General features: G+C 44.2%; 1 protein-coding gene across 1 annotated transcript; it reads right to left on the reverse strand.

Annotated features, from left to right (window-relative positions):
- Positions 1–16,178: 16,178 nt before the first annotated feature.
- On the reverse strand, positions 16,179–114,405 carry Hs3st2 (heparan sulfate-glucosamine 3-sulfotransferase 2). The gene is made up of 2 exons (XM_005064462.4): positions 113,459–114,405; positions 16,179–17,531 (listed from the first exon to the last, which is right to left on the reverse strand). The coding sequence occupies exons 1-2, from the start codon at positions 113,941–113,943 to the stop codon at positions 16,913–16,915; spliced, it is 1,104 nt and encodes a 367-aa protein (XP_005064519.1). The 5' UTR covers positions 113,944–114,405; the 3' UTR covers positions 16,179–16,912.
- Positions 114,406–144,179: the final 29,774 nt, after the last annotated feature.

Raw genomic sequence — 144,179 nt, forward strand, 5'->3', positions numbered from 1 at the left:
TGCCAACTGCCTCTAACTATGTGAAAAAATGGAGGCAACCTGTGCATATATAGGGGAAAACCAACACCCTCTTTGAAGAGCTTTCTTCACTGTTTAGCAGGCTGTGCTAGCAGCTTCCCTCTCTGGGGCTTATCTTTCAGGGGACTTGTTCCCCCTGGTACAGCAGAGGTTCTATCAGTCTGACAGCTGTCAGCTTCACATCCCCCCAGAATTCTCCAGCCTCAAGTTGATTGGCAATACCTTTCTCCATTTCCCAGAGTCACAGAGGTTTTTGGTTTTTATCCCTTGAGTGGCATTGAGTGAGTAGATAGAGGTAAGTGTGCAGGTTAGACATTCCCTCTGGAAAGCACAAGTTGTCTGTTGATTCTGAAACAATTGGCAGTACTTTTTTTCACAGCAAAGAGAATATGTTACAGCCGGGTATGCCGACCCATGCCTGGAGTCCCTGCATTCAAGAGGCTGAGGGTGGAGGGCCAAGAACTCAAGGCCAGACTGGGTTATGTGGCATGACCTCAAAGCAAACAAATGCGAGTATGGAACTATCAACTTTTTGACAAACTCCTGATCACATCAAATATGTTCTAGAATTCTGCGAGGCAGGACTTGAAGAAATGGAAGCAGGCAGGCTTTCTCCATCAAATGCACACAGCTAAAAAGATGGCAGAACCAAACTTTGAAATCTGAAACCAAAATGTGGTTATTGAAACACATAGCCAGTCCTTTTTAACATAATCAACATCCTGTTTTAACCCAAAATAATTTCCTTTCTTCCTTCCTTCCTACCTCCCTCCCTCCCTCCTTTCCTTCCTTCCTTCCTTCCTTCCTTCCTTCCTTCCTTCCTTCCTTCCTCCCTTCCTCCCTCCCTCCCTCCCTCCTTCCTTCCCTGCCTTCCTTCCTTTCTCTCTTTCAACATGACCCTACTCAGTAGCCCAGGTTAGCGTAGAAGTCAACTATGTAGCCCAAGTTAGCTTCGGCAACCCTTCTGCTTCAGGCTCCCACATGAATGACCATGCCTGACCCAATATTTCTTAATCAGTCTCTTTTTACAAATGGAATATCTTTTCAAGCCTTGAGAAAACACAGACTAGGAGTAGCAAACTGCCCCCCCTGCCACGCCCTGCTGCCATTTCTCCTTGGTTTGTGTTTCAGAGTGTCTTCTTAAACTTCCAAGACTTCCTTTAGTGTTTTCTTTTCTGCAATAATAGTTTTTGGGAGTCAATCCAGAGTTAGACATTCTTGTCCATTCCTGGTTAAAAAAAAAATAGGTTCCGTGACTGAGTAGATGGCTCGGTGGGTAAAGTGCCTGCTGTGCAAACATCAGGACCTGAGTTCAGATCCCCCAGCATCTTCCTAGAAATCAAACATGGAGGTGCTGCTATGAAATCCCAGTGCTGGGAGGTCGAGACTGGTACACACTGGGAGCTAGCCAGTCTAGCCAAAATGGTCACCTTTGGATCAGTGAGAGACCCTGTTTCCAAAAAGAAGGCGGGGAGTGAGAAAGACACCCAATGTCTACCTCTGGCCTCCATTTGCATGTATGAGTGAGTGCACCTACACACACATGCATATAACCAGACAGAGAGAGACAGAGATAGAGAGGGAGGGAGGAGGGAGGGAGGGACATAGGGAGGGAGCAGGAGGAAGGTAGACTCTGCCAGCCCTTACTGGATCTGTCTTAGGACTGTGGCAATGAAAGACTTGTATTTTTGCCGTTTTCTTTTTCTGGATTATGATTTTGGTTGCTTGTCACGAGTAGGAAGTACATTTCCAGGGAGTCAGCATTGCCCACAGAAGTTTCCTGCCTGGCCAAGCAGTTTCCTTTCTGGTTTTATTTCTGCAGCAGAAGTTACTAGGGCACAGACCTCCAAGTGTCCTCATTAGAAACTCCTTAGAGATGCTTTGTCTGGCCTTAGCGTGCTGTTTGCGGGAGTCACCAGGCTCAACACTCTGTGGGCCAGGGTGGATGCTGACCATGTCTTCCTTGGTCCCATTCTCTGAGTGTGGGGGTTGTTGTGGTTTGGATAGGAAATGTCCCACAGTCTCATGTGTTTGAACAAATGGTCCCCAGCTGATGGTGCTGTTATGAAAGATTGTGAAGTCTTAGGAGGTGGAGCCTTGCTGGAGGAATTGGGCCCTTTGAGCAGAACACTGGGACCCCCTTTCCCATTCACTCTGCTCCCTGACTGTAGGTGCAATGTAACCAGTTATCCCATGCTTCTGCCACCATGCCTTCCCTAAAGTGATGAACTACGTGAACTTAATTTGGACCAAACCCAACCCTTCCTCCCTTGTGGTGCTTCTTGTCAGATAATCAATCACAATAAAAATAAAAATAAATAATAAGATCTCCTAAACACACACACACACACACACAGACACGACACAACACACAGTGTGTGTGTGTGTGTGTGTGTCTAAAAACCTCTTTAGCCTCAGTGTATTGTTGGCTACTTTCCCTGCCTCCCAATGCTGATGAGGGTCAATCACTTTACCTGCCCATTTCCATCTTCATTTCAGAGACCATTTCAATTGGAATTTATTAAGAAAGAAGAATTAACGGCATGAGTTTAAATGATGATAATAAAAATGCAAATTTAAATCTCACCCTTAACAAGAAAAAGGATTGAGAGAACAAATACTCAGAGGTATATCTGGGTAGCAGAATCACAAGGAATTTTTACTCTCTGCATTCTTTCCTATCCCAATTGAATATCTATTGCTTTTGCCTTATATCTTTTAATATTTTCATATCAAAATGTCAACCATGTAGAAAATAATGTAGCAGAAATCTATGTACCCACCATAAAACCTAACACATGTTGATATTTGCCTTATTTGATGATAGATCTATCTTTAAAGGGCACCAATTCCTTTCATAATCAAAGACTTATACATTTGATACTTCTAGAAATAGTTCATTTCTTAACAGTGGAAAACCTGGCACCTGGCTGTCCAAGTGACCCTATCTGTGTAGGGGTACCTCTGCTGTTGATAAACACATCAAGAAGGATGCTAGAGGTGCATACAGAGGATCAATGCCTAAAAATGCCTATGTAGGAATACAGACCCATGTCTGTTTGCAGACTGGCTTCCCTTGGTGGTGTTTTGGAAATCCATGGGGCTTTTCCCACCATGACATGCTAAAGTTCAGGTTTTGACTGAGCGGGCCTGCTGTAGGTCTGCATTTCAACAAGCTGTCAGGAGGTGGAGGGTTGTATAGCAAGATTTCAGAGGACTCTGCACTATTCCAGTCAGAAGGAGGCCATCTTGGTGGTGTAGTCTGGAATCTAAACACAGTGGTCAGAGTCAGTGTTGTACTGCACTTGACATTTAAAAAAATGCTATCCCCATTTCTGGAGGAAATGATTGGCTGCTCGAGTCTTTCAGGTTTTTCTCTCAGCTTTGAGTGCCTCAATTATTATCAATTATTGTAATTAACACTTTGGTTAGGGTACAAAGGGTTAACTGCAATCTATTCTCATTAGGAAAAAAAAAGACATAAATGTTTGTATTGTCCACATTCAGCATATCTGAAAACAGAATGACTCATCTCATTGTCAGTTTGTAAGAGGATTTTAGTTACAGCATTAATCACTTTTACACCAGATGTGAATATTTGTTGTGTGTAACAATCAATGTTCATTGGATCTAGAATTGCCTAGGAGACTGAGATATGCTTTTGAAAGTGTCTGTGAGGATGTTGCCAGAACAGGTAACGACGTAGGGACACCTGCCTCATGGGCTGAAAGCCCAGAGGGAATGAACAGGAAAGGGAGAAGGCTGGTAGGGCACTCTCTCCCTGCTCCCCAACAAGCACACCGTGAGCTGAACATCTCCACCATGGGAGCCTGCCATGGAGAACAGAGTGCTCTCAAACCAGGAATCAAGATGGCTCCCTCTTTCCCATGACTGGATCTGGGATTGACTAAGACTCCTATCTCTGGGAGGGTATTCCCTAGGAGAATTAACTGAGGGGAATGACTGTCCCCCAAGAGTGAGCAGCACCTTCCAGTGGTGGTCCACATGTGAAGGGTTTTGAGAGACAAGCTGCTACCTTTGTCTGCTCACTTTCAATCTTTGTTCTGAGTGCTCCTTCCCTTTTGCTGCTACAGCTGCTGCCGTCCTGCACTGACATCAGAGCCCCGTTTCTCCAGCCTCCCATGTAAACTAAACCAGCAACTTTCCCTCAACCCCCCCAGCAGCTCTCCTGCAACCCCCTGGCTGTCAGTGCCATGTTGGACTACTGGGGCATCTAACTGTGTTAACTGAGCAGGTATCTGACTTGAAGTTCTCCAGCATGCAGACAGCTGGATTACCCAGCCCAAACTGTGTAAGCCAGCCTAACTTTCCCATTGTGAAGAATGCTCATTCTCTCATTCTTGTCCCTCATGAGAAACATGGTGCTTCCCTTATACTCTTTTTTGTTGGATGTTTTGGTCACAGACATGGTTAAAAATGAATAAATTTGGGGTTTGAGAGATTTGATAAGGTGTAATTCTGGGTTTCCACTTGAATTTGGAGCTAATTGAGAAAAAAAACCCACAAGTCTAAAGCTGACGAAAGATTGCAGTTGCACCCTTGTTGTGATGGCTTGGCATCTGAGATGAGAGATTTCATCTGATGAGATCTGACTTTGTGGACCAGGAGGCTTACTAATGCCCTCCCACCTAGTCCCTCAACTGGGATACTGGGAAGCTCCCCTGTGGTATGGTGTGGGTATGGGGAACAAGCTCTTTTACCTAGGTACTTGCCTGACTCTAGACTGAGACAAGACTAGGATTTTCTGATAAATGATACCCACTCAGACAAGTAAGAGAGAAATTTATGAGAAAAATGGAGGTCTCATTTTCAAATAATTGAGGAACAAAGAGAAGGGATGGTTTAACGACAAAAAGTTAGGGACTGGAGGGATGGCTCAGTAGCTAAGAGCACTTGCTACTTTTGCAGAGGACTTGAGTTTAGGTCCCAGTATCCACAACTCACAAGCACCTGCAACTCCAGCTTGGAGGGACTGGATGGCCCCTGAGGGTAACTGCATTCACATGCACATACATGATGAACAACCACACACACACAAATAAGAATGAATAAAGGTTAAGGCAATGATAGAATAAATAAATACTACAGAAATGTCAAAATTATAAAAATCATCAAAATATCTCAAATTTGGGACACAGTGATCCAATTAAGATCCCCTGAAATCTTATCTTTGCAAACTGAAGATGATGATGAGAGTCTCTTTTCTTTATATTTTTCTTCAGGGATAGGAGAATTTAGGTCATTATTTGACTATTTGACATGATTTGATTCTAGTTCATTTAATAGATACAGAATAGGTAAAACAAAAAAGTTCAGGCCGTTGATATATCATTTCATATATAAATTTTGATTTCATATATAAATCATTTATAAGTTGAGTTTCACGATCTTATTAGTATTGACCCAAGGCTTTTAATTCTCTTTTCTGTCTCTCATCTTACTGAACTTATCACGAGAATCTGAGTGGGTAGACTGATAAGTTGATAAGTTGACTTTGAAAAGACATGAGGAGAAACTGCGTTCTTTACAAACGTGGTTCAATTTTTTAGCAACAGGAAGCATGTCCTACTGCAGTAGCCAACAAGGAAGACAATACCCTCTCATCCATTGCACGTCAGAGCTACACTTGTGGAATCCTGGCAGCATGAAACAATGAATCCTTTTGGCTAAGTGCACCAGGTAGAATTGGCAACATACCCACAGGTCCAAACCAAAAACCTGTGTTTAGCAGAGAAGCAGAGAACTCTTGGCATCTAAATGGGAAACACCAAATTACTCTATCCCAAATGTTCATTCCTTTGGTTACTCCTGAGAATCATTTTGTTGCTATTTCCCTAAAAGATTATTGCTAAGCATTTGTGATAAAAAATTAAATGTAATCTCCAAATATGCTCTATAGAAGGGTCACAAGAAAACCCTTCAGAAATGTCAGGAGTCATTTTACATTTGAACCCTTATAAAAATCTCCATATTAAAACATTCTTGAAATTATTTTCCTTTGAGCCAAGTTTCACTGGTTACACAGTTTGCAGCAAGCCAAGTTGATGCTAATCTCGGATGTTTATATAGGTCGCCGGATGGACTTGTAACAGAAAAGGCAGGAAAATTTAACTCAGTGAAGGCGAAGAAATTGCACCTACATTTGGTCCTCGTACTTGGTGGCGTGAACTTAGACTTCAAGTGACGGATGCAAGCAAGCTCTTAGATAGTAGTAACAAAAAAGTCATGACTCCATTTCCACAATCAATTGGCAGAGAGGTCGGTGGTCCCAGTATCCTGGGAATAGGGACTTGGGACTGGTGGGGGGGGGGATCTCCTGGTGCTACTGTCACAGAAATCTGGTGGGTTTTGCCTTTTTGAAGGAATTAATTAAGTCAAGAAATATAGATGGCTTAAGGAGAAGTTTGCTTAACAAAGTGAAGTAAACACTCCAAACAAAGACTGGAGTGACTGCCTCAAAGTGGGGAACAGTCAGTGAGCTCTGCATCGTGGATTTAAAAGCATTTCTCATGGATATTTAAGAGGCAGGTGAAATGCCTTTAAGAAGAGATGATCCTTTCCCTCTCAAATCATGGTGGACCAGATCTTCATTTCAGAGTATCCTTCCCGTGATCCTCTAGAAAAGCTCTCAAAAGAGGAGGAGTGGCCAAGCCTCACTGTGAGAGACCTTATAGTGTCATCAGGTCTTTATAGACATAGCCTTCCATTAGTGGGATGCCTTGTTGCCTCAGTTTCTAATGTAGTAGAAACAGCCTAACTTCAGCTTCAAAGCCGCTGAACCACAAAGGGGCATCTGGCCTCCAGGAGACACAGCTACAAGGTGAAGCTGCTGTTCCCTTGATGACCTCAGATCCAACACCTCACCTACCCAGCATCATTCAGAAGTGTCCAAACGACCATGGCAGAGAGTGTCTAAAGGGTGCAAAATAAGGCGAGTTTTAGTTCTAGTCATTCCACAGTCTCTTATTCACTGTACCTTGACCAGTTGTGGGCTGTATTAATCACCACATACTGCAAAAAAGGAGCTGGTAGGTCCACCATGCTCCAGTGAATAGCCACACATATGAGTCCATACTGATTGGACTTGGGTGTGGTGGAAGAAGAGGACACAATGTCTGGTGGGTAGGGAAGGGGGAAGATGAATTTCTGGAGGGAGCTGGGAGAGGAGCAAATATAATCAAAATACATTCTAGAAAAACCTCAAAGAACCAATAAACATACACAGAGGACCTGATGCTAAAGGTAATGAGGAATTTCATGACTGGCTTTTCATAATGCATGAGAAGGGGAAAAGCAACATGTTATATCAACATAGACCCCAGTCGCTCAAATAAGTCAGACAGGACACTCCAATAGCTTACTGCACCCTCTAATTTCTTAAAAGTTTGCTTTAAGAGGAGACAGGGGAGAGAGTCTTTTTTTATAGATCAAAACAGTGAGGTATTGGAAATTTCATGCAGTTCAATATTTTAAACTAGTGTTGGCAAAACACACTAAAATATGTCAGGTCATCTAGATACAGCAGGCATTTGTGCCACAAGGTGGAGCAGAGCCCTAGCATTGCTTTCTAAACTCAGAATCTTCCAAGTTAGAACATGGTGCTATTTGGAAACTTAGTAGAGTTAAAAAAAATTAAAATGGTACATGTCTTTCTGTCTGTCTATCTATCTATCATCTACCCATCTGTGTGTGTGTGTGTGTGCGTGTGTGTGCACGTATGCACGCACATACATGTGTAGGCATGAGATTTGGAGGTCAGAGGACAACTTTCAGGAGTTGGTCTTCTACTTCCACCATATGAATCCCTGGAATCAAGCTCAGGTCTTTTGGCAGCAAACCCCTTGACCTTCTGAGTCATCTCACCAGTCCAGTATCTAGCGTTTTGTTGTTTGTTTTTTAATCACCCCTCGGTTTCTGTAGTCAGCCTCTTCTTCATAAAACCTTGGGTATTAATTGCCCTTTTTATTACACTACTTTTCACACAAAGTCACTGGTGGCATTGATGGCTAATCACTTGCCCACAGCCAGTCCAATACCATAATTTGTGATTTAGGTTCAAGGAGTGAAAATATAGTCTACTTTTTCCCTCTGCCAGTCCGGACTGCTGCTAATTAATAGTTGTTATATGACACCATCTGGGCATCCAGCAGAAGTATCTAATTTAGATTCTCATTATTGTACAGGGGAGGCTAACATGTAGGTTATCCCAGTTCCTCTAAAAAGGGAGAATTGTTTTGATGAGTGTCTCTCACATGAAGATCTCTAACAGGAAAATGGTCCTCTCTCCTTTGAACTCACATTATGAGGTCATATGAGATGCAGTTCCCATCAGCTTTCTTCTTTGATTTAAGTCTTCAGAAACTCCTGGTATGGTATCAGCAATTACTTTGCTGCCCAAATTGGCCTAGAACTCAAGATCCTCCCGTCTCAGCCTACTGAGTGCCGGGATTACGTTATGTGTGACCTGATGCCCAGATTTACCTTTGTCATTACAGAACTTTTTATCTAGAATTTTGTGTTGAGTTAGCAACTCTACTTCCCAGATAATAGTTTGGATTTGGAAGGAGGCTTAGTTACCCCCCGGCCCCCGTGCTTGTCCTTGCCATCACAAATAAAGTGCCAGGCTCTGTGTCTGATGGCTTATTCTTGCTACCACTTCTCAGATAATGACGTCAGAGAAGATTTGATGGGTGCTGTGAACAACACAATATGACATTGTTCTCTAGTTTCGGGTCTAACAAACTTTGTGGATGGCAACTTCTAAGAAGACTTTTAAATGTTAGCATTGTAGAACACACCTCTTCCTTATAGAGACAAGGAATTCAGAGTTAGGGGTTGTAGAATTGAGTCTTCACTGTGGAACTCGGGTCACCCTAGCTAAATCTCTGGGTTTAAATCTCTTCCCTCTGTGAAATAGGAATAAAAATTTTAGTTATTACAAAGTGAAAATGGTATGAAGTCATGTGAAAGGACCCCATTCCCTTCAACCAGTGTAAAAAAGTCACATCTTGCTATTTAAAGACATGGTTGGACTCCTGTCTAAATTTCCTCTGTGCCCTGAATTCTTCACCTCAGCCATTTTGTTTTTATATAATCATATTATTCACAATCCCCTGCTGTGCCCAGGTCTAAGGACTCTGAACACAGAACTTCTGCAAGGGGTTCCCAGTACTCAAAAAGTGGTAGGAAAGGCGGTTGCCATCAGGGATTACTGTGTTTAGTGGGCTACAGAATCCTAGCTGCTCAAGGGGTGAGGGGCACCACTGTCTTTAGTTCTAGAGGAAAACAGAGCCCCTCCCTAGAAGTGTGGGGGCAGGATAGCAAGCCTGCCAATTTGTGGTCAGATGGCACTCAGACTGGTACCCTCAGCCCAGCTCTGCACTGAGGTGTTCTGGGGCAGACTGTGCTTGTATGTCAGTCATGATTAGTCAGGTGTCAGCAATCATTTACAGTCAAATGGACATAAGCCAGACACATGTCAGCCCTGAAGATTCATCTCCAGGCCTTCAGAGACACATGGGAACAAAAGAAATGTCACACACACACACGCATCCATTTTTGTTAACGATTCTATCAAGTCAGGAGGGGGACACAAACTATGTGTCCCAGTAGCAAGCAGGGAAAAGTCTGATTTAAGAATCAAGAGGTTTCTAGAATTCCTCTGTTCTCCTCTACTTTTCTTTCAAGTCTTCCCTTCATGGTCTAGTCCCATTTTCTTTGGCCTAGTGACTATAATGCACCAGGGGAAACCGGTTTCAATGATAGGAGTCAAATAAAGTGGAATTACATTTTCTTCTGAGACTGGGCTCCAACTGGATCAGGTCAGATGACAAAGGGACTTGAGCAAAATCCCCTTGAGACATTCCCTCAACCCAACAGTTACACTTTCACCCTTAACCTTAATCTGTTTCTGATACAGAAACAAAAATGCTCTGAGTTCCTGGTGAACAATGCCATTTCGTCTTTTAGTTCTACCAGCTAGAAAGTCCAAGCCAAAAGTGATGACAAGTTCAACTGACTTCTGCTTCCAAGAGGATGGTTTGTAAGCTGCGTGTCCTTTGGTGACATAACGGACAGGAGGACAGGGGTGTGCACAGAGCCCTAATAGCCTATTTGCCTTCTAAAGGCTCTGCCTGTTGCTACTGTGCATGGAGGATTAAACTTCAAAAGGAATTTTGGGGAGGTGAGAGAGTCAAGCTGTGATTGCATTGGTTGATCATTCACCAGATTTCAGTTCACCTGCTTGAGCATCTGAAGCACTAGGTGGCTTTTGTTTAGGCACACTGAAATAGAAAGATATGTAATCCTCAGCATTAGAGCCAGTTAGTGAAACATGTTCTCAGAATCATATACATGAAGGGGAAGAACAAAAGACCTGGGCCTCCTTCTCACAGTTATTCTGCAGTACCAGTACATTTTATCTGCAAAAAATGGAACATAAAATTGCTGTGCCATTTAAATCATTTCTCCCTTTCTTCCACTGACAGAATGGAATTGAACCTAGTTGGACTGAAGCTTTATAAAGAGGTGACTTCTTGAGTCTCCAGTTGAGTAGCATCTAATTCAATACTGAAATGCATGTGGTTCAGGTCCCAAGCTCAGGTTAATTCTAGGCACCTGGCACTTGAATACCTAACAAAAGTACTGGCTGCTGATTAATCTCCTCAGGTCTCCTCTGGCCTGGCTGGGGGAAGCTTGGAGAGGAGTAGTCAGGCAGTGGTGTACCCCAGCTGGTTACATCTGTCTTCAGAGAGCTGGTTGTGTGCAACTCCTTCTATCTGTACTCTCAGTCAAGCTGCTCTGATATCTAGAAACTGGCCACGGGGTGAACATTTACACCAGGGATATTGGCAGACTCTATAGCTGATTTCCCTCTTTGTTTTGCCACTCCCTCAGAGATCTGATTTACTCACTTGGAAAGGAACGTAAAGAAAAGTTGGTACTGGGGCCCCTGCTTTCAGAACTCAAGTGGAAAAGAAGGGAGATAAATTGGAAGTCTCATTTAGCACCATGTATGGGGAGCATGGGGACTCTTTCTAGGTCCATTCTGAAGACTGGTTGGAAAATGCTGGTAAGCAGGGACAACTTTTCAAACACTTGGGTTTCCTTGTAACTGCCTTGCTCCTTAACTGCTTCCCTGGCATCCATTTCCTCCTCTTCCCAGGGGTCAACACTCCAGGCTGACATGCATTCAATAAAGAGACTGCATTCCCTGGCTTTCTTTGCAGTCAAGGGTGACCAAAAGACATGTGTAAGAGCCACACTTGTTGGCCCAAATAAAAATATTTGTTGCTGCAAGGTTCTTAGGATGCCCCATGATGGATGCAATAGCCAGGATCTTAGGATGCCCCATAATTCAACGCCCAGGTTCTTTGTGTCTCTGGCAATGAATTATGCCAGATCCACATCAATGGACAATAAAGATCCCTTTTTTTAAGAGAGGCTAATTCTTTGTTTAAGCTGCTGTTCTCAGCAAAGCAACGAGTTAAGAATACTGGTCCTATGGAGCACACCTCCATGCTCACTGTACAGTGGCAAAATGCTGTAAGGGCTTTATAAGTGCGTGCCACGGCATTTACGCTTGTCCTCCAGCTCCCAGAGATAAAAGCAACATGTCTAAGCTGGGCTTATTCTGAACCAGTTTCAACTGAGCCACTTGATCCTGGCTTGTAAGAACAACTTCATTTCGAGTACATGGGAAGAAGATGCTGTGCGCTCGGTTCAGTTAGAGCTGCCAGGCCTCTCAGCTGACAGGAGTCTAGCAGCCGCTGCAGGCTCTACTGCCAGGGAGCAAATGAATGAGAGCAAACTGAGAACCTACTATGCTCCAAACAAGAGTTTTCTCACCTAATCTTCACATCAAACCTCTTATCCCGAGTACAATGTGTGTCTTGATTTACTGATAATTAAATTGCCCCAGAGAAGAAATAATTTGCCCAAAGTCATACAGCTAGGAAAGGGGAGGGTTTGGGCTTGAATTTGAACCTATTGACCCCCCTCCTGCAGGGTGGTGCTTTCTCTAGCCTGTTTCATGCTACCTTTAGGTAGAGATGGGGCAAAGGAAGCATGCCACGGTTGCAGAGCCATCGAGAGGAGCATACACCCCAAGTGTTGCTCTATGAAGAAGAGTCTGTGTCTGGGACAGGAAGGTGACCCTCCATACTTGCACTACTCTGCTTCTATAACAGAATACCATACACTTTCCCACCTCCCTGCACTTTGCAATGTGGCCAAGGGATGGAGTTCGACGGAAGCAGATGTGGATGAAAGGAATGCTGCCACTCTGTACAACCCTCAGGATTACCGTTCACACAGTGTAGAGGCTATGAATAGAAAAGATGCTGTAACCTGAAATAGAAGTAGAAGGGATGTTGTGGCCTCCTAGAAGAGACAGTTTTCTCCTGAACCCTCTTTAGATCCTGAGGGAATGGTGTCCGAAGGGACAAAGGCCAGCCAATGTGACAGCAGATCTCTGACCCACAGCATCTGCAGGAAGCCACCTCCAACAGTCTAGACTTGGTCAGTGTGTGATAGGTCTTCTTTATCGCTCCTCACCTTCATCTTAGCACCAAACACAGAAAGACAAACGTGACCCTTAACCTACACATTGGAGAGCTCATCACCAGCTTCTCAGTGCCAGCCACCTCAGCTCAGGGAACACCCAGTCCTTCTTCCCCTTCATTTCTATGGGGCAGCTTTCCCCGACTTTGAGGCTCTCTCTAATCCAAGACTCTCTGCTATACGAGCAAGTTAAGCTGAGTCAGTAGCTCTGTTTCTTCTTCTATTTTTTTAGGGTGTTCTTTATTTCTTGTCTTCTTTCTGTGGAGGGGAATGCAGCCATGTGCCACCATCTTGAGTGTGCGAAGGTTTGAGGACCCTTCATCTTTGGTATTGAAGACCATCCAGTCACCTGCTTTGAGGTGCTATCAACAGAGACAGGCACACTTCAGTCTTTCAAGATACTGCTTTGGGTCTGGTTCCCACACCCTCACCTCATGTGCAAGTCTCCCTGAGGAGGCCTCCTGGTTTCAGATGCAAGAGTCAGACTTCATCTACTAAAACTACACTAATATGGGACATGTGCAACTCTTGCCTTGGGGCATCCTGAGAGAGAGAGAACATTTACACTGGAGCAAAAATCAGAGTTTGCTGAGCAGACTCATGCATTCTGGATTTCAGTCATTTAAACTGAACTGGATTTTAAAGGTACTTTAACACCTTTCATTTGCATACAATTATTGATATGCTAATTACAGGAGACATACCTATTCATTAAGATGGGGTGGCTGCTTAGCCTGGGCAGTCTGTGGATTCTGGCAATGTAGAGGGATGAAGCTTATCTGCACACATCATTCTAGATTCTTACAGATTCTTTGCGAACTTTTGGGAAGCTGAGATAAACTATCACATTCTCCTGACTATCACAAGGCTTCTTTTGTCCCCATGAGATGCTGTCTCTCCATGGCTATGGTTTTGGTCAGAGTGTGTGTAGTGATATCCACCTCCACACCTGCAGCACTGACCACACCCTTTTGGGTGTGTTAACAGGTATGGACATGACTGATGATAAGGACTTGATTTGGGGGCCAGAGCTCCCTCTGGCCTCCTGCTCAGGCACTTGGTCCCACAAGGTAGGATGGAACTTTGGCATTTTTGCTTTCATTTTGGACCTGGTTTCTTTTCTTTGTGTCACCTGCTCATCTCTGCATGCAGGTGTGACAACCACCCAAGGGGTGCCTATCTAGAAACACTAGATATCTAGTTTGTCTTACTCCCCTCAAAGGTTAAAGGCACAAAAGAATCACAGAGGCCTCTTAATGTCAGCATTTTACAATGTCCTGTTCACATCCCTGAAGGACATCAGAAGTCTCCAATCATTATCTTAAGTCTGTAGCTGCTTTCAGTTCCAGGAACAACAGAACTTTCAGGGACAGAGAACCTCTCAGATGAGGGAAATTACCTATGAATGGAAGGTGTTTTGGAGCAGGGGTGATCACCCATGATCACCCAGATTGCTTCACCCAAGCGATGAGGCTTCTTCGGATCACCCTGCAGAACTGGAACAGGGCAAGAGCATCCAGACTACACCTTGACTAGAATGGTGTAATTATGTCTACTTGGTGCCATTCTCCCTTTGTTCAAACCCGAAGCTCTAGTCAGTGCCCCAAAGATGGACTTGGGGTCATGTGGTCCCTGTATCTATTCTTCTTCCCAATGTAAATATGGACCAAAACCCATCTCTCTGCTTTTCCTCATTATTCATCTTTTTGATTGATTTATTGGGACAGGAGGCCAAGCTGAGCTTGTTAGGTCTTTTTCCCTAAAACTCTGCTAACACTTCTATAATGCTGGCAGAGCACATGGATGCAGAGGCCCTTGGAGGTTCTATAGTGCTTCCTGGCTCTGAGACCATGGAGCCATTCAGGAAGTGAACTGCAGCAGTTTACATCCTTGGCACATAGTTATCCAAGGCCCCAGTCTTCAGCATCCACCCACACATCCATCCATCCACCCATTGAACATTTGCTGTGAGACTACTGTAGGTTATCATAAAATAGTCATGATCTTCAAAGAGTTCATGGTCTGTTGTGCAAACACATTTGAATGTCTAACTGCTATCTAGTATAATGAAGTCTGTTATTGACAAACTACCAGATAAAGACAGGAGAGCGGGCAGATGTTGGAAGACAGACATGGCCCAGGTGCCCAGCAAGAGATACTTGAATGAAGTTTTACCAGGATCCTGGTTTTCAAATAATATGAGATGAAGAAGAGCAAGCATACCAAAGCAAAGGAGAGGGGGGGGCAAAGTATGGAGACTTGAAAAGGGCAAGAGAAAGCATGTAATTCTAGAATGTTGGAGGAGAGGATGAGAAAGAAGCAGGAAAAGGGCCAGAGGGTGGGAATTAGAATCATCTTGGGTACCACGTTGGAGGGACTGGATACCATCTTGGGAGTCTGGGACATTCAAGGCAAGACTGGGAAATACTTACATGGGTCAAGCAGATCATGCCTATTAGGAGTTGAGAAGCTCAGCAGTGCAGCTCCCATCCAAGAGTGGTCACCATTTCTCATGGCAGAGTATAGGCTTTATATAGCTAAGTTTCCATTTTTTAAAAACCCCTCACTTTGACAGTAATACTTTCAGTTTGTAACCATTGTCAGTTACTTCAAAGCTGTATGCTGGCTGGGCATACCTGATGCTCCCTCAGTCCTTAACCCTTCAGTTTGGTATTTTCAGTTGAAAGTGACCAAGCAGAGACATTATCCAGTCAACAGAGAAGAAGCTGGGCTTGCAGTATATGGTGACTAAATCCCAGAGGCTGAGCTGGAAGAGTTTTAGTTCAAGGCCAGCCTGAGAAACTTAGTAAGACCTTATTCAACATTTAAAAATCCAGGAGCAGGGGAGAATCAGTAAAGCTTCCTGAGTCAGCATGAGAACTTGTGTTTGCTCCCCAGCACCCAAAGTAAAAGCTGGGCATGGTGGCATGCACTTGCAATCCTAGCACTGGGGAAGTGGACATAGGCAGCTAGTTTCCCAAGGCTTTTTCTATTTAGCCAGCTAAACCTAATTGGCAAGCCCCATCAAAGTAAGATACTCTGCCTTAAAGCAAACAAAACAACAAAAACCAAGGTGGACAGTCTACATGAGAAACAATACCCTAATTGGTAAGCCTTAAGCTAGTGAGGCTCTGTCTCAAAAATTAGTGTGGATGGCCTGCTTGATGTATGACACCTGAGACTGAGCTCTGGATGTCATACAGACATGTACACACTCTCCTCCATCCTGAACATGTGTGTATAAAACACACTAACTCAACAAGAAAACAAGTGCAAAAATCACTGGGCTATAACTTAGTTTGAGAATTCTCTTGCCTAGCTTGTACAAGGGTCTGGGTTCAATGCCTATTCCTGAAGATAAATTAATAAAATGAACACATTCCTTACAGATCTCAATGCAGTCTTTCTGTTCCAGACTCTCACATCCAGAAACCACCCCCATCTCCACCCTGGTTTCTCCTCCCCACAGTCTTCACACCCTCACCCACCCCAGGCTGTCCTCCTATGTCTTCCACATCACTGACTACTTACTAATTTACTGATGAATGAAGACCTGGCTTTGAGAGAAACACTCAGTGTTAAGGACACCAGAGAGCCATATTTATTTCACATGGACAAGCATGATTCCATGCATGCTGAACATGAAAGCTTGTGTGAAGAAAGTACCCGTAACAGCAGAATTGTGTGCTTTTTTTTTGTCCGCAGGGAGAGGGGAGAGTCACAGAGTGCTTTTCAAAGACAGCATCCTCCAAGCACAGTGGGGACCACAGGCTTTGAAGTCACTGGCTTATTTCCTCATCACAGAGTCCATCTCCTGGAGTGGCCAGAGAGGTGTTTTTGGCTCTGCATACTGTTGATGAGCTGCTGCATTCTGAGGAGAGTGGAGTGCATTCTTCTATCCTACCACTCAGGACTGCTGGGGAGAATGAAGCTCAGAGGGAAGATAACATGCCACACGGAATTAAGAAGTCCACCACTGCGTACACAGTGATGGGCTGGACTGCTGTTCTCACAGCAACAGGGCCATCTCCACTCAGAATACCCCCAACATTGGGAGATCCACTCTTCTTACAACAATTCCCCAAGGCCTCTCATGGGTGGAAGGGAGCAGGTTCTGGAACTGGGTGGGTATGCCAGATGCAAGTAGAACTTTCCTGGACAGGGCAGGGAACAACTGGTCTCTTGGCCTTCCTCTGCTTCCTGGTTCCAAGACGATCCTTCATAGGGTTCAGGGGGCTGGAGATGAGAATCGGGGTCTCTGGGAGCAAACCTCACAAAAGAGACAAGAGTAGAGCCCTTGTACCTTGGAGACTCACTCCCACCGAAAGTCTTGCCCAACAGTTTCATAAAATTTAATATTATAAGGTCTATAAAATTCCCGGAGTTGGTCTATGACTTCAGGATCGATCTGGACATGAGTTCTCCCTTTTGATTTGCCCAGGCATCGTGGCAGGAGGGTGGACTCTGGTTTTTTCAAGCAAGGGAATCCTTTGGTCTTGTTGAAATAGAAGTGCTTGTCTGTGATGAATCGCTTGATGCCCAGGAAGTCCTGGATGCGCCCCATCTCACCAGCGGGGTCAGTGATGAGCCGCTCACCACTGACGAAGTGGATCTGGGCCAGCGGGAAGTACCGCAGCCAGCTCTCCAGGTGCAGTGCATACATGCCGATGCGGATTGCATTCCAAGACACGTCCACCAGGCCCAGGCTGCGGTTGCGGAAGGACAGGCCCTCAAAGGTGGGGATGTCCGGCTTCTTGGAAAGTGTCTGCGTGTAGTCAGAGATGGCACGGGTCACAGGATTCCGGACCACCACAATCAACTTGGTATCTCTTGACATGTTGAAGATCCGTCGAGGGGCTTCTTGAGTGACGAAATAGCTGGGCGTCTTCTCTAGTGTGATCTGGGTCTCCGAGGTCCTGGGCATCAGGCTCCTGGGGGGACAGAAGCAACACATTATCAGAGAGCATGGCTGGTTTGGGGGCACTGCTGTTAGCTCCCTCCATTTGGTGACCCAGGCAGGCCTCTCTCTCTCTCTTGTCCCATTTGAGTTTCTTACTTGGTGAGGAACTCACTTCAACTGATGTTGAATTTTTAAAATATATTTAATAAGGGTTTCTTTAAGGTAGAAACAAACTGAATATATGTTACTACAGGTTAAACAAGTTGTTTAACCAACAAATAGAGTCTAGATCTATATGTATCAACATGCAATGATTTTCAACATACAGTAAGCCTCTGTATCCATGGGTTAGAGATCCAACTAACTATGGATTGAAAATAATTGGGGAGGCCAAATGCCCTGAGTTTGGACCCCCCAGAATCCATTTAAAGATGGATATCTGTATATCTGTAAATACTAGAACTCATATGTAAGATGGGCAGAGTAGAGACTCTCTGGAGGCTACTGGCCAGCTAGCTTGGTATATGCAGCAGACAAAGAGAACCTGCCTCAAACATGGTGGGAGATGAGGAATGGTACTTGAGGCTGTCCTCTGATCTCCACATGCATGACTTGCTATACATACATCCATGTGCGCCAACATGAGTGTGCACACACGCATGCGCATGGGCACACACACACACATGCGCATGCTCACTGTACACACATGCTCACACTAAGAGTATTTTAGGAAAATGTATACATGCTAAATATATACAGATGTTTCTTTGTATACAATACTTACATTGCATTATGTACTATAAGCCAGTCACCTAGAGATGATTCAAAGACTACCTGAGGATGAGTGTGGGACACACACAAATACTACACTATTATATAAGAGACTTCAGTATCCAGAGAGTATGGTATTGTGGCTACTTACACCAAGGACGACCCTATACTTTATAATGAAGAGAGGCAAAATATGGCCTCTTATCTCAAGAAGGAAACACAGGACTCTGGTAATTGTAGCTAGTGCTGTGGGGGAAACTGCATGTGGGTGGGGAGATCCAGGCAATCGGGGATAAATGAGAATTACATTTGATTGTATAATCTTTTACGCTGCTTGAAATTTTTAATGTGTTTATTATGTATTCAAAAATACAAAGTAAGCCGTTGAGTATTATCCTGGCCAAAAAAAATTCTTCAAATATATTAAAATCTTTTTTTTTGAGGAGCAAAAAGCCTGTTTTTGCAAGAATAGCAACGGTTATAGAAATGAGTTCTGACGTCTTCTGTGGAAGAACATGTGAATTACACCCTTTGTGTAGCTGCATGAAGCACAGCCCTCTCCAGGCTGGTAGCAACTTCAGGCCTAGCCAGGCAATGTAGCCCTCTTTCCCTTGTTTTTTTAAAAATTTTCTGGCTCTGCTTGGGACTTCAAGGGATGAAGGTAGGAACTCTGAAGTCTCCCTTCCAGATGTATCTCTCTCCAGCCTTGATGGAGAACTCCCCTCATTCCCCTTGCTACTTTTTCCTGAAGGTCATGTCTTGTCTTTAAACCAGTATTTCTTGCTGCCGGCTGCACTTGAACATTACATAAGGATGTAACTTTTTCTTTCTTCCTCTCTGGTTCTTTCTTAGTTTGTTTCTTTCTCTCGGATACCTCTGTTTAAATAAAGATCCCTAGGGCTCTTTCCATCCTAAACTAATCAATTCAAAGTATTTTGGGCTAGGTCTGTTTTAAAGTTCACACTGAGTCAGATGAGGCCAAGAGGAAAGCAGAGCCAAGACAAACCCTCACCCCAGTCCTACTGCCCTCCAACAGTGCACCTCGTCAGCCCCTAAAGCATCCATCCTCACTCTGCGACACAGACTCTCCATTCCCAGTATTCTCTGCACCTCCTGTCACCTCCACCTGACCTCCCAGCTTCCCAGCCTCTACTCCATCTCCAGCTTTCCTTTGCTTTCCTCTAGAGGTTCTCAATCTTCCTAATGCTATGGCTTTTTACTAGGTTGTGGTGACCCCAACCACAAAATGACTTTTGTTTCTACTTCATAACTCTAATTCTGACACCGTTATGAATGACAACGCAAATATCTGTTTTCTGATGATCTTAGGTGACCCTATGAAAGAGTTGGTGGACCCTCCAGAGGAGCGGGTGACGACCCACAAGTTGGGAATCACTGCTTTAGAAACTCTTACAGTCAAACTTGGGCCTTGCCATTGAAACTGCCATGATGCTAAAATGTTTCACCCTGCAATTTATTTTAGGGCTGTGAAATGAATTCAGTGAGGCCTCTCGTGAGGACGTATCCACATAGAACCTGTGAGTGTGGTTTTACTAGGAGAAAGAATTCATGAAGATACAAAGGTGAAGTCCCCCATCCTGGATGGGTGGGACTCAAATCCACGATGGTAACCTTAGATGCATGGGGAGAGGGTAAGCTGACACAGTAAAGTACTTAACCTGAAGACCGAGAACAACACAGTCGTTACCAAAACCATGGCAGGCTCAGAACAGCGCTCTTTCACAGCGCGTACAGGAAACCGCCCCATAGCAATCTGACCTCCAGCACTTCGGGAAGAATCGCTTCTGCTGCCTCAGTGTAACTGGTTTCCAGTCTGCCATGGCCTCCACAGGAAATGACTTCGTCTCCTTCCCCCTTTACCACAGTTCCAAACTCATTATACCCATCCTCAAATTTATCTATGAGCCTCTTGATTTCACTTTCTTCCATATTCTGGACCCAGTGAACAATAATTTTGATATCACATATATATATATGTATAAATCACTTGTTCTCTAAGTCTCTATCAATGCATCATTCCAACTGTTCATCCCTTTCGATTCTGTGCCCAAGTTTCCAACCAGCAGATAGAACCGCCTTCAGACAGCTCTTGCTTCGGTTGAATCTTCAGCTGTGTGTTTGTACAGCACGCCCTACCATTCTGCAATGTTTCAAATTTTCACTGTAAGCTCCCAGCCCTGCTTCTTTTGCCCACTCTTAATATGGACTAGTGTCCTCCACACAAGGAAGATATAAGCTCTCATATCCCAATCCTTTCAATTTTCCTCTATCCCATCTTGAAACTGACCTTTTTCCAGGCCCATCCCCAGACCTTCTGACTAGTTTCAGAGAGCAAGGTGTGCCAGCCTCATGGTCCACCTGTGAGAACAGGCGTGCCGGGCTCATGGTCCACCTGTGAGAACAGGCGTGCCGGGCTCATGGTCCACCTGTGAGAACAGGCGTGCCGGGCTCATGGTCCACCTGTGAGAACAGGCGTGCCGGGCTCATGGTCCACCTGGGAGAACAGGTGTGCCGGGCTCATGGTCCACCTGTGAGAAGAGGTGTGCCGGGCTCATGGTCCACCTGTGAGAACAGGTGTGCCGGGCTCATGGTCCACCTGGGAGAACAGGTGTGCCGGGCTCATGGTCCACCTGGGAGAACAGGTGTGCCGGGCTCATGGTCCACCTGGGAGAACAGGTGTGCCGGGCTCATGGTCCACCTGGGAGAACAGGTGTGCCGGGCTCATGGTCCACCTGGGAGAACAGGTGTGCCGGGCTCATGGTCCACCTGGGAGAACAGGTGTGCCGGGCTCATGGTCCACCTGGGAGAACAGGTGTGCCGGGCTCATGGTCCACCTGGGAGAACAGGTGTGCCGGGCTCATGGTCCACCTGTGAGAACAGGTGTGCTGGGCTCATGGTCCACCTGTGAGAACAGGTGTGCTTGGCTCATGGTTTACCCATGCTCTGCCCACTTCCTCAGGCTTCTCTGAATACCCATCCTGAGGCTCCATATTCACTGTGCAGGAAGGCCGATGCAATCAAGACCCAAGGTCTGTATCAGCCCATATGGGTTGAAAGTTATTATTATTATTATTATTATTATTATTATTATTATTATTATTATTTGGTTTTTCAAGACAGGGTTTCTCCGTATTGTTTTGGAGGCTGTCCTGGAACTCACTCTGTAGACCAGGCTGGCCTCGAACTCACAGAGATCTGCCTGCCTCTGCCTCCCAAGTGCTGGGATTAAAGGTGTGCGCCACTACCGCCCAGCTGGGGTAAAAGTTTTAATAGTGGTTATTAGCATGGAGTGGACCAAGTTGTAAATGTGGGATATCAAGCCAGGTATGGTAGCATGTTTGTAATCCCAGAACTTGGAAGGCAGAGGCAGGAGGATTATGAATTTTAGGGTAACCTAGGCTACATAGTGAGACTCCCCTGTCTCAAAAGAAGAGAGAAGGTATGGGGGAGTTAAAACAACCCCAAAAACACATTCCAATAGAATCTTTGGATGGAGTTTCCTACACATACACTTGGTCTACATTATAATTGAACAAGCCGGGGTTTATGATGAGAGTAGACACAGTGCGTATGTGGGGCGGGACACTTAAACCACCTCTAATGGCTGTCCAAACTCTGTGGGTGTTATTGATGCAAAGGTCTTCCCCAGCATAGAGACCTGGTGCTTGACAGGCCATTAAACATATTTCTTTGCAATATCCTTTAGTAAATAGGGAATATCCGAGAGGGAAACAGTGGAGGCAGCATTTCCCAAGCCTTAGTTGGACGGCTGTGAACTTTTGCCCTCAGCATCCATTAACATCTCCCCCTTTACTAGTTTGGAAAAATTCTGATCAATTCTGGTGACCTCCAGAGTAGCACAGTATCCCCCAGTTGGACACTAATAGACAGTCTACTATTCTAATTCCTAATAGGCACATCAGTTGCAAAACCAAGATGATCAATGCTAAAATAAAGGGGCCAGGCTACAGGCTGGAGAGCTGGCTCAGCGGGCATGAACACTTGCTGTGAAAGCTTGAGGCTCTGAGTTTGGATTTCAGTAACTACAAAAGTTTCCAGGTGTGGCTGAGTATGCCTATAACCACAGTGCTGTAGAGGCAGTGGATACAGGAGGATTGCTGGGGCTTGCTGGCTGCCAGTCTAGCTACAAGTGCAGCAACAGACCCCATCTCAGGGGAATAAGCGGTCGGGGGGAGTGTTAGAGCAGGACAGATAAGGTCCTTCTCCAGCTTGCCCCCCTCGCCCCCCCCACAGAGGATTCCATACTTGCATACATGGGAAACGTCCATCTACACGTAAACATGCACACATGCACACAGACACATATGTGTGCACACATATGCACACACATATGCACACATATATACATATACAAAGGCACCCATGCACACACACACACGAGCCCATATTATAAGTAAGTTAACAGTAGTCATGCCAAAAGATGAAGGGCTCCTGTGTAGAGCAACCTTTCTCTCTCTCTCTCTAAAGAACACTCTTGAATATCCATTTCTCTTCAGGTCATTGGAACAGACCCCTAGAGCCTGTGATGATACTGTGAGTAGGGGCTGGATGTCCATCTCTGAGCTTTCCACACGTGGGTGGGGACATGAGACAGCACTTTGAAGTCTGCTTTTCCTCCTTATTCACCAATGAAGTTTTGCTTGTTTACAGTTTCTAGCAAATAGTGGAATGCTTCTCCCACTGCATATCCATCTTGAGTCTCTGTATCCTTCTTTTCTATGTAGTACTGAAAAAAAAAACACCAGGAGACTGTTCCTACACTTGCTGTTTGGACTTATCACCCATCTGTTGTTTTAACTTGTTCAGCAAGAATTTTTCCTATAGCCAGTCACAGTCTGGATTTTCCTTTGTGGAACAAAGTCTTGTACGTGTGTGTGTGTGTGTGTGTGTGTGTGTGTGTGTGTGTATGTTTGCAGTGCCCACGGAGTTCAGAAGAGGGCATCTGATCCTCTGGAACTGGAGTTACAAATGATTGTGAACCTGCCCCCTCATGTGGGTGCTGGTTGAACTTGGGTCCTCTGGAAGAGTAACTGGGTCTCTTAACTGCTGAGTCATCATTCCAGCCCTTCTCCGTTTAGTTGAGATTTAAATGGAACCAACAACCTCTCTAATCCAGGAATGTTCTGAATGTTTCTGCCCCTTTCAAAATTCCTGACTTTCTCCAGTCTATTCTGGATGTCCCCAGTAGACTATCTCCCATTTCTCTCCTTCTCCACAATCATCCTGAATGACCATCTTCCTCTCCCAGACTCTAGTCATCACATGGGAGGTGATTCATCGGTTGATAATGGAACCTATAACTTCAGCTTTTCTGAGTTCTAAAATGCAGTGTCTGACTGTCTGTGGACTGGACACTTCACCTTAACAGCCAAACTCACTTGCTTCCCCCTCAACTCAAATGGCTTTAAAGACAGGAAAAGACCCCACAACAACCAAAAACCAGGCCTACCTTCCCAACCTTGCCAAGTCTGTGTCCTCCTCACTTAGTCACCAGGTGTCCACCCTGTTTTCTCTTCACTGTCATAGCTTCCCCTATGCATCCTACTACTGGCTTCAATCCACTCTGCCACCAAGGGAAACTCTAAAGCAAACCCAATCAATTCAAGTCTCAGTGATTCTTTTTTGAATAAGGCCTGTTTTCTGTGGAATATGAGTTCCCTGCCTTACTAGCATTAATCCCCATCACTTCCTGGTAGGCTGATGGTCATGCCACACCAAACATAAAATCCACTCTTGCAACACAAGTGTTTTTCCTATGTGTTTTTTTCCCTGAATTTGTCTTTTGTGGGTATACGTGCATGTGCATCTGTGTGTGTACACACTTACATGTGGAGGCCAGAGGTCAACCTGAGGGTGTTATTCCTTATGCATTTATTCACCATGTTTTTTGGGACCTGGTCTCTAACTGGCTTGGAGTTTACCAGTTCAGCTAGGCTGATGGCCATGGATCTCCAGGGATCCACCCATCTCAGTTTCCCGGGCATGGAGGTTGCAAGCATGTACCACCACCACACTGGGTTCAGCTTTCTGTGTAGATTCTGAGGCTGGAACTCCTCTCACTTGTATAGCAAGCACTTTGCTGGCTAAGTCGTCTTCACACGCCTGGATTTTTAATTTTCCAAGGCTTGGTACTGGCTTTGTCTTGCTTGCTCTGATGAATGCTTCCTCGCCTTTACAAATTCAAGCTGAAGTCACACATCTGTGACCCTTCCTTGTCATCTCCTGTCTTTTGGTAATTATCTCTTATGTCTCTTTTTTTATTTCCAAAGATTGTTAGCTATTTGGATATGCCTCTTGCTTATTTTTGCCTTGGCATTTAACCCAGCCCACCATCATCGATCAATGAGTGGATCCAAGATTCAGTCTTAGAAACAGGCCTGTTGGGAAGTGTCCTGTGTTAGTCAGCTTTCTGTTGCTGTAACAACAACATAATGCCCTGTGTAATCAGCTTATAGGGAAACGTGTTTATTTTGGCTCACGGTGTTGGATGGTTCTGTGTTCGATGAATAGGCTCCATTTCTTGGGGCCATGGGTGAGCATGTAGGAGACACGTGTTTCAGGAAGGTCTCTACTTCACAGGCCGGAAACACAAAAGGAGCTAATGCTAACACCCCTTTTGAGAGTACACTTCAGTGACCACAGGGGCTCCCACTAGGCCCTACCTCTTAGAGGATCCACCACCTTCATCAGCACCACAGGCTGGGGGTTACGAGGTTAACTGCCCTTTGGAGGACACCGTTGTAAACCACAGTGTGGGTTATGAGTCCTCAGATATCAGTACTAGTTTATAAGTTTAGTACTTGTTTAGCATTCTGGCAGAGGAAGGCCTTGGCAGAGAATCCTGGGAGGAGACTTTTTTCCCATTGTTTTTAAGATGTCCTTGTGACCATGGGTGCCACGGACTGAGGGGGGAAATCCAAGTTCTGCTTATCACACGCTCCAGATGAGGATGGAAAAGGAAATGAAAAGGCAGGCTTCCCGCAGGGTTCTCTGTTGCCCTCTGCACTTGCTCCCTAGCTCAAGGCTCAGCACTGTGCCCAGGAGCCTCAGTGTAAAAGCTGATGTTTCTAGTGAGCAAAAGGAGCATGGTATAGACTGTGTTCCTGTGCCACACAGCCTTCACTGGAGCTGCTCATGAGTAAGGGCTACAGGGTGTCCCATACTGCTCCCCCATACATGCCTACTCAGTGAGGATGGGGTAAGTGCCTATAGCTTGGTGGTTTTGGGTTTCTTTAGACAAAAATCCATTCCAGGCTGGCCTCAAACTTGCTTTGTAGTCAAGGGTGACCTTGAATTTTTGGTTTTCTTGCCTCCACCTGACAAGTGCGGAGATCACAGATTTGTGTCATCGCACGAGGTTTATATGGTTCTGGGGATCAAACCCAGGGTGTGCGTGCAAGACAAGCCTTCTCTCAACATAATCATGTCCCTCGCCCCCAATCTATTTTAATAGCAATATTTAGAGTCCCTGCCACCATGGTAGGGCTGTAAACTCTCCGAGTTTGGATTGCTGCCTTGCCTGTTGCTGCATTCTGAGTGCTGCAGAGGACCTGACTCTGAAAATACCCATTGAGGAGAGCAAGAGAAAGAAATGGCTTTTCATTTGGGAAGAATGAGATAGAGGAACCATGCATTACTACATCGTCCCACAACTCAGAATTCTGTGCTGCGGCATCTAAAGACCTCCTGCAGAACTTACTAGAGAGAAAAATCCAAATTTGTTTTCCAAACACGACAAGATAGTTGGGGAGAGAAACTTAAGGGAGGATGGTTTATTTTAGCTCATGACTCCAGCGGTTTTGGTGTGTGAGCAGCTGGCTCTACTATTCCTGCACTGAGGCAGGATCATCACGGTGGGGCGTACATGCAGGGCTGAGCTGCTGGGGACCCCAACAACCTCTAGGAAACAAGATTCATGTGTGGAGCCTTCTGCCAGAGGAGGAAGCCACCAGTGTTTGTGGGAAGCTGAGTTTAGGTACAGACCCCAAGTGGAAGATTTCACCTCTTTGGTCCTAGTTGGCCCACACAGCTATTAACGTCTTGGGAGGGAAACTGTACCACACATGCCAGGTGTGTATCTGGCATATAGTAGGTGCTAAGTAAATGTTTCCCCAGTGAATATGCAAATGGAGAGGGGGGCTGCAGGGGCAAGATATGACCTTCAAAATTCTGCCAACTCTCCAGTGAGGTATTTTTTCCAAAAAGGCTCCAGGGCTTTCCAGCCATAGTGTGAACTCACCAATGGATTAACCAACTTGGTGATGACATAAGTGCCAGATTTCCTCTGTATCCACTCTATAGCACCACTATCTGGAGGACCAAGCCCTCAACATGTTAGCCTTTTGTGGACACTTCCTATCTAAACCATGACAGGGTTTTTCCATCCTGGGGCTCTCTGGAAATTAGATTTCTGACTCACATTGGCCACCCAGCAGCACACAGATGGCTCCCTCAGCTTCCACTGTCCACACAATGTACACCCTGCACATGGGGCCTGTTGAAGCTGGGCATTTTTGGGAACACAAAGTAGGCACGCCTCTGATTATTTCAGACAGTCTCTAGCAGGCTTCCTATTTGCTAAACCTGCGTGTTCTGCACTTGTGTTCTGGAAGGCCCAGCTGCCTGGGGGACTTTGGTGATTTATTAGCTCCTAAGTGGGCAACGGGGCTCCTTGAAAAGCACTGCGGTCTCCAGAGGGATAATTAGCAGCCGCAGTGGAGGGAAGAGGCTTCGTTGCAAAGAGCAGATTCTGAAAGCAAACTTGCTAAACCTCCATGCCCAGCCAAGCTCCAGACACCTGTGGCCATTTACCCTTTGGCTAGGGTAGACCCAGCCTGTGTCAAGAGGTCACTTCCTTCTGTGTCTAGAGCAGCAAACTCTTACTGGTAAGTGACCCAGGAGCAAAATACTCAGTTCCATTTTAAACACTACCAGTCACTCTCTATTGCCTATAAGATACTGGACTACAGAGTTCGTCCATGGCTGTTTTGATCCTAGTCAAGGCCACTGCTGGGCTCCAGCCAGAGTGGACTATTCAAAGTCCAGCCTGTCTTTTTCTAGGCTGCTTTTCATGATGAGAGACCTCTGATATGTGCTCTTTGCACAATGCATTTCTTAACCTGTGTAGCGGTTTATTGCCTCTACCAGGAAGCCTTCCTTGCCATTTTCTTTGCCTAGAGGAGTGAGACATTTGTTTCTGTCCTTTATAATCCCATGGCACCTGATATAGAGATGGCCCATTCTTGAAACATTATCTAAGTCAAGCGGCCCCTAGTGCCTTGTCCCTAAAGAGAACAGGAATCCTGCCTGGCATATCTCTGCATCAATGGGGCCTATTCATGTACCAGCATACATTCAGGTGTTCGTTAATAAACAAGCATTCGTTTAGCACCTGATACATTCCAGGGACAGAAAGATATGTCAAGCACACTTTTATTTTTTTCCCTTAAGGAGTCTACAGCTTTGGGGGCAAACTCGGACCAGAGCAGGACAGCAGTGTGTGTGTGTGTGGCAGGGGCTGGATCCTAACTCAGCTTCCCACAAGAACTGGCCACTTTATTCTCTGGTAGAGGTTCTATGTCTGAAACTAGTTTATTGTAGGTCCCCAAAGTCCCATTTAGCTCATGTTGGCACCCAAAGCCCATCAACTAGTCATCTGATTATCCATTAACTGCTCTCCTCATTGCCCTAAAGATAGGAAGTCGATGTTATTGGCAGTAGGTGGTTATCAGCAGAGACCCATAACTGGCCAAGAGGCGGAGCGTAAGAGACAGTGGCACGCCCAACCCTAAGAGGATCATGTATGCCTCTGCCTTCCTGTAAAGGCTCATTTCAGAAGGGGCCGAAAGAGTGGAAGAGCCAGAGAGAGTACATGACTACAAAGAGACAGTGTTGTCCTGACACAACAGGGCAACGGCACACATGAACTCACAGCGCTGTGACCACAAGCACAAGGCCTGTGCACACCCAAGCCAGACCAAAGCCAGCATGCAGACGAGTGCTGGGCACAAAGCCCCATCCAGGCTGTGGAGCTTTTAGCAATTGTTGGCTGCTGGGAAAGAGGGAGACAGTTTTCCCTACGAGAGCAGCCCCCTGAGAAGTCAACTGCTTTCCAGTGGAAGATCACATATCTGGGAACATTTGGGTAGTGTAAATTAGCCTTGAGAGGGAACAGAAGAATGCAAAGTTGGGTGGGAAGGGAAGGAGTGGGTCTAGGAAGAGTTGAGGGAAGGGTGAATATGATAAACACATTATATGAGATTCTCAAAGAACCAATACATTTTTTTAAAGAAAGGAGATTGGTGGAGTTGTTGAGGTAAGGGATGTTTCCCTGGGGATAAAAACCACTCCTAGTAATTGAGAGAAGACAGAAATACCTAGCCTCTGCCCCTTCTGTTGTGACTTAGTTTTCAAAGGTCTTTAGTAAAGCCATATTTGAGCATTGCAGGATTTGTCTTGAGTTCCACTGTGAGAACAGCCATGCAGGGAGGGGACAGAGAATTTTTCGAACTCTGGTCATTAAAAGAATCATTTTTGGAATTCAAGAGACTTTTTACTTTTATTTATATTTGATTTTACAAATCCGTAACCTGCTCATCATAAGGAATGGATACGTAGCAGATGTCAGCCATATACGGGTCATATACCACAAACCCAGACAGGAGCAAGCTGAAAACTGCCGTTTGGCCTACTGTGTATCAGCCAAAATCTCTTCTAAGCTCAGAGACAGAATCCTTTTGGTCCAACTTTACAATGACCCCACCTATCAGCAGCTTCCTTGGTTCCTGTTTGGGGGCTGTGGTGAGTGGGCCTCCGAGTACTGAGGGAAATCACCAACGCAACACTGTTGCAGTCTGGATTCAAGTATAGCCTCAGCGCTGGAGGAAAACGTGAGAACATGAAAAATTCATCTTGGCACTAAGACAGCCTTTCTAGGCATGAGACAAAAACCATGGAGAAGTTAAAGCACATTAGAGAAATATGTCTCTGCAAAAGGAAAGTATCACAAGCAAAAGGAAAACAACAAAATTGGTGAATTTTTGTAGCATGTCAGCCGGGAACACAGAGGGATGGTTTCATATTTTTTCATTTACGCATTTTATATATTTTCTCTTATTCCTTGCAAATAACAAGTACCAGAGAAACAGCCAGTAGAAGAAAGGGACACAGGTCATGAGACAAGAGCTAACAGAAAAAGCCACCAAGGGAACGTAAGTACATGAAAACAATCTCAACACACTCATTTAAATGAATGCAAATTAAAATCATGATGAGATCCTGTTATTCACCTATGACACGGATCATTTATCCTCTTACAATATGATGTGTGGGGAGAGGGGAAAGAGTGGGCACACATGCATGTCACAATGCGTTTGTGGCAGTCAGAGGACAACCTCTTACTTGAGACGAGGTCTCTCGTTCACTGTTCTGCATGGCAGGCCTGCTCTTGGAGTCACCTGTCTCCATTTTCCAGCTTGCCCAGTAGGAGTACCAGGGCTGCAGACACATGCTATGTGTCTGTGTCTGGGTTTACCTGGGTTCTGAGGGTTTGAACTCAGGTCCTCACACTTGCTCAGCAAGCCCTTTACCCACTGAGTCATCTCCCCAGCCTTGGGCTGTGTAAATGGTGCCAAGTATAATTTAACAAGGGTGTGAAGGAAAGCCTTCCTGCCACAGTGGAGCACAAATCAATGCACTTTTAGGAGGGCGGTGAGACATTACCTGTAATGTCTGAAGCTCATATCCTCTGAACATGGCCATTGCGCTTCTGGAAATTTATCTGCACAAATGTATGAAGAGGTGGGGGATGGGGATGTTCACTGCATAATTGTGGTGGAGATGGAGAGGCATCCAACAGAGATTCCCCCTCGCCCTCCTTGGGACCTCTCCCCTTCTGTGACTCTATTTGCACTGTCCCCACAGTTCCACGGGGACTACTACCTTTCTCCTTACCACACCCAAGTGGGGACCATGGCTGGGTCTTGACAGGAAGAGTGAGTAGAAATGTGATGTATTGCTTCAAGGCCAAGGTGATAGTACAATGGGGCCATCCTCTTCCTGTCTTTTCTGGTGCAGAAGACTCTAGAATGAGACAAGTTCAACAAACAGGAGGAGTGACCATCTTCCTATAAGTAGGAGATGATGCGTTCTCTGAGCTACCGTGAGCCAGGGACAGGCATCTTGTTTATTTGTTTAAGTCTTATTATAGCAGCAAGCATGAACCTAGCTACCATATGTTGTGTGTAAAAGATAAAGACTGGGAACAAAGCCGGGTAGCCATTAGTAGGATGTGGTTTAAACAAACTATAACAAGGCTGTGTCATAGATTATAAAGCGGCTGTTAAAAGCAAGACAGATCTATTTAAAGACAGACATGGAAGAGAGTCCAGGATGTATCATTAAGTGGAAAAGGCAAATTGCAGTCAGGTTAATGTGACCCTATTTGCGTTAAAAATCTACATACATATGCTGGCCTGTATGTGCGCACGACTTTTCTAAAGTGACGCACAGAGCATTGTTAGCAGTGCTTACATTTGGAGAATGACCTTGGGATGCCTGCAGTGGATGGTGGTGTACAATGGGAATTCATTTTCACCTTTAGCTTTATGTGCGTATGGGCTTGCTTCTCTTCTTGACAGTGAGCAGGTACTCTTTGTCATCAAGAAACCCTAGCTTATGAAAAGCTGTTTTTAAAAGTCACCATTGATATTATTTAGGAAGACGGATGCCTGCATTGCAGATTGAGGGAAGGAAGGTCATTTGAAGTGGCTGAAGTGTGGGTGGGTGGCGAGGACATGGCAGGCAGCTTTTCTCTAGACGCTGGCCCGGATAGGAGGCTGGGGAACCGTGGGTGTTGAGTGTTTTTGCTGCTGCATGAGCAGCCTAAGAAGTTTCCTGGCAACTGGACCTCAATTCTCAGGCTCCATCTGTGGCTGAGCCTGGGGACACAAGCTGGAGGTAACTGCATATCTGCCATTCTCCTCTGGGCTTCTCTTCTCTTCTTCTCTCCCCTCTGTTCTCTTCCTCCTCTCCCCCACTGCCCTTCTCCCTAGGTTAAGCCAGTAAAATCCCTGCCAGGACTCACAATACACAAATCCTGCAGGTGTCATGAAGGGGCCAAGGGCCTGCGTTTCTACCCTGCTCCAGCTGGAAGCCGACTTGCTGGTCCTTGCTGTTGGAGTAGCCCGGTATAAAGGCAGCCCTGGTGATACTGGTACAAGGTGGTATGTATCTGACAAAGGCTATTGCAGCCAGTGCAGTTGAGTAACTGAGGTCAGGTAAGGGAGTTGCGCATGATCAGGATTAATAAAAGCGACAACTAGGATTTAAGTCGGGCAGCTCTGTTTCCCGGCTCTGTGATGGTTCCACTGGCATCCTCACCCACAACAGGGGGATGGCTCAGACACGTGCGGCTGTCCTGAGGCCTACGTGAGGTGAGCAGGTGAGAGCCTATGCTCATCATGAAGCACTGCACCTGACCTTCAGTGGGCTTCCCATTCTCTGTTTGATTTCCCTCCTTGGGTTCAAGTACTGGCCCCTCTCCTGCTGCAGTCTCTGTCTGCCGTTCTTTCTATAGAGATCTTGAACTAGAGCTTAAAGCTCCCACCTCCTCCCCTTAGTCTCATTCTTCCTCAGCTCACTGCCTCCGACTTCCATCCCATCCCCTTCCCGCACATCTCTCTCTGAGCCCACCCTAAGTGCCAGTTCTAGTGTGTGCGCCTGTGTGCTGTGTGTTTTGTTTTGTTTTTAGTGTAGCTCTGCTGCTCAAACTCATTATGTGGTCAGGAATAACCTTGATTTTCTGATCCTCACAGCTCCACCTTCCGAGTGCTGGGATTTCAGGCATGTGTCACCACACTCAACTTATGCGATGCCTGGCATGGAACCAGGCAAGCATTCTGCCAACGGAGCCACAATGTCAGCCCCTAACTCCAGCGTTAGTCCTGTTTTATTTCTGCTTCCTATGGCGCCTGGAGTGTCTACTCACGCCTTCCTCCCTAAAAATTATTTTCTTCTTTGCTTTGGGAATGCGCGCTCCTGGTCTCCATGCCTATTTCACACGAGTTTTTCCAGGATTTCGCACTGCTCTCTGAGTGTCTCCATGAATGGCTGCTCATCAACCACCTGTTGTCGAGTGACACTGGTGTCTGAACTATAAGCAGATCCAAACGGTAACCTGTGAACTCTGATGCTCATCACAGCCAGCTCAGAGCTGTCCTAGCTCTTCTTACAAACCGGAGCTTCACCACCTTTCTCTAGCTAGGGCTGCCGAATCCACTCTGATGCAGCTTACCCTTGTGTGGTACTCGCTAGTGACATCCAGGGAACAAGATAGTAATGGCTTCCAAGTGGCACTGAGAGGGTCACTATCCCCTTTGTGGTTGTCAGGAGTCAGCCTGAAACAGTACACAGACCAACTCCAAGAGAAGCTGTCTCTGTCCTTTCACGACTTGGCCACCCCTCCCCTCCTCTTCCTACAGAATGGCCGGTCATCTGTAAAGACCTGAGGAGACAATCTCCATGGGGCCTTGCAAGCGGTAGTGGGGGCCTGGAGCTGACTGTCCTCCCTGTTTCACCATCTAACAAAGGTTTCTGTCAGAAAACACCTTAGTCAGCTGGTGGCTTCCGTCACAGACTTCTGGCTGCCAACATGAAGGACATTAGCACACATGGCTAGTCTGCCATGCTCCTCTGGCCAAATGACTCTCCCGCCTCTATGCAATGTGACTTTAGCTCTTTCCCACGCTCTTCAAATCACCAAAGCCTGCCCTTTGCTGGTGAGCTGGCTTATACTCCAGAGGGAATGGAAACCACAGGGTTAGGTGAAAATGGAGGGGACCAACCCAGTGGCTATGGATGCCAGTCTCCTTAGTGTGAGCATGTGGGTGCTCAGGTCCGCCGAAGAAGAGCCAAGAGCCAGTCAGTCCCCAAGAACTCTGAATGTTTCCTGGGCACTTGCAAGCTCACCAACCAATAATGAATCAGATATGTAATATATATTATATATAATATCATATATATTATCACCAAGCTTTACAACCTTACACACCAAAGTTCCCAGAAATATGGATGGATTTGCAGTTCCACAAGCTGGCCCCACTTCCTGCAGCACAACAGTGCCCCCTAGTGGGCGGTGATCCTGCTACAGCTGATGGAGCAGACACAGGCAAGTCTCCAGGTACCTTGGGCAACTTTACTGCTGTTAAGTCTTGGGTCTTGTCTCGCAAAAGCTGTAGGCACATCAACTCCTGCATTCAGCTTCATGGCTTTAAAGGCTGTCAGGGGTTGGCTTTCTGATCATTCAGGGAGCAATGAGAAGTAGTTATTGCTGCTGAGCCCACTGAGCACAGTCAACTCCCCTCAGTCTGTGCTCTGATGTTACTGAGTCTGCACATGCGACTTTTGGGTCCTCAGTGCTTTTTGCCTGGTTCAAGACTTGCATGAACGGTGCAAGTGTGGATTCTTGGCTAGCTTTGGTATAGAACAACTCCACATTGCTTTTTTTAAGCTCTAGAAGGCATTCAGGAAACTCAGCAAGCTCAGTTAGCCTCCTGTCTCAAATTCTCCAGTCCTGTCCTGTCCAATCCTAAGACTTTAGTATTCTTTCTGTCCAGCATGGTTAACCCTAGCTCTTTCCATGCCCTACTTTTCTCATCCTCAGATCAAACATCACCACTTTCCAACATGCCTTTCTAGTCCCACAGTTTCTTTCTCTCATAGCTGTAAGTACAGGCATGCAATGACTTTGCATATCTGTATATATAGTGCTTTTCTCCCCTGTGAGTCCTCCACCCACTAAACCCCATCAGCGGGAGATGGTATCTGCCTGTCTCTGTGTATCTGTAATCCTTGTCACGGAGCCAATCTCATCCCAGGCAAACAAATGGGCATGAATCATAGCCACCAAATATCTTGCTTGTCAAGTGAATAGGATGGGAAGGAATCGAGGCCTAAATCAAAGTGACATGGGCTCCTCCAGCAAAGAGATCTGCTGAAGATCTTCACAAAGAATTTCCCGAAGCAGGTTTATATATGGTCTGCAGCATGCAACTGATTTGGGGATGAAGTGGGCTTTTTAAAAAAAGCTAAGTGTTTATTTTAGCATATTCTAGGAAATTGCCAGAACATCGTAATGAGGACACTTCATAATATCCATTTAATAGTCATTTACTACGCATCTATTGTCTGCCAGCCAGCTCCGAGGTCCTGGCTATAAATAAAATGGGCACAGGGCTCGCCGTAAAGCTACAGGTTTGGTGGAGGTACTAAAGGGCAAAAGAAAATATTTCATTACAACATGCGAAAAAGGAAAAGGAGAAAATAAAATGAATGAATGAAGTGCTCAGAAACCCTGAAGGGGTCTAAGAGTCAGGCAGTGAGTACATACTTAGATGCAGGCATCAGCATGAAAAAGATGAGAGGTAGACAGGGCCATATCTAGAATGCTCAGGAGGACCAGCTAACTTACATACAAAATGGTGAACAATAAGACCCTCTCTCAGACAATGTTGGAAGGCAAGGACTGACATCTTAGGTTGTCCTGATTTCCACACAAGTGTTATGTCATATCCAAAGCATGCTTCTGAACACACACACACACACACACACACACACACACACACACACACACAGATGAGGTAAGACATCACTACAGAGAGTCTAAAAGTGCAGAAGCCCCCCTCCCCCCATCAACAGCCATCAAGAGCTGTGCTAGTGATGCAGAAAGTAAAATCAGAACACATTTAAGACTGATATTTTAATTCTAGTGTCAGGGTCCATAAAAGAACCAACCAGAGAGATGTTGGTACAGGAGACAGAGAAATCACAGCGATGTGTAGTTTGTAGGTAGAATTGAAAGAGGGACCTAAAACAAATTGGCGAGACATATCAGGGAAGATATCAATAAGTAGACATTTCCAGAGCAATAAGATGGCTCCATGGGTAGACTGAAAGGCTACTTACTCCTAATGAAATAAAACCATACAACCGTGAATATAAGCACACCCCCCCCCCCATTATCTATCCTATAGAATAACGTCTTTTCTAACATCTTAGATGACAGGTAGGAAGCAAGAGTTTTTCAAGCATTATAGACATCTGGCATATGTAAAAGAAAAATTTCCACAAAGTCAAGCTGAATAAGGACATCTTAGCTGCATCAGATGCTAGAAAAAAACAACAAAGAACAAACAAAACATGGAATACCATCTGTAGAAGTTTGTAGGAAAAAAGTGAATCCTAATATTTATTATTTAGTCAGTTTGCTTATGAGAGCGAAAGAAAGGCATTGTAAAGCACACAACAGCTTGGAAAAACATCACATCTTGCCCTCCAAAGAGTCCCCTGCAAAAAAAAACAACTGCCCAAGTGACAGGGTGACAAAGCTTGAGATTGCAGAAGTTGTGCATAAAAGGACAGTAATTAGGGTTAAACTGTACTGAGGCCAATAAGTAATGCTTTTAGCTTCCACTGACAAAATTATTCTTCTAACAAATGCCATGTGCTCTCATTTACATGTGAAGCTAAAAACCAGCAGATCTTGGGGAGGCACAGAGTAGAATAGTGGCTACCAGAGGCGGGGAAGGGCTGGGGCGTGGGTGGCTTGTGGCACAGGGATGGGAGTGAACAGGAGCAGTGGGAGCTCCTCTGCTGCATAGTGAGGATGACTAAGGTTGACAGCCATCAGCTGTGTGGTTTTAAAGGTACTATGGAGGATTCAAATATGAGGAAAGAGGAGGTTATCCTTTGCAAGTGGTGACCAGGCTCTCCAGACTTGATGACACTGGGCACAGAGAAGAGTGGGTTGAGACAAGGGTTGAGGACACTGGCAGGCAGGTGTATCTAGTTGGAGTGACAGGTAGAGTATCTCCATCAAAGAGCCCTCTGAATACCAAGAAATGGATATAAGTAGATGCTTGGCACTTGAGTGGCTTTAGAAGGAGTGGCAATAATGAGTGGAAAATGTATTCTTATTCTCCCCGCATCATTTTTGTTTGGTGGAGCTGGGGTTCTCCCCGTGCCTCATGCTTGCCAGGCATGGACCACTAAGCTACACCACCAGCAGCAAATGGGTGCTGACATATTATCTCAGCAGCTTGGGGATGACCTATCAGGACAGACCATGGGGACTTGTCCTAGAAAGACGAGGACTGGCAGACTCGATGACAATGGACACAGAGAGGAGTGGACTGGGCACAGATGTTGGCAGCAGACAGATGGATCTACTTGGGGTGACAGGGGAGGACCCCCCTCAAAACAGAGTTGCCATCAAGTCCTGTCTCTCAAAATTCAATGCATTTTAAAAGCTGCCAAGCTGCACTGAGTTCAATATCATTGCACTGAATACAGAGTTACAACTTAGTGCAGAAATAGGTCAGAAGAAAATTAACATCTCTACAGATTAGAATTTAGCAAATTCAACATCCATTACTAAGTGAGAAAAATGATCTTAAGAAGGCAGGAAGCTGCATCTTAAACAACAACGAAACAGAGCATCTGTCTTGACCCATAGACACCAGAACAGGAAGGGAGCAAGAATAGATCGACAGTCGACATTTATTGGGAGGCTCATGGTTGGTGTAGTCTGCATTTATCTCACATGTGGTATTATTTTAAGTCTCTCAATACTACTAGGTATGTGTCACTATTAACTCAATGACCTTATTTTTCACTTAGGAAATAAGGTGAGAGAGACAGAGAGAGAGAGAGACAGAGACAGAGAAAGAGAGACAGAGAGAGCAAGAGAGAGAGAGAGAGAGAGAGAGAGAGAGAGAGAGAGAGAGAGAGAGAACCTGTCTAAGATATTGAAAAGTTGGAGCCAGCATCTCTATTGAGCAGCCTACTCTCAACACCTCCAGGCTAGGAGCCTCATTAAAGCTAGGCAAGACAAAGATGCCCACTAACACAATTAATATTTAATATTGCTCTATAATTTATGGACAACTCAATTAAAACTTTAATAAATGGAGAGATGGGAGTTGGGAATGCGTAATGTTAGTAAGACATCAATTCTTCTCAAATGAATCTATAAGTCAAGTGTAATTCCAACCCAAAAGGATTTAAAAATTGAATTTGACAAAATAATTATAAAGTTTCTATTGGGTTAATAAATTAATGAAAAGAGCCAGTTCATTTTATTAGAAGTAAGAGTGATAGAGGCGGGAAATTGGCACATCCCATATGAATACATGTGTGAAAGCTGTCGTAATTAAAACAGTGTGGCTGTGGCTTGGGAGTAGATCAATGAGTACGAATAAGAACAGAAATGCGTACAACTATGGGAAATGGTCACTTCCATGGTCCCTTCCTTCCTCTTTCCTTTTCTCACTTCCTTTCTTGCTGTAGTCAATTTCTTTTGTTTTCTTGTGTTCTTTCTTTTCTTCTCTACTTTTTCTTTCTTTTTTGTGTGTGGGGGTGTAGCATTGGGAAACAAAATCAGGGTCTCGTGCATACTAGTCAAGTGCTCTACTACTGAACTACATTCCCAGCCCCAGGGGTAGTGTTTCCAGTTACTTGAGAAATTAACAATTAGCCAATTGTTTGCAGGGTGGTGGACTCAGAGATTGCTTTATTCGAAGGTTATCCCAATGTTAAGTCAAATGAGCAAAATAATTCAATGTTAAGAATTGAGCCTTGGGCAGCAGATCAGTACCCATCCCGAGTATACACACGGACTTTGGACTCCCATCGAACAATGTGAGGTGCACTCTCACCCTTAACTCTTGGGTGAGGGTCTAGGCCCTGCCCTATATGAAATGACAGACTATGGACACCCTCATGGAGGGCCTCACCCTCCCTGGGGGAATGAGGGGATAATGGGGGGGTTGGGGAGAGAGCATGGGAGGAGGGGAGGGAAAGGGAGAGGGACCTGGAACTGACTGACTCGTGAAGCAACCTTGTTTCTTATCTAAATTTAAACTGAAAAATAAAAATAAAAAAGAAGAAAACAATGGGACCAGTGAGATGGATAAGTCTTGCAGAAAAGTCTGAGGGTCTGAGTTAAATTCCCAGAATCTACATGGTGGATGGGAGGAGAGAACCTATTCCCAAAAGTTACCCTATGACCTCCACATGTGGTGTGCATACCTTCCTCAACATCATTCTCCCTCCCTCCCTCTCTCTCTCTCTGTCTCTGTCTGTCTCAGTCTCTCTCTCTCTCTCTCTCTCTCTCTCTCTCTCTCTCTCTCTCTCACACACACACACACACACACACACACACACACACACACACACGATTGCCGGGGTGGGGAAGAATAATGACATGAACAATTAGTTATCCAATGGATGCCTCTATCCTTGCAAACTGGGAAATAATTATAACCCAACTACATGAGAAAAAAGCACGGGAGGGGTCTTTGGTTCTGACCACAAAATTTCCAAAGTTTTACAAAAGAAAACAACAAACAGTGACAAAAATACGAAGAGGAAGAACATGCAAAATCCATGTTCCACCCCATATACACCAGGCACACAGTTAATGTGCTAATGCACAATGTCTTTAGAAATCATTAAGAAAATCATTTCAAGAGCTAGATGGATGTCTCAGTTGGTAAGAGGCTTTCTCTTGCAGAAGACCTGGGTTCAGTTCCCAGCTCCCACACAACTGACTATAATTCCTGTCCCAGGGCCTCCCACACCCTCTTCTGGCTGCCTCAGGTACTGCATGCCTGTGATGCGTAGCCATACTCACAGGCAAAATACACACAAAGTATTTTTTAACCTCAATAGAAAACTGAAGAGAATACCTAATATTCAAAGATGCCATAAAATTGGCAAAACATTCAATCAAAATAATACAAAATAAATCCAAATAAGACAACGTTTTGACCTATCAGAATGTTAAAATTATTTATTGTACTCAGAAATGTGTGCTCTATATAGTCATTGGAGCTGCAAATACATTTACATATTATGGAAGACACCACTGGAATATGTCCTATCAAAATATTGAGATAGTTTTGGAGAGGTATTCAAGGCCACTTAGCATATGTAAGTAGTAAAAATAATAAAGATAACCTAAGGGTACACAGCTCTGTTATGATTGGTTTAAGGAAATGCTATGCTGTGATTATAAACTACACTTTAGCAGATGTTTCAGATGGGGAAAAAGCTGATGTTCAGCAAATTTTTAAAAATGACTTAGGAACTATTTTATACATACTCCCATTGTATTCAGTACCCAAAGAACCTAATTTACTCCATGATAGTCTAGTCTCACTCACTTCCCCTCACTGTAGAACATGCTGCTCCTTGTCTGATGATATTCATATGAAATCCTCCACGTCTTCACTCCCAACACACTTATAAATTCTAAATAAAAACAGAGATACAGTACATTACTGCCAAACAAGTTATAACAGCAGCTTCAAAGAGAAAATACGGTATAGACACCTAAAATGTATTAGATGAGGTTCATGGAGAGATTAGGGTGAGCCTTTGGGAAAGGAACTGGAGGTTCGGGAAGGTAAGGAATCTTGTTTCTCATCATGAAACATAATTCCCAAAAGATCTAAAATTGGCACGGTATTCAATAAGAGACAAAAAACACAAGTTAAATCCCTTGTAATTTTGATTTTATAGTTAAATTTAAACTAGTTATATTAAGACTCAACTTAAAATCAACACTTTGTAATTTCATCCTTGTAATACAAATCACATTGTTTTTGTACCTTCAACTTTTTTTTCCTCAAGTACCCTCTCCCCCGAATGACTGTAGAAACTGGAAGTTTGAGTCTCTGGCTTGCTCCTAACATTGTGTAGTCCATGGCAAGCCATTTCAGCTCCAAGCCTCAGTCTCCCAATTAAAGAGGATTAAATAAAACCGACTCCACAGAGCTGTGCAAAGGATTGAGAACGATATGTGGGAATGCCCCATATGTGTCTGTGCTTAGTAGGCTCCTGTTAGCTGTAGTTACTATCAGCGACCTTGGACCTGCCTGGGATTGGAACCCAAGCAGAATGCAATTATCCACACTGGAACAAAGCCAGGATACCTGCATTGCAAACCACACAGCTGAATGCTCAATCAAGACACTAGCATACACACAACGAGGAGCATCTCCATGCATCCCCGGGGCTCAGGAAGTAAAATGCATTTCACACGGTGCATCTGCTTGTTTTTAAAAATTCTACAACTAATTAACCAGTCTCCTCATCAGCATGTCTATGTGGGTTAACTAAACTTGTCAGCAAACCCTGGCCCTGTCCTGTTAAATGCAGGTGATTTCTACTACATCACAGTGCCTCCGGCAAGACACCAAGTGCCAGGGAATTGGACAGTTAAAGCTAACTTTTGTTTAGCCCCTTTGGTGGGCATTTCTGATGTGGTAAGTCAGTTTGATGGCTCTTTAAGTCAGGAAGCACAGTATATTTCACATATTTTATTCAGATTCAGAGACATGTCTGACATAGCTTCCAATCCTGTTTGCAACCACATGTCAGTTATTTAACCTTGGCAAGCCTCAGCTTTACTGTCTATTAAATGGAACTGTTGCAATAACTCATGTATGTAATAGTTGATGCATGGAGGTTGGGTGTTATATGAGGAGAGGTAGTTTGTGCAATACACAGGGACTGTAGGGTCCTTAAAATCATGGTAACAAGCAGAGCCAGGCAGTGTGCCTGTGATCTCAATCAGTTGCAAGGCTATGGAGAGGCAGGAGGGCCCCAAGTTCAAGTCCTGCCTGGGCTACAGAGTGAATTCAAGACATGCTTGGCAACTTAGTGTGACAGTCAGAAAGTAAAAAGTAAAAAGTGGGGTAGGGCTGTAGCTCAGTTATAGAACACTTGCTTGGCATCTCTCTCTCTCTCTCTTTCTCTCTCTCTCTCCCTCTCCCTCTGTGTGTGTGTGTGTGTGTGCCTTTCTCTTTCTCTCACACACAGAGAAACAGACAGAAACCAAGAGACAGAGAGAAAGAAATAATTTTATCCTTGGTACTGCTAGGGCAAAACAAAAACAAAAAGATACCAATGCATTTGCACTAAGATCTGAAGGGTATTTGAAAAATATTCTTACGAATATCATGAGAAAAGAGGCATGTAGCTGAGATCTTTCTGTTATGAATGGGGTTGTGTCCTGTATATATGAGTGCATGCCTGCTCATGTGGGTGTGCATGTGGGTGTGTGCATATGTGCACCTTTGTGTGTGTGTGAAAGTATGTATGTATTTGTGTATGTGTGTGCATGTATATATGTATGTTTGTGTATGTGCATGCATAAACGTGTTCACAGGTGTTCTTGCTCAGGCAGGTGAGGAGTATGTGGAGGTTACAGGTTGACATTACAATGTCTTCCTCAGTTACTTCTCTACTAGGTCTCTCATGTGTCTGGAGATCTCCATTTCAGCTAGACAGGTTGGTGAGTGAGGATCAGGATCTGCCTGTGTCCAGCCCTGCCCTGGGTTAGGGGCATGTGCTACCACCATTCCCAGATTCTCCTTGGGCGTCTGGATCTGAGCTCTGATCTTCATGCTTGTCCAGCAAGCACTTTACTCTCTGAGGCATCTTCTGGCCCCTGCATTGAGAGTTCTCTAAGAAACACTTTAACAACCAGAAAAAGAGTCAAAGAATGTCTATGTTGTCCTTTGTGTTAAGCACATAAATAACTGGCCTATTAGACAGTCTGAAGCAGAAAATGTGAAAAGAACTGTTAAAAAGTGGGGTTATATTAAAGTAAAAAAGACATTTCAATGAGCTTCATGAAAAACACATAAATTAATGCTCTTTTAGGAAGGAATTTTCTTTAGAACCCCTACACCTGGCAGTAACACAAATTCTAATAAGTCTTAATAATAAAAACCCAGAGTCAGATATAGGGGGAAATGCTGAGAGATCAGAAAGAAGGAGCAAGCCAAAGTCACATTTAGCTCACTAGCTTCCCAGTGGAAAAGAGACTGAGTTCCTGTTTCATTCCACCTACATTCCTTTCTCCACCCAGCCATCTCACTTCCTGTCTGTCTGTACAGACCTCCAGACCTCTATGGTTAGCTAGTAGCAAACCCCAACCCCTGATCTTCAGACACACTTTATTTGTACAAACAAGATATCACCATGCCTGGTGTAGTTACTGTAGATAGAATTACATAGGTCCACTTTTTCCCCCAAAGCTGTTATATAAATATAAATAGATCTTATTGAACCCTGAGAACCTGTATGGAAGTAATTTCTGATTAACAAGGATGTCAGAGGAGGGATATTAGCTTCACTTCTGGTTGTGTAAGATGGACCTACTAGAACCCTGGGATCTTCCTCCTTGTATAAGACTCTTGGAATGAATGAAGGTATTTACTATTTAACTGCTGAATCCCTCAGTCAGCCTTAAGAACAGGTATTGAAGTTTTGTCAAAAATCCACTACTTTCCAGAAACTAATAGGTGGCTCCCCAAATCTCAAGTTCCATCTCACCTCCTAATTGTGGCAAAAAATAGTCGGATGTGTTTATGGATAACCCCAGTGGAAAACAGATACAAGTTGTAATCTAGTCTCCATCACTTGAAGATCAGGGTACTAAACTACGTCTCAAGCTCTCTGAGTCTCTGTTCCCATGTTTATGAGATGAATAAAGGAATATGTATCCTGCGAGTTTTTGTAGGATTTAAATAAAATGTATAGGCGGTGTCAGCACAGTGCCCCACACATGGATGACGGAATGATACCCTGCACTGCCTGGCTTTCTACTTATTGTCATGGCAACCAAGTTGGTTTTGATTGTACATTTATCACCAAAATTCTTGAGTCTGAAGGTTCTGTTGTTCTCAGAGCCTACTCCTTTGTTCAATTCCAAGAATTTATACAAAGACTGGGGTTTGTATATATCCACATTTTTGCCTTTGTCTGTTCAGCTAGACATATCCTTGTGTAGCCAGAACATAGAGGAAGGTGTGTTGGTATTGATTTTCACAATGAAGTGGCTATTGTACAATGTTGTCAACTGGTTCACTCAATAGTGTGTGCTGTACTCTGCCCTTGGTGCTGCAGCGAGTTTTTAAAGCCTTAATTAAAGAGCCTACAATCTAACAAAGAAGACAAATGGCTACAAAGAAAGGAGAAATGCTAAAAATGAAGATGCATTCAAGATACAAGGACAGCAGGCACCTAAGTTGACTCCAGAGAGTGCAAAGCTGTGTGCATGAAGCCGGTATTGTTTGGTTAAGATGCATCCTAACACTGTGAAATGCAAAGGAGGGTGTGTTTTCGGTGTGCACCAAAAATGTCAGTGGCATTTGATGCTTCAGTCAAGCTAAAAACTCTCGAGTGAGAGAAATGAGTGTAAGAGAATTGAACATCAGCACTGATTGAGAGACAGAAGACCAGAAATGAACCTGAAATCTAGGTTTGCTCCTGCCTTCTGCTTTCAAGAGGCAGACTCTGAGACAGGATTTTCATGCAATACTCTTTATTTGGAAGGTGGTCTTAGAGAACAGCAGAAGGTGTGGACAGAAAGGAAGCCAATAAAAGTTGTGTTACCACTGGGAGAAGCGAGGGTCAAGAGTGAGAACACGAGTGAGAGCCGTCCCAACCAAGAAGTCTCGAGTGGCTCTCCACGAGCCCTTGCCTATTATCTGTTGAAGTCAGTTTCTAGAGATATGAACACCCCAGAACTTTGGGCAGGAATGCTACTGTCACATGACAGCTTTCAGTCCATATGGGTGAGGACTGAGGCAGCTCTGAGCAGAGCACAGAGGGCCTGCTATGGGTTCATGCATATGTGTGTGTATATTGGAATGTGCTGTGTATTGTGTCTGTGTTGCTGTAGAACATGGATGCTGAAATTAATCTCCATATTATGACAAGTGGAGGTGGGGATGGGGGTGATTAGGTCACAAGACCAGAGTCCTTGTGAACTGGATTAGTTTTTATAGGGTCTTCTAGAGACCCCTCATCTCTTATAGCATTTGAGGACCAGCTAGAAGACAGATCTATGGACTGGAAGCTGACACTCTGATCTTAGACTTGGCTCATACTGTGAGCAATGTATGTCTGTCCATAACTCACCCAGTTTATGGTATTTTGTTTTATCAATTTAAATAGATTATGACATTGGCTAGTGACTGATTTATAGAGCAAGGTTGCCTGTTAGAGGGCTTCCAAGAATAGTCCCAAATATTTAAGGTGAAATAAATGGTTTTAAAGGTGCCTATGGGAGAATAAAAGTGTGAGGTGACCAGGCACACACACACACACACACACACACACACACACCTCAAGAACACCAGGAGCTTGGGTGAATTGTTTCAAAGTGAGATCCATGTGGCAAAGTAATTGGTAAAAGCAAGCAAAGGAGAGTCGGTCAAATGCCCCCCTCCCAGAAGGTCCTTCAACCTGTGTGATTGATTTCTAACTCTATGAAGCAGCGGATTCCTTTTGTGTGGTATGATATGGCTCTGTGCTTGTGTGATTGCCTAGCATGTGTTGGGCCCTGAGTTTGGTCCCTTGCACTGCAAAAAGCAAAAGAGAAACACCTGCCTTGGGCCCCCTATTTAAAGTTGTGTGGATTTTCTTCTACCAAGATGCAACCAAGAAAAATGGAGATCAAGCCAAGTGTCCATGGAGTTTGCCAGGCTGCCTCTCCTGTGGCCGGGCTTGCCCAGAAGTGACACATTTGCCCCTTCTGTACAAGGTTGGCGGTGACTCTTGACCTCCTATGAGAACTCCTTCACTGGAGTTTGGGACAAGGTGTAGCTTCAGAAGTGGGTCATCCAGGCTCCATGTGCAGTGGAGTGATGTAGACACACCCTCACCTTACAGCACCTTGTTCCTGAGTTGTATTTGCTAGGAAGGCTTTCTGCTGTGAGTACCAAGATGAGAAACACAAAGCTGTATATCAATTTGTTTACTGCAGGAAAGCATCTGTTACTTCGCTATGTTTTGCAAGGAAACTTGGCATCTCATATTCATAAATGGGTTGCTTTGAGTTTAATTGTACAGCTAACTGGAGCTATAAAGCAGAATTCGTGGCCGTCTGGAGAGGAGTTTCAGGGAGAAGCAAATGAGCCCACAGGACCACTTTGCTTAGAGGAAAATCCTAGTGTTAACTGCACCCCCCGAAAACAATGCAACGTCAGCCATCAGTCTTCAGATGCTAGGGAGTCTGCCCCCCACAGGGCGCTGGAAAGGAAGACTGCCTTCCTGTGCAGTCTCTGTCTCCCTCTCTCTCCCCCTTCACCCCTCCTCCCTTTGCCTCTCTCTCTCTCTCTCTGTCTCTCTCTCTGTCTCTCTCTCTCTCTCTCTCTCTCTCTCTCTCTGTCTCTCTCTCTCTCTCTCTCCCTCTCCCTCTCTGTCTCTCTCACATGTACATCTTGATACAGGGTCTTTCTGTTTCTTCCTCTCGAGTAAGTAAGTGCTAGGATTATAGGCATGTACTATCTTACCAGACATGAAAGATTGATTTCTTGATGTGTGTGAACTCATGCGCACATGTACGGAAACCAGACATTAACACTGGGTGTCTGTCTTCCATGACTGCTGTTCACCTTATTTTTTTGTAAGGCTAAACCTGGAGCTCACTGTCTGGCAAGAATGACCAGAGACCCTCAGCAATCCTCTGTCTCCACCTCCCCAGTACTGGGATACCAGGCTCGTGAAGTCTGTCTTTTTTGTTGGTGCTGCAGATTGAAGCCCAGGACCTCGTGCTTGGGCAGCAAGCACTTCACTAATTGAGCAACTTTCAATGGATTGCTGCTGCATACACTCTCAGAGAGTTTGAAAGCAGAGCTAGCCAGGTCAATTGAAATCTGCGGCTCCCAGACTCTGGACAACTAAGGATGACAATTAATCAGGTAAAATACACTTGACCTCAACCTAGTTCCATATGCAACCGCCTCCCTGGTAGAAGGGGCATTTCTGGTATAAAAACAAAACAACAACAAAACAGACTCAGGGACACATGCTGAGGCAACTCTAGCAGGAAATGAGATGTGAGAGTAGTAGCCACAAGTTCTAACATTCTGTTCTTCCTGGGAGGGGGTCTTTTTGACTCCTTTCAACCCCATCTCCAAAAACTATGGGTTTGATTAGTGGCTGGGCTGTCCTCCCGTGTTGGAGGCTTGAGGAAGTGAAGGTGGTGGAGCCAGTCCTCCCTGAGGGGGGCTTTGCTCCGTTTGTACAGGAGTTTGCTGTGTCAGCAGCAAGTCACCTAAGAGTAAAAAGTGCAATGGTTTTGGGCAGAAGACTAGTCTAGCAACAACGAGTGATGGTTGAGTAGGTGTCTAGATGGGACCCAAAGCTGCCTGGTTTCATAGGGGTTAAGAGTGACAGTAAATGTATTTTTTCCTCCATTTTGCAGATGGAAAAACTGATGCTAAGGAGTAACCCATGGTCACCCAACTTAAATGTGACAAAGCAGACATTCAAACCCAGCAGCCCATTTCCATAGCACCTGCACTGGAATTTCACTCCCCAAGATCTAGGGAGATCCACAGTATGAGGATCCTTCTACCACACAGTACTGTGACAGGTGTAGGGATTTCAGTGTGCTCTCAGGCAAGCTCCTGAGACCCCTGTCCCTTGAGTCTCTTGTCTATAAAATGGAGACACTGATAGTACCGCGCTGCAGGGGTTATGAAGGGACTACAGTAATATCTTAGAGCAATCCCTGATATAGAATAAGCGTGGTGTCAGTGTTAGATGTCAGAGCTAACAGGGTGGGATTTGGTCAAGGGTGTCTCTGCTTCTTTACCGATTCTCTACTTTCTTGCTCTCCCTCTGTCTCTGAGACTTGCCCATGAAAGGTAAATTATGGATCCTTTGTCAGGACTTGTCCTGGTTTCTAGGTCTGGATGTCACTCTCTGACATTCTTTTATTAGATGTAAAGACAATCTGATGTCCCCCGTGACTGGCTGGGTGAGTTCTCCAACTTTCCTGTGGTCTGGTTTCCTCCTGTGACTGGCTGGGTGGGGGCCCCAGGACTCAGCACGGTTCAGTCTAGTCTGACTACAAATGCAAACAGAAATTACATTTTAATTTGTCACCGCATCTATATTTTTTCCTTAATTTAAAGTTTAGAAGCAGGAAGTGAGGACGGCTGTAATTAATTGCTAACCTCAGTAGAAGGGGAATATGGAAATGTTCCAACCAAACGAGCAAAACAACAATAAAACTCCAAACTCATCTAGGTTGATATTCTTAGAGTCTTTCTGTAAAGGTATTTTCTGTTGGATTTATTTACTTCTTGTGTGGGGGAGGGGTGCATGCTTGTGGGTTCTTGCATGCCAAGGAATGCACTTGGAGGTCAGAGGACAGCTGCAGGGGTCACTAGTCTCCTTCGACCACATGGGACCAAACTTAGGTTGTCAGGTTTGGCAGCAATCCCCTTTACTTGCTGAGCCATCTTGCTGGCCCACTGTAGTGCTTTCTAAGCGTATTTTATTTGTTTAGATAGTGCTGTCTGTGCGTCCCCAGACTTCTAACCCATCCTACATAGCACAGACACAGTTTCTCTTCCACACAATAGTGTTTCAAACACTTCCACCTTAGCTAATGTCTGTCCTGGCAAAAGAGTTCCTACTCCTTCAACTTCTGCCCTCCAGGCAATTTCTTTAATTTCCTTGACCTCACCAATGTCTCTGACCTTCTCTTAAGGGGCATCACACTTTCAGGTTGAATTGCTGGGTGCCATTTGCAGGTAGAGCCTGGCCAGTATGACTCCAAGTTTCTTTGTTGTCACCTTCTGTCCAGTGACCGTCAGTGGGGGACTGGTCAGTGTGCTCTGGAGCTACAGTTGATTTAAAATGTAGAATATTGCCATGAGGAGATCTGGAGTTTCCCCCAAATGGAGCATATGGATGTCTGGGATGTTCCTGTGGTCCGAGGCTCTCAGTGCTGCTAAGTTCACCTCCCTCACTGATCCCAAAGGATCTCCTTGGAAATCCCCACATATGCTGTTTTTAAATATGGAATTAGAAACAAAAATTGTATTCCACGTGACATTTCTCAGTTGTTAAATGTTTTTCTTGAAAATCAAAAGAAACAAAAACACAAAAGCTACAAAACACCTGACAAGGCTCAAGTGAAGTATGTCTCAGTTGCTGCATCTTATTGGCTGCCAGCAGACAGCATGCATGTCTGTGACTGTGCATACTCATTTTTCTTTTGTTGATGTTTATTAATGACTAATAAAGTGCCAGAAACCTGAGGAGGATGAACAAGCAGGGGACCCACAGTGCCTGCTCTTACAGAGCTTGAGAATTATTGGTATAAGTTTCCTCCCTCCCCCCCTCTTCCCTTCCCTCCCCTCCTCTCTCTCTCTTTCATTCCTCCACTTCCTCTTCCTGTGTATGTGTAGAGGCCCGAGGTCATCCATCTTCTTCAATCACTTTTCCATCTTATTTATTAGGTGCTTAGCTTTATTTTTGAATTAGCATACAAGGCATTAAATGTCACTGTTACACTTTAAACAGCGTGCTTTGGTGCATCTTTTTTTTCCTTCTCCCTCACCTGTCCTACCCCCATCACCCCTGTATTCTAACCCCCAGCCTCTTTTCCTCTTCCATGCCACATTTGTCCTGTGACTCTCTTCCTACCCATCCCTAGCATCTATTGAGACCACGTAGGATGGCTAATCTTGATTTTCAACTTGATTAAATCTGGAATCAAATAAAATACAAGCAACTGGACAAACCTGTGAAGGATTTTATTAATTGGGTCTTTGAGCTGAGAAGACCTACCCTAAATTTGGGCCATGCCTTTGGATGGCAGTCCACATAAAAAGATAAGGAAGAAGGAAGTGTCTTCCTTTTGCCTGCTTGCCCTCACTGTGACAGCAAGTTGATCTGTCCTGCCACTGAGTCATTCCTTTGGTGGTATTGGAGCCCAATTCTTTGGAATTCCAACATAGACTGAAGACTAGCACAGCCCTGGGACTCCAGCATCAGATTGGACTGTTGAGACATCCCAGCTTCATGAAACTGAACAATCACCAGAATGTTGGCCTTTCTCTCCATTAGGACACAACTATTGATGGACTGGAACCTCAGCCTGCAAGCCACTCTAATAAATCGCACATATCATTCTATGGTTCCTGTTTCTTAGAGACCCTGACTAATAATACATAGGCTCTCGCTTAACCTGGAGTTTGCCAATTTGGCTAGACTAGCTGTTCAGCAAACCCTCCGAGTCTTCCACTTCCCCAGCACTGGGAACACACGAGTGAACTGCCACACCTGTCTCTTTATGTGGGTTCTGGGGAATCTGAACTTAGGTTCATGTGCTTTCATGGAAGACATTTTTCTGGATGAGGCATCTTTCCAGGCAAATTCAAGTTTTTGTTTTTATGCCATGAAGTATCTTCTCCAGTTTCCCAAGGCTACTGGAAATCTTTGTGTCCAACTTTTCCAAGAAAGATAGGATTCTGTTATAGACATCACATATCCTTGTGTTCATTAGTTTGCTCCTAATCCCATCAACATCCTGCAGACTCTGGCTTCTCTCATTTGGCTTCCTTTAAGTCTTACAATTCTAACATGGCAGCTGCGATGTCCACACATGAATTCTGATGCCTTTTCTAGAGAAGGGAGTGGCTGGTGAACGAAGGGAGTGGAAAGCAGAAAATGAGAGAAAGTGCAGAAAGCAAGGTCTGAGAGTAGCCTTTGGAGCTTGCTGTGCTCACACGGATTCTGCTGTGCCCTCCCCCAAGAGTACTGGCATCTGCACCCGCCACAGAGAAGGAAGGTGATGAGCACACATTCAAGTCAGGAAATGGTCACATCTACAGGTGTCCTTGTTAGTCTTCTCAGCAGTCCTACAAGACACGGGCTATTGCTTTGCCAGATTTCCAGATGATGATGGTGAGTTTAGACCATTTTCATAGAAGTAGGAGACCATAGATATAAGGTTAGAGTTGAGTTTGGCTGTGTGGTTACAAGTAACAGAAACTCAACGACAAAGGAATTGGTTGCCATACATGCTTTGGAAGTTCAGGGCTTCATTTAGTCTCAGGCTTCTTTGGAGCCAGGGATCAATATTGTCCTTGGTGCCCTCTATCTTTATCATTTAGTGGTCCTCTTCCCACACCTCTTCTCTGTGTAGCGCCAGGTGTATACCCCAGAGCCTTGCACAAGATCATCAAATATTGAGCTACTTCCCCAGCCAGCCCTGTTTTATTTTGAGATAAATTCTCACTAAACTTGCTCTGACTGACCTTGGACTCACACACAGCCCAGGCTGCTTTTGAACTTGTGATTGCTTGCTGTTTGAATGTGGATTCTACTGTGGCTTCTTCCAACAGGACCTGTGTCCATACTAGCCAGGCAGGGGCATAGCCAGCTTGTCCCTGAGCACGCCTCTCACCTGCTTAAGAGGAATAAGTTCCTGAGGTCTATGTTAGTACCACAGAGAAGGAGACAGGATGGGAGGTCCACCTAGTGTCTCGGCCTCCTGAGTGCTGGCATTACAGGCCTGTGCCACCATGCCTGTCTGGTTCTGCTAAGCTTTGTGTATTGCCTTTATTTTAAAGACCACTCCCTTGGTGTGTTTGGCAGAGATGTCTGAAACATTCCCAGACTGGACTCCATGCCTCACAGAGCTTTGTGGGCCACTAGAGGATTCATACTCTTTCTCACTGTGACTCACTCAGTCCCTGGGTATCTTCCCAGGCCAATGGCCCCTGAGCCTTGTTTGGGGTTCATAGCCATGGAAAATCCCTATGCTTTTGTGGTAGGAGGTGTGATGGTCTGCCTTGTCCTCTCCAGGTGTTCAGGGAAAGTTTTCAGACACAAACAGACTTGGAGGAAGAATTCAGTGGAGTTGCTACTTGCACATTAATTCACACCACAGCAACCCCCAGAGGGGCCGACAGACTGATGGATGGCAATGCCTACTGGGTGTGCAGCCACATTAATGCTGCTATGGACTCTGCTCGTCAGCTCCAAGGCACTCCTCATCCCTTTCACACCTTAGACACAGCTAATCTCATGTAAAACAGGGCCAGATCACTTGGGCCTTGTGTCCACCATGTCAGGCCCCTGAGGGTGCTTTCCAACAGGACTGGCAACCCAGCAGAGGGTATCAAACTCCCATCTCATCCACTATCTGTCTTTGCCCTTTCAAGGACACAGTCTACAAAGGGGCTCAATTGCTTTCCCATGGGACTCCATAGCAGCATCAAAGACAGGAGCATTCACTGTATCAACAGCCCTTCCTGAAGGGCATTAGGTATGTGAAATCTCTAGAGGTGATGGGTAAGATATCAAAACCATAGTGGATCCATGGGAATTCAAGAAGGTAGCCATTCAGATTGGTTAGCCACTCAGAAAGCAGAGCCTGGATTTGGGGTTATCTAGGCAGAGTGACATAACATTGAATTTGCAGCCAGAAACCAAGTATTGTGCTTCTGCTGGCTATCTCATCCTCCCTCTCTTTAGTGACTTGTTGCCAAAACTAAGGGTGTGAGCCTAGGAGGGAGGCACAAGGACTGACCTCCAGCATTATCCCTCTGCCTACCCACACTTGAACTAGTGTAAGGGAATTCCGTGGATTCCTTAAAAGAATAACAACAACAATAACAACACTAACAATACAGACCTCATAGGGTTCAGTGTTTAGGGATGGGGTACGTAATGAGTGCTCTCTCAGGATTGACTGCTGCCTCATGCAGGCATGCCTCTGTGGGTCTGACCTCTTAGCCTCTTACATTCAGTTTGGTGTGACCCTCAAATTCCATGCTTAGCTGCAGTTAAGAGTCGCTCCCACTGGGGGAACCTAACTCTGGGGGAGCTGGACAGGGTGGTGTAGCCCCCAGTGTATCCCTGTAAGAGAGAAGGATCAGATGGGTCCAAATCTATTCAGACTCTACCTAAGTCTTAGGGTTTAAGTTCTGAGACTTTAGGAGACACAGAACGCTGATTGCTTTTGCGATCAGTGGCAGAACCAGGATCCAGAAGAGAGACCTCAGGAGAGCCAGGAAACCTGCCATTAGTTCAGCTGTTTCAGATCCTGGGGCCTGGAGGCACACTAGGTCCTTGTGTTTGTCTGGACCATGACAGGTTCCAGCCCCAGCAGATGTCTCTCTCCATTCTCAGCAATGATGCCCCAGTGAGCAATGGCTTTTCCCAGACAGCATATGGTACTGGCAGAGTCTGGTATTCTAGAGACACAGACACACAGCCATATGGGCCTGCTGCCTAGGTTACTGTGGTCAAGTCAGGCCACACAGAGAAGCAAGGACTGGAACTTGGATGGAATCTCTAATAACAGGCTGGAGAAGAGCTGAGCACAGGTCTTTCTGGAGAAAACTCCTTACCAGTCCCCAAATTTGCAAGTAGTATATGGAGGACAATTTACTGCTGGGTTTTGCACTCGCTAGAAGTTGGAAGCTGCTTAGCTCAGTTTATGGTTAGATAAGGCTTAACAATTGCAAAAATGGCTAAAGAACACCCCTCCTGCTGCTGACCCCCTCGATAGCACCTTCTCACACTGACTCAAAGCTTAGTCACGTGACTTGATTTGACCAATAGATCATAATACTTGTAACAGATGCAAGCAGTTGAAACACTCTTGGGCACCAAGATTTTCTCTTCTGTGGACCCTGAACCCCTTGGCTATCATTGAGTAAGACCAACTGGAGAATGGTTGACTATGTGGAGTCATAGTTCCCATGATTTCCAGACCAAACCCTCGGAAGTCATCCAGCCCCAGATGACCTGTAAGATGGCCACAGATGTAGGGATGGACCCAGTTGAGTTCAGCTAAGTCTGACCCAGACTGGAAGAACCATCCAGGTGACCTTGAACCAAACCAGCACCCTGGAGAGTTGTTATACTCAATGCATGGTGATTGCTTTAAGATAAGTATTGCAGTCGCTGGGCAAGAGCCAAATAGAGTGTGTGGGCTCTTAATCCAACAAGATTTGGATAACTATCCATACCATCCCACGGTGTTAATAAATAAATTTATTAATAAAGTGTTTACATCAAAGAGAGTGGCTGGGGCTATATGTTTAAAATTACTTGTGCCAAGACAAAAACATCTATCTCCCACTGCTCTCTCCCAGCCTAATGTTGTCCCCTAACATTTTTAGATGGATGTTTAGTAGAATTCAACAGAAGATGGTCCAAGAAACTCACCATTAAAGTGAGACAGGACTAAATGAATATTTAAATATCTGCTGTGTTCCAAGCTTTGACTTTGCTGTTTTAGTGGTTTTGCTTGCCTCCAATATTTCCATTCCATGGACAATAGAATAAATCCTGCTCCCGGACTTGAGGAAGTCAAACCACAGAAATGGTGCTTTCTGAAGGAACAGTGGAACCAGGCTTTGAACTCTACTCTGTTGACTCATAAACTCTTCTTTCCTTTCTCCCTCCCTCTCTCTCTTCTTTTCTTCCTTCCTTCCTCCTGCATCTCTTTCTTTTCTTGAGACAAGAGTTCACTGTGTATCCCAGGCTAGCCTCCAACTCACAATCCTCCTGCCTCAACTTATCAAGTGCAAAGATCACAAGCACACCCAGCTTTTGATATCTTCCTATAAATGCCTCCCTCCCAGCCAAACATGGTGATTAAGTGTCCATAATTCCAACACCAAGAAGGCATAGGTAAGAGAATCAAAAGTTTGAGGATAGCCTGGGCTATCTAGTGAGTTTCAGACCCTTCTAGGCTACAGAGTGAGTGATTATCTCAAAAAATTAAATTAAAATAAAAGGCATCCTTCACATTTTTCCTTTCATAAGTCACAAGGGAGAAGACTGCCCAGTGGGTTCATGTTTGGGGCTTCAGGATACAGTTTGAAAACCTCCTATATTGTAGGAGACAGGGGTGCTCTCTCCTCAGAAGGGTGACCACCACCCCACCCAAGGGTGGAAGCCAGGCTTGCTAGTTCAAACTTTTATATAATCACGCTGGCAAAGTTGAGTGTAGTGGGCTGGGCAGAGTGGATAAAGAGTCCCAGGATACCTACTCCACTTTTAGATGACCCCTGCTGCTTTCCAGCTGGCTGCTAAGCAAACAGGAATATGGGTCCAATGTTGTCTGAATCTCCCATTTTTCAAGATAAATTGTGTTATTTTTGTTATGCTTTCATTTTTAGGTAGGTATCCAGTAATATTTTTCCTCAAAATTCTATGTGAGTCAAGCAAAACTTTTGGGCCAACAGCAACACAGGAGCAGCATTGACTGTATTTGACACAGGAGATGAAGCACACGGCAAATGACAATAAAAATCAGGACACATTTAAGGAGGAACTTATCTCCTGGAAAATAAGTCGGAAGTCATCATCTTTCCGGTCGATATGAGAAGTGAAGGGTAGATTATTAAGTAGTTCCTTCCTGGGTTTATCTCCAGGCTGCTACTTGCCATCCGATGCTCCACTGACAGATCACAGGGCTGGCTGTCCCTGTTCCATGCAGAGAGATTTACAGGCCACCTTCTGAAATGTTCATCTCAGAGTGTCTGCTCTGCTACTGGCTTGTTTGGGCATCTAAGGTACACAGATCTCATTTCCATCAACAATAAGCATTCTGAAGAATAGGGGCCATCTGTAGCTGTTATACCTGGCACCCAAATAAATGTTTCTATGCCTGGTCACTTCCCCATGGGGCATTTGCAGTCCCTTCACACTTCCCAAATGAGCCTATTGTGGTCCTGGGAATGTATCCCTGCCCCTGCCAACATCCATGATGGAGCCACACATATTGGTAGATCATAAGCTGTGCCACTAAGAGTATGTTACACTTGCAAGGTTCTCTAGGACTTTGATCCCCAAATACCAGACCCCTGTGGATAAAAGGGGAGGGGCCAAGCCATACATCCATCAAATATGTATTGATCATCTACTATGTGCTTGGTGTTGGTAAAAACCCCAGACATGGACTGACTTGAAAAGACCAAAGTCTCAGTGGTACGGGTAGATGGGCATGGGACATATCTGACAGGTCAGCCACATTAGAGGGGTCAAGTCCTAAACAGGAAACTAAACCAGAGAAGGGTGGGGAGTGGTCAGAAGGGCTGAGGAGTCTGAGACTTTCATTCAAGAGATGGCTGAGTAAAGGTCTACAGGGAGTAGAGAAGATGGTGGTGGTCTGGACAGGTGGGCAGTCCCCTGGTGGGTTCCAGTGTGTTCCACTGGCATCAAGGAGGCCACTGTTACTGAGAGGGACAGATAAATAAAAAATACAAAGACTCAGCATCTATGTCAAATATGACAAGAAGCTGAGGGAGATCAGGGTCTAGTTTTCTCCGTGTGACCTGTTTTGCAGATACTGTGTGGGGGCAGATGGAAGAGAGGCAAGGACAAAGGAGGAGTCACTTAGAAGGCTTGGACTGTCATTCCTAAACACTTGACTGTTTACTGTCTGGGCATTACTAGGAAGTTCATATTAGACACTTGTCTGATTCTGCAACAAAACACCAGACAGAAGTAATTTAGCAAAGGGAGGGCTTGTTTTCTCTCACAGTTCTAGAGTCAAGTCCATCTCCACAGGAACCACATGCAGGAGCTTGAGGCAGCTGGTCTCACTGCATCCTCAGTCAGGAAGTAGAGAAGGGTGAATGCAAACTCAGTTCACTTTCTCCTTTTCATTCAGTCCAGGACCCCCGTCCAGTTAATGTGGGTCTTCTCATCTCGTTGACCCAGTGTATCTACACAATCTCCAACGTGATCATAGAACCTGTTGGGTTGACAATCAGTAGTAACAGGCTTCATGGATGCAGGTCAGCTCAGGGCAGAACACCCCAGACATCAAAAGTGGCATGATGCATTTAAATGGCTCCAGTTCATTCCATGTTGGAGTGAGCTCTCCATAAGCATAGGTAAGCTTTCAGATCCAGCACCTCTCAGTTTCCCCAACGGCAAGTTCCGGAAAGCCCACAATTGTAGTGCTTTGTAAATCAACACCAGCAGTTTGGATTATGTCTACCTGGCACTTCCTGATAAGGTGCACAGTGTACATAGCTGCTTTTACACTGTCATCTCAAGGAGTGTGTCTCCAGCAAGATCGTAGCTCTGAGTCAAGGGCTTCTTCTGAATGGTTGGTCTAAAGTGACAAATGGCTGAAGATCTTAAATCCTAGGTGGCGAAGTAATTTGCAAAAACTCATCCAACTCCTATTTCTGTCATTCTGAGGTTTTCTTTGTTGATATACCAAATCAGCGATCGATAAATGCATTTTCTGTTTCCAAAACAACAACAAAATTCTGCACAAGACCACGGAGCTGGTGGCGAAGTGGATTTGAACTCACGGCTGCCTGATGCCAACAGCACATCTTGAGTTACGACTGTTAAGTTGCCTTCCAGATGTGCTGGAAGGTGGCTCGGACCAATCCAGCAGCCCAGCCGAGCGAGGGTCTCTCAGAGTCAGCTCTGTCTCCTAGGACTAGTTTGACAGAGGCTTCCTTTTCCAGCTTGGCTGGGCTTCTGGGCCGTGAGTGCAGCAACATCAATCCCATGTGCAGCCCTTGCTTTAGCCCCTGTTAGGAAGACGGTAATTTCATTGTTGGTCCCACCGCTGTTGAGATGTTCACAAACAGGTCCATCATCAATCCTCAAGGGACCGAGTTTATAAGCAATTCTCCCCCACAGAGTCTAGCATCAGAGGTTCCTCAAGCTGCTGTTTCATTAATGGGCCATCTTCATACTTGTTAATGTCTAATTACTGACACTAATGGGTCCATGTATTTTAAAAATGAAATTATGAGTTATATTCAATTAGGAAAAAACACTTGAGAAATCACCGAATAAATCTGGAGAGGGACACAAAGGACTGGGAGCTAAGTATGTGCCCCAGCTCCAGGGAATGGGGCGAGCCGCAGCAGCAAAATTAACTCTGAGAAGAAACAGATCGATGCCTGAAAGCGAAAGATGGAGCACGAATGTGTATGAACTCATCAGACACTAACAGCAGTCCTGGGTAGGACCAGGCTTGGAAACAGATCTGAAACCTAACTGCTGCTGACGTTAAAACATTTCCCGACTTTGCATTCTCTAGTTAATATGCACAGAAACAACACATCTGACAAGGAAAAAGAGGGGTAAAGGATCTTATATAATCCCCGTATGCAGGAATAAACACTATTAATAGTGTATTGTTTATTCTTCTGGACATTTATGTTTCCATTTATGAGTGTGATTTGGTAACCGTGCAGTAATTTTAAAAACAGAAACAGAATCAAACTAAATGGTTGCTTTATTCCATAATCATTTTTAGATGTGATTGTGTGCTGTGGATAATACTCTTAGTTTCACTGGCCCCATCTTTTCAAACAGCTGTATAGTATTCCATGTGTTCTCACACATCAGTGTCTGCTTGTGCTTTTAATGCTCAGCACAGCTGTATCAAGCACTCCTGAGATTAAGTGGGTATGTTTTTTGGGTCCTTGAACTTCTTCTCCGAGTCAACTCAGTCAGTCAAATCTCCTTACAGAAGCCTGTTGTATCAACAATCACACGCCAATGGCATGGTGGGAGGCTCTTTGCCATTTGCCAGAAGCTCTGGCTTTGGAAGTTAAAAGTTTCTCCTATTATTCTATTGCACTGCTGACTATTTCATCTTTAATTTGTTGGTTTTCTACTCAAATCCCTTCATTAATGCCCAGTATGAGATTTTCTTGTTTGTATGTAATCATTCTTTACTTGTTAAGGTGATAACCCCTGGCTTCATGTGTTCAGGATCCCACTGACCATCTTACTGTCTGCTTTGCTTTTGTGATTTGAAAAAATGTAAGATGTTCTGTGTTTAAACAGATAATATAGTTCTAATCTATATCATCAAAACCTAATGTCGAGGTTTTTTCCTGCTACATCCTGTTATGGGCAACATACTTAGATTTTCCCACTATTCTGTTGGTGTAAAATGGTTTTATTGTTAATGTTAAATCTGCAATCACTTTAAGACTAATATTTGGTATACATGAGGGAGGAACCCTTCCCCCAATGGCTAGACAGTTGTCCCAACATTACTAGGTAAATAAGTTTCTCCTACTAACTAACACCATGTTGCATATTAATTCCAAACATGTTTATGAATTTTTCTCTTATTCATTGATTTTTTCTTCCAATATCACCATTTTAATTATTATATTTTTGTTGCATTTAAGATAGTATTCTTAATCTGTGTTCAAATAAATATTCACTTTTATTCTAATTAATTATCAGATGAACTTGAGAAGTCTCTTTTTAACTGGATAAAAAGAACATATGACCCAGAAGGTGACTCATATCCAGGGACATCTCACAGGTCCAGTACTCAGTGTTCTGTGTATACCATCTAATAACAGCTAAGAATTTTCTTCATACAAAATTTCTTCTACAAATTTATTAAAATGCTTATAATTTTTGTACCTGTTATATTTTTGTGCAGCTCCCCACATATGGTCCAGTTGGTGTGTGTGTGTGTGTGTGTCTGTATGTTTGTCTGTCTGTCTGTCCCTCCCCTCTAGTTAATTTCCTTGGATTTTTGAGCAGACAATACTACCCTCTGTTAGTAGTGGGTAAACATGACTCTTTCCAGAATTTGTATCAAGTCACTCTCTTTCTTGTCTTATTGCATTGGCTATTCCTTCCACAACAGCAACAAATAATGGTTCATATTCCCAGGCTCTAAATCCCGTGTTAAGGAAACTACAATCAGGTATCTAAGTGTCTCTATGATACGGAAGGCTACCCTGTAATCCCAATTCAGTATTTTGTTTATAGACACAGCCACTGACCTTCATCTGTGCCTACTTTAGAAGCTGTCCAGCTGATGATGTACCTTCTCTTCTTCTGGCCACTGCTGTGATTTAATTGTATTATTGGACTTTTAAAAGCAAAACATTCTTGAAAGAAATTTTACTTGGCTGCCAAATTATTTCCCCTAAATTCTCTAGAAGTTTATTTCCCTTTGCTATTTTTGCTGAATATTCAGCTTCTATGCTATTTAGGTTGCCTGTCTGTATAATCAGTGTAATGCAAACACAAGATAGCCAAATAAACAGGGAGGATTCATTTTTTAACATCTGGAACAGCATACATAACATAACTCCCTGAAGATATGATTGAACTCTGTCATAAAATCTTCTTGACCTGTCAGGTTTTTCAAAATACTACCATCCTCCTTGGGATGTTAGTTGTACTATATTCTTGTGTAAATTTCTCTAGAAACCATTTCTTGAATAATATTTTACTGCTTAGCAAACATAATTTTAAAAATTTTTGCCATTTTGTTTTTCAAATATCATATGCTTGTGTTTACTTCCTCTCCCTTCCTCCCCCTCCTCCGAATTCCCTCTTTCCTTCCTTTTATTTACCCAGGCAGAAATCTGTCTGTTTTCTTTTCTGAAAACAGCAGTCCTTGGGGGAATCCATATTTACTTTTATTATTTATTTATTGGCATGTGACTTGTATGCAGTTGGTCATTTATAGGTTTATTCTGGAGCTGTCAGTTCCATTTCCTAGGAGAAGTCCTGTTGCCCATAGGAGTAGTGCCCTGCAGTCACCTCTACCAAACAGCCTGAAAGCTCTACCATGAACCAGCTCAGCTATGGACACTTGCCTCAAACCACACCAGCCAAACTATCTCTCTGGTGACTTGGAGTTTAGAATCACTCATGACAATTAGTAGTGTCTGCTATTTGACCAGGTGAATCATGGCCATCTTGGTTCCTGTCCACATTCTTTATGAATCTCCTGTGCTTTGAGAAATGCCCTCCTAATCAGTAGAGAAACCACTGATTCTTTTGTATATGATCTGAATATACTCTTCCCATTCACAGCCAGATAATACTTAAATGGGATAGACACTGAGGGCTATGGAGTCACCATATTGCCATGCCCAGGATGGGATGTGCCGTGTTGTCATAGCTTCAACTGATGGTACTACAAGGGTTGCATGAATGCCAGTCCCGCCATTACCTTAAAATTTAAATTTCCACATAACTGCCATGAAAATGTTTGTCTTGTATTTCAGAAGTGACCCTCACATGAGCTGCAGGCAAGGGGCTTTCAGACAGGGTGAGGACTCCTGCCAAACTCACCATGAGAAGAAACTGTGGGACACTGAGTTCTGGGAGCTGCAGAGGAAGAAGGGAAGGGATAGAGACTAGTCATATCACCACTGAGCCACCTAGTACCCCATGTGTGTGGTCCTGTGATTTGGGGTGATTTGCTGAATCAGAGGTGTTATGGCAGGAGCTGGTGACTTCAAGGGGAACCAAAAGAAAAGCACTAACATGGGAGGTTGGAAATATTTTTCTAATGTATTTCATTGTGTGTGTGTGTGTGTGTGTGTGTGTGTGTGTGTGTGTGTGTGTGTGTGTGTGTGAGACGCACACACACGTGCATGCATGCATGCAATGTCTATGGAGGGCATCAGATATCCTGGTTCTGGATGCTGGGAACTGAAATCAGGTACTCTAAGAGAGTAACAAGTGATCTTAACCACTGAGACATCTCTCAAGCCTCTAGGTCAAAAACCCAAGGTGTTTTGGTCTTTGCTTTGTTTTGTTTATTATTTTTTGAGGAAGAGGGTATAGAATCTGGAGATGTGTGTAAAATGACTACAGAAAGTGGAGTGACTATTTTTATGGATATATCCATGAGCACAAGAGCAGTCCTATGGCCCAAGGGGACAAATCTGCAATGACACCTATGATACCTCAGAGAGCAACCCGTTCTAAAACACCCATTAGAAGTTCTATACTTATGGAGGCCCTAGCGAGGCTACCAGAAGATCCTTCCTTTCCTGTGGAAGGCCCATTTCTAGTGGTACTCGCACACATCATGATGGAAAAGGCTGTATACAGTTGGCAGGATGATGGCCCCCAGTGCACTGGATTTAAACCCCAAAGAGCTGTGTCTTAGTCTTTGCAGATGTGTTGGCATCTTTAGTGGCCACTTGGTGCTAATCTTCACTGGGTGCTAAGGGCATAAACTATGAACAAAGCATCCCTGGCTCTACTTTGATGAGCTGCCTTGATATGTCTTAATAAGGCTTGATATGACTTTGACACAGTTTCTCCCGACAGAGGTTTTATCCTCTACCCTAGTCTACCTCCCTCTTGGCTCTTGGCCTTGCTTTTCTTTGCCAGAACCATCAGCCATATCTTGCCTACCCACTGAACCTGGCGATGTTTGTACACATGTCCAAGACTAGCAGCCTGGGTGGGTGAGGAGGCTGGTTCTTCAGCCATACCCCAACAAATGTGCTGAAAAGGACAGCAATAGAAGCCACAGAAGTTTCTGAGTTCTAGTGATCTAGAGGTCCAGGGTAGGTGAACTGAAATGTTTCAGGATCAGGCAGGACCACAGAGTCTGTAAAATGGATGTGATAGAGGTGATTGGAGCTAAACAGCTGGGGCTGCAAGCTTAACAGACGCTTGTTAGCATACCTTTAAACCACTATGGGGGCACTCCCACAAACCTGCTGCCTCTTTGGAGCCTAGAGCCTCTCAGTTTGCCATTGTTGCTTTGATTCTCTTCAAAGCCTGCTGTGTGAATGAGACACCCACACGGTTGCCTTTGGATTCTAATACAGCAACGCCTCCTGACTTGCTGGTGTCTTCATTGATTTATTCATTCAATAAATGTATGGTGAGCACCTAGGTGATGTAGGGTGCTGCATTCCTCCATACTGAGGATACGGTGGTAAATGAACCAGGGGAAGGGTAGGCGTGTTTACACAAAGTAGGAATGGAGCAAAACAATGGAGGAAGAAGGATGCAGGAAGGTGACTATTTCACACAGGAAGGGTCTCTCTCCTGAACACACTGGGCTGAGGTGTGAATGAAGAGGAAAACAAGCCTAGGCCACAGAGAATTAGAGGGAACAGGTGCAAAGGCCCTGGGGGAGATTCAAAAGGCAGAGGGATCCACATCCAAGTCTGAAGTGGCCATGTCACTATCTCAGAGGCCACTGCTAGAGCCTTATTAATCTACTGTCAAGTGTGTGTGTGTGTGTGTGTGTGTGATATGCATGTGTGTGCTCATTTTTCTGCTTGTGTATATGTGTCCAAGTGTATGTGCATGCATGTTAAAATCAAGAATTATCCTTTACCAATATTCCATTTTATTCATCGATGCAAAGTCTCTCAATCAAATTCCGAGCTTGCTGACATGGAGATCCTCCGTCTCCACATCTGAGGCTGGAATTGCAGGTGGGCCTCTGTGCTCAAATTGAGTTTTTTTGTGAGCATATGGCAACCTGAACTCGGGTACCAATGCTTGTACAGCAAGTACCTAATCTCTGCACCATCTCTGCAGCTCCATTTTAGGAAGTTACATTCATCTGTGAGTCTAGAAAGGGACCCTAACTCCATCTTTGGGTTAGAAGCTATATTCCTAGTCTTGCTTGAAAAGTTTCTTATTGCCCATGTCTTTGTGTATTGTTTACTATTCAGGTGATAGCAAGGGCTTATGGGAGAGGAGATGACAAGGTTACAGCTCATCCTGGGACTGTCTTTTCAGAGTCCTATCATCTGAGACACATGTCCTAGATGCATGTGTTCTAGTTAGCCTTCTGCTTCTGTGGTAAACAGCACGACCAAAAGCACTTAGGAAGGAGAGGGTTTATTCCATCTTACAGCCTACAGTTCATCATCAAGGAAAACCGTGTCAGGAGCTCAAGAAAGAAGCATGAAGGCATAGATGAAGACTGCTCTCTGGCTCACTGTCACACTTATGTTCAGCTACCATTTTATACAACTAGGCATACCGGCCTAGGTATGGCACCGCCCACAGTGGGTTAGGCCCTTCCACATCAATCATCTGAGTTAAATCAACTGAGACAACCCCACATAGACATGCCCACTAAGCCATCGGATGGAGGCAATTCTTCCATTGAGGTTTCCTCTTCCCAGATTTTGTATCACAATAACAACTAACCAACATAATATATTTTCATAGGATGCATGTGCTCATCATAGTTATATATGCTCCAGTAGCCATGATGTATAAAAGCAAGCTATAAGTACAGGACATGGCTATTTCACTTTTTCCTTCCACAAACATTTGCCCAGAGCCTGAGATGATCCTGAGTGCCAACAGTTGCAGTAGTAAATGAAATATAAATTGGTCTGAGATGGGGTGGGGAGTGCCGAAGACCCACAAAAAGGAAATGATACAGGTGAAGGAAATTACTGAACCAATAAGGGTCAAGGAAATTAAAACACCAAAGTGATGAGGGTTTTTGGTGTATATGGGGGAGGGATACCATTGTAATTTTAAGTAGAATGGTTAGGGAGACACAGAAGCAGGAGTTTTGTAAACCAGGGGAGTAAACCATTGTAAGAACTGGAGGAATCTAGCAAGGCATGTACATGTAGGTGTAGAGGTTTAAAGGCAATGTACCAAGAAAGGGTGGCATGGCCTATAGACAGGGAGGGGTCTGATTGAGCTGCAAACATGCGATCCAAAACTGTCCAGTTCTGCACTCTGCCCCCATTCTTTCTTTATCTGCTTTCCCTCACCCCTGTCCACTGGGCCTCTGAACAACTGCCAGGTTCCCTGAGAAACACTCTCAGAGCAGGCCAGCTTAAACTCAGAGCCTCTGCCCTCAGCAGTGTGCTTACAGCCCAAGTCCTTATTTGTTCCCCAGTCTTGCTGGAGATTAATGTTTGCAGGTTTCACTGAGTATAAACCATGGGTTGCTAACTTCTGGGTTTTCCATCAAGACTAAGAGTAGAGGCTTTGAAGGCAGAGAATTCCTCCAGGATAGGCCAGGCAGTGGACAGGATCCAGGGTGGGGTGGGAGTGCCTTACCAGTCTGACCCAATGAAGAAAACTTTGAGACCATACATGGTTCAGTACAGTCTCAATGTAAGTCTCATTTTATGGAAAAGTCAGCCTTGGGGGAGTAGTTTTTCAGATATTGAATAAAATTTGTTCTCTATATTAGAAAAGAAAAAGGGAGGCAGTGGGTGAGGAGGTCTGGCAGCTGGCATGCCAAAATGAAAATAGGCCGTAATTATTGACATTTTCTGCAAATCTTGGCAGAATACACACCACTATCACTTACCCTGCCTTCTGCAAACTCAGAGGTCCCTGGTACCTCCCCCAAAGTGTCCCCTCTGTGTTGAGAATGACTAAAGGCAGTTTGTATTGTTTGTAAGTAAGCGCAGGTTTACACTGGGGGTACCTTGAAAGACTCCACACTTGTTGCCTATATGAAGGCTCCGATCTGTCTGAAGTGGACGATAGGGGGGAGAACCCATGGAGAGGCTGGAACAGAGAAATAAGGGCAACTTGGTCTCATGATAATTCAGATGAGTAATGGTTTGAATTTTCCCTGCTACTTACTGGTAAGAGTGCTTCGTCCTCCACAGGGTGAGTTCATGCATGTGATCACAGAGAGGCTGAGTGAAAGGAGCCATTCTCCAACACAGAAACAGGCTCAGAGACATGAATCGATTTGTATAAGGTCACACAGTGCAAAGCTGGAACTTGTACCCGGGCTGTCTGCTGCAAGTTCAGCGTTTTCTTCTCAAACCTCCTTATTGAGCTGACTGCCTCCCCAGAATAGCTCTCTCTCTTTCAAACAAAAGAAACCGGCCCACAGGCCTTCCTAAGATAATATTTGTGATAACACAGTCATCTAATTATCCCATTCTTCATCATTCGAGAACAGAAAACATTTTGGTTGTTGGAGCAGCTGAAGTTCGCTGCTAGCACACAAGCACAGTCCATACCACAGATGTTGGTGCGTATGCATCTGCCTTCACAGTCGACGGCTCTCTGTAATAGAAGCATGCGTTATCCTGTTACCTTTGGGTCTAGCGAGGCTCCCGTGTTCTGTAGACACCAGTAAAGGTTTGTAAAAATGAATGAATGAACAGCCGCCCAAAGAGCATGCTCCCAAGGAATGCCTACCGTCTCTCCTTCGGCTCCCCTCCAATGCACTGAGGGGCTTATTAATTATGGATGAAGCTGGAAGCTCTGAAACAGAAGCTGATGTGGGTATAATCACACCCTGTGTTTGCATGATCATAAGTAGATTATTAAAAATGGATAAGGCAGCCATAATTGGGCTCCAGCCTACCAGAAATCTTAGAGGAAGCAGATGGAGCGTTTGGGCATTTTCTGTGCTTTAATCTAAACCAGCAGGAAAAAAGAGGAATTGATTAGAAGATTGTCTTTCACATTCCATTATTGATGCTGGGGCTATCATTAGCAAAGGGGTCGCTGGAAGGACTCCCCCCAAGCACAGAACTGGGAGAGACACGGGGAATTTTATTTAGAAAGAGTTCAACTTCTTTGAGCTTGTCAGGCTCCTTCCTGCGCTCAGGCAGCTAGCCAAACTTGTAAGTGAATTTTTTTCCCTAAACACATTTCCCTTTCATTTTGCAATGGGGCTGGAAAAGAAATTATATTAACGAATTTTCCACTGTTTACGCTTTAAAAACCACCTCAAATACCCACCAAGGGGCTATGGATGGGGGCAGTTTCTGAAAAGGAACCATCCAAAGGCGATGGCTTCTCACACGAAGGAGGGGGTGGTGCTTCACAGGATTTAGGGAAGATACAGGGAGTGTCCAGTGAAACAACAGAACAAGATCGTCTTTCCCTCGTAAGATGTTAAAAATGTAGAAATTCACGATACTATCTTCAGTTGCCTACTTTTCATAAACTTACTATGTTATCAGTGAGACCCTGACTTATTTGTCTACTCATTCATTCATTCATTCGTTCATTCGTTCATTTCTTTGGGGGACAGGTGGGCAGAGTTTCATTATGCAGCCTGGGCTGATCACGTCTCATGGCAATCCTCCTGCCTCAGACTCCTGAGGACTTAGTTTGTGGGCATGCATGTATCATCATGTCTAGCAACGATTTCATGTGTGTTTCACTTGTGTATGTTAGCAGAGACATGTGTGTGCACAGGAATGATGAGATCATTCCACTTTGTTGTTTTTCCTTTGTTTTTGATTTTTTTTAGACAATTACTCGTTAGAATTTGTACCTCACTGATTTAAACAGGCTAGCTGGTTAGGGAACCCCCAAAGATTTACCTATGCTCACTTCCTCAATTCTGGGCTTACAGGTATGTGTTCCTATGCCCAGCTTCTTAAGTGTGGGCTCTGGGTATCAAACCCAGGCCTTCATGGTTGCAAGGCAAGCACTTCAACAACTGAGCTATCCCCAGTGGGACCAGCACTATTGCTACATTTTGAATGAGAAGTCTTTAGCTCAGTGAGTCTCCTGGTCATCCCTGATAAACAGAGGTCTCGGCAGCATTCACTTTGAGTGTGATGTAGAAACTCAGTATAGCAGCATGCACACACAGGTTCTGACTTATGGGGTTCGGACAACGAATGCTTTTTCAGCTTCACCAAGGTAGGACAGCAATCCTCACTCAGTAACAACTGCACTTTTCTGACCTTGCTCTGGGCTAGTGTTGCATGATCCATCTTTTCCTGAGATGTTGGGCAGCAACAGCCAGCTACAGCTTCCAGCTGGCCATGCAGTCACGGCGGGGGAGACACAACCAACACCACAGAGCACTATGATGCTAAGATGGGATATTCAGAAGGTTGAGAGTGGCACATGCATTATTGACTTATAATATTTTCAGTGTAACATGTACATTTGAGAGATGTGACATCCCCATAGTACCCTCATAAAGCATCAGGACAGTGCCTCTTGTGATTACACAGAGCAGTGGGCCAAGAGCTTCTTTAGATATGGTGTAACCCTGATTGGTGTGTTTTTGTTCTCTTCACTGAACACCTGTAAACATCAGATCTGAGAGTCAAGCCGTGGTAAGTCAAGCCACTCTGATCTATCATAGAAAAAGCCAGAGAAGTGTTGAGACACACAAGTCAAGACAATAGTCAAGATTAGAACCCAGAGGATTCCCAGCCTAGATTCCTACTGGGAGAGGAATACTCCCTTGGGCTCTCTGAGGTCGTTGTCAACTTGATGGTTGCCCATCAACCAAACAGAAGCAGAGATGAGTGTAGCCCGTTCCTCTAGTGTCCAGGGTCTTACACATACACCTAGGTAGTACTTCTTATAGCTACTTTTGCATTTTCAAGTGATTTAAAAGTATATTATTGTACATTGTTAAAAATTGCCATTTTCATGAATGTATATAATGTACTTTGAGATTATTTTCCTCCCAAACCCCACTACTCACTCCATTCTTTCCCCTCCTAACCCCTTCCATTACAATCCCTTCTGTTCTCCAGACAGCTTGGCTTCTACTGTCATGTCATCTGTACATGTGTGGTTTTTATTTACATTTTTCATGGGGGCAGGTGGTCAGAGGACAATTTTGGGGAGTTAGTTCTCCCCCTCTACCTTGTGATTCCTTGGAAGTGAACATACATCATCAGTTTAGTGGCAAATATCTTTCCACAATAAGCCATCTTTTCAGCCCCAACATATGCTATTTTATGTATTTATAAATTCCAGGACTCACAAATCAAGGAAAATGTGAAATGTGAGATATTTGTCTTTCAGAGACCATTGGAAATGCTCAACACCAAAATTGCCAGGGTAGTGAGGACTAGAGCTTTTAGTGGACATGTGGACTTCTGCACCGGTGTGTGTGTGTGTGTGTGTGTGTGTGTGTGTGTGTGTGTGAGAGAGAGAGAGAGAGAGAGAGAGAGAGAGAGAGAGAGAAGTAGGTAAGGATGTAAATCCTCAAAGCCTGTCTCTAGTCAACTAGTTTCTACCTTGTAAAGGTTGCATAACTTCCTCAAAGAGAGCCATCAACTGGAACCAAGTGTTCAAACACACAAATCTATGAAAGATATTCTCATTCAAACCACCAACGTCTTTAAATTTAAAAAACTCTTTCACTGCAAGATCCATGTGCAGAAAACTAGTAGAAAAAATCTACTTGAGGAAAACAATGGTCTGCAGTGACAGCTCTGTGGTTAAAACCACTGAGGGCTTTTGCAGAAGACTCAGGTTCAGTTCCCAGAACCCACATAGAGGCTAGCAACTATCTGTAACTCTAGTTCCAGGTGATCCGATACCCCTCCTGACCTCTGCAGGCACTAAATGCAAGTAGTACATATACATGCAATCAGGCATAGGCACACACTTACATAAAATAAAAATTTTAAAAAGAAAAAATCACCAGACCCAATTTCATCAATTAAAAACAATAAAAAGGGAAAAAGTGAAGTCTATGAAAAATGTCTGTTGTAAAAGAGAAAAGGAAAAATGCTCTCAGAATGATCTACTGCAGGAAGCAGAAGCAAATTCCAACAGCATTTCTTTGTACTATCAAAAAAATTGCTTTAAGAAATGCATACTCAATGGAACTAAAATATGGATGTGAGAAGGCAAAGAAAAAATAATTATGCTTTTAACGCAGAGAGAAATGGAACTATTAAAATGCATTTGATACAGTAACAGCTAAATTAGCAAAGTAGAAAAACAACTCAGAGGAGGTTGGTCAACTGAAGCAAGTGCCACAGGGCTCAGAGGGGCAGGGTTGAGAGGACATGTTGAAGACACTGTGGTGTGACATGGCAGAGGAAGTGTATATTTGTAGTTGGGATTGGTGGCACAGGGTTGTGATCTGCCTGTAATTACAGCACAGGGGAAGGTAAAGCAGAAGGGTTTTGAGACCAAAACCATGTGGAAGTCCACTACTGTAGAAGCTGTCTAAAAATCACATGTGCATATACATCATACACATATATAAAGAGAGCTTAAATGGAGTTACTCTACAACAGTAGGACAAAACCTCTCTCAGACACCAGAGACTAACAGACAAAAATCCGAGTGCCAAAATGGGTTAGCTCTACTGAAGATGCTGGCCAGTAAGGTCCCAACGTTATAGGCTATCATCATTCCTCTTGTTTACACTCCAGAGCTTGATATAAGACCAAATCGCTGAAGATATCCACACTTGAGTCATAGAACTTAGAGAGATCAAGTTGGTACTCACCTGGAAGCTTCATTCTCTACTGTCTGGTTTTCATGGTGCTTGAAAACATGGCGTATACTCTCAGAGGGGAAAATAATCATAATTCACCTGGCTGTGAACCTGGTGAGCTACAATAACAACTGGTCTGGAAAGACATATCGAGTTGCATAGTAATGACATGATGTTATAGCAATAACCAACCACTTTCTGATTAATTTAAGACCCACTCTACAAGAAGGAGCTCACATCTGGCACCATTATCAGGGTCAAATACCTGTGGCTAGATAGGTCATAGGTCTTAAAGGAGAACCTACCAATATTGTTCCTTTAAAACAATAGCTTATTATTATGCCAATAGATGAACACATCTCTCAGTCCTCATGGGAGAAACTTCTTTTTGCCATAGAAGGGAATTAGCACAGAGATCCACAATTGGTCAAAGTGCAGAGACTATGAGATTATGGAGTTCTCAGACTTCAATTGGATGTGTATACATAATCCTCCTCCCAAGGCTCAAAGATCATTTCAGAAGAGGGCATGGAAAGACTGTATGAGCCAGTGTTGGTGGGTGATTACAACACAACTCCTTTCCAGACACAACAGGGAAGTTGCACATATAAGCTCACAGCAGTTGTGACAGTATGCACGTGATCTGCACAAGCTCGAGCAAGAGAAAATCCCAGACTGGAGGAGTGAAGTCCCACTCCTGGCTGGAGAGCTAATGGCAACAGACAGCTGCTGGGAGAGGAAGAGCCAGTTTTCTGAAGGGCTGGTTCCTGGTGAGTTGATCATGATCTGGTGGCTAGTCCCATACCCGTAGTGTGTGGGCAGCACACACTGGACTCCATAGGTGTTTTGTCTGTCCGTTTGTTGGTTTTGTTTTGCAGAGTACACGGAGTTGGGTGACTGGGGATTTGGGGGTGAATATAATCAAAATATACTGTATAAAATTCTCAAAGAATTGTTAAAAAATAAATCACATATAAAGAAAACACTAGGACTTGGGAAATAAATCAGTGCTAGAGAATTTGTCAGGTATGTGCAAGACCCTGGGTTTGATCCCCAGGAGAAAGGAAGAAATGGCACCAGGGTGGAAGGAGTAAGAGAGGGCAGAAATGTATGCTTTGTGTAAAAATGAGATGAAATAAATGTAACAGAAATAATAATATTCAAAGTGAGAATAAAAATGTTCCCAAGTTAAACAAAAACCCAGGTCTGTGTTTCAGAATACAAATCAAATCAGAAAAAAAAATTCATGAAAAGAGACATGCATCCTGGTGAAGTTCTAACTTCAAGGAAAAGATCTCTATAAATACCCAGGGGGGAAGCTTACAAAGGAGAGGAGGGAGCCCAGCCTTACATCCCACATCCGTGGCAGGAGACATCAAAGACAACACCACGATAGAGGGTTCTGAAGCCTGCACCCCCAGGGCTCTACACACACAGCCCCAGTGCTGTTCCACCCTGCTCCAGCAACAGGAGGGTGTCCTCTAGGCTTCAAGAGCCCAGAAATTCCAAAGCCCACACTCTACAGGATGCAAGTCAGATGGCTGCCATCCCTCAGCTGATTCAAAACACAATGGTCAGACCACATGCCCACACATTAAAATTGAAACCTGGGTGTTTTCCTGGGGAGGGGGGACTCATCAAGACTGACTAATGCAGAATTAACCTGCTTAGATGAGTAACTATGCCAGGCTTCTTGTGTGATCAGACAACCAGCCTTGGAGGAATAAATAAACCTCAGTGGGGTTTATTCATTTTGGCTTCTGGCACTGGGGACTGGGGGTAGAGGAGCTTTCCATATTGTATGCATGGATGCCTTCCATTGTTGGAGGAAGCCCAAGCACCATGCTACCTCCTGCTTTAGTTCCTCTGTCTGTGGTCATCTCAGGCATGCTGGGGTGGGGTGGGGGTTCACTGTGGCAGCTTCAGACTGTCCTGGATCTAGCACAGATTCCTTGACCTTTCTTAGTTCTCTTGCCTCAGCATCCTGGGATTGAAGCTGTGTGCCACTGCACCTAGGGAGCTTGAAATGTCTGACATGCAGGTGATGGCCATTCTTACTACACATTCAATTTTCCTTATCCAAAAGTACTGGAGACCAGCCATATTTCACATTTTTAAATTTTTATTGTGGGATACTTGCATACATATAATGAGATACTTTATAGACAGGACCCAAGCTTAACATGATATAATAAATTTCACATACACCTCACTGCAAAACAGGAAGGTAATTTACAGGGTATTTCCAGTGTATCACAGTGTCAGGACACATATGTAATTTCTCACTTGTGGCATGATGTCAGCTTTCAACAGTTTTGGATCTTGGAACACTTGGGCTTTGGGAATTTCTGATTAGGAATGCCCAAACTATGTCTATGCCCCTATGCATGTGGTCTTCCTGGTATGTTGTGTTGATTCTCACTGACGAAATGATGGGAGGTAGAGATACATACAGATGCCTGTGTTAACGGCTATTGTTCTCAGAGGTCCTTAATTCCCCTTTTCATTTATTTGTGGACTCATGAGCAAGCAATGGTAGAAATTCTACCCACCATCCCCTCCCTTCTCTGTGGAAGAGGCCTTTTAGAACTCTCCAATGTATAGTTCCATAGATAGATTTAAAACCATGTTCTGAGGGTAAGGGTGAGAAGCAAAAGAGGACACCCTAAGTGATTTAGTGGTAGGGCCCATCCTTTATGATGTTTAGTATGAGGCAAAATTAATCATGATTATTAGGCTTGGATCTGAATACTCCCAGAGGCTCATGCATTGAAGACCCAGCCCCCACTGCAGCAAGAGATCATTAATCTACTGATCATAACTGGATGGAATATTGAGAGGCACTGGGAACTTTGGGAAGGTGGGGCTCAGTTGGATCAAGTGTATTATTGAGAGTTTACCGAGTTTACCCTTAAAGGGTATATTCTCATTCATTCATTCATTCTCTGTCTCTCTCATTCTTTCTCTTCCTCCCTCCCCTCCCCCATTCCTGGCCATCAGGAGTTGAATATCTTTGTTCCACCACATGTTTGGACAACCTAAAACCTCTGAAATTACTAGGCAACATAATTCTCCTCTTTTTAATTTAACTCAGGTATTTTCTCACAGCAACAGAAAGCTAATAATGATAGAAGGTACAGCAGGGATTGCCTTTGTCAGGGCTGATGGTGTGGAAAGGGCTACAAGGGTCTTTAGAGGCAGCAGAATATTCTATTAATGGATCTCCTGAGAAGTGATTACACGGATGATGGATATAAGAACTTATCAAACCTTCGAGCTTGATTTCTGTATTTTACAAATTGAAAAATTAAACATCAATTTATATATATATAATATTTTTCTAGAAGTTCACACATACATAATGTCTTTTGATCATATTGACCCTCTCTCCAGCCCCTGCTCTTTCCAGGACTATCTCCAATCACTACCCCTCCCAACTTCATGTCTTCCCTCTCTCTCTAAGAGCCTGCGGATTCCAGTTAGTGCTGCTTACACAGTCCCAAGGATGAGGCCATTCATTGGAGCATGGCTGACCTATCATGGCCCCACCCTCAAAAAAACCTGACTCTCTATCTCCCAGCAGCCATCAATAGCTTCTCAGCTGGGAGAGTGGCCTTATGAGATCCTTCATCCTCTATGCTGGACCTTGAATGGCTTGATCTTGTGCAGGTCTTCTGCAGGCAGCTGCAGCTGCAGCTGCTGTGAGTTGATGTGGGCAACAGTCTTGTCATGTCAGAGAGACTGTTTCACTCCAGTCCTTCTGGCCTCTAGCTCTTTTAATCTTTCCTCCCCTTATCAAAGATAGTCCTTGAGCCTTGGTGGGAGGGGTATGATATAGATGTTCCCTTAGTGGCTGAGGACTCCACAGACACTAATTCTCTGAACTTTTAGTTACATATCAATTCTTTAAAATCTTCCACACAAGATATGTATGAAAATATACCTGATATAAAATATAATGGCATGTTCAGTAAAACATTTTAAAAATCTATAATTTTCTTTTTCTGTGTCAATTAGTCCAAACTTGATTCTTGTCTCAGTTTGAGAACTAAGATGCTGAAAAGGATGGAAAGCCTGTGGGGTTTTATGAGGGAGCACTAGGAACATTTGTCATCTGGTCTGGAAAAATACAGAACGGATTAGATTCCTTTGGGAACACCATCACCACTGCAGCAGGTGGTCCTCAGTGCTGGAGAGTCTGAGCTGCGGGGAGGAGAGAGTGTGTGATGTTTTCTGTAGGAGAAAAACCATCATTATAACCATCTGGAGGAAAATCTTAAATAGAATATGACAGAGAAGAGGAGGAGCATTCCTTGTAAGGAAGAGACTCATTAAGGCTCATGGGCTAACTGTCACCTCGACAGAATCTGGAATCACTTGGAAGATGGGTCTCTGGGGATTCCAGCAGGAGATTATCTTGATTGTGTTAACTGAGGTGGGGACATCCACCCATAATGGGTGGCATCATTCCCTAGCTGGGATCCTGGGCTGTGTAACTGGAGAAAGAGAACTGAGCAGCCGTGTGCATCATCACTGGGCTCATGGTTTTGATGAGTAATGACCAGCTGCTTTAAGCTCCTGCCATCTTTGCTCCCCTACCATGGTGGACTGTGCCCTTGAGCTGTGAGCCAGAATAAACTCTTTCTCCCTCAAGTTGCTTTTGTCAGGATATGTTATCACACCAATGGGAAAAATAACCAACACAGGGCTTCATAGGGCAAGAGAGAAGCTGTAACACACAAGGGAAGAGGTAGAGACCTTTGGTGTCTAAGATGTCCTCTCTCCCAGGAGACCATGAACTACGGAGAGTCCACAGATTTTCCCTTTCCCAGAGAGAATGGCCAGGGACCTGAGCCAGCACAGAGATTGAAAAGTTAAGCTGGGAGGAACATTTTATTGAGCTTGCCTCATAAAGCATGGTTCTCACGGTTGCCATTACTGCCACCATTTATTACCACAATAATGCTGTGTTTAAAACCTCCCACAAAATTCAGGCTTCAAACAGCAATTGCTTAGCTGCACTCATATGTCTGTAGGTGGACTGGAATTTTACTGGTGTGGACCATGCACCACTGACATTTTATTTTTGTTTGCACATGTATGTGCATACATCTACATGTATGAGTGTTCCTGCATGTGGAAGTCAGAGGACAATGTTGGGTATTGCTCTTTAGACAACATCCATCTTTGTTTTTCTTTGGAACTCACCAAGTAGGCAAGGCTGGCTGGACAGTGAACTCCAGGAATCTGCCTGTTTTCACCTCCCCAAAGCTTGGATTACAAGCATGCACCACCATACCCAGCTTTTTATATGTGGATGCTGGGAACTGAACTCGGGTCTTTGTGCTTGCCTGGTAAGTACCTTAGTGATTGAGCCATCTCCCCACTTCTAATATTGACATCTGAAGTCAGATAGTTATTCGTTATCTGCACAATGGAGGATATTTACTAGCATGCCAAGTGCCTGTGCCTACAGTAGCAACCAAAGATGTCTATGAAAACTGCCAAACATTCCTCAATAGGAAAAAAAATCACTTTTGACTGAGAGCCACTGGTGTGACAGGCTAAGCTTGGGATGGACTCAGGTTACTCCCAATGTAATATTTTTAACCAGCTAGTTACCTGGGGTGCTTTTCTTATGGGCAACTTCAGGGGCCTCAGAGAAATCTGCTACACAGCCACATTATGGACCATCCGTCATTATCAGCTATCAGCCTTTAAGCAATGTATACTGTACGGTCAAGGCTAGTGCTGATGGAGCCAGGAAGCACACTAAGGCCATCAGGTAGGGAGATAGGTACCAACACTATTGGATCAGCTTTATAGTTGACCTTAAATTCTACTGGTCTGTGTAGCTCTTTATTTTAATCTTAAGCAATCGTAAAGGGAACTCAGGAAATACAATATGCCAAGTAGAGGATGAAAAGCCAGTCACAACAGTGGAAGCTTCTAAGTCCAGTGCTGGGAGGTGAAGACAAGCAGATCCCTTTGGTCCTTGGCCAGCCAGAAGACTACTTGGTGAGCAACATACCAGTGAGAGACCCTTTTTCTAAAAACAAGGTGGATGGCTCCTGAAAAGACCTCTGGTCTCCATATGTACACACACACACACACACACACACACACACACACACACACACACACTCCCCTGACACACATGAAAGGAAAACAAACAAGGGATGTGAAACTCCCATGAATATGGAAAACAGGGCCTATATTGGAGAGCTCAGGTGTTTATATCCCCAGCAAACATCTAACTGCAGTGATAGGAGGGAGACTAAGCAAAAACTAATTGCCTAGATGAGTTCATGAACTCTGCAGAGGCATGAGAGACAATAAATGATTGGTTTACGTGGCTGAGTTTCGAGGTGGCTTAGTGTTTGATAACCAGAACACTACCATGTCATTGCCAACTATTATTTCTAGGGCTCTGTCACACCTGGGAAGAATATCATGTCCTTTCATCTTCAGTATGAACAACTGTGGTCTGTGCCACTCAGATACAGCTCCTCCATCTCTAAATTTAGTATCTATTCTAGTTTGCTTTCTAGTTCTGTGATAAGTGCCCTGACCAAACCAGCTTTGGGAGGAAAGGGTTTTGTGGCTTACATGCCCATCGCTGAAGGTTGCCATGGCAGGGACTCAAGGCAGGGACTTGGAGGCTGGAGCTGAAGCAGAGGCCATGGACAAATACTGCTTATGGCTTGCTCCTTGTGCCTTGCTCAACTTTCTTGTAGAACCCAGGATCACCTGTCCAGGGGTAGCACTGCCCACAGTGAGCTGGACCCTCCATATCAATTCTTAAACAGAAAAAACTCCACAGACAGGCAATCTGATGGAGGCAATCAAAGCTCCTCTTCCAATTTGACTCTAGCTGTGTCAACTTGACAAAAAAACTAACTAGCACAGCATCACAGCTTGGAGAAACCAGCTTTTCCCTTTATATGGTTTGGCAGTAAATTCCTATTAGGAGTTACCATTTTTTTTTCAAATGAAATTATAGGACAACCAGTTAAATTTGAATTTCAGATAAGCAATAGCTTTTTAGTGTTAAGTAGAATGCATGAAAAAATGGACTTATACAAAAAGGTAGTTCTTGTATAAAATTCAAAGCTATTTTCTCCTTAAAAATTAGAATTCATATTTTTGCTATTTTATTAGATACTTTTCTCACTGCTGTGACAAAATATCTGGTAAAAGCAACTTAAGGAAGGAAGGAAGGGTTTTCTTTGGCGGCTCACAGTGGGAGGGTATAGTCCATCATGGTGGATGTCTCAGAGGGAGGAGTGTGGTCACATGGCATCTTTTGCCAGGAAGCAGAGAGAGAGAGAGAGAGAGAGAGAGAGAGAGAGAGAGAGAGAGAGAGAGAGAGAGAGAGAGAGAGAGAGAGAGAGAGAGATGCTGTGTTCATCTTGCTTTCTCTTTTCAATTAAGTCTGGGATCCCAGACTAGGACATGAGGCCACCCACATTCTTGGTGGCCTTCCTACTGCAGTTAACTTTTTCTAGGAAGTCCTTCAAAGACACTCAGAGCTTGATCTCCTGGGTAATTCTAGATGCTGTCAAATTGGAAATCAAAATGAACCATCACCTTACAAACATATTATTAATTGTACTGATGAATGGGATTCCCAGGGTGTCTTCCATATGGACATATATCGTGCACTGGCTGTGTCCATCCATTCTACATCTAAACAACTCTCTCTTCTTTCTCTCTCTCTCTCCTCTCTCTCTCTCTCTCTCTCTCTCTCTCTCTCTCTCTCTCTCTCTCTCTCTCTCTCTCTCTCTCTCTCACACACATACACACACACACAATCACACCCTGGAACCTTTTTCCTAATCCATAGTAGTTCCTCTTTTGCCTCCAAATCAACCTTCTTTTCTTTTTTCTCTGTGTTTTTTAGTTTCCGCATCTAATTCTTTATGACGGAGAAATACTATATATCACATGTAATATCATATGTGTACATGCAAATACATATATATGACATATTGAAATCAAACTTAACAGACAATGCACATTTTATTGTGTAGAAGCAACTCTGCTCCCAGAGTCTACTTCTAGGACTTATGCTAAGCCAATAATGCATTGTAGTCCTTAACTCACAGTCATCACTTCAAACTGTCCGGAGGGCTGGAAATCCTTGGTTTTATGTGGGAAATATCAAGGGGGCACTAAACTGAGTGCTCTGAGTTATGGAATGGTAATCTAGAGAAAATAGATTTACAAGGAGTGTGTTGAGGTTTTCCCGGCAGGAACGTCAGGAGCCAGTGAACTCCTCACAACATTCTCTTTACATTCGTGTGCTGGGCTGGGAGCAGATGTTGCAACATGGTTTATATTAGTTGCATCTCTTAATTAGTGCACATCTGCTTCAGACTTCAAGGGACATGTAGCAGAAACAAGGATATACCTATATAGTGCCAAGCCTTTGCATGAGGCATTGAGGGTTTTTGTTACTACAGCACAGCCCACTCTATCTTGTCTACCTGCAAAGCATTAGAATGAGAACCAGATAGTAAAATAGGTGGTTTCCCCACACCTAAAAGTTAAGTTGTAATATCAACAGAGAACCTTTTAGTAAAGGATCTGTGTAGCAGTCGCTTTTTCTCATCATTGTGATAAAAACACATGAAACAAACAACTTAAATGATAAATAAATAAAACTTAAAGTTTTTTCTGGCTCACAGCTTGAGCAGGTCCAGTACATCATGGCAGGGAAGGCAGGGAAGGCATGGCAGCGTTCGTGGCAGCTATTGGCAGCAGGATCAAGAAGCTGCCTGCCTAACAACCTGGTGGATCAGAAAAGAGAGGCAGCGGCGGGGGGGAGTGGGATGTCAGAGCTAGAGGATAACGAGATCTGCCGCAAGTGATCCACTTTCTCCATCATGATGCCATCCCCAGAAGTCCCCACTATCTCCCAAAAAACAGTGTTACCAACTGGGCACCAAGTCAAACCCTAACAGTGTGTTTTCTGTAAGTTATGCTCCCAGACTCTTGACTGTGGTGGCTGATTTTAAGAGCAGGATGGCTGGATTCTGTCAGAGGTATGTAAGTACAGGAATAGGGTAGAGGGAGGGGAAGCCATTTCTGTCTATGTGTGGCTACACATGCAAACCCAGTTACTAGGACTATTACCTGCTCCATTGCCCTCTGGGTGTTTAATTACACCATGCTAAAGATCATTCCCGTTTCCTAGATGAGAAAAACAAGGCCTGAAACATGGTGAGGCAGCTGCATTGTCCAAATCTGCTGGATTGAAAACGTTCAAAATGTAAAAGCTTTTTAAAGACTCTCAGGTTGAATGGGAGATTTTAGGAAACAGCTGGATAATTTTATAGTACATATAACCTGCTGCTAAGATGAATGCAATCAATCTAAGGACCTCAGAAAATCACCACAGTCCTCAGGACAATGTCAGGTTTCCTTCGCTGGCAACAGGAGCAGGGATAATCACAAAGTCAGTGTAAGCTATGGTCTCTCTAACAGACAGCAGAGAACACAGGCAAGAGAGAAATCAACTTGAGCACTAAGGGGGCTTCTCCTTGAGGGGGCTGGGGTGACTGAGAAGTCACAAAGTCCTCCAGACAGAAGGCAGGAAAACAGCTGGTAAGAGACAGAGGAGGCATGCGCTCAAAGGTGACAAGTCCTTCTTAAAGGAATTCAAGGGAGAGTATTCACAGCACTCAGAAACAACCCTGGGTACTAAAACACACACACACACACACACACACACACACACACACACACACAAACACTATGTGGAAGTCTTTTTTTTTTCTTAATTTAAAACTAGAGCCAACGCCAGCACCTTTTGTTCCAGTTTTTGGTGGAAATCAGCAAATTCCCACTCAAGAAATCTTGACTGAACACTATGTGTTACAGACCGAGACCCGGGGCAATACAATCAAGGAGAGAGCAATCATGCTTGTGGACTATCTGCACTCACCACAGTCCCACAAAAAATTGTAATTCCTCACTTTGCTCCTGTAACAGCCCTCAGTGGTCTCAGACCTTTACAAATAAGGAAACTGAGACCCAGAAAATGAAATGATCCATCACCCAAGATCAAATAGCCACTATGTAGAAGGAACCCATCTGGTTCCCGATTCACATTATGTTGGATCTTGCTGCTGACAAGTAACCATGAATATGACACCAATTAACAAGCATAGTACTCTAGAAAATACTTAAAGCTGTATGCGTGCCAACTGGACAAGCTAGACAAAGTTCCCTCCTCCTTTTCTGTCCTTTCTTTCTGTCTGTCTGTCTTTCTTTTTGTGTGTGTGTGTGTGTTGTTGAGACAGAACTCCTACTGTGTGTGTGTGTGTGTGTGTGTGTGTGTGTGTGTGTGTGTGTGTGTGTAGCCCAGAATGGCCTCAAACTCATGGTCCTCCTGCCTTAGCCTTCCAAGTGCTGGGATCACTGGTGTACTCCCTCACACCTGGCCTCCTTCTCTTTATCTTTTCAGCACATGTATCCAGAGTTAATCGTTCTCCTGACTTTGCTGCTTGTCATCATTGTTGGTCTTTTTATGACATCTTCCTTAAGTGTTTAGGAATTATTGCGTTTTTCTATGTCCTTCCCCCTTTCCACAAGGAATCCACTCTCACATATTTAATGTTTATCTTTTGGCTGGAGTCTCTTCTTGCAATATGTATAATGTTCTGCATGTGGGTTTTAACATTTTTAATTAAGTGTTATTGCACTAAGATGCTCCCTTTCTTGCATTTTTAAATGCAGTATTGTGCTTTTACCGTCTTTCCACATTCTGGGTACTCTGACCTACCGATTCTGGGTCTACAGAGAACTCAGGGTGGTGTATCGCCTCTTTTGCCTACCCATTGCCGGGGATGAACATCAAGGTGATCCCCAATATCCTCTCCCTCATCATGACCACCCTGCAATGGTTGTCTTTGTCCCTGCACTCTTAAGAAGTTTTGTGAAGATATTGTATTAGGATGTTCTCTAGGGGAAACAGAAGAGACAGAGAGAGGGGGGGGAGAAAGTGTGTCTTAAAAGAGGCAAAGGGGCATTTATTAGAATGTTTTACAGGCTGTGGTCCTGCTAATCCACCAATGGCTGTATCCCAGTGGAAAGGACAAGAATTCTGTAGTTGCTCAGCTCATGAGGCTGAATGTCTTTAGCTGGTCTTTGGTCTGTGTTGGGATCCTGAAGAAGTAGGTTCCAACACCAGCAAAGGAGTGCCTCAGCAGCAGGATAGATGAACTTGCCAGAAAGAGTGAGAACAAGAAGGCAAAAGGCAAAAGCTTCCTTTTTCCACGTCCTTTTATGTGGGCTGCCTCTAAAAGGTGTGTCCCAGATTTAGGGTGGGTCTTCCCACCTTGAATGATCCAGCTAGGAAAATTCCTCACAGGTGTGCTGTTCTAGTTGATTCCAGATGTTATGAAATGGAAAACCAAGATTAATGCCGTGGGCTGCCTATCCAAGAGGAGAAGTCTGGGACGTAATATGCCTAGTTAGACAGCACACTGATCTGCCTCTCATCACCACTGCATGCCAGTTCTTTAACTCTCTCCACTGAGCAGTGATTTAGAGTCTCCTCCTGTCTTATAGGTGTGAAATGGCATCCCAGACTGTTCCATTTAACATCTCTGGTTAAAACTGTGATCCTGTTAAATATATAGATTATTAGTGTAATCCTACTGTGTGCTTGGCCTCAGTAAGTTTACAGGAGGAAACGAAGTAACCACATTATAATACCTAGGGAATGAAAGGTAAGACTGTACACAAGGCTAGCCATGAGCCCTCCCGGCAACATCTTCATCCAACCATCAGGATAATGCCTAAGAGTTAACTGGTCCAACATAGCAACCGGTCTGAAGGGTCAATCTCCTCTCTATACCCTGAAATTTACATTAGACTATAAGAATCTTTTGTTAATGAGACAAAAACTCAAATTGAATGTTACTAAAAGTTGGAACCTTCCCTCAACATCTTACTAAATTGTCTATTGTGTCATGAAACACACATTGCTGTGATTAAAGAGAATTATAGAGCCCCCAGAAACATAATCCTAGGTATTTTTATGGGTTGATAGGAGAGATGTTGACATTTATAGCAGCTTTTATAAAATACCAAGCTCTATGCTGGCTCTCAGTCTCAGGTAACAACCTCATATAAGCCCTTGTCACACCCTCATTCCTTCTAGTAACATTGTAACTCCACCCACTGTGAATCATGCTATGGCTTCAGTGTTGTTTTCCACTCAGAGAACCTGCACAGAATCTGTGATGGTGGGGAGGGGGTGTGCAGGAGGGAGATTAGGGCCCTATGAGGGGTTAATATCTTTCTAAATGAGTAGATTATTTTCCACAAGAGTGGGTTGTTATAATTCAAGGGTTATAGAAATGACAAATAAAATGCCACAATAAAATACATATATAAGTTCACATAAAAAGGAAGAGAAATTTTCAAATACTCAAAATTTGGAAAATGCTGGTAGTTGGAATTCTGCCACTACAGCCTGCAGAGATAGACTTTATAGAGACTGTGTCTCTGCTTTCTGCTGCTGTTCTAAAATACCTGAGACTAGTTAATCTAAAAAGACTCAGTCACAAGTCTGAGGGATTAAGCTCCAAGATTGATCATCTAGTCAGGCTGTCCTACTGCACTGTAACATAGGCAGGCAGGAGAAAAACATAAGAGGCTGGCTTTGCCTTCTAACAGTCTGCTCAGTGGTAACTAATCCAAGCTTGCAAAAGGGTTTAATCCCTTCCAAAAGCCAAACAACCTCTAAAAGAAGGTTCTATTTCCCAACACCCCTACACTACCAAGCCAGTTTTCACATGAACTTCAGCTGGGACAAACCATTGCACAGGCCTTAGTGGTTGGAGTTATAGAAGGACTGAAGGTGTGGCCCCGAGTTCACGTGAAATATTCCCTGAAACTGAGATGCTGTGTAGAGATAAGGATCTTCCACTGGTTATTGCTTTAGAGGAAAACTAGAGAAACTCTTCACCCACAAGCTGTGGAACTATGAAGAACTCTGGGATCAAGGGGAAAACCTTAAGTCTTGATAAATTAAAGCACCAAGTTTACATGTATGGTACATGAATCAAAAAGCAAGAAATGAACACAATTAGCTAGAATCCTGGAGGCTGGGACAGGAGGATCTCAAGCTTGAAGCTAGTCTAGATTGCACAAAAGGCTGAAGGCCAGCCAGGGTTACTTAGCAGCCCCTACTCAAAAGAAGGAAAGAAGAGGGAAGAGAAAGGAAGGAAAGGGGAGGGGAAGGGCCAAGAACCCTGTGCTTTAGCACACAAATGCAAAGCCACTCAGTGGCTTCTGCACCCGAGACAGTATGGCGTCCTTATGAGAAAAGCAACCCCAGCTAAAACAACCTCAAAATGTAAAACAAACAAACAAAGAAAAGCCTTAAAAACAATACAAGAGATGATTCGTCATAATGGACAGTAAGTACACATGACAAAAACAGCAGACGCCTTCCCAAGACTCCATACAAGTGAGCAATTTAAAAGATAATAAGAGCGATTTACACAGAAGCGTGATTACTGTATCAGAAGAGGTTAAAAGAAACAGAACCACTTAGGAAAGCACTGTGGGGAAACAAGTAGACGCAAATGGTGGCAAAGTCTCAGCCCTTCCACATCAGCCTTTTATTCTTGCCAAAGGTATCCTGAGCACATGAAGAAACACAAAAGACAATTCCTATAGTCCAGCAAAGAGAAGTTAAAGAAAGAAAAAAAAGAGGAATGAATGGTCAGAGATGGGAGAAATGCATCAGATGATAAAACTTGTGTCTAACAGGAGGCCCACTAAGGAGAAAGCAGAGAATGGAAAAGAACAGAGTGGTGGCTGAGAATGTTTCAGAAGTGACAAAAGGCATCAAGCTTTAGAATTCAGAAGCAACCTGAGTCCTGATTGGATGACAATAAGGAGAATAGTGGTTAGCTGGAGGTGGGGCTAGGTGGGGAGCTTGGCAAGATATTGAGCTAGCATTATAAACTTTCAGTTAAGTGGGAGGAGTAAGTTTGCTGGACATGGAATGCAGCACAGTGAGCACACCACAGCATCAGTGAGCACACCACAGCATCAGTGAACACACCACAGCATCAGTGAGCACACCACAGCATCAGTGAGCACACCACAGCATCAGTGAACACACCACAGCATCAGTGAACACACCACAGCAGCACAGTGAGCACACCACAGCATCACTGAGCACACCACAGCATCGCAGTGAGCACACCACAGCATCAGTGAGCACACCACAGCATCACAGTGAGCACACCACAGCATCACAGTGAGCACACCACAGCATCACAGTGAGCACACCACAGCATCAGTGAGCACACCACAGCATCACAGTGAGCACACCACAGTATCAGTGAGCACACCACAGCACAGTGAGCACACCACAGCATCAGTGAGCACACCACAGCATCACAGTGAACACACCACAGCATCAGCACAGTGAGCACACCACAGCATCACAGTGAACACACCACAGCATCACAGTGAACACACCACAGCATCAGTGAGCACACCACAGCATCACAGTGAACACACCACAGCATCACAGTGAACACACCACAGCATCACAGTGAGCACACCACAGCATCAGAGTGAGCACACCACAGCATCACAGTGAACACACCACAGCCTCACAGTGAGCACACCACAGCATCACAGTGAGCACACCACAGCATCACAGTGAACACACCACAGCATCACAGTGAGCACACCACAGCATCAGTGAGCACACCACAGCATCAGTGAACACACCACAGCATCAGTGAGCACACCACAGCATCAGTGAGCACACCACAGCATCACAGTGAACACACCACAGCATCAGTGAGCACACCACAGCAGCACAGTGAGCACACCACAGCATCAGTGAGCACACCACAGCATCACAGTGAACACACCACAGCATCACAGTGAGCACACCACAGCATCACAGTGAACACACCACAGCATCAGTGAGCACACCACAGCATCACAGTGAGCACACCACAGCATCAGTGAGCACACCACAGCATCAGTGAGCACACCACAGCATCACAGTGAACACACCACAGCATCACAGTGAGCACACCACAGCATCACTGTGAGCACACCACAGCATCAGTGAGCACACCATAGCATCAGTGAGCACACCACAGCATCACAGTGAACACACCACAGCATCAGTGAGCACACCACAGCATCAGTGAGCACACCACAGCAGCACAGTGAGCACACCACAGCATCACAGTGAGCACACCACAGCAGCACAGTGAACACACCACAGCATCACAGTGAGCACACCACAGCATCAGTGAGCACACCACAGCATCAGTGAGCACACCACAGCAGCACAGTGAACACACCACAGCATCAGTGAGCACACCACAGCATCAGTGAGCACACCACAGCATCACAGTGAACACACCACAGCATCAGTGAGCACACCACAGCAGCACAGTGAACACACCACAGCATCAGTGAGCACACCACAGCATCACAGTGAACACACCACAGCATCAGTGAGCACACCACAGCATCACAGTGAACACACCACAGCATCAGTGAGCACACCACAGCATCACAGTGAGCACACCACAGCATCACAGTGAACACACCACAGCATCACAGTGAACACACCACAGCATCAGCACAATGAGCACACCACAGCAGCAGCAGCATATGGAATTCCCCAGAAAGTAACAAACAAAATGAATCTGCTTAGGCACTTTGTCTTGAACTACAGAACATCAAACACACAGCAAAAAACAATCAGAGAAAAAAGACAGAGTTCAAATTCAAAGCAAGTTATTCTAACAAGAAACTTCCAGGAGACAGTGGAATAGAACCCTTTCCTCAACGAATCTTCACTGAAAGTGAAGGTGGCCCTGCCCGCCTCTTCTCTCCAGAGGCTGTTCTCTCCACCCCGTCCCTCATTTCCCATTCTCCTCCCCCAATAAAAAGCCCTTCATGTGGAAATAAAGAAGAAAGTGAGCACAAAACAGAAAGTTTCTTCTTTTGGTGCTGAGTTTTGAACTCGGGGATTTGCACTATCCCACTGAGCTACAGCCTCAGTCTAAGGAACATTTTGATGGAAAACAAACTAACAATTTAACAACAGACAAATGAAACTCAGAAGCATGTGGTTGAAAGAATTAGGAAAACTTCCAGCTAAATTTACACAGCTTTGCTGTATTTAATTGCTTTAGGTGATAGATGGTTTATTTGGACTCACAGTTCAAAGGGGCATGGTCCATAGGCACCAACCAGGAAGCAAAGAAAAGGGAAGGCTAGCTTTTAGACTGCTTCCTACTTTCTCCCTTTTTATTCAGTCTAGCATCCTAGCCTACAGTGGGACTCGTATTCGTGTTGACTTACCAACCTCAGTCAAATCTCTCTGGAGACACCATCACAGATACAGCCAGAGGTTTCTGCCACTAATGTGTCACATGCTCCTCAATTCAATCAGTTTGACAACTGAAATTAACCATCACAAGTCCCCCCTTGTCAATCTCAAATCAAACACATTAATTTACCATAATATCCAACCCTTGGTCCCTTGGCCTTATGGCCAGCTCATAACTTCAAAAGTCCTCATTGTCGGAAGAGTTCCAACACTCTTAAAGAGCCCAAAGTCTCCTTTGAGATTCAAGGCAATCCTTTAAGTGTAACACCTACAAAATAAAGAAAACAGCAATAACAACAACTTACATGCTTTCAGTATACAATGCCACAGAGTAACTGTCCCCATTACAGAAGGGAGAGATGGAGCACAGCAAGGAATGATGGGACCAAAGTAATAATGAAATATTGCAAGGAAAATGCCCAATCCTGCAGCTCTATATCTGGCCTCTGGGGCTCTTGGTGGGTTGCTTGCTGTTTTCAAAATGGAATAAATGATGATCACGTGATTTATGTTGCGGCACCCACGGTGTAACTCAAATACTAGACAATTGCATGGTAGGGGGTTGGTGATGAGTATTTTTTGTGCGAAGTTACCATGTTATTCGGGAAGAAGATAAAATACTGATTATTTCTAGATCAAATCAACTTCATTGTAAGAACAACCTCTGCGTGACAGACAGCATACTTGCAAAGTCCATGGGGCTGGTGAGCTGGCGGTGGCTCCCAGAAGGGAAAGACAATCAACAGGGACAGTGTACAGTGTTGTAAAATGTGTCCTCTTTGGCAGTAGCACTTCCCTTTCTCCTGGCAACGGGTCATGGAGAAAATGATCTCTACACCACGTACTCTAGCATGCTGCTCGATAAACTGCCCCCATCTTAATTTCCTCTCATGTGCACTCTGACCAGGACGTTTTGTAAACGTCTTGTGGTGAACTGCAAAAGTAAGATGATGCTCCTGAAGTAATGACGTTTCTTGACCAGGCACAGAATGTGCAGATGAGGTTGACCTCCTTAGTGAGAAAGCCCACTGAAAGAACAGTGGAGGAATCTTGTTCTCATTGGCTTCACCAACCTCATTGGGTAAACCTCCCATGGCAGCTTATGAGTGTGTCTCATCTGCTTCTACCTCTGTGACCAGGTGCCCATCCAAAACAAACATCACAATCCAGTGCTGCCAAAGATGACAAAAGCTGTACAGCATGATTATCACATTATTAAACTTTCTTGTCAAGTTAAAAGCTAGTTTTTGTCTTACTGTGCACAACTCCCAGTTTATATACTTCCCCGGGAAAATGATCATTTATTCTTACACTTGGAAGCTGAAGTGAGAAGGCCTAATTCTTTTCTAAAGAGCACATCCATATTCCATGAACTTGAAGTACCCATTGCAATCCGAAGAACTCTGTGAAAACTGTGGTGTGTGTGTATCTGTAAACGTGAGGGGGTGGGGGTAGTTTTCATCACATTCTCCAAGAAACTTTTGAACAAAAATGGGAGCAAGAGGCAGCCAAGGCATTAGTTCTAGCTAGTAAGAATAGCTAGATGGAAGACGGATATCAGAATCTTAGCCGAAAATAGGGAAAGATTACGTGTCTTCTTAAGAGAAAATACAATATGCTGCTGTGAATTGAGGAAAAGGCATGAGATTATAGCTACCCAGGAAAGAAAATTCCCATAAGTCACAGAAGTTACCTATATTTCAGCTTTTATGCTAAGAAGAAAACACATTGAGAAGTGCTGCTTAAAGGTATGATTTAATTTATCAAGTGTGATTGACAGATCACTCGAAATTACAACTATTTCAAAGCTCTAGGCAGGAAGGAACTCTTTATACTTTTGTTCTCGACAAGAGCTCTTTCCAGGTTTTTTGAGCAGTACTCCACTCTCTTTGTGAATTTGCAGCCAGGAGCCAACAGTCCAAAGGGCTTTCAGTGGGTGCCCATGAACTTTGCTGAGCCCTGATCTTGTGTGGTTCAAACCTTCATGCATTCATCCAACAAATAGTATTAATATTATGGTGTGCCCAGATCCTTTCTGAAGTTTGTGGGAGACAGAAACATGGACAAGGTTATGCTTCATTTTACAGCCACACTCCAGTGTTTGAAGACGCTCAGTATAGTGAGGAGTGTGTTACATTAGTTTGCCAAAGGCAATCAGGGATGCTCCATGTTAATCACTGTTTAGTGCAGTTCATAGATGAGGGAGTAACACTGGCTTGTGCTGTGCAGGTTGAGCTCTGCCGAGCAATAGCAGACTGGATATTTGTGGCAGAGTAGTGAAGGACAGCATGGGGCAGGGCTGGGATTGTGTGGTGAAAACAAGGGGTTGGGGATATGGCTCAAGGAGGTAAAATGATCGCTGCGCAAGCATGAAGGCCAGAGTTTGGATTCCCAACAGCCACAGAGATGCTAGAGGGCATGACAACCTGCCTGGAATCTAAGTACCCTGGGGATGGAGATAAGAAATCTCCAGAGATAGTTAGCTAGCCAGACTGGGCAAACTGGCAAGTTCTGGATTTAAGTGAGAGACACTGCCTCATTGTATAAGGTTAAGGGTGTGCAAGGAGACACCTGATACCAACCGCTGTCATCCACATGCACACAGCACCTGTACACACACACATGAACATACATGAGAATACACGTGCATAGACTCTACACACACAAGCAGAGTCCTGAGTTGGCTCTCCTGAACGCATGTAAGAAATCTAGGTGTGGTGGCTCACATTTATGCAATCCCAGTGCAAGGGGGTTGGAAACAGTTAGACCACTGGCTGGCATCAAGTGAGCTAGCTAACCTAACCTAGTCATTTAGTTTCAGGCCAATGAGAGACTATGGAAAAGAAAAAAAAAGAAGAGAAAAGAAAAGAAAGGAGGAAAACGAGGTTGGTGGCACCTGAAGAAGGACAGCCAAAGTTGTCCTCTGGCCTTTGCATGCATGTGCACACATATGTAACTGTATCCATACGACCATGCAACAGACACGCACACACATACACAAAGAAAACAGAAAATAATGTGAGTCAAAGAAAGATTTCCCAGGAAAGACACAGCATCCCCAGACCCCAGAGCCTTGCCCTGGCTGCAAGAGGGAGAAAGACACCTAGCAGACATCTGCATGGCCTGCCCCAGCACAGGAAGAACTGAGCCCAGGTCTTCCTGCTTTCACACACCATTGTCCTTTAAACAAATTGCCTCCTCACTTCCTCACATCCTTGCCCTTCTCTGCGACCCTGTGCCCTTTCATAAATGCAGCTCCAGAAGCTTCCGCCACTGAGCTTCAGCAGCTGTGGACACCTAATCGATAGCTCTTCATAATGATTTTCTCCCTAGCCCGGACTCTGGCCCAACTATTCAGCTACAACACACCTGGACTGCACTAAACAAGGACGTCAAGGCGGTCACAGAAGCAATTCGTCATTTATGATTTTCAAAGGACTCATTCTGTGGCTGCTGCAGGAGAGAGGCCTCCACCAACTGTCAGAAAAACTTCCTTGATGATGCAATGTCCCTGAAAGGATGCATCTGAAGGATGCTGTCTCCAGGACCATCTGTGAGCCTACTCCAGAAGGGCTCCAAAAGGGAACCTTCAAAATCCTCAGCCCTATACTGGGCATTGATGGCGCACGTCTTTAATCCCAGCACTCGGGAGGCAGAGGCAGGTGGGTCTCTGTGAGTTCGATGCCAGCCTGGTCTACAGAGCGAGTTCCAGGATGGCTCCAAAACAATACAGAGAAACCCTGTCTTGAAAAACAAAAGCCTAAGCCCTCTGACCGTGAGGCCACCACCCTGATGGTGCAGATGAGCTCTCATCAGCACAGCTGAGTACCAATGCCCTAGACATGCTTGCTGCTGTATCACTGTCCCTCTAGAGCCCCTGTTCTGGAGAAGATGGCCTGATGTATAGAATTCAGAGCAGACTGAGGCCTGGTAGACACATTTAAGCCAAGAGAACAAGAACAAAGCCAAAGGCTGGCATTAGGTTGCCAGATCCAGACCAAGCGCAACAGAGACAATTGAAGGCCATGGCTGAGTTATCCATACAGGGTGGTACATCAGGTACTGGGCAGGATGCTTAGTCCCTGGTGTGTATCTGCTCCCAATGATGGGGCTCCAGGGGAGGAAATGGCTGGCAGAGAGCAAGACTTCTTTTCAAGTTCCTGATAAGGGAAACTCTTGTACATTAAGGAGCAGACAGACTATTTTCTTATCACTCCCACCTTAGGCCACTTTGAAATTCAGCTGTGGGCAATTCCTGTGACCCCAACTGCACTCCTCATGGGGTTTCTTGGTCATCCAGGGCTTTATCCAAAGTGGAGACACTTGCTATGGGTGGACTTGAAGTATGGGAAGGAAGCACCCTTTAGGAATGCGCTTCACCAATAGGTCCTCAGATAGGTGATTCTGAGGCACTGTCTACATGATCTCCTAAGCTCCCCAGCAGGATCGAATCTGACTCTCCATAGTGGCAAGTAGACGCCTCTAACTTGTTTTTCTCCCTTGCTTTCAGGAACAACCTCCCAAATAAACTGCCTGTAGGCATCTGTACATCTTTGACTTCACAATGTAGAAAAATTATATATGCCAGTATCTCATGAAATTTAGATATAACCCAAGGGCATGTTGTATTGGAGAGGCTTATGGTATTAAGGATTGGCTAGAAAGGACAAAGTCCTGGCTCCTCAACACGGGGTACTCTACCCTGGAGAGGAAACAACTAATGTCCAGCAATGTAAAAGAAGGAAGGGGACTAACTATAGACTGAGGAAGAAGCATAGCATTAAAATCCGATTACACTAAAAAAGCCCAGATTAAAAGGGCTCTTTGAACCTAGAGCTTCCTCCACCCACCCTCTTTGGACCCTCTTAGTAGTGACAAGCAGAAGTCTGTATGTCTGTGCTGGGGGCTAGAGCTGAATTGAACTTACATACTACAAGAAGCAGAAAACTTTTTACAAGATGCATTGAAGAAGATACCATGAAGAAGGAAGGACCCAACCAACCTGCAAATTGCAGCATGGGCTGTAACTGCTTGCCTGGGGTATGTGGGAAAATTTCAGCAGTTTCCAGTAGCATTCCTGAATTCAAAAGTAGGGGTGGAGGAAGGACTCATGCACCAATTTGGGATGTATGCAAATATCCATCTTAGGATAACTGGGGGGAGGTCCTCCAGATACAAGAAAATTTGGAGAACATAAAACACTCACCTGAGGTACATTGTTGGGGTGGCAGTCTGTGCCAAGGACAGAGATAGTTATCAGCCATGTGTCCCAAAAGCAAAAAAGAAAAAGACAATTGGGGGGGGGATATGCTTACAGGGAACTATGGGAAATTCCCTCATAGGTACTGGCAACTTTGGCTACTTATAGGGGCAAATGCAATTAATAGCAAGGTAAGAACTACATAGTTAGTAGTAGTAGTAATTACGATGATAAAATAATGGTAAATAAAAAGCATTAAATACAATATAAAATAGCATTGAATCTAGATATAGTCCTTGCTAGGGGCTTGGTTCTTCTTCTAAGCACTGTGCACATATTAATTCATGCTGGCTCTCATATGGTCCCTATGCATCCAGACATCACACCTGTGACACCCAGGAGAGAACACAGAACACAGCAGGGAAGTGAGCTTCACAAACAGACACACTAGTGGGTAGAGGGCTCTGCACTTGAACTGAGGGCGACCTGGCTCAGCGCCTGTATTTTTAATTTAAGTAAAGGAGAAAAAGTGCGAAAGCATTTTAGGCAAAGAGAAAGAAACACAGGAAAGCAGTGTGCCTACGAAGAGGAAAAGGACTCACCCAACAGCAGGTTCCCCTCTGCTTCACATACATAAAAGCCTCAAGACAATCAGATCATATTTTCAGAGGTTTTAAAAAAGATGTTTGTCCTAAGAATTCACCCAGCCAAAGTACTATATGCAAAAGAAACAGAAAAATCTACAAGGGGTTCAGGTTAAAATACTAACACGGGGCTGGAGGGAGAGCCTAGCTGTGAAGGGGGCTGCTCATGCAGAGGACCTGGGTTCAATTCCCAGCACCCACACTGGGTGGTTCACAAGCACCTATAACTCCAGTTCCAGGATATCAAACGCCCTCTTCTGGACTCTGAAGGCACCTGCATGCACATGGTGTATATAAAATCATAAAGACACACACACATAAAACTAAAATAAATAAATCTCTTAAAAGTTGCTTAAGAGAAAAATGGAAAACATTATTTTAAAATTGTGGACTGGAATAGAAAGCTCAGGACCAGAGCCAATAAATACTGGGGTGGTCAGTAACAGTCACAGAGGGCTGGCTGGTCTATGGCTCAGTTGGTAGAGTAGTTCATTCCTCAGTGCTACAAAAACCCAGTGTGGTCACCCATGCCTGTAATCCCAGCACTTGGGAGGTAAAGAAGCCCAAGGTCATTGTTGGCTATGTACTAAGTTCAGGACCATCTGAATAAAATAAAGCAAAACATAGTTGTGAAATTCAGGTGCCTCTTCAAATTAAAAGCAGAAGACAATGAGAAAAACTGTTTCAATAATTTTACATAGGAGCAGGTCTCTCAGATGAGTACTGTATTCATTCTGCCAGTCTGTTCTCTGCCAACTCCCCTTTCTTCAGTCCTAGGCTAAGACTTCCATGTTTATTTGTTCTACACGTTGCTCTTCTGTCTCTAATGCTCACCTCCACACCTCTGTTGTTTATCAGTGGACTTTGTAGGAAAGTGTCACTCATGTCAGTTCAAGACCCCACCCTTGTCTCTCTTCACTGAAAATTAGTTTTGAGACTGTACTTATAAAATGTCTTTACCACCATTGTAATGCTCTAAGAGGATTAAATGTTTGACTTTTACCTGATTGGTTTTTTTTATACTCATAGCTTTAATTTCTTTAGGGATAGTCATGAAAACAACAAAAGCAATTTACACATCTAATACATGTAAACAGTATAGGAAACTAGAAGAATAATGCAATCCATAAATGAAAAGAAGAAAATGAAATAAAAAACTAATGAGCTAGAGAAACAGAAGAAACCGAAAGGGTAATCAAATTCAAGAGTTAACTTAAAATGTTTAAATAAGGACAAATATTTAGAATGTACTTAGGGATTATGTTTGCTAGGTAAAGTGGTGTCTCCTAGTAATGTCAAAGCTACATACAGGAAGTCTCACCAACATGAATGCCTAGACACAAGTTGAACAAGGACAATAGACACACCAACATGGATAGGGGATATTCACGAGCTCTCAACCCTGTACACAGAGCTACAGGCAACTAAGAAATATTGAGAGTGGGAGAAATAGTCTTCCCCAGGGACGAGCACACCATTTGGTTTCCAATACCAAGTTTTACCTCATTCTTTTTCAGTATCATAAAGTTTTCCTCTAACTCCTGGGTCAGATTCTTAGTAAATACATTCTCTCCAGTTAATAAAGAACCCTAGCTATTGTTGAATAGCTCTTTGGTCACATCTGTCTGGTTCTGGCAGGTATCTATGGATTAACATTGTTTGCTACATATTGTACAGTTATGACACCGAAATTTTTGACTGAATGACTAGCAGGTGCAATTTTAATTCCCAAGGATAGCCTTTATCTGATTTATAAGACACAACCACACAAACATGTTATTTAGTAATATGTGCAACACAGAAGTATCAAGCTGAAAGAATCCTAAAATGTATTACTCCTATAACCAGAAATCAGAATTCACAGACACAGGCTGCTGTTGTCCACTGAGTGTCATGGTACTGTTTAGTGTTTAGACTTGTGGACCAGTGCTTCTCAACCTTCCTATGCCGCAACCCTTTAATACAGCCAATTGTGTTATAGTGATCCCCAACCATAAAATGCTACTTCATAACTGTAATCTTGCTACTGTTATGAATCACAATGCAAATACATGTTTTTTCTGATGGTGTTAGATGAGCCTTGTAAAAGGGTCACTTGACCTCCAGGGGTTGTGACCCACAGGATGAGAAACACTGATATCACCACAAGATATTTTATAAATGTTACCATCACAAAAGCAAAGTGGAATCAAGTGCCTGGCAGCCACACTTTGGACAGACAGCGTGGGGGCTGCATTCACTATTCTGTATTACTCTTAGCGAGTGTTTGATCTGCAATAAAGGCATCTATTAAAAATCCAGATACAGACAAGACAACTTTCACTCCAGAAGAGAGAGAAAGAAAACCCCACTAATCTAGAGAGTCAGGAGGATGTGGGGGTGGGATGCAGCAGGGGAAGATGAAAGCTTCTCATAAAGGTGTTTGTGTGATTCCAGCACTCAGGAGACTGAGGATGGAAGATCTCTGTGAGGCTAAGCAAGATCCTGTCTCAACACACACACACACACACCAAAACACACACACACACACACACCAGAACAACACAATAAGTGACTTCTGGAAAGTCCAAATATTTTAAACACCAGAGTGCATAAAGCTTATATTTCAAGATGAAAATTACCAAGCTGGAGCCAGACAGGCAGGTATGGTTTTATAATTCCAGCTACACTCAGGAAGTGGAGGCAGGAGGTCCACAGGTTCAAGGCCTGCCAATAGCACATAGGAAGTTCAAGGCATATTTAGTGAGACTCTCAAAATAAAAAGTAAAAATTGCCAAGGAGGCAGCTCAGTGATGGAGGGCTTACACAGAGGGTTTTAGGCCCCGAGTTCAAACCTCAGCACCACAGAAATTTTTTAAGTAAAGGAAAACAGAAATCATCTTAAAGACAAAGGCAGCCAAATGTAACTGTCAGGAACACATTAAAACCTGAAGTCAGCCCGAGGTCAGCCCAGCCATTAGTTTCAGGTATCTTCTCTCAAGTCAGATGAAGGACTGCCTAATGGACCAAAGTAACTAAAATTTTAAGAATAAAAACACAAATGGACTAAAACATTTAAAAAAATACTTACAAAAAATCCAGAGTGAAAGGATATAGTTTCATACATTAGACTTGCAAAGACCGACTAGACTGGGAATATTAGAGAATTGACAAGACTGAAACTCACTCTTTAACGGAGGGCAAAAGCCCTTTTCAGGTCCCCCAGGGAAGAATATATACCTCTCTTGAGATGTGGGGGCTGCGGTGGGAAAGAAAAAACTGGAAATTTATACTAAAACTGATACTTCCATGTTTTCATCATACTTATTCTCAAAGCTAAAAATTCCCCCCAAAGAGATTTTATCCTGAGGGGGAACTGGGTAAAGAGCCTGCTGCTGCCCTTATATTAAAATGTTCAGGGACAGAAGTTGGGAAGAAGTTGAAGAGCTTATCAATGGTTTATTTAAATAGGCAGCACTCTATGCACACAATCAAATGCTGCACAGACATTTAATATGATTGTATAGCTCTATACTTCCTGGCATGAAGAAACCATGTCACATTGTTAAATTAAACTGCTAGCTATAAAATGGCCCATGAAGTCTGGGAGCATGGGACACGTACTCTATACGTGGAGACTCTCTCTCTCTCTCTTTCTCTCTCTCTCTCTCTCTCTCTCTCTCTCTCTCTCTCTCTCTCTCTCTCTCTCTCTCTCTCTGTGTGTGTGTAGTATATAACATGCACAAATATTTATCCAAATCAGTAAAAAGCATTCTAATAGTGATCACAACCCTGAGGACTGTTGGAGTGACTTTTTGTCCTTTCATCAGTTTACTGTTTTTCCCCCACAGAGCACAATTTCCACTTCTTCAAAGGTTGAACTCATAAAGCATAAGAAATACAAAGTGTTAATCAAAAGTCTTTCTCCTCTCCATGTCACCCATCCACCCAATTTTACTCTTAGGAAGCTACTGTTAGTAGGCTGGATTTTTTTCTGTAGCCATTCAGAATTTATGCATAAATAAGAACATTTGAATATGTTATTCCTTTTCCTCTTTTATACAGAAGATAACATATGTTTTTCACTTTGCTGCTTTGGGTACGTGTGTGTATGTGATTGGGGATTGGGCCCAGGGTCTTGTGCATACAAGGCAAACTCTCTACTGCTGAGTTACGTCTACAACCCATGCTGTTCTTGTAATTGAGCAATATATCTTAAGAATGTTTGTAAGTTTTCTTTATCTGCTATGCTGAATTCTATTTGGATATCTCCTTCTTTGCATATTCATTTACTTATAGATCAATTTCTCTTTAATCCAAGTAAATAAAATTAGCTCTACATTGGGTAAAGTGATGTCAGCAATAAGGATCAAATGTCTTGATACCTGATGTGACCATCATTTTTGAAATATGCAAATCCCAAGATTATTCTACAAGAGCCCAGGATACAAGGTAAGTGGATCAACACAGTGATAAAATGGCAAAGTGGAAATATATTGTACCTTTCCATAAAACTCTCATGGGATAAAAGATACTGAAGAAATGAGCACTCCACCATGCCTGGTCACTTATAGGCTGCTCCACCATATTTTAGGAAGTAACATCATCTTCTTGGCCCTCCCTATACCTTCCTTATTTAATTCGTGACATACCCTACCATGTCCTTTTCTGTACACACTCCTGGTCCACTGCAGTCACCCTTCTGAGCAACACCCACATTTTCTTGGTCTCTGGTCTAGGTAGGTTTGGCACAACCACTTCATTGAGAGGAATGACAATAATATGAATGACATTTTAGTCCTCTAAAGGAAAGCAAGCTATTTCAGTGAAGCCAAGTGACAGACAGGACCTTGGTCAGGTTGCAGGAGCACCTTGTGTGAGAACTTTAACGGCAGGCTGAGCTGGTTCTCTTCTGTCCTGGGCATGTGGTCTTTGTGTCTAGTTCCTGACCCTGGTCAGGAGTTTGCATTATAGAGGTTTTGGTCTCTACTCTGTATGGTGAACAAGAGGATGCTTGTAGCTCAGCCATTAGGCTCTCTGCCATAGAGGCTTCACCACAATGGGTTCACACAGCCTTGGCTTCACACCTTTCTTTTATTCAGGAAGGTGCATGTGGGATGTGGAGTAAGATTTTAATGCGATGTGAAGTCTTGAAGCTAATAGATAACAAGGGTGAAAGTTAGGAAAAGTTGGAAACTCAGAAGAAAAAAAAGAGCTATACCTCAGATAGTTAGGACTACCATTCTGCTGAGCATGGGGTGTCCATCAATCACTGAGCCCTATAGTTAGGGATGCTTCTAATATTTTCCTTTCTAATTTTATTTTTGAAAACACACTATAAAATGGACTTTCTTTTTTGAGAGCATATTAACCATAGTTTATTATAGCGAGACTGAAAAGGGGGAGACAAACATGACAGAGAGAGGAAGATGAGAGAGAAGAGATGATGAGAGAGAGAAAGACGAGAGTAAGAGGAAAATGGACTTTCATTGGGTATTCTTTACTATGATTTTTGTTTGTTTGTTTGTTTGTTTTGATCTGCTAAGTTTAAGTCCAAGGTTTCATGCATGCTAGCTAAAGTTTCCACCACTGAGATGCACACAGACCCTTTCGGTTTTTATTTTAATATATTTTTATTTATTGTTTGACAGTTCACACATCTATGCAATATTTTATCAAATCCAACCCCCATTCCCTCCTAAATCCCTACTTGTTTGTCTCAATTTTAATTTCCTTTTTTCTTAACCCAATTAGCCCTTCTAGAGCTGCTCCCATTTATACATGTACAAATGTTAACTCATGTATGGGTTTGTTTGACTAACACCCCAGCCTGGATACAGGACAGTGGTTCTCTTAGGTTAGTGGTTCTCAAACTGTGGGTCATGACTCTGAGGGTCAAATGACCCTTTCACAGGAAACACACATCAGATAATCTACAGATCAGATATTTACGTTATGATTCATAACAGTAGTAAAATTACAGTTATGAAGTAGCAACGAGATAATTTTATGGTTGGGGGTCGCCACAACATGAGGAACTGTGTTAAAGGGTCCCAGCATTAGGACTGTTGTCTTAGGGCAACCCTACAGAGTACCTCCAACTTTACTGTTTCTAGGCACCTCTCCCTACTGTCCTAAACCACTAGGTTTTACTCTAGCTCATTGGTTTGCCTGTTTGAGTGTGTCATATATAACTGGAAACATGCAGTACATAACCTTCTTCTCATGCAGCAAGGCGGGTGCGATGCCTCTGAGACCCATTCAAGTCACTGTGTTTTTTAGGAGAATTTCACAAAGGTTTTATACAGGTGGTTTCAGGGCGATTGGGAGGAACCTTGGGTCAGTCCTGGGTGAGCATATTGGCGAGTAAAGATTGGAACTTACTGAAGCCAAAGTCCAGATACAAATTATGCAAAACCGATCAGGGGGAATATCTAAAAATACTGCCAAGCTGGATCTTTTCCTCCCATTTTTCATGGCTGTGTTCGCTTTCCCATGATGCCCCATCAATTTGCAATTTAAATCAGAATCACAGCTTTTTAAACCACTCAGACTTGGTAATGTCAGCCAGTCCCTCCCAAGCTGTTGATGGACCATGACAACTAAAATGATACAGTAATACGGTGACACCAAAGCCAGAATGGTGGGGGTGGGTCAGCACTTCCCAAAATGTGGGAGACTCAGCACAAATGCTTAAAAAGTGAAGTGGTACACACAGTCACCTTACTACCGCTCAATCATGTCATTAGCAATTTGCTTTCCCGTTTCACTACATTTGAGTCTACCACTGGCATCATGGAGAAAGTCTTCATTGCTAGAATGCCATTGATAGCTCTCTAAGTATGTGAGCATGTGAGTGTGTGTGTAGTGTATGTATGTGTGTAGTGTGTGTGTGTGTAGTGTGTGTGTTGAGGCCTTACATGTGCTAGGCAAGCACTCTACTACTGAGCTACATTTCCAGAAATCTGATTATTCTTTATTTTCCACCTCAACAGGGAAATGCTGCCTCAGCAGAGCATGGTGGCCAACAGAGCATGGCAGCCAACAGTGTTGGACCAGCAGTAAGTAAGTTGGTGATGACTGTGTTTATTATCTTGATTATTTTCTATTTCTGGCAAAAAAAACAAGGAATGTCATTAGTGAGGTGATATAAAGTTCGTGTGTGTGTGTGTGTGTGTGTGTGTGTGTGTGTGTACACTTGTACAGGGTCACCTACATCATGTTCATGTAGAAGCCGTATGTTGATGCTCTCCACCGTATTTGTTTTTAAAGATTTATTATTATTATATGTTACCTGCGTGCATGTCTGTTCACCATGCATATGTCTAGTGCCCAAAGAGGCCAGAGGATGGCATCAGAACCAGATTTATAGATGGTTCTGAACTGTGGATGCTGGAAATCAAACCAGGGTCCTCTGGAAGAGCAGTAGGTACTCTTAACCTCTGAGACATCTTTCCAGCCCCTGCCTTGTTTTTTTTCAGGCACAGTTTCTTATTCTGGAACTCACTGAAACTGGGCAGCAAGTCCCCAGGATCCTCTTGTCTCTATCACTCAGGGGCATGCCACTTTACCTGTCTTTTTGACATGGTCTGGGCATGGACCTCAGATCTCCATACTTGTGTAGCCAATAATTTCATGACTGAATCATCTCCACAGCCTCCTAAAGTTTCATTTTAAATAATATTGTAGAGCAAAAATGACGAAAGGTCATTAATAGAGTATAAAGTAAATGATATTTGTGGGTACATGAAAAATTCAATCATGAAGATGGCACAGAAATGGCACAGTATTAGCTTTTAGGAAGATTTCTGAAAGTCTCATGAATGCAGAGGTATGTGGACATTGTCTTAGATGCAGGGTGTAGCATGGGTGCCTTTTGGCTTGTCCATTGATGGCTCCTAGTACTGAGCACACAACCACAATATACCATCCTTAACACTAATGCTTCACTTGGTTTCAGAGAGGACCATGTTAACCTTGACAGTCCATTTGTTCTTGAGCTGTGGCTGCCTTCTCTGGTCATGACTCTATTCTTTCTCCAGTCTCATTTATCCCCCAACCTCCAATGGTTCTCTGTCTTTCTGTACATGGTGAGTACTGATCCACCAAGGTTCTTCTAGGATGATCTTTATGGTCCATTCCTGTACATCCCAAGACCTCTTCTTGTCAAGAAGATCTTTCTCTCCAGGATGAATTTCATCTATCAAACCTCCAGAATCCTTGGCATTCCCTGCAAGTAAGATCATCTCTAAAATATGAACCTCTAAGCACCTGTCTCATCCAGATGCTTGTGACAAGAGAGGTGTGGAAGAATGGAGAAACTGAGCCATTGTGAATACGGCATCATGAGCCTGAGGAGTGACAAGGCTTTGCAGAGCTTCCATCTCATGGTGAAGTAGCATGGGGCAGTGACGGTATCACAAATTCAGCATCCTACAGGGATGCCATGAGCATGCACATGACTGACAAGGAGGAGCAGAAAGACTGCTGGGGTCAATACATATCACAGCATGTCAGTATCAGAGGGCCAGTGGTGTCTGCTTCTGAACTGCTCTACCAGTTTTAAAAAGACAGGTGGCCCAGTGTCTTGGTTTTGGGTTTCTATTGCTGTGAAGAGACACCATGACCATGACAAGTCCTATAAAGAAAACATTTGATTGGGTGGCTTGCTTACAGTTTCAGAGGTTCAGTCCATTATCATCATGATGGGTAACATGGAGGCATGCAGACAGACATGGTGCTGGGGCTGAGAGCCCTACATCTTGACCAGAAGGCAATGGGAAGTTGACTGACTGTCATGCTGAAGGAAACTTTAACAAGAGAGACCTTAAAATCTTTCCCCTCGGTGACACACTTCCTCCAACAAGGCCATACCTCCTATTAGTACAACTTCCTTTGGGTGCCATTTTCTTTCAAACCACTATGCCCAGTAATACCCTGTCCACACAGTATTTTTGTATGAAGTTTTGAATCAGTAAAACACAATTACAAATGGAGAGTTCACCATCTATTTTCGAGGCAGCATCTTGCTGTGTATCCCAGACTATCCCTGAATGTGATACATAGCCTAGACTGCCCCCTAACTTATGACTCCCTACCTCAGACTCCTCAGTGCTGGGATTATAGGTGTGAACCACCATACCTATCATATTATAAAGATATATTATAAAGGCCTTTTTTAAATGAAGGAATGGAAGGAAGGATAGCAGGGAGAAGGAAGGAAGAAAGAAAAGCAAGGAAGAGAGGGAAGAATAGAGACAGAAGTGAATATTTGGTTATACAAAGATGTTTGAATGGGACTTAGGCCTTTGGGATGAGCCCCTGATTTTTGTTGGCCTACCACCAGCATCACTCATTCATTTATCACCCCCCAGAGCCCATGAAAACACTCCATTTTTGAAACATCGGACTAGCCACTCTGTGAGGTTCAGTCCCTGGCTTCAGCTATCAAAGCCATTTTCTGATAGCTCAGGGTGTCCCAATCCTTCCACATATTTCTCTTGACATTAGCCAACCAGTAGAGGTGCTCAGACATGACCTTATTTACACAGTTGTCATTTGAATGAGCCCCAAGTACAAGAACCTGTAAGTGCCTTTGACAGAGTGCCTGTCTCCTTAAAAAAAAAACTGACACAGTTCTTTCTTTCAACAAAATGACTAACACAGAGAGATCTAACCATTTTACCTAGGATTTCTGGTTAACCGAGATGTTCATAGTGCAGAAATATGAGAAAGGCACTCGGAAGGGGGTTGGGGCCACTACAGAGCTCTGCGGCGACTTAACTCATTTTTCACAGAATTAATAATTCAGATCCGTTCCAGCGAGAAGTGGCTATAGCTGCAGAGAGTTTAACCAACCACTTCTGAAGATGGGGATTGATCCTGGGAAATGCTACCTCCACTTTAAGCCATCTCGCCTGAGCAAAATGAAAGCTGTTAGATGATTTCATATCTTCATTAAAGCCATCAAAGCAGAAACACGCTGCAGAGAGGCTGCCAAGGCAGAGAACATTCCCTATGCTTCAGCAGGTTGGGGGAAGTCCAGGAGCGTTGGAACCCGATTATTTTAGAGCCACACTAGTGTTCAGTTCTTCTGGAAGGAAATCACAGGCATTGGCCTCTACTCTGGTAATGTCATCAAGACAACTATTTCGTCACATCTGTGGGTAGGGCTAGAGCAAAGTGGAGGATCTCAGTGGCATATACAAGTGACATGTGCCTTTTTGGGGCTACACAAGATCCTTTTTGAAATTGGGCTCCAAAGACCCCCTAGGAATAGGTGCTCTGCCATTGTCCACCTACTTGGGAATAAAGAATCCAGGTCACAGTTGAACAATATTCTTCGGTTAGTTCATCCACACTTGTAAAGGAATGCTTGAAAAGTCAGGCAATGGGTTGGATTTCAAAGAGTGAGGTTCAAACCTCAACCTGCCACTTGCAACGAACTTTAAAAGCTAAACAGAGAGAAACCACAGATTACTGTAGCTCAGCCAGTATCTTCATCGCCCTCACTGTCACGGTCTCCATCTTGCTCGACTCCTCCCACATACCTAGCTCTCATCAACGAATCCTGAAATCACATTTTCAGACCACGTTGGACATCTGCCACAGGCCTTCTCTGCCCACCATTACCATTGCAGCAGCCTTCTCCATTCCTGCTCTGGCCTTGCTCTCCCCATCAGAGCAGCTCAGGAGAGCCTGTTAAAACAAGTCAGGAGCTGGAGATGTAACTCAGTGGGTAGAATGCTTGCCTAGCTTGCACAAAGCACTGGTTCTGCCCTCAGTGCTGCAGGAAAAGCAGACATGGTGTGCCCCTGCAGTCCCAGCACTCAGAAGATGGAGGTAAGAGGATCCAAAGGCCAAGGTCATTCTTGGCTACATAGCGAGTTTAAAGTTAGACTGAGATGAGTGAGAACCTGTCTAAAAGCAAAAACAAAAAACCACATCACAGGATTCCAAAACTCCAGCCCCTCAGCTCCTTCTCCTTGACTCAGAGCAGAAGTCAAGGCTCTTTCAGGAGCCTCTAAGGCCCTGCTTAATCTGCCCCAAGCTGCTCTCCAAATTTATTACATGTTTCTCCCCCTTAGTGGACCCACTCTGACCACTCTGGTCCTGATGGTTTTGCCATTACTCCACATCCCAGATGGCATCAGAAGCTTTGCATTTGCTTTTCTCTTTGCTGGAAGGTTCTTTCCATTAAACTATAGTGTTCTTTGTCTCTGTACCAGCTTCAGGTCTTAGCTCAAGTACCATCTCAAAGAGACCTGTTCTAACCATTAACCAATGGCAGCTGCAGTCCCTTGCCCCTACCAACACCTCTCTCCCTTCTTCCTGTATTCTCATAGTCATACTTAGCATCATCGGACACAGACCTGCCTTGCTTGTTGACTGCAGAGAACATGGACTTTTGTCTGCATGTCTCACCCCATTCCCTCTCTCTAGTGACTACTATAGAGTCTGGTACATAGTAGGTGCTCAATAGGCATCTAATGAGTTACTGGTCGCCTCTGGACAGACTCATAAACTCAGCCATGCCTCACATCTGAGCAATTCACTCAACTAGTATTTCTTGAGGATCTACTGTGTGTCAGACTCCACACTGAGCTGTGGGATGTCAGAATAAATGAAACAGGCAAGATCTCTGCATCCAGGGAGATTTCAAAGTCAAAAGAGAATGATCAAGAAACATTTGAATTGTAACAAGAGCCTGCAGTGGACAAAATAAGGCAGTGAAGAAAGTTACCGAAGGTTGAGGAAGAGGAGCGGGCTTCCAGTAGGTGGCAAAGGAGGGCTATGTTTGGCTTCCTTTTGTCTTTGAGAAGGAGACACACATATCATCTGAGACCTGTATTACAAAAAGAACCAAGTCTATAGAATGCTGGGGAAAGAAGAATCCCAGGAGAGGCAAAAGCAGCTGAAAACTACCTCAAGCTTGACTTGTGTGTGAAACTGTCATGGGCATCTCAAAATCCCACCATGTGAGAAGCCAGATGCAGGACCTGTGTTCTGTGCATCTTTGTGTCATTAGTATTGAAATAAATAAAATCTCAATGACAGTATCAATAGTCAATAAACATGGTTAATATTTGTTGGACATTTTTCGTACATGAAGTGCTTGAAGCACTTTTATTGGCCATTGAACACTTTGAACACATACTGCTTCCCTATCAGAAACTCAGTATGATTGAGACCCAGTGTGCACATGGAACACTGTGCCAAAGAGAAACAGTGAGCTGGTGGACACATACCCAGCAAATGGTGGAGCAGAGATGCCAACATGGTCCTCCCTATTTCAGGGTCTGAGCTTTTGATTGCCGTTTACAACTACCCATGATCATGATCCATGTCTACGGTTTGGCTTTGTGCAGTTTCTTGTATGGTGTTATTTAAACTTATTAAATAAGAAATCCCAGACTAAAACAATTTGTAAGTGTTAATTGTTCATTACAATGAATAACATGAGGGTGTTTGGGAATATTTGTTTACACTGTGTGAAGATGTATCACTGTAATTGGTTTCATAAAGAGCTGAATGGCCAATAGCTAGACAGGAGAGAATAGGCAGGGCTTCTAGGCAGAGAGAGGAACTAGGAATGAATCTAGGCATAAGAGAGATGCCAGCAAGACACTAAAGAAGTTGGACATATGGTACAGAGGAGAGGTAACCAAGCCATGTGGCAGAATGCAGATTAATAAAAACAGGTTAATTTAAGTTATAGGTACTGATTGGGAGAAATCCTAAGCTAAGGCTAGCCTTTCATAATTAATAATAAGTCTACTTTGTCAATAATTGTAAGCTTGTGGCTCAAAGAAAAGTCCACCTACACAATGGCATGTCTACCTTTTGTATTCTAAATGGGAAGTAAATCATCATTTTATGCAGTGTATCCACACTGTATATGCTACCCACCCATTGTCAGTAACTGCCTTAGTTATCATATTGACTATCACAAAGTTATTGTTTCAGTATTACATGCCTCCCACAGTTTTAGATGTTGGATGCTTGGTTTTCAGATGGTGGCACTAATTTGGGAGGGTCTGGAAGCTGTAGGAAGTGAAGCCTAGCTTCCAGAAGTAGATCATTGGGGGAACACTTCTCTGAACACTTGCATGTGCTTTGAGTTTTCATTTTGCTTTTCTCTTCCAATCATGAATACATCATAGGAACCTAAAAAACCCAGAGGCACCAATGCACTCACTTAAATTGGAATTTTTACAAACTTCAGACATGTTTCTCTTGATGTTGGCCATGTCCTGTGTGTCCTGCATAACCCACACAATACCACTGTATTACATGGAGGAGGAAAGTCTCAGCTTGATGCCAATATTTCCTTAACCTTAGTGTCTTCTGGTAGCTCTGCTAAAGACAGAGAATCCTGTTAACTTGGAGCACTCCAGCATGCTCTTTGGTAAAACCTCAATAGCACAACTTTGTTTCCAAGCTGTCTGCTTTGAGATCACTTTCAGAAAATAATGCTGGCTTTCCATTTAGGGTGGTTTATTTAAACAAAGTTGCTTTACAAATGTATTTACTTGAAATGTATTTGCATAGAATGTGTTAGGTTTACAAATGTATAACATCAGAGGGATCCACAAAATGGGGGTTTTGTGATTTCTTCTCAAAAGAGGAGGCATGTAGGAATGCCCTTTGTCACTTTTGAGCTGCATTTTATCCATATATTAAAGTGTGCCATTTACTCTAAAATAGGAACTAAAAAAGTGAAGCCTCATTCTTGATGAAAGATTGTAATTTTCCTTTACTGAAGAATTTTATTCATGTATACAATAAATATGATTATATCCACTAACTACTTCTTTCCACTAACTCCCTCCATAACCTCCTTAACACACAAGATTATATTATTTTTAAAATTAAGTTTATTTTTTTAGTTGATGTATAAAATATTTTAAAATGTATATATAGATGGCAGCATGATTTGAATCTAGAAAATGTTGCTCAAAGACCATGTATTTAAAGCTTGCTGTTTCTGGTAGTGGCGGTACTTTTTAGAGAAGGGGTTGTTAGTATTCAGGCATCTGTACTGACCTGCCTTTGCGGTTCTGACAGAACATGTCCTCAGCTGCAGGCACTAAGAGCACCTCCTGTGCACATTCACTCTGTTCCTTTTTAAAAGGGCCTGCTCACCTCCTCCCCCTTTCTCTCTTCCTCTATCTCTGCTTCTCTGTCTCTCTGCCCACATCTCTCTTTTCTCTTCCACTGCTCCTGTCCCCAGAGGCCAGTTCCCTCCTGGCTCCCATCCCCCTTTTCCCATTCCCTTTTCCCTAATAAAAAACTCCTCCACATGAGTTCTGTCACATGGCATCTTTTTCTCACTTGCAGCTTTTAAAATTACAACAGGGGTCCTATAAGGCACAGAGGCCCCTGAACCGGAACTGACCTGAAACTCTCCTACTGAGTTTGTAGGTCCTATTGTACCAGAAGGCACCAAGCAGGGTTCCAAAGGTAAGCCTCCAATTGTCCTACCCAGCTATGATAGCCATGAATCTCACCAATGGTCAGCAAACCATGGATGCGGTAGTGGGACACATACCTAGTGGCAACCAACAGCTCTCTAATTAGACTGAAGACCTACTCAACAAGAGGGATATCATGCCTGCTACTGGAAACCTACAACTGCCACAGAAGAATCCCTAACTACATTAAAAATATTGATCCTTACACCCACATAGAAGTGTAGTTTTCACTCATTATCAAGGAAACTTCTCTTTGTGAAAGATCTCTGGAGAACCTTACAGAAAACCTAAACCAATCAAAATGCAGAGTTGTGGATGCCACTACCAATGGATACCTCTACAAAACACTCTTGCACCTAAGGCTCAGGACACATCTCAGAAGAGAGGGCAGAAAGACTGTGGAGCATGTTTACTGTGAGATTTTGTAACATCAGGAGCTACATGTATGAAATCTCACCAATATGACTGCCTAAACATGGCACGAACAAGGACAACAACAATAGACATGCTAACAGGGATGGGGGGAAAGCCCAGGGAGCCTCAACCCTACACAAAGAATTGCAGGCAACTAAGGAAGGCTGAGAGCAGAAGAAACAGTCTTTCCATGGGATGAGCACACCAACTGGTTATCCAGTACCAAGTGATGAGTCATGAAAACATACCTACAATTAACATTACACAAACTGAGTCATTTATATTTATATATTTAGGAATATATGTACATGTACATATATGCATGTAACAACAAATAACAGAAAGAGGGACTATGAATTTGAAAGAGAACAAGAGAGTATTTAGATGGAGAAAAGAGAAGGGGGAAATGATGTAATTATAATATAATCTCAGAAAATAAAATAAGTAACTTTTTAAAAAGAGGTTGGGTACTGTGGAAGGTGTTAGGTCCCTTACGTGTTCTTGGAGAGAATATTAGGAATCTAGATCCTTTTTCTCTGTCTCCTGTGTTCCCAGCTATGATAATAGGTCTTCCTCTCCCTAGTTTGCATGTATCATAAGAATGGTGAGTTGAAACCTCTGAAAATATGAGCCAAAATCAACATCTTCCTTCTTAAGTTGCTTATCTCTGGTAGTTTGTTACAGTAACCGGAGCCTAATATAAGGGGATTAATTACCACCTGCTATTTTAATACACATATACATTGTGTCATATGCATGTCAGGTTCAATATACCCATCTCCTCATTTATCACTTCTTTATAGTAGAGCATCCAAAATTCTTCTGGTTTTTTTTAATAGTAGAGTGCATTATTGTTATCTTTATTCACTCTACAATGCAACCACTCACCATAGCCTTGTGCTCCTGTCGCTAATTTAGAACTCATGGACCAAGCCTCCCTCTCCCACACTCTACTCAGTCTCGGCTAAACTCCATTACAAGTTTAAATGAGATCAGTGAAACACACATATTAAGGAAATGATAGCAGAGGTGGTACACTATAATGACTGAACTCTAGAAAATGCTGGATTCGTCCCTCCAAAATGGGAGCTCTGCCATGGATTGGAAGATGGTAGTTGGTAGTCCCCCTAGATCCCACCTAGAGCAGAGATGGGAGCTGTAGGCACTGAGAAAGAACCATTGCTAGCTCCTCCTGTTGAAAATTTAGGAAGACACAACAGCTAATGTGTACGTAGGAACTCTACATGATGCCAAAGCCCCCATGACCAAACCAGCACATCTGGCCATGTCTCCTGAGAGAACGTGCTCAAGCAGAGCCTTCAGTTCCTCACCCTGTCCCATTATTCCACAGATAAAGCCCTGGGGAGTGAAGCATTGGACCAACAGCCCAGCTGTGTAGCCTGACAGGCAGCAATTACCTCTGAAATGCTAAGTTATTTCCACTCACTGGTGGCTTTTACCCACCTTGTCAAGCTGCTCGTGGACTACAAAGCACTTCAGCCCATCAGTGCAGCCCATTAGGAGAGAAGAGTGGCAGCAGAGCCAGCCCACAGCAGCCTGGCACTGAGCCTGGCCAATGGTGGGCGTTTGACAAATAAATGGATTAACCTACCTCAGAGTTAGCTCTGGGGGAAATGGTGGGTGCCACAGACTTAGTTTGGCTGCATGACCTTTTAGACCCCTCTGGCCTGACTCACAGCCCTAGTATCTGCTTATCTACCTTCCTCTTCCCTGCCCACTGGCTGTGAGCCATCACACAGAGAGCTGGCCTCTCCTCCAAGTCCTCCAGCAGATCCGGATCAATAGGGAGCTGTGTGCTTCCGCCCCTCCACACCCACTCTGTCACTCAATCATTCAGCAATGATTCATGGAGGGCTAACCACGGGAAGAATGCTATTCAACACTGCTGAACACTGGCTGCAGAGAACATTAACAACCACTCAGGAAACAGTACCTACTGGCATTGACTGTGCACCAGAACCAATAGGGGCTCTTAGGGCATGCTTCCTGGTCTATGTAAGTAAGTGCCTCTTTATAGCTGCCCATGGAGAACATCACAGAGGAGCACCTCTGTTGGGCATCTGCCCCACACCTTCCTTAGTTGCAAAATAGATGGTTTCAGGAAGATGGCATGGGTACCACTGGAAACTTAAAAATGAATACAGCTACCAACAGAGACCCCTTGCTGCCGGCAGTAGAGATGCCATGTTGGAGATTTTCCATGTAGTCAGTTGTCCTTTGGAAGACCAATGGATTTCAGGATGACTGCCATGCTTTCAAGGCAGAAAGACAGCTTGGTGAGGATCAGTCCTGCAACCAAGGGGGAAGCTGAGTGTTTCATGGAAGCCAGGACATCCACCATTCGTTGTAAGACATTCTAATCTCAGAAAGGTTAAAACGAAATAACAAAAACCAGCTATGCTTCTTACTTTCTCTATTAAATGATACTTCTATTTTAACATTACAAACAGTCTTAACTGTGTGTTTTTTGTGAAAATCTTAGGGCCTGGCAGGGTCTCCTTCACTCCACAAGCTCAATCAAAGGCTTTGGGGACATCCAAGTCTTTGTTCCCAGCTCCTCCAGTTCCTTGAGGCTCCAGAGAAAGGTGAGAGAAACTCTTCCCTCCCAATCCCTCTTGGAGCAACGTCAGCTTCTTCATTTTGAATGTTCCTCAGTACCTGAGAAGAACTGTACACATGTGGAACAGACTAATAAACCTCCAGTGTGCTGCAAGGCTGACAGATGGAGGATCTCCAGACTTGATGGTTTCATTTATTCAGAATGTGTCACACTGCCCTGGACTCAGGTAGGAACACTCCTCATAAAGAAAGATGTTTGCACAGGAGACCACACACATGTAGAGGCTGGGGGTCGCAGATCACCTGTACACACAGTGAGCAGAGGTTGGTCTGTTGTGTGTGTTGAACAGTTTGCCGTAAGGTTGCAAAGCCTTCTGTGTTCTCTTCTTCATGCAGAAAGCCCCTGTCTCCTGCCTGTGGGCTCCCTCCTAATGCCTGCTGAGCCAAAGTTTGGCTTTGCTGCCTCATACGAGTCACTGGTTTGGATGAGCTTGATAATGTGATAGATTTCATTCTGTACTTTTCATTCTCTGTCTTACTTAGACCATCACCTCTGGGGCAAATCCTGTTTCTGATTGTTAAACAGTCCCAAGAACACATTGATGATGAGCAAGAAAGTAAGCAGAGATGTAAGATGAAGTCTAACATTTATAACAGGTTCATCTATCAACATTTGGACACTGGTGCAGAGTCAGTTGTCATGTATTAACTTGTTCCCTTTGTCATTTTAATGTGTTTAGACTCTCTTGCTCTCCACATGTGCTAGCAAAGCTGAGATGCTGGAAACAAAACTCACCTTCCTCTTGAACCCTAAACACTCCTGGACACAACACCACTTATATTTCTTTATAAATGGTGATCATACTGAATAGGCTTTATTGGAGGCGAACTTTGGTAAAAACAATAGTATCTTATGGGAAATCTTAGGTCTGTTGAATATTTCCACATCAGGTGTCATACACGGTTTTTATATGATGTAAAACACCAAGTCAGGCATAATTCTCATTTTTAAAGGAAAACAGGTATGCAGAAATTGGAGGTGAAATTTTATCAATGCAAGGTTAGGAAAGAGAAGATGGTGGGGAGAGAGGGGAGAGCAATACAAGGAAGAGAGAGAGAGGGAAAGGATGGAGAGGGTGAAAGGGTAAGAAAAAGGAAAGTATGAGGAGAGAACGTGGCTCAGTTGGTAAAGGGCTTGTAGCACCCACAAGCATGAGGGTCCTCAGTTCAGGTCCCCAGAACTCACATAAAACCCAAAACCCAGTAGCCAATGCCTGTGACCTCTTCCCTGAGTGGGCATTTCCCTGGAGCTAGCTTGTCATCCTCCCTAGTGGAATCAGTGAGTTCCAGGTTCAGTGAGAGACCCTGTTTCAAAAAACAAGAAGAAAAATGACTCAACTTCTAGCTTCCACGCATATACTCACATGTATGCCTGTACTAACAGACACACACATACACCACACACACATGGAAAGGGGGAAGTGTGAAACTATTTCTTTAGCAACGTATTCTTCAGCCCCATTTGGAGGCAGCAGCAGGTACAACACTTAACAGGTGTGTTAGCAGTAGCATTAATGGCAATAATAGCAGTAATTGTGACAATAGTAATGACACCATTGGCTTGTTTTATATATCAAAAATTTTCCCATGGAACTTTCATATGTTCATTCTTCAAACCTGGGATAATTATTATGGGCTCCATTCTAGGAGAAGGCAGTTGAAACTCAGGGCCATCACCCTTGTCCAAATTGTACAGCATCTGAAGACATCGTCTCTGGCCTTTAACACAGTGGATTCTGCCATAGAGCCATTATCAACCTAGTATAAATTTTCCTTCTCTTCTGAGCAGCTAGGGCTGCACCCCTACAGATCCATATGCTGTATCTGGGAGGAAATTTGAAGAGGGGACCTCAGGCCAGATACACAGGTGAGGTATGAGCCAGAAATGAAATCACAGATGAGTCTTAGAGAAATACCCCTGCAAATTGCTGCGCTTTCTGAAGGTGGCCTGGATCAGTGGTTCCCATGGAGAGATTAGAACCTAGGAATAAAGAAGGTAAGGGCTCTTTAGGCTTGTCCGTTTTTCTGATGGTGTCCCTCTGGCTATAGCAACTCTGCCTTCATAGAGGAGGTCTCACCTGTGGCTTGAAGGTGGTGATTCTTATTTTTCCATTATCTGTCTGCGTTTAGAACTTCTGGACTAAGAAGTGATCCAGGGCTTCAAAATTGGCAGGAAATCATGGACTCCACTGCATGCATGCAGCTCCACCCCAGGAAACCCAGGCCACAACAGTGAAAGGCCCCTTGAATATAGACTGTAAAGATTCCCAGGAATCCCCCCATAGTTTCTGCAATTGCTACATGCCACTCTAGGATAAAACAGAGGGAAGCAGCACCCAAATAGGAGAGAATATTATGTTTTGTGGAAACAGCGATCTCCATGTGGAACCCTTGACCCTGAAGGTGCTGGTTTGCACCCCTGCCCCCAGAAAAGAAGTAGAAAATACACAACCCTTTCCTGAGTGCTGTGGACTTCCCAGCTTTCCTGGGAAACTGATGGGTATTATAGTTATGACCAGACCTCCAGATTAATCTTTCCTTTAGAAATATCAAGAAGGGGGTGGGGGAGGGGAGAGAGAAGGAAGTGGAGCTGTCAGTGTGCTTCATGTTAAATAAAACCTACCAAGATTCAGCTGAGAATTTTAGCAGAATCGAAATGTGCTAGGGGAAGAAAAAAAAGGCATGGCTCCCATCTCCAAGGTTCACAGCTAAGCTGGCTTCGAATCACACATGCCAAGGTTAAAAATAAAAAGCAGTCATCCCTGAATGACACAGACTCCAGAAAGGAAGCCTGAGGTATGCTGTTTGCTGGAGGAGGGAGGAACAGAGAAGGAGAGCCTGGGCTCAACATAGAGGTGTTTATGGGAGAGCACAATACCTAGAAGCTAGATGCTCACAATTGTGCTATTTTGCACTTAAAAATCACTACACGGAGGAAAAGGTTTCATAATGATCTTCCTATATTCCATCGAGGAAACCCTGGCATACAAGGAGTGTGGCTGACCTCCAGCAAGGCACTAGTGTTCAGTGTTTCTGCAGCCTATCCCTGGGGTCTGGTTCAGACAGTAAACACATAACTAGATGAAACACCCGTGGGTGTTCAGAAAACATGGTGGGCCATCAGCATTGGCATGAAGCCACACCGGACTGCGTGCCAACTGTCCCTTGATTGGCTCCACTGCAGATAATGTTCCTGGGTCTTGGGGACAGCATGTGTCCCATCCCTTGCTCCTAACAGCCATAGCTTCTGCTGGCTAGGGCTAGCTGAAAAGGGTGACAAGTCACTCCTGAGGGTTCCTCTTCTTTGAAAATTCAGAACTCTTTGTTATGACTTCCTTTGGATCATTTTCCTAATGAAATCATCCTTTGTCCAGTATGCTTATGAGTCCACCGACTAAAGGGTCTCCTTTTATGTGAAAATAAAAAGAAATAGCCTCCACAGCTGTGTCAGCTTCCATGGCATCTCTCTGCAATTCCATTACTATGCAGAACTGTCTAGAATATCTCCAGGTAGATTCCCTGACATCTCAGAGGTCCATACATTATACTCTATCCCCAAAGGTGCCCTGGATCAGTCCCGCTGTGGACCTATCCTTCACGCCCACACCACACAGGGTGTAGAAGGCCAGTGGACCCTGGAGGAATGGAGAGTGAACGCCTCCAGCTCAGTTAAGCCTCATTGTATGTCCAGACACCACCCACTGGGCCAAATGGTAGCCAGCAGAAGTCCAAGGGAAGAGCAGGCATTCTAGGCAGGCCTGCGTATTCCTAGGATCCTGTCTAGCCTTCCTCTTAAGTGCCCACCTGTCTTCCAAATTCCTCCTGTTGGTTGCTATTTTAAAAGCACCCCCAACGCTAAGTGTCATTTTTACATCTTTCAAACACTTAAAAAAAAAAAAAAAAACCTTGGCAGGCAAACAGGGCAAGAACTATTTTCCTGCCCCTTGTGATGGATGGGGAAAGAGAGGCTGCCAGAGTTTGAGAAACTTGCTCACTCTAAGTGCCAGAGTCACGAGTAAAACCCAAGATTCCTTCCTTTCCTCCAAGCTCACTAACCGAGGACTAGAGCGGCTAAGGGAATGAACCCCAGAATGGTAGCAAATATTTGCAAATAAGACTGGCATTCTCGAAGGATCAGACCTTGTTTCCTTTCTCATTGCAAGAACTCGGGGCACACTCTCATTTTGTCTTAAGTATGGGAACCTATCAAGGCAGAAACCACCCCAGAAGGCCTTTGTCCTGGTTTCCTTTCCTTAGCTTCAGGTGGTGCCACCGATCAGGGAAGACCAGCTCAGGGCCAGAGTAGGACTGTGGTCATACAACCCTTCGCCTTGGGTAAGTAGCCCCATCCACCCTAAAAACTGGACACGGAAGCCAGCTTCCCAGCCAGCACCTATGTTTGACTGAAAACACCCCCTTTCTTCCATGGATTCCAGAGACAGGAAGGAATGTCCTTTCCATTTACACTTCAAAGAACCTTGTATGGAGAAGTTCTGGGTGGATCCTCCTACAGTAGTCACTCACACCCCCTGCCTGCTTAAGAAAGGCAAGGGGTGGCTCCAAGGATGGTGCGCTCACAGTGGAGCTGTGGTTGCCTCCCTTACCTGTACCAGTCCAACCCTCGGCCGTAGTTCCTGTCGAAGAAGTGGGGCTCGGTGCCCAAGGCCCGCACGTCCGGATGCACACGGATAAACTCCAGCACCGCCCGGGTTCCCCCTTTCTTGACGCCCACAATGAGGGCTTGAGGCAGCCGTTTGGTGCCCACTTTCGGGGAGCCCGAGTGGTTGGACCCCGAGAGGCGTGGTGCTGGAGCAGCGGCGGCCGGTGCGCTGGGAGCGCTGGATTCACTGGGCGTCGGCCCCGGGGAATCACACGGGCGGGACTTCGCCAGAAGTTTCTGGCCGCTTACGCTGGGGCTGCGGAGGCAACGCGGCGCGCCGAGCAGGCGGCTCTGGCCCAGACCGTCGCAGCAGCACAGGAAGCTGTAGCACAGGTAAGTGCAGGACAAGGACAGCGTGAAGGCGAAGAGCAGCCTGCGCGCTCTCCGCGGCTGAGGTGGCCCCGCGCGGCCCAGGACCCTATAGGCCATAGCTCCATGGGCCCGCGCCGGGGGTCATGGTTTCTGAGGTGGCACCTGCGGCGGAGCTGTTATGTGGCCCTGCGATTGCCTAGAGGGCTCGCGTGGCGCTGTCCCCACCGTGCGGGTCGGGTGTTGGGGATGCCTTCTCCTCCGGGGGTTGCTGGCCTGGGCTAGCACCATGCCCAGGGGTCCCAGGGACGGTGGCTCCTCGGGAACCGGGTGGCTGCATTGCCAGCATCTCCTGGTGCTAGGCGATGGGAGCTCCGGGAAGCCCGGCGGCTACTGGCACTCTTTGACTCTCAGGCGCGTTGGGTTCGGAGCGCGCCCAGTGCCCGAAGCCCCATTCCGGATGCTTGGAGCGCCTTTCATGGGACGCTCGGTGGCCGCGCGGCTGTGCCGGCGGGAGGATGCGCGGACCGGACGGTGGCGCTGGCGCCGGCCCCGTTCAGGCTCCTCGGGAAATGCCGAGTGGAGCGCGCTGCCGGCTCTATTTAAGGAGTCGCCTGACGTCAGCCGCGCGGGTCCCCCGAGCCCGCGCCGCGCCCGGGGACCTGGCCCGCCCCTTGCACCCCCACTTTCTTATTCCGCTCAGGTAAAACACCGCCCCAGGCCCTCCCCATGAGGACCGCTCCCTAAATAGTATTGGCCAGCTTGGAGAGGTGAGGGTAGGGTGGCCAGATACACCGTGTACTCATGAGGGAGACTAGACATCCCCACTACTCTGTCCTCTGGACACCTGAGTCGAGATTACGCCAACACCCACCCCAGACAGACCTGGGTGCTGATGCAAGCACCCAACCCTGAGCCTCGGTTCCACTACACTCATCCACATATGCACCATGCATGCACTACCACAGGAGCAAGCTCACCCTAATCCGGACACACCCCATCACCCCACAGAGGTGGAGGACACCCCTAATCCGAGGATAGGAACATAGCAAGGACACACCCCATCCCCAGCCATCTCTCTGAACCAAAACACACAGCCTGGAATCTGGCATCGTTCAGTGTGCGCACACGCCTGGGACCCGGGCGCACACTGTAAAACGGATGGGTGGAGGAACCGAGCATGAGTGAGATTCCGTGACTAGTTACCAAGCCCCCTAGCACCAGCGTGCTGACTCACACCCAGGCGGCTTGCTCTGTCTCGCACCCATGGAGCAGAAACCTCCACCCGACTGGCACACCACCTCATCCCGCCCCACTCCCCGCCACCCCCGCCCTCCTCCCCGCCCTGGCCTGGAAGGAAAGCGAGCCCCAGAACGGCAGACTTATTCATCCTTTGGCGGCCGCCCCCTAGCGGTGGACTGCTCCCCAGGGAGCTGTCCAGGGTACCAGACGCTGTATAATGGCCTGCAGTGATTGTCAAGTGACTTTCAGGGAAACAGTTCCCAATGACTAGCCCCAGAACATGCTTGTGTGAGGAACCCCAGTGATTTCCTGAGAGATCCCACTAGCACTTGGTTAGAACCCTGCATCCCAGGTGGGAATGCCTTCCCTTAAACACTATGACAATGTTCCCAAAGTGAAGGCTCTTCAAGATGGCTGGATGACCCCTCCTCCACCCTCAGGTTCCATTAGGCTACCGATGTCTTCAGGGCAAGGTCTGGGCATTCTTGCTCAAACTAGGAAATACATTTTCCCCAAAGCCATGCCCATCTCTAGAAAATTTAGACCAATCTCTCTACTGTAGGCATTAACTACTAATACGTGTTAGCATGTCTTAAACCATCTAATAACTGTTAAAGCCTTCCATAGTATTACCATTTTCCCACATTTCTTTGGATTATTTTAAATAATATTTTATTTATTCTGAGATTTTCATATTACCCCCAATCCCAGATCTTCCCAGAACCCTTTAAAATTTTGCCTCTCACTTTCATTTCTTCTTCATCTTAGAAAATAACTTGAGGTCAGTGAGTGATTCCCATAGATGACTGGGCATGGGGCCATCCACTGGGACACGGGCAACTTACCAGTAGCCACACCTCTGAATGAAAAGGATTCCCCCAGCAGCCAACCACTGCCAATATCTCCTCCGTCAGGGGTGTGGTCTCATAAGCTCCTTCTCCCTTTATTCTGGAATCTTGATTGGCTTGATCTGGTGTAGATCTTGTGCAGGTAACCGTGGACACTGTGAGTTCATGAATGCAGTGGTCACAGACATGTTCAGAAAGGAGCACTTCACAGCTCTCCTCCCCACTTTCCAGCTCTAACAGTCTTACACCCGTTCTTCCACAATGTTCCCCTTGGGAGGCATGGGATATAGAGGTCCTTTAGGGGCCGAGCACTCATAACCAGGTATTCTCAATACTTTGACCAGTTATGAGTCTCTGTAGTAATCACTGCCTACTGTGAAGGAAGGGTTCTCTGCCCAAGGGTGACAACTGCACAGACCTATGCCTTTATCTCCAAGTGTACTCTGCACTTTAGAATCTTAATTCTAGCAATAGCTAACATGTATCAAGTGCTTGTTTTGTGCCATAATGTGCAAACCACTTAAAAGGCTTTACTTCATTTGTCTTTGGAGATAGGTATTATTATAGGCATTATTATAAGTCCTAATTTACCGAGAGTGAAAAGAGGTTAAATAAACATATACTCAGTAATTGGCAGAGCTAGGATTAAACCCAGACAGTCTGGCTCCAAGATTCAAGGTTTTAATTACAAAGCTCTGAAGCTTCTGAACTTCCTTTGAGCATTATTCACATAATTCCATCCCAGGCTATTCTCCTGGATATGAATGAATTTGTCTAGATTGCTATTAAATCTGGTAACCAGAACTGGATGAGAATTCTAGGTAAAGACTGAAAAGTTCAACAGGACCTTTGATAAATTCTATTTCCAATAATGCCATCTAAGATTCCACATCTTTTTCTTGTCACTACACCACACTGCTGACATCTCCAGCTTGCCACCAAGTAACATCTCAAGTATTTTCTACAAGTGCTGATGATTAAGGCATAGCTACCCCCTACTGTGCTTGCAGAGTGGACTTAAAGAGGGAAAAAAGACCTAATATGTAGGTCCTTACACATTTGACCTGATTAAATTTCATCTCATCTCATCAGTTCGTGGCTACAGTTACGTTTTTTTTCAAATGTCTGCTTGAATCTCAAGTCATGATTTAGCTTTCTTATTCTTGGAAAACTAGAAAGGTTAAATTCAGACTTCATTTTTTGAGGGTTTGAGAGATTGAACCCAGGTCTTTGTACAACTAGGAAAACACTCTACCACTGAGCTATATTTCCAGCTCTTGGCTTTATTCTTGATTCCCTGTGTATTCTGGACAGGTGTCCTGCCCTCTCTAAGCCTTGGCTTCTTTAATCTGTAAAATGGGGGGGTGCTATAAGCAACCACAAAAACCTCGAAGTCCTACTGTTGTAATTCTGTAGTTATATGATTTCATTTTCCAAAGCAGGAGCCAGTCTCTTGGCACTATGTCACCTCCACATCTGATTACAATTTAATTAATTCTTCACTCAAATTGTTAATAAAAATGTCAAAACAGATATGCTGAAAGGAGTTCTAAAGTGTGCATTCAACAGTTCTTCACATCACTAGCCTATTTCTGCATTCCACTGTTAAAATCACAAGGTTGAATGTAATATAATACCCCTTGGCACACCTGTTCCTTAGGAAGGAGCCCTGGACATGGTTACACCTTGTCATTTTGTGCTTGCTTCCATTTTTTTATATTTTATTTTCCAGTTTAAATTTAGATAAGAAACGAGGTTGCTTCACGAGTCAGTTCCAGGTCCCTCTCCCATTCCTTCCCCTCCTCCCATGCCCTCCCCCCAACCCACCCCCCCCCCCGTTATTCCCTCATTCCCCCAGGGAGGGTGAGGCCCTCCATGGGGGTGTCCATAGTCTGTCATTTCCTATAGGGCAGGGCCTAGACCCTTCCCCAAGAGTTCAGGGTGAGAGTGCACCTCACTTTGTTCTATGGGAGTCCAAAGTCCGTGTGTATACTTGGGATGGGTACTGATCTGCTGCCCAAGGCTCAATAGATTCCCTAGGCCTCCTCACTGACACCCAGATTCAGGGGGGTCTTGATCAGTCCCATGCTGGATTCCCAGGCTGATGCCTGGGATTCAAGAGTTAACCTTTGTCTGGTGCTTGCTTCCATTTTTAAATTACTTTATTTCCTAATAAACTCTAAAAGTTCCTAGATATCAGAAACAAGTGAGTTTTCTCCTTCACATCTTAACCAGAGGGAAGACCAAGATAGCAGGAGAATTTCTGGGGGAATGGGAGTCGCAATGCCCGGTTCTCCCTAGGGAGTATCCAGTAGGATTATGAGTCATGTGGCTCATCAGATAGCATTCACTTAGAGAAGGTATATGTCTGGTTTTCTACCACATGCAAGTTCTGATGAAGGTGATTCAGGGCTGGCATGGAAGTTCCTTAATGGTAGGGACCCAGACTACCACATGCTTTATCATGTTTTCTCCATTGTAAAGTCATTCCATATCCCATGATGGCCTAACAAGCTGTCCGCTTGTTCATATTCTGATCATCAGTCAGGAAGAAAAGAGTAGGAGAACACATGCAATTTCCCTGTAAGGACATTTTTATCAGTCATCCACATTATTTCCACATATAATTGATCAGTGTTGTCACATGCTACACTAGTTTGAATAAGAATGGCTCCCATAGACTCATATACCTTGAAAAATCATTTTTCTATACAGCTTGTGTGGGCTGGGTCTAGTTCAAAAATAGATGTGTGACCAAGCTCAATGTCTTATAGCTATATTTCCATGAATCTAAACAATCCAACTCTTTTCAATGAGAATTAACCACAGAATTTCTATGAAACTTTCCTTTCTTTATTACAAGATGGACAAAAAGAGTTTCAATTCCAATAGCCATATGAGCTACCAAGGGGACTATCCTAACTTGCTTTCTGTCGATGCAATAAGCAAGATGGACATAAGCAACTTGGGGAGGAGAGAGTCTATTTAATCTTACAGACTGAAGTCTATCATCAAGGGAGGACAAGGCAAAAACTCAAGGCAGGAACCTGAAGGCAGGAAGAGGAGGGTGCTGCTCACTGGCTTGCTCACCATGGTTTACTCAGCCTGCTTCTTTTTTCCTTCCTTCGTTTCTTCCTTCCTTCGTTCCTTTCTTCCTTCCTTCCTTCTTTTTTGTCTTTGTTTTTGTTTTTTGAGACAGGGTTTCTCTGTTTAACAGCTCTGGCTGTCCTGGAACTCACTCTGTAGAGCAGGCTGGCCTCGAACTCACATAGATCCACCTGCCTCTCCCTCCCGAGAGCTGTGATCACCTGACTATCAGCCTGCTTTCTTACACAACCCAGAATTGCCAGCACAAGGATGACACCACCCACAGTGATTTGGACACTCCCTCATCAATCATTAATCAAGAAAATGTCCCATTAGAATTAAGATTTAGGGGCTACTTTGATTTTTAAAAAACTGACAGAGGTGGTGAGGGGCTTATTTTTAAGGACCTGAAAAACTGACACTGTCATGAATCTGAGACAATTATAGACAGGTCAGCTACTTTTTTCAACTTCTCTGTTTCTCTGTGTTACTCAGTACAGGTTACTGACATATGAGCAGCAGAAACTGACTTTGGCTAAGATAAGCATAAAGGTGAGTAATTCACACAGGACGAACACTCCAGAGTAGATCATAGAATCAGAAAGGATTAGCAGAGTAGGGTGCCGAGCAGATGAATGGCTGACAGAGAGCTGATGAATGACAGCAGCACAGGATGAATCCCTTTCCTTCTGTCGCTTTTGTACCACAGCTGTAACGATCCTTCCCTCCCACTCTAATGCCCTGCATTGAAGACCTTGAATTTGAAATTATAAAACAAGGAAGTTCTCTTCCCCTTACATTTTTGGATCTAATCAAGTCTCATTATTCAGTTTTGTTTAAGAGTAAGTTTCAAATTTTATTCCTGGGAGCCAAGTTTTGTAAAATGTAAGAAAGTATCCTCAAAGAGAGTCATCCCTAAGAGGCAGAGGTCAGAGGAGTCCTGTGATCTGTTGGTTCCCTTCTGGGAGACACAAAGTTCACATCTGAGCACAGAGGGTGGGCGTAAACATTTCACTTTGAGAGGGGGGAGGGGAGTAAAGGGGAGGGAGACTCAGCCTTACTCCATTGTCTGGATAAACCCAAAGCTCAAGGTGTTCAAGATCCCATGAACAGGAGAAAAATCCAAAAGACCAGGGACCCTGAGGATTCTAAGCACTAAGCATCTAAGCCCTTCTTTATTCACCACTTTTGTGGCTTTTGTTATTGGCAACAATCACAGACCTAATAATAGACACCATTTATTGCACCAGGAACAAGGGTTTGGCTGCATTACCTAATTTAATCCTCTCAATAAACCAATGCCATATGCATTGTTAAAACCCTTATTTTAGAAATAAGGAAGCAATCTCCAGGGGGTTGAATTTTCTGTGTTCTCCCAGATGCTGCAGCCCAGGGGAGTATACAACAAAAGCATGAGTGGGGAGGTTCAGCACCAGCCTCACTCACTTCAGCATCTTTTCTCAGCAGTCCAGCCCCAGCCTCTCAGGTGCTGCATTATTTAACCTCTTTTATCTTGTCTCCCTCTCTTGCAACTATGCAGCTACTTCCAGCTCAGCCTGGTGCTTAGAACTTGGCCTGCATATGCATGTTAAGATATTTTTGCTTTCTTCATGTTTTTTCTCCTTTTGATCAACCACTAAATGTGACTCCTGTTCAAGTTTCCAAGGATGAAATAATATTTCATTTCAAAACGAACCTGAAATGTAACATCAGGGAAGGTGCTAGCCCCTGTCCACTCATTTGCTCAATACTACGGTACAGCTGACTAGGAATGGCCACTCTCGTTAACCACACACACACACACACACAGAGAGAGAGAGAGAGAGAGAGAGAGAGAGAGAGAGAGAGAGAGAGAGAGAGAGAGAGAGATGAGATGAGATGAGAATGGTACTGGCTTCTGGTATCAATCTCACTCCATCAATTTCACAAACTATAGACTTCAATTGAGGGATGAATGTAAGACAGCTCCAGGGAGAAATATAAAGATCTCTCTATATACTTGCTAGGTTGTATTAAATTTTTAACACTTTCTCTTAACCTTTTCTTTTTATCTTCCTTCTTTCTTTTTATTTTCATTCTCTTTTGCAGCCCATGTGGAGCCCACTCTGGCTTTGAACTTACTGTGTAGCCCAGGCTTGCCTCAATGTCACACTGGTCCTCCTGCCTTACTTATCTCCCTGTATTCTTTCATCATTTTTACTAGGGAATAATATTCTTGATGTTGAAAGAAATGAAAACACCAAGAATCAAGAAGGAAAAGTACCATAACACCCAGAAATTTTTTTTGGTTTTACGAGACAGGGTGTCTCTGTATTGTTTTGGAGGCTGTCGGTCCAGCCTGGCCTCGAACTCACAGAGATCTGCCTGCCTCTGCCTCCCGAGTACTGGGATTAAAGGCATGCGCCACCACCGCCTGGCCAGAAAATTGTTAATATTTTGCATATTGCCAATTTTGTAGCCTTCCCGTCAGCGTATTTATTCACTTGTCTATTTGCTTCTGGACCAGGTATTTCCCACTGCTTTGTGAAATGTCTTTCTTTTACTCCTTAGCATTGTGAACCCCTTTCATAGCACTAAGTACAGATTTATGCAACGGGTTTTCAGAGAGAGAAAGCGTTGTGTGGGAAATGCTAGACTGAGGATGGCGTAGGCTTGCAGCTGCCCTGAGTAGAGCAAGCCTCAGCTGCACGTGAATTAAGCAAAGTGAGGATGAAGAAAGGGTCCTGGTGAGAAACTGGAGACCCCTGCATCCAACTTTGCCTGAAGCTGTCCTTTAAAGAGGCAATAAAGCACAATGGTTAGGAATGTGGTCTCTGGGAGCAGACTGTTTGTAGCACCGAATGCTAGCTTTGCTTCTGGGTTAAACATAACAATTAGTGTAATGTCTTTGTGAGAAACGGGCCTTCAGTGAATTCTGGCCACAACAATCCTGAGAGCTGCCAGCAGGATAGGTCAATAAATTTTCTTTTTGGCCTAAGTTATTTTGATTGATTCGAATGTAAACACTTCAGAAAGATATGCATCTTTCAACCAACCTGAAAATTGTATTGATAACAAAATGAAAGCAAGTTCAACTTTCAGAATCATCCAATATCTCTCCTTGGGTAGATCCATTGTATAACCCCAGTACTTTAAATATCCCCATGAAGTAACCAAATGCCCTCTCTAAACACAACTCATGGCAAGTGTTTCATGAACGCTTCCTGCATAAGCAGGCAGATAATATCCCCAAATAGCCTGTTGTCAGGATGACAACTGAATTTCCCACAAGGACCTGGTTCACTTGTATTAAAGGACTAAACTGTCTGTCTGTCAGTCTCTCCTCTCATAGTCTCTCCTCTCTTTACTAAGTCTGGATAATAAATAAATCTCAAATAAACAGGATAACCATATTGCCTATCTTGTGGAGTCCTTTGACCCTCTTTCTCTGTACTGGGTTTCCTGGTTGAAATCATCTCTCTTCCTACTCGGTGTTTTCAACAGGGTAGTTGAATACAGCAAGTGCAGAAGTGCCGTGACTAGTTCCACTTAAAATTCATCATTTCTAGTCTCAAGTGGCCCCTCAACACTTCCTCACAATCATGCTACATTTTCTAGCCCATTCAGTCTCGAGTCCTACCGTGAACATCCTTAAGACCACCCATCCTCTTCCCGCACTCCTGTGCCGCCTTCCTGGGCCCTGCAACTGATGGCTTTGATCTCACTTCACTGAGGACTTCCCCCCTCACCTTTCCCTCATGTGCCAGCATCTACATCCATGGATATTACTTTCTGTCCTGTTAAGGTGATTTTACTGTGTGCTTTTAGGTAAGATTCTTTTGCTTCTGCACATATCCCATCTATTTCTGTCTTCTCAAGGACATGACCCCAGCCATCTTTCCATTTCTCTTCCACATCATCACTTTACCCCCTGTGGCCCTGGACTGATCCCAACAGCATACAAGTGTGGGGCTATTTATTCCATCTTTGGAAGAAACTAGCCTGTCTTGACCTCACCTTTGCCTCCCAGGGCTGCTCCATTGATACTTCTCCTTCACAGCTCAGCTGAAGAGTCATCTCTGCTTATTGGCTCCTCCCATTGTCCCAGCAGCCTATCCTGCTCTGGCCTTCACTGCTCCTGATGCTGTCTTAAAAGACTGTTCTTTTTAAGGTCACCCGTGGGTCTCACAATGATAAATTCAATTTGTTTTAGCTTTTCTTCCAATGCTCCAGTGCTGGGTAGGGATCAAACCTAGGGCCTCCTGTTAGGCAAGCCCCCTGCCCAGCTCTCCAGCTGTTAGCCTTTCTTGAGCCTACAGGCAAGCAGCAGCTGGCACAGCTGACACTCTCTTCTCCTAGCTGTGTCCCCTGGAACACACGGTCTGTGACATCCTCCTTGTTTCTCATTCCAGGTTTCCATCAATGATTTCCTTTCATTTCCATGACCTCTAACTTGGAGTGTTCTAGAGATTAGTTTCTTTTCTATCAGGGCTCATTCTCTTACTAGCATTATAAGTCTCCAGGCTCCTATGCACTTAACAAGTCACAAATGTGCATCTTTCTCCCCTGAGCAGTCAACCTCTCAGAGCTCTAATGGCATGTCTGATGGACATCTCAAACTAAGCATGTCCCATGTTTGAGGTCTTATTAGTTTTTTATAACTTGACTTTACTCCCGTCTCAAACATCTAAGTAAGCAGAAACTCCAGCCTTTTCATTATTTAAGCCAAGACAACCCCAGTCAGCATTGAATCTTGCTTTCCCTATACCCCACATCTAACCTGTTGGCAAGTGCCAATTATTCTCCCCCTCAAAACATGGCTGATCCTCATCACCTCTGTTGTTGCTGTCCCATCCAAGCTGCCATCCTCTTTCATCTGGATTCTGCGGGCAGTACTGTAACCCCCTTCTCTCTCTCTCTCTCTCTCTCTCTCTCTCTCTCTCTCTCTCTCTCTCTCTCTCTCTCTCTCTCTCTTCCACTCTCCCTTGTTGCCCTGTTGTTTGAAAGTTGCTGTATCACTGAAAACTGCATTTCCCAGAATCCACTTCAGTTGGTTTGTAGTTAGGTTCACTGAAAGGAAGTCCAGGAAGGAGAGAAGAAAATAGACAGACAGATGAAAAGATTGGTTGTTTATATATAACATTAGCAGTAACAGCAGTGGTGATTAAACTTCCAATTCATGGCCACATAGCATGGTGCTTGCAGTGGGCATACCTTTAGGCTTAGCCCCACAGAACTCACTGGCTTTGCTCCATCAGTGCAACAGCCCCTCAGACAATGTGACCATGGTAACAGTAGTGTATCTCCAGCAATCACATCCTACAGCAACTGTGGGCTTTTAATGTCACCTCCCTTTCTGTTCCCACAGCCCAGGAGTAATTCCTGCCGTGCTTAATGTTTTTTAAAGTAACTCTAACTTCCCTTTTCACTCCTCCAACCCTTCCATCACTTTTGGATCCTGTTCCCCCACACAGACTTCTTTTGTTTGAAATACCTAGAGCAGCTCTGTTTTCTGGACAGAAGTTGTTAGAGGCCCTAGGAAGTCTAAAGTCCAGTTTCAAAAGCAAGCTGGGTTTGGCTATTCAAAGCTGTCTGTGGCTTGTAAGCTCAGTCAAAAATTCCATTCTTGGGACTAAAGACTTTCCAGCAACACTGGAAGTCTTCTGATATGCTAAGCCAAAGGGAACCGTACCTGATTCCCAGGCCATTCCCCTCCACTCTGCCCCACACTCTTCTGAGACAACCGGCAGGCTCAAAAGCATCTCCATTAAAAACTTAAAAGTTAACAGAAATATCCACCATTAGACCCATGAGTAAATAGAACGGTTCCCTTTTTATTTTTAAGAAGACCCAATATACTGATGCTGCTAGGTTTACACAAACACAGAAAACACTAAGTATGCACTGGTGATGTGGCTTAGCTGCTAAAGTGTTCACCACACAAGCATGAGGGCCTGAGGTCCATCCCCAGCACCCACATAAGAAGGCAGGTGTGAGGCCAGTAAGATGGCTCAAAATGGGAAGGCACAGCCATGCCTGACCATTTGAGTTAGATCCCCAGGACTACACGGGGGGAGAGAGCAAAATCACAAAATGGGAAGGCACAGCCATGCCTGACCATTTGAGTTAGATCCCCAGGACTACACAGGGGGAGAGAGCAAACTCCCAAAAGTTGTTCTAGTTGTTCTTTAATCGTGACACGTGTGTCATGGCTTGCACACCAACACCACACACACACACACACACCAAATAAACATATGTATGCAGAGCAACCTACTGTAATCAAAGAGCCACAGATCCCAGTGAGAGACCGTCTCATAAAAAACAAAGCAAAACAAAAAATGTTACCTGCTCAGTTAAAATCAACAAAGCTTTGCACAAATTGAGAGGTAGCCACAGGTATCAAGAAAATGACACACTGAATTTTGATGAGTTTGCTTTTTTAACTAATCCTTTGTGAATTTTAAAGGGTAAGTGTGATCATTTTAACTAATGAAAACCATTTAGTATTACGACAAGAAGGTTTGCTTGATATCCTGACAGTTCCCCATACCCCTGATATGTTTGGGACAAACCCTCAGAAACCATGAGCCGCAATAAGTGATCCCCTCCCTGGCTCTTTTGGTCACAGCTATGCAACAGTAACTGAAGTAGGATTGCGGCTCTCAATCTATGCCTCTTCTGCTTTCCACACTGTGCGATACTGCTAGGCCCAGAACCCCTTAGATACTTGTCTGGGGAGATATTTCCTGTTTCCAGCTTTGTTGACTCTGCTGTGCCTGGCCCTGCTTCTGATTTTCTGTTGTAATTAATCTTGTCTTTGCTGTTGTGCCTTCCCAGTTTTCTTTCTTGTGGATTAATGCCTTCATTTCCTTCATTTCGCAACGGTATTGTGAAAACACAATGAACACAACAGAGGGCTTCTGAAAGAACCTTGAACTTTGCCCACAAAAAGCACACAGGTGGTGCCCCTTGAGCTATCTCTCTTTGCCAAAGAGGTTGCTTTTTTTTTACATCCAAGTCTCCAACCCTGGCAGTTTTGTGGTCACCACAGGTGGCAAGCAGCAGGCATGAAAAGAATTTATGGAGGTCAGGAGCTGGGCAGGTGGGAGACATAACTAATTTATGCTTTACAAACAGTGCATGAGTCATTGCTTAGGTGGGAATGTAGAGTACTGCAGGCAAGATATGGTAGCTTTTGACAGTTTCCTGTATATTTTTTCATGGAATCTCTTCATCACCTCTAGACTTCTTAACATTACCACAGTTTAAGAAATATAATTATGATCTTTTAAAAGACAATTCATGTACAGAAAAATGAGACATTCCTCTATATTGGGGGGGCTTTGAGATACACATGTGCATGTTATGGTGAGAGACACATGTGCATGCTATGGTGAGAGACACATGCACATGCTATGGTGAGAGTCACATGCATATGCTATGGTGAGAGACACATGTGCATGCTATGGTGAGAGACACATGCACATGCTATGGTGAGAGTCACATGCATATGCTATGGTAAGAGACATATGTACATGCTATGGCAAGAGATACATGCACATGCTATGGTGAGAGTCACATGCACATGCTATGGTGAGAGACACATGTGCATGCTATGGTGAGAGACACATGTGCATGCTATGGTGAGAATCACATGCATATGCTATGGTAAGAGACATATGTACATGCTATGGCGAGAGACACATGCACATGCTATGGTGAGAGTCACATGCACATGCTATGGTGAGAGTCACATGCATATGCTATGGTAAGAGACATATGTACAGGCTATGGCAAGAGACACATGCACATGCTTTGGTGAGAGACACATGCACATGCTATGGTGAGAGTCACATGCACATGCTATGGTGAGAGACACATGCACATGCTATGGTGAGAGTCACATGCACATGCTTTGGTGAGATACACACATTTACATTCTTTGGTGAGAGACACATGTGCATGCTATGGTGAGAGTCACATGCACATGCTATAGTGAGAGTCACATTTGGGTGCTGTGGTGCTCTGCAACTCATTTTGTTCATGCAACGTGCTGATGCCTACAGACTGAACTCAGTTTCTGAAAGACAGTTCATCACAGATCTCCTGCCTCTAGTTGGTTACAATTGGGACGAAATTTAGCTGCATCTGACTGACACATCTCTTCCCCCAACAATAGCAGTTTGAATAGGATACAAATTTGTGTCATTTCAAGGTTGTCCAATAGAAGGCATTCTGGGTCTGTGTGGAGTTTAGTGGTGTCGGCCACCCAAGCTGCTTCCATCTCTCTGCAGCTGAGGATGTACCCTACCTCCTTGAGGAAGACGGGTGCTAAGGTTCTCAGAAGTTGATGGCTTAGGGGATGGGAGAATGGGTGAACCGTCCTTCTGAGGTAAACCATCTGCACACTTTTCATTTGTTAGAGTTTAATCATATAGGGGCTAGAAAGATGGTTCAGTGGGTAAAGGTGCCTGTTGCCAAACTTGATGACATGAGTAACCATGCCACAGAAGGAGAAAACAACAAACACCTGCAAATTGTCCCTGGACCTCCGTTCAAATGCAGTGGTACTTGTGCCCACATACATACATGATAGATGAATAGGTACACAGATAAATGATAGATACACGGATAGATAAATAAATGTTTTTTTAATTTAAATAACTTAATTACACAGCAATGCCTGGCTGAATGTTAGGACATAAGCACTTTTGATGGACAAAAATAGCAATTTGTTGGATTTTTCCTCCAAAAGGAAAGTAGGTGTTTGGAAGGCAAGTGGCAGCTCGATCTCAATTTCCTGAGATTCTAATCCTTAGGAGGCTTGGGGAACATATTTTGACACAGAGATCAGACCAGATCCCTGTCTAGCAGTGAATTTACTCCTTATGTGCTCATCACTAACATAGTGGCTGGTTCCATGAGAACAGGAAGCTGAGGGGAAGTGACCTGGGACATAGGGGTCAAGAGTATATTCAAGAGGTCCGGGGGCTGTCTCCCAACCAAAGGGAAGTCAGGCAACTCCAGGAGCCCTGCTTCTGCTTGTCCTGGGAGTGTGCACGAGATACTCCCTCAGTAAAGATACTGCCTCCAGTGTGTGATATGCGTGTTTTTTAACTTTACTAATTTCCGTCATAGTAGCTATGCTAAACCACACTCCCAGCAATTCCACCCAATCTCAGCTCTACAAATTAAGAAACTGGATATAAAATATAGTTTTGAGTTGGATGGGGCGATGCATGTCTGCAGCTGGATTGTTGAATCCAGTGGGAGAGTCAAGGAGAGCTCACACTCAAGGCTATCCGTGGCTACCATAGGGAGTTTCAGGCAAGCCTGAGCTACATAGGGAGATTGTGCCTCATAACCTCAAAGAACCCTGGCATAATTCAATGGTAGTGCTCTTTCCAAGGGTGTTCAATGTTCTGGGCTTGATCCCCAGAACTGCAAATGCCAGTCATATAGAAAATAGTTTATGTGTAATTGTTGTTTCTACTTGTAGTCCTCTATTGTTGAGGGTGAGAAAGCTTTTACGTTTTTAAACACTTGTAATTTCTTGTCTGGAATTTTTCTCTTCACTGACTTTTTCAAGTTTCCTGAAACTTATATTTCCATGTGATCTGAGACAATACTCTCAATTGTTCCCAACTGGAGAATCAATTGTCCAAGGTCAGCTGCTGAATGACCATCTCTCCTCCATGTTCTGTCCAAAATGACCTGCTGGTGGTGATCCTCACTCCTCACTGAAACCAACAGCTTCATCCTTCATCCCCCTCTGATTCCATAACCCTATGTATCAATATTTATAAATAATATTGTTTTCATATGTTTTGATGGTAATCTTAGCAAGATTTTTAAAAAGGATACTCAAATCAGAAGAACCATAAAGAATAGGCAAAACCCCTTGGAGAAGAATGACATGCTTTTGCTAGTTTTTAAATGATAAAGTTACAATAATCAGAGCAATTCAATAAGACCAACACAAGACAGACATACCAATGGTACAGAGCAAACAGGGCTCCTGTCCAGTGTGGGATGGAATGGGCATGGGGTGGTTAGAGACAGTGCAGGATGCCTGCCTAACAAATCCCAGATGAATTAAAATTTTAATGTTATGAATTAAGCCCTGAAGACATGAAATAATTTCAAAAACATTTTATGGTTAAGAATATTATAAACACAGTAGTAAAGAAGACAACAGTTATGGATAAAAGTAGTAAGTTCAGCCAAGTGACTATGTTATATCTGTGTATTGGAACAAAGTAAAAACAAAAAGCTTCCAATGAAATTTAAATCAAATGTATTCAAATTTTTGTCACAGTGATAAATGCCCTAGAGAACACGTTTAAGGAGAAAAGATTCATTTTGGCTCTGGAATCACCTGGGTCTGTTGCTCCTGGGTCAGCAATGCTGAAGCGGGATAGTGTGATGGAAGGCATGGTGGAGGAGAGTTGGGGGAGGGAGCAGAAGGGGGAAGAGGGAGAGGAGAAGGAGAGAAGGGAGAAGGAGGGAGAGAGAGAATATGAATCAGGGTCTTGCCTTCAAAGGCACCTTCTCATGAACCTCCAGCTACACCCTGTCTTCTAAAACTCCAGCTGGGGCCCAAACCTTCAATACCTGAACCTTTTGAGGAAATACTTTATATCCGAATCAAGACACCAAATGTATCAGCCATAAATATCAATCAAAACTTTAATATTTTAAAATATATAATAAACACTTTAAAAATGAGTAAGAAACAATGGGAAAAAATGGCCAAACACAGAGCGAACTGTTTTGGAAAAGGAAGAGATGACTAAATGCATGTGTGGAAAATAGCACTGAAGTTACAAAATAGAAGTTAAATAGAGCTGACCAATTGTCAAGCAGGTCGATATTGTTTAAATGATAAACAACAGGTGTATGGGGAAAGTGCTTAAAAGCTTGAGCATCTACATAGGAACAGTGGGTCTGGAAGACAATTTGGCTGTGAGTATCATGAAATTTAGAAAATATCTGCAGCGTTTCACCCCAGATAGGAGTTAATTCTAAGAAAACAGATTCTAAACATGTACAAAAGCCTGTGAATAAAGAATGGGTTTCACTGATCACACAGTATGTATGTGTGTACTTTGAAGCCATCTTAAAGGCAATGCTGCTCTCAGTGATTTTCACCTGACTGTCTTGTATGTAGCCTTTTGCTCACTTCTCTCCCAGTTCAGAGTTAGCCAGGAAAAGGCATATCACAAGTTAGAGATGAAAGGAGAGCAGTATTGGGCATGCGTGTTTGAACTTTGTCCCTTTAGTGGGTCAGCATCATGGTTATCAGGTCTGGCTTCACATTAAAATCACTTAGCAAGGGCCTAGAGAGCAGTGTGATCACACACTGCTCATGTACCACAGTCAAGTTCACTCCCAGCACCTGGTAGACATCGGGGTGCTCACAGCTGTCTGTAACTCTAGCCTAAGGGACCTGCTGCTGCCGCTGTGAGCACTTGACCTATGTGCACACACATACTTAAAAATGCAGAATAAAATAACGTAACAAAAATAAATCTTAAAATCACCTGCAGAGATTTTTTTAAAAATCCTCTTGTATCCCAGGCCTTACTGGCTCATGACTCTGTTGGTCCTGGATGAGACACAGGAGGGGGGTTAGTCTTTATTTTTATTTTAAAATCCCCTGGATGATTCTTATGTGCAGCCGGGGTCAAGATCCATTGCTAACCAGAACTCCCTGTAAGTTGACTAATTAAACAGTCTATTGACCAACACTGCAAATAACGGCCCTCAAGAAACCCCAGGGAAGCCACGCCACTGCTTGTGTCTGGCTGGTCAGAAATGGGCAGTGGCCAACTTTATCCCCCAAGAGATCTGCTTTCCTGGACACGCTAGTGCCCCACCAACCAAAGTGTCTGTTTGATTTAGTACCCAACGGGCCATGGGCGACCTTGACAGGCACACTTACTGGAGAAGGATTCTTGACTGTTCTGTGACAAACCGCCATAACAAAGCTACACACCAGTTTGAGTTTCCATTTTTAGCCTCTTTATCACCTCCGTCTGTTGATGGGGGTGGCGGCGGCAAACACAGAGTGTGAGGGGCAGCGTTATCTGGTATTGTATAAATAAAGGCAGACAAACTCCTACAGAGTCTCCCACTTGCGGGGGGCTACTGCTCCTTAAGTGGGTACCTCCTTCTGTCCCTGCGGTTTATTTCTACCCTCCCTGCAGTCTCTGCTGCCTTCTCCTCCACCTCAATAACAAGTTGGCACTTTGCACTCCATTTCACACAAACACTTTTTGCACCCCCTTGCTCACATAGTGATGGCTTGGGGCTTAGCTGCAGACCTTGAAAACGCTTCTCTGTTTCCATCAGTGGCTATCTATTCCACAATCCCCATCTGCCATCCTTTTCCCCATCTATGGATGTGAACTGAAGATGCCACTACCACACGATAGGAGGAACGCATTAACATCTACAGCCTGCTTTCTGGATATAAAGCAAAAGAAGAGGTGGATACATGGATGATGTTTATTGTGGTGTCTAACTTTTTGGGCCACTTTTACTTCACTAAGATCCCTAAGAGAGAGGAAATGGAGTGGGGGACATTCCAGTATCCCAAGGCACTCTTCCTGAAATTCAGTCAATCATACCAGCACCTCCTATCTGTCTCACCCAAGGACCAGCTATGTCATTGTTTCTGTAATGGTTCTCCGCCTCTATGTTTGGGTTTTTTTTGAATCAGGACCTTATTTTGTAGCTCAAGATAGCCTTGAACTCATAGCAATCCTTCCTGAGTTTCTGAGTGCTGGGGTTGTGGGTGTGTGGCACCATGGCTATCTCTCGTTCTTTACATTTAGATTCTGTTCTGGTTTTGTTCATGTTGCTGTGACAAAGACTCTGCCCAAAAGCAATTAGGGAGGAAAGGTTTATATTATCTTATAGATTGACCTCATCAACAAGGGAAGTCAGGGCAAGACCTTGAATAAGGAACCATGGAGGGCGCTGCTAATCTTAGCTAGCTTTCTTACGTATCCCAAGACTATCTACCCATGAAATAGTGCCACCCATAGTGGGCTGGGTCCTTCTGTATCAGCTAACAATCAGGATAATCCTCTACAAACATGCTCACAGGTCAATCAGGTATGGGAAATCCCTCAACTGAGATTCCCTTTCCAGATGACTCTAAATGAGTGGTTCTCAGCCTGTGGGTTGTGACCCCTTGAGGGTTGTATATCTGACATCTTGCATAGCAGATATTTACATTACACTTCATAACAGTAGCAAAATAATTTTATTAGTCACAAAATAATTTTCTGATTGGGGGTGTGGTAGTTTCAATGTAACTGGCCCCCATAATCTCATAGGGAATGGCACTATTAGGAGGTGTGGCTTTGTTGGAGTGGGTATGGCCCTGTTGGAGGAAGTGTGCCTTTGTGGAGGAGGGTTTGAGGTTTCCTATGCTCAGGATACTTCCCAGTGGCTCAGTGACTTCGTGTTTCCTGCAAGATATAGGACTCTCAGCTACCTCTCCTGTACCACATCTGCCTGCATGCCACCAGACTCCCGATTGTGATGATAAGGGACTGAACCTCTAAACTGTAAATGAGCCACCCTGATTAAATGTTTTCTTTATAAGAGTAAGAGTTGCTGTGGTGTCTCTTCAGAGCAATAAAAACCTAAGGCAGGGGTCATAACAACATGTGGAACTATATTAAAGGGTCACAGCATTAGGAAGGTTGAAATTCACTGCTCTAGACTATCAACTTGACAGTTAATGCTGTGTATTACTAAAAACAAAAGACCAGTGACATTTTCCAAAATTGAAGATAAGTTTAAGACATAAGATACAGACCAAACAGTGTTGTATCATCCTTTAGATACTGCTGCCTACTAGGGGCTGGGTTTGAGGCTCCATCCTCTTTGTTGAAAAGTTGAATAAGCATAAGAGGTAAAAGAAATGATATTATAGCACCAGGTTACTATCCTGTGAAGCAATCAAAAGGACTGAAAGATGTTTACAACAGAACAATGTTTTTTATAATTGGTGGCTGGGTGAGAGACAGCTGTCTTTTTTTTTTCTTGGTGCTTAAATAACATCCACCATTGGAGAAGTCAACCCAATGCTTGCTTTTCTTTCTAGTGAGAGCCTCTACCTGTCAATTTCCCTATTTTAGCTGTACCCAGAAGGATGCTTGAATATGATTTGGGATTCTTCTGCCTTTAAGCCGGGTCAACCACATAGCATCAAAAATCTCTTCATGAAATGCTCTAACTCAGCAGGCCTGGGTCATAGCTCAGTGCTGAGTTTCTAAAGTGAATACCCTGCTGTGAGGACAAGTTAGGCAACTCCTGTTTTAGGCATTCTAGTGTGAGCAATACGATATCTCCATCACCCTCAGAGCACCTGGATTAACCCTCCAAGTCACTCAGCCCAAAAGCCCCAGGGACTGTTCGTCATGGTTATTATAGGACTGTATGGAACTGAGAAACTGCTAGGAGGAGATTACTGTCTGTGATGTATCTCCAGGGTTGATTAGATTCCAAGGGCTCTAACCAGATTCATCTACTGAGTCACTCCTATGATGACATTACAGAGTAATGGTGAAAGGCCGGAGGCGTGGCCTCATCATTACAGGCAGTATGTCAGTGGGATGTATCTTCCCAAATCCCATCCTGCATCCTTTCTTGCTTCCTTCCCATCATAAAGTGAGCAGCTCTCTTCCGCTGTGCCTTCCCCCTGCCTTGATGTTCTGCTCAAGTGCATGGGGGCCAGTGGTGATGGGCTGAACTAGGCAACCATGAGCAAGACAAACCATTCTTCCTTTGAGTTCTTTCAGGGATTTGATCACAGAGTTGAGGAAATAACTAATTGAGACCAAATTAATACAAAGCACTTGAGTCGAATGGTAGCAACTGAATAGTGTTCCCTATATTAATGACTCCAAGAAACATCTGACCTTCAGCCTCTACCTGAGACATGGAGAAGGGCGGAGAAAGAAGAGTAAGAAACGCCTTCTCTCTACCCTGACAACAGCATGGCTTCACTTCCCATTCTCTTGCTATGCTAACTTCCATTTCACTACAAGTCTTTTTTTCTTTTCTTTTCTTTTCTTTTTTTTTTTTTTTTTTTTTTTTTGGTTATTCGAGACAGGGTTTCTCTGTATTGTTTTGGAGGCTGTCCTGGAACTCACTCTGTAGACCAGGCTGGCCTTGAACTCACAGAGATCCACCTGCCTCTGCCTCCTGAATGCTGGGATTAAAGGTGTGCACCTCCAATGCCCAGTTTCACTACAGGTCTTTAGCCTTAGTTCTACAACCACAACCTTTGTGAATCCTGGTCCAACAAACAAGCAAACAGCCTAGTGAGAGGAAATCAGCCAGGCCAACTGTTAAAATCACCTTGAACTCATCTTGATTATCTGGCCCCAAAGGACACACCAAGCACTGAACTCACTAACAGGTAGCATGACTCAGACCTGACATTAGTGCCATAATAGGTCTGGATTCCTAGTCAGTGACAGACCTAAATTTCAATGTTCTGGACCAAAGTCATCTCCCAATCCACCTTCCTGCCTGTAGATCTGGGAGCCTGGCCAATTTGAGCTCAGAGTCTGTCTGTTATTACTTCCCAGGTGACCCTGACCATATTAATGGAATCTCTTAGTGCCTCAGCTTTAATCTCTGTTAGGGGTAATAATAACAATGAAGATTACATCTTGGAATTGTTATGAAAATTAAGTAAGAATGGATGTAAAGAGATTGCCTAGTGCCCGCAGAAGTGAGTGCTTAGTAAAGGTTAGCCTCCAGGTGTCATTATCATCATTGTTATTCATGAATCTCTGAGTGAACCTCAGATAATATTCAAGTGTTAAACTGTGGGGGTGGACATTCCCTCTTGTGCTGACCAGCCTTAACAATGGACTTTCTTACACAATGAGTGTTGGCAGCAGACAAAGTTCACTCTATTCTGTATGGGGAAAGTGTCAAATTTCACTTTTTTTGGACTCCCTTTACCTAGGAATGCTCAAAAATGTTCCTGTGCTGTTTGCACAGAATGACAAGTGAACAGAAAGTGGCTGTAACTGTGATGGGATTCTCATTGTTAAAGAGAAAAACCAGCTTGTTCTGCACCATAGCATTAGTAAAGGTTCCCTGAGGGTAGGACTCTATCCACTAAAGTGTCCAACTTATGGAAATGCAAATTCAAAAGAAAAAATGGTGACCTGAGAAGCCCACTGAAGAAGTCCATGCTTGAGAGCAATTGCCTAGGGAAATGCTGGCCTGGGTTCTGCTGTCAGAGTGCTCAGAGGCCACTACAGATGGGGTAGAAGGGAGCCAGGCTACATATGAAGCTGCCAGCAGAACTTGACGACATCGTTCTTTTGTTGCTGGTTTTGCAGGCATACAAAATTCAAGAGGTAGAGGGATCGTGGAGGCTTGCACCAAGGTGCCAGAAAGCCACTGAGGCCTGGCAATGTGTGGCAGGTTAGATTCTCTCTAAGGAGGTCCCTAATGAGTTACCTCTTACTTCCACATATGTGCTGTAGCATGCCTGTGCATGGGTGCACACGTGTGCACATACACGGATGAATGAATACATGAATGAATGAATGAAATAAACATTCTGGTTTAAAGACTCTTGGGACCAAAAGTACAAGATTATGGCTGAAAAGTGATCCATTTGAGTGTCAATATGACAAGTGGTAGACTTTGGTGGATGGTCAGTGTAGCTGGATTTGGAATCACCTAGGAGACAGACACCTGGGCACATCTGTGAAAGCACTTCCAGAGGTTTAACTAAGGTGGTAAGGCTAACCCCTGAATATGACAGCACCATCCCATGGACTGGGGTCTCATTATTTTTAACCAGAATCCCCCAGCTTTGTTTGTGCTCAACCGAGTGTGGATTTGTTGTATACCATGCTGTATGACATGTGTGCACCTCCACAGCCAAAGTACAGAGCAGTAGCAGCAGCCCAGGAATCTGTTGTGCTTCCCTACCCCTCTCCCATGCCATTCCTTACACTAACAAGCAACACACTCTCCAGCTCAACCACTGCTCACATAGAATCACATGCTACACGACGTTTCGGAACTGACCCTTTTCACTCAGCATAATTTTATGTGTTACATGTATCAACAGTTTGTTTCTGTTTGTACTTTGTTACCTTCTTTGGTCACGGTACTTGCCAAATACAAATAAAGCCACCGTGTATATGTGTAGGTTTTGTCTGGGCATAACTTTTCATTTCTGTGGATAAATAAATGCCCAAGAGCTCAATTGTGGATCACGTAGCAATTAAATGTTTACCTGAAAAGAAACAGGCAAACTCTTGCAGAGTAGCCATCCCATTCAAAAGTATGCACGCCATCCAATTTCTCCATGTCCACAGCATTCGCTGTTGCCACAACCTTTTAATTTTGACATTGCTAATAGGTGTGTAGTGACACACCTATGGAGTCAGGAAACATCCCCATGGCTAATGGTGCTTAGCATCTTTTTGTGTGCTTGTTTCCTACAATCTAGTCCTTTTTCGTAAAATGAATCTTCAGGTCTTTCACACATTCTCTAATCTGATTTTTTTAATCTTTTTTTTTCCTTTTTTTTATTTAAGTTAGAAACAAGGTTGTTTCACATGTCAATCCCAGCTCCCTCTCCCTCCCCTCCTCCCCATCCCTCCCCACCAAGCCCCTCAAGTCCCCCACCCAATCTACACTCTGATCCCCAGGTAGAGTGAGGCCCTCCATGGTGGATCTCCAGAGTCTGTCATGTCATCCAGGGTAGGGTCTAGGCCTTCCTTCAAGAGTCTAGTCTGAGAGATCATCCCTCATTGTGGGATGGGCACTCAAAGTCTATTTGTATGCCAGAGATAAATACTACCCAAGGCCCCATATATTACCTAGGTGATTTTTAAAATCTTAATATTAAGAGGTCTTTATAGATTCTCTTTACCGGTTCTTTGCTGAACACATGGCTAGTATATTCCCTTCATGTCTGCAGCCTGCCTTCTCATTCTTTTCATGGAGTCTCTTTATTTTATTTATGTTTTATGTCTATGGGAGTTTTGCCTGCACATACAGCCATGCACCTCCTGTGTTCCTGGTGCTGGAGGAGGCTTGAGGAGTGTGGGCATAATGGATCCCAGGGAACTGGACTTACAGATGGTTGTTAGGCACCATTGTAGGTGCTGGGAACTGAACCCTGATCCTCTGCATAAGCAGCTGAACTCCTGGGCCATCTTTCCAGCAACTTCCTAGGGTCTTTTGAAGAGAAAGCCTTCTAAACTCACCAACTTTGCCTTTCACAGACTAATGCTTTTGGTACAGGGTCTAAGACTCATATTTTTCTCACTTTTCTGAAAGTTTTAGACATAAAAGTACATTTTACATTTAAAGCTATGCTCTATTCTGTTTTGTATCTAACTATTCTGTATCTAGCCATACAAATATGTGTGACATTAGAGAAGTAAACCCTGCCATAACTCAATCCTGTTGTATAACCTAATTTTCTCGCGAACCTTTATATTATGGCCCTTTTGTATATTAATACAAGTTTAATCTGTTCGGAAGTTCCTAAGGGCTGTCTACTAAGTCACCGCATTGATGCATCAGAAGGCAGGCATATTTCAAACCCGCTTACACTGTCCCAATATCCATTTAATAGGTTTCTTCCCAGCTTAAGCAGGCAGCTTTGGTATCTGTTGCTAGAAGCTCAGGACTCTCCCACAAGCACATAAGCTGCTTTCTGAGGGTATTTAAGCAAACATCACATGGTGACTGTGCCCAAAAGGCAGCTGGAACCTGGAAAATGTTTCCTTTTGCCCCTGAATCAGAGAAGCTTGTGGCTTCAGTGTAACTCCATCTCTACGTGTAAAGAGCTACTCCCAGCCCGCAGCACTCAGGTCATCTGTTTCTATTTCAGTGTGTATTTGAGGATTTACATAGACTTGTTTTGGAGGACAGGAGTGAGTCATTGCCAAGGTTGAGGTTTCAGGCTTGTAGAGGTCATTAAGCTCACTCAGTGGCTCTTCCCCAGTAGCATAAGGCAGCATCATGCAGGGAAGAAAGTAACTTAGGCCTGCTCAGCCCCAACCTGGCTTTGCTACATTACAGACTTCCAGGAAGGGACCTAGGTTTGAACATTTGGGAATGCTCCCCTGTCCCCGCAGATAACACCCAGTCCATACTTGGGGCAATGGATGGCTGCTTTGGCTCAGTTTTTGTTCGCTTCAAATATCCCAACATTAGGATTTCTCAGGAGAAAGACGCCCATTTGACTGCTTAGGTCATCTGACTGTTAGAAAGGTCCACCTACTGGATTTTATGTTTCCTTGCTTTAGAGCTTCTACAAGTTACAAGCCCCCCTAGCCATAACCGTGTTTTCTCAGATTCAGCGCTGTGGACCATCTGAGCTGGATCATTCTTTGTTCTGGGGTTCTCCCTTGTATTTCAGGGCAATGAACAATATCCCTACCTTCTCCTTTTGTATTACAAACCACCAATAATATCTTTCCTCCCCCAGTTAAGATTATCAACAATGTCTACAGACCTGAGCAAATATCTTTTTGGGGGAGGTTGTGAAAATCTTTTAAACTTTTGTGTAACTCTGTGTACACAAAACAACTGTATACACATATGCATGTCTGTGTGTGTGTGTGTGCATGAGCATGTGGAAGCCAGAGGTCAGTATTGGGTGTCTTCCGTTATCATGTTCCATCTTACTATTTCTGTTATAACTCTTATTGTTTTGAGATTATAATTCCATCTTACTTTTGAGAGGGCCTCTCTGAACGTGGAACTCACCAATTAGAGTCAGACTGCCTGGTCACTCCCAGGATTCCCCTGTCTCCATCTCCCAGTGCCAGGGCTGCATGTATGTGCTGCTGCCTAACCTTTTAAATGAGCACTGGGAATTTGATGTCAGGTCCTCATGTGTGTTCAGCAAATGCTTTGCTAACTGAGCTGTCTCCTCAGACCCAAAAACAACAAAGTCAGACCACACAGTCCAGGCTGACCTGAAACTCACTATGCAGACCAGGCTGGCCTTGAATGTACACAGATCCACCTGCTTCTGTGTTCTGAATACTGGAATCAAAGACATGTGCCACTATGCCTACCTAGCCCTAAAACAACTTTAATTGCCTCTAGTGACAGGGAACTAACTCTCTCTGAAGCAGCCCATTCTTTGCCAAGTACACATGTCCCTTCCTACAACTTCCATCTTTGAGTTACAGTTCTTATTTCTGACACCACAGCAAGGCAAGCTTTACTGACTTTGAACTCATTCCCCTGCAATGGTGCTGCATTTCCAGATAGTCTTTCTGCTCCTCTGGTGACACATTTTCCCTGTCATTCACCCTCTGCCAAACGGCCTCCACTTTGCTATCCCTCATAACCCATGGCACTGAACTGAACACAGCATTCCAGGTGTGGCCTAACCATCCAGGGTTCAGAGGAGCTATTTCCTGCATGCTGCATCTCCTAATGCACCCCTGGATGACATTAATCATTCATTTGGTGACCACATCCCGTTGTTGACTCAGACTGAGCTTGCGGTCAATTAAGAACCACAGGCCCTGCTCACACTGCTTTCACTTTCTCTCCATCCTGTGCTGTGGCTGATGTGTGTGTGTGTGTGTGTGTGTGTGTGTGTCTGCATGTGCATATGCTATCTAGCCTAATTTTAGCCTAATACACTGATTTGTGGTTCAGTTTCATATCCTCGGTTTCAGCGTGTCCTTTTAGAACACAGTGTCTTTTGAACCCATATTCATCATCACCAGAAGAGCTGTTCTGACCAATTTGCACTGTCCTCAAGTTTCTAGATTGGCAGCCCCTACTGTGTGTTCACTATGGTTATTGATAGAAATGTGTGCTGTCTGAAGCAGTCTGGATAAAGGTAGGGAGGAACTTCTGAGACCACTTGTATCAAATAACAGGGATTCTGTGAGATTTCAGCCTCCACCCCACTCCACTCCACATTCTGAACAGCCTTAAAAGGAAATTCTACCACAAGAAACTTGAGGACATTAGGTTAAATTAACTACACCATTCTCAAAGGACAAACACCGCCTTTCTCTGTATGGAGTTCTTATGTTGTCAAAAGAATCAGTGTGGTAGGTTAGGGGTTAGTTCAGTGGATAAAGTGTTTGCCATGCAAGCAAATATGAAGACTTGAGTTCAAATCCCCAGAACCCATTAAAGTTGGATACAGCAGTTTGTATCTATAATCCTAGCACTGCTACAGGGAGTTGGGAGGAGACAAGAGACTCCCTGGAAGCTTGTGAACCAGTTAGCTTGGCATATACAAGAAAAACAGAAGATCCTATCTCAAACAAGGTGGAAGGCAAGGGCCAACGCCTGAAGTTGTCCTCTAACTTTCACATGTGCACTGTGGCATGAGTGTGCCCACACTCAGATATGAATGTCCACACATACATGTGCACATGTGTGCTCAAGTATACACACACACACACACACATCAGGGGTCGTGGGTTAAAAAAAGGTAGGGAATGACCAGATGGAGTTTCAGTTTGGAAAATGAGAGTGTTCTGGAGATAGTGATGATGCTTGTGCAATCCCATGCCTGTCTTCCTGCCACTGAAATGAACACTTAAAAATGGTTAGGACAGTAAATTTAATGTTTTATTTATTCTGCCACAATAAAAGGGAGATTCACTATACAACATAACAATCGAATTATGCAAGGTCTACACCATACTCCTGAGATTAAAGCCCTCAGGGCCAAGAGATGAGGTCCATTTCATGTGACTTACTTGGTGACCACATAATTCCTTCCCAATTTCTCACAAAGCAGGCAGGGACTTGCCAGTCTTCTCTCTTTAGTTGCTCTGAGTTTTCTTTTGTTAGAACCAAACATTAGTTTTTGTTTCAAAGGCAGGATTCACTATGACCCCAAGGCTGGCCTTGAAGTCATGGCCCTTCTGCTTCAGCTAGGATTGTAGGTATGAGCCACAGGACTGGCATTTCTCTGCAGTCACCCAGAGTCTCTTCCCTTGCAGATGGCAGCCACTAGGCTGGAAAAAGTAGCTCCTCAATCATCTCTGTCACCAGAAGAAGTTGCAAACTTCTACTAAGCTGCATCTCTGGCCCTTGGCTTTTGAAGACAGAGTCTTGTTGTTGCTCAGATAGACCTTGAACTTGTGATTCACAAACCATAGCCCTGAGTTCTGGCATGACAGGCATGCACCACTGTTCCTGGATTTCTCTTGCTCTTGGATTTTGTTTTGTAAAATTTCTTAGTTCAGATCAGAAGGCCATTTTCTTTGTTGTAAGCAACTAAAATCCAAGTTCTTCTTCCAATCTGTCATCTGTTGGCACGATCCTGTCATTTATCTTCTTGCTTCAAATGTGCCCCCAAATCAATTTTTCTTGTCCTTAACAGTTTTGCAAACCTTAGCTCTTTTTCTTTTTTTGAAAAAAATAAAACATAGCCTCTCTGAAACCACTCTTAGCCAATGCTTACAACTTTGTGACTTTGGCTTTGATTTTTTTATCCTTCTGTTTAGTGTGTGTGTGTGTGTGTGTGTGTGTGTGTGTGTGTGTGATTACATGTATGTGTATTTAGAAAATAGAGGTTGACATCAGATGTCTTCCTCAGTAAACTCCACCTTATTCTTTGAGACAGGGTTTCTCTGAGCCTGAATGGAGCTCATTGACTTGCTAGGCTGGACAAATACTCCAAGGACTGCCCCTCCAACCTCCCCAACTCCCCACCTCTCCACCTCCTTCTCATCACCAGTGCTAGAGCTATAGTCACCTGTTCCATGCCCAAGTTTTTCACACAGATGCTGGAGACAGGAACTCAGGTCCCCATGCTTGTGCAGCAGGCATTTACTGACAGAGCCATCTCCCTAGGCCCCTTCATCTTTTGTATAATGATCATTTTGAGATTGAATCTGTTTGTTTAGGATCCCTGCCTGCACCCCATTTTCCTATGGGTATTATGTACAGAACTATGAAATATCTTTTACGGACTTTCACATAACTCAGTGTTTGGCATTTTTGGCATGGGCTCATGGTCTATGGAAATGTCAACACCTTTCTGTCAGTTAAGTCATGGTTGATCATCATGAATACCCACTAGCTAGGCAAGATGGATATTATTGTGCCCACCTTAAAGCTAAAACTGATGGGTCTCAGTGAGGTCATATGAGGTTATCACTGAAACTAAATTCCTGACCATTTGACTCCTTGTTACCAGCAACTATATTGATCTAGCATCTGTCACAGCTGAGCATTGTTCTAGACCATATGTACATCAGGGAACACAATAAATACAATGGTCTCAGGAGGGCTGGCATGCCAGCAAGGACAGACAAACAAACAAAAATATGGAAATTACACCAGGTGGGAATGACAGTGGGAAGGATGCTGCTTAATATTGGATTAGAGGGTGCCTTGCCAATCAGGTGATGTCTGGACACAAAAGAAACTAGGAAGTCATGAAGGTTTTTACACGTAATGGGAATTATTTCAGACTCAAAAAAAGAGCCAGTGCAAAGGACTTGTATGTAGTGGGAGAGTGACTGGAGTCCCTGAAGAACAAAGGAAGCTAATGTGGCTAGAACAAAGTGACTAAAGGAAACAGTAGCAAGAGTCGAGGTCAGAGAGCTAGAGGGCTCATCAAACAGAACTTTGGTTTGCTGTGAGCTATTTTGACTTTACATTGAGTTGTGTAGGCACCCACCAGATTTCTTGAATAGCTGGTTGTGGTGTTAAGAAAAAAAAATGAGGTAAGTGAGAATGTTAAGGTTTGGGGCTTTGAAGTTGCATGTGCCATTATCTGAGATGTGAAAGGGGGCAGAAATTAGAGTCCAGTGTGGGGAAGTCATTAACTGGAATGAAGAAGACTAAGAGTCAGAGGGCTAGAAGTAGAGGATACTAGGCATTGATGGATTAGGATATGGCGCTTCTAGAAGGTTAAGGGAAGGGCATGGGAAGATTAAGGACTGGGAGGTAAGTTTGGGGTGCAGAAGAGTAGAACTGGGAATATTGTTCAAAGTTTTAGCCTTGTGTTATACTGGATAGTTTTATGTCAACTTGACTAAGCTAGAGTTATCTGTAAGGAAGGACCCTCAATTAAAATGACTCTACAAGATCTGGCTGTAAGGTATTTTCTTAATTAGTGACTGAGGGGGGGAGGGCCCAGCCCATGGTGGGTGGTGCCATCCCTGGGCTGGTGGTCCTGGGTTCTGGAAGAAAGAAGACTGATAAGCAAGCCAGTAAACAGCACCCCTCCATGGCCTCAGCATCATTTCCTGCCTCCAGGAACCTGACTTGTCCAAGTTTCTATCTTGGCTTCCTTCAATGATGGACTATGACATGGAAGTATAAGCCAAATAAACCCTCTCCTCCCCAACTTGCTTTTTGGCTATGGTGTTCCACCACAGCAATAGAAACCCTAACTAAGGCATGTCTATCCCACCAATGCCTTGGCTTTGATATTTGGACTTTTCAAACTCCCAGATGTAACAGGTTCAAAACCATCCCAGATCTTCAGCATGTTCTTCCATCCATCTTTCTCACTCAGCAAGTTGAGTCACCATCTTCCTAGAAAACTGACGATGTTTCTGTGCCTTCCCCTTGCCTACCAGGCCCTAAGGCAATTTATCTACAAATTCAGCAGCAAAGTCCTCCTATAAAAGGGATTTCAAATCCTGTGTTCTCCCCACTATCGCTGTACCGGACCAGCTCTCATCACTTCTTACCTGGCATGTGCAAATCCTTGTAATTCCTATATCCATTTCTACTCTGTAGTCGTCCTTCACCTGGCAAGCTAAGTTAATAATTTCCTCTTTGTGTGTGCATGGATGCCTGTGTGTGTGTGTGTGTGTGTGTGTGTGTGTGTGTGTGTGTAATGTGTATTTGCATGCATGGGTGTGCACAGACCAATGGTTGAATTTGGCTATCTTTCTTGATCACTCTTTTTTCTTTTTATTGAGCTATATATTTTCCCTGCTCCTCTTCCCTCCTCCCATCTTCTCTCCCTCCCCCCACTCCCAATTTACCCAGGAGATCTTGTTTATCCCCTTCCTAGGTGGATCCACGTATGTCTCTCTTAGGGTCCTCTTCGTTACCTAGCTTCTCTGGGGTTGTGAACCTTAGATAGTAATCCTTAGCTTTATGTCTAATATACACTTATGAGTGAATACATATTATATTTGTCTTTCTGGATCTGAGTTACCTCACTCA

This window comes from Mesocricetus auratus, unplaced genomic scaffold (genome assembly GCF_017639785.1).
Source record: "Mesocricetus auratus isolate SY011 unplaced genomic scaffold, BCM_Maur_2.0 Super-Scaffold_4256, whole genome shotgun sequence".
NCBI classification, from domain to species: Eukaryota; Metazoa; Chordata; class Mammalia; order Rodentia; family Cricetidae; genus Mesocricetus; species Mesocricetus auratus.

What these genes read in the sequence shown, in the direction of transcription:
- Hs3st2 (XM_005064462.4), bottom strand. Translation starts at nt 113,943, where the DNA reads ATGGCCTATAGGGTCCTGGGCCGCGCGGGGCCACCTCAGCCGCGGAGA. An exon ending in CGAGGGTTGGACTGGTACAG is followed by an intron (nt 17,532 to 113,458) that starts GTAAGGGAGGCA and finishes CTGTCCCCCCAG; the next exon opens with GAGCCTGATGCCCAGGACCT.